Source organism: Semicossyphus pulcher, unplaced genomic scaffold, assembly GCF_022749685.1.
Source record: "Semicossyphus pulcher isolate SPU_LCO1_2020_fin unplaced genomic scaffold, fSemPul1.0.p SCAF_18, whole genome shotgun sequence".
NCBI classification, from domain to species: domain Eukaryota; kingdom Metazoa; phylum Chordata; class Actinopteri; order Labriformes; family Labridae; genus Semicossyphus; species Semicossyphus pulcher.
In genome coordinates this window covers 16,793,530-16,915,425 of record NW_027211691.1, presented here as the reverse complement: position 1 = coordinate 16,915,425, position 121,896 = coordinate 16,793,530, and the positions used below count along the sequence as shown (strand labels likewise).

Sequence of the window (121,896 nt, the reverse complement as noted above, 5' to 3'; positions counted from 1 at the left end):
TCAGAGGAGTGCCAGTCACTGGTGCTGACTGTTTTCCAATACATAAAATGAAGAAAAAAAAGAGCAATATTCTTTGTATTTCCCTGTAGGCAGATATCTTGCTGCATGGTGTGTATGTTATAGCATCATTTCATATGGATCTGGGCTTCCCTCTTGAGGCTGAAGGGTGTTAAGAAAAATACTTTTAATTTGATCATTCTCTGTAGTCATTCATTATTTATAGAATATAGGAACATAAAAAGAGGGCTTTCCTTTATAGATACATAATTACAGATGAGTTAATTAAAAAGATAAGAGACAGCAGCAACGTTTACAAGGAGAAGCATCACAATCCTATAAAGCACGTGCACCTGGTGAAGTAAGCAGCTGCACGTCTTAAAAAAAGAAAGGGTGGAGCATAGTTACAGGGATGCAGACCTCTCTGAAACATAACAACAGCATCATTTCCCACAGTCTTCCATTGCTGCGATCTGTGGGAGCCAGAAGCGAGCCTCGCAGCGAGACGGACGTGCAGTCCGTCCAATGGCGTCGCTTTCTGACGCACGACGCCACAACGCGGGCCAATGCAGCCCTTCAGAGGGCGGGCCTTTCTCCTTGCATTGTGATTGAATCGGACCAGTTTGTATTAGTTGGACGAACAGGGGAGCAGGAAGAACGGGGGGGAAATCTTTCACCAAACGCCGTGACTGTGGATACCGGGTGATTTACTGCTCCGTCATGTCAGATGCGGGATTTATGTGAGCTGCAGCCGGGCGCGTCAGATCGTGACGAGTTTTATTGTCTGCGGTGCCTGAGTCTAAGGCTGCATTTGTAAGGATGCATCGTATGATAACTGCGCAGGGATGCCTCCGCTGAACATGGACAAACAGGGCGGCTGTTACAGTGATGAAGGCTTCTTCCTTTTTGTTTTGAACACGGGCCACACGCAGAATCACTGCATCGCTCGATGTGAGCAACTTAAACGCTCCTCGCATCCGTCGTTCCCATGAAGAACATTGCGCAGTGCAGTGAAAACGGGATATCGTGTTGTGGATTTCCATTTGGTGGTGAATATATTACCTAATAAGCTAATATTCAACTGGGTATCACTCCCCAGTACAGGCTGTATACATCTCACAGAGCGTGCTGGTGCTCAGTCAATGTAAGGAGCTTGGTCCAGTGGTGAGAGCCACTTTCCTCGGGTACAGATGAGAGGCAAACAATATCATCAACCACTGAAGTTGACAGCGCCCTGGGAGAAGGATGCTGGCTTTGGGAGGAAGCTTAAAACCTACAGGAATCATACCAAGATAATAGCACAGCCGGGGATCGTGATGAAAGTCCTCCGCAGGAAGAGGATTGTGTTATTTATGGCCTATTTCTTGCTGCTGGTGCTCACTATGCTCAACTTGGCTAATTATAAATGGACTAAAGAGCCACAGCAGTGTAATCATCAGATGAGGAGCACCACTTATCAGAGCAGATCTGACATTCGCTTCCTGTACAGGCCCTCCTTGGCTAAAAAGAGACAGCTTATCTACGTCCTGACCACCTGGAGGTCGGGGTCGTCCTTCTTTGGGGAGCTTTTTAACCAAAATCCTGAAGTGTTCTTCTTGTACGAGCCGATGTGGCACATCTGGCAGAAACTGTACCCGGGTGACGCCGTGTCTTTACAAGGGGCAGCGAGGGACATGCTCAGCTCCTTATACCGCTGTGATCTCTCTGTTTTCCAACTTTACAACAGCCCCGGGGGCAAGAATTTCACCTCGCTGGGACTATTCGGGGCCACCCTCAATAAAGTGGTGTGCTCCTACCCCCTCTGCTCTGCCTACAGGAAAGAGGTGGTGGGGATGGTGGATGATAAGGTGTGTAAAAAGTGCCCCCCTCAAAGCCTTAGACTGTTAGAGGAGGAGTGCCTAAAATATAACACTATAGTCATTAAAGGGGTACGCATTTTGGACGTTAACGTGCTGGCCCCTCTCATGGAGGATCCATCCTTGGATTTGAAGGTGATACACTTGGTCAGAGACCCGCGGGCGGTGGCCAACTCAAGGATCAAATCCAGGCATGGTTTGATTAGGGAGAATTTACAGGTGGTCCGCAGCAGGGACCCAAAACTACGCCGGATACCTTTCGTGGATCCGGGCCACAAAGCCAACAAGAAGGACGGCTCGGATTATCACTCCATAGGAGCCATGGAGGTGATCTGCGACCGCACCTCCAGGACTTTGAGGACTGCCTTAAACCCACCCAGCTGGCTGAAGGGGAAGTACATGGCCGTGCGGTACGAGGACCTGGTCGAGAACCCGGTCAAGACCTTGCGGAACATCTACCGCTTTGCCAACCTCACCACCAACCACGACATTGAGTCGTTCGCGTTGAACATGACCAGCGGCTCCAGCTCCTCCTCTAAGCCATTCATAGTGTCGTCCAGGAACGCCACACAAGCTGCTAGTGCATGGAGAACAGTGCTCAGCATCCAGCAGATCAAACAAGTGGAGGACTACTGCCACCACTCCATGTCTGTTCTAGGGTACGAAAGGGTCAGAACAGCCGGGGAGGCCAAGGACTTAGGCAAATCACTACTGACACACTCCAAACTGTGAAAACACACTCACCAACAAAGACCTTTAATTTAATGTAACGTTCTGCATCGAGTGCCGTTTCCTCTTATTGTGGAATAAAGCTTTACTTTGAATCAGTGTCGGAGGAGCTCTGCTGGCCACATTTGGAATGTATCATGTTTCCCTCAGTTGAATTGCAGTGGTATTTGAAGGGACCACTCCTTTTATACTGGAATATTGGATGTGTTTGACAATGCAAGGCCTACAAAAAAAAAAAAAATCGACTCAAAAAGTGAAGCTGCAACAAAGAAAAAAAAAGAACAACTGTAAAATTCATGTATCTTGTTATGATGACACTTCAAAGTGGATGTTTTGGGGTTATTTTTGAATGTTCAAAACCTTACAAAAAACCTGTTTTTTCAGTCTCCATACTGTCTGTACAAGTGAAAATAGTGAATGAAAGAAAAACAAAAAACATCTGATCTAAAAAAAAAAAAGAAGCTCATTGCTAATGTTACTTGTAAGATCTGGTTGAAGTCAGAGACAATCATTCGACGATGTGCCATAAGTAGAGGTGTGATGAATAGGCTACATCAGAACAGCAGTAGTTCTATTTCTAGATTTAAAAAAAAAAAGGATGTTTTGATTTTTGCCACCAAATCCTCGTAGGATGATTTCATGCACTGTGGACAATGTCATGGCTCTGGAGCTGGAAAGTCTTCTCTCAGTGTCGGTGTAAGCAGTCTGTTCTACCATTTCAAATGTTTACAATTGCTTGCTCTTATAAAAACACATGATCTGGGAATATTGCATTGAGTAAAGTTCACAGTTAACAAGAAAGTTTACGCATCTTGTGTCGATCGAACCTGCACTGCTTTACATGGGATCAAAACATAAACACAGGTGGTTCTCAATCTCTGGTGCATGAGGCAAGGGTCCCTTAAAAAGTCAGAGCCTGACCGATATATCCAGGGGGTCGATATTTCCAGGCCGATATTTCCAAGCCGATATGGGGCTATCAAAGACATTAGAATCAGCCTGTACGTTTCCTAATATGCACTGATGTGTATACATTTACGGAAACTCTTATGTAGAACAATGCTCTGGGGGATTTAGAAATGCTACAACCACAAACCGTAAAATCCACAATATAAGTTGAACCGGAATATAAGATGCAGTCTGTTTTGGGGGTATTCCAGAGGGATATATTTATTAATAAAAACGTGTATACAAAATGTGTATCATTAAGGACACTTCTTAGATGAAAATATATTAAAAATGCATCTTTTACACTGAATTTTATGATAATTTTTCCAGCTCTGACTCAATAGAGTCTCTATAACACTTTCAACAACGCAAATGTAGCAGAACATCGCAGCTGAGCAGACAGTATTATGCACTGGAATTGTTAGACAATGTTTAATAATGTTAAATATAATTTAACAAAGTTAGAGAGGAAAGCTTTCTGCATAGTAATATTGGTGCATTTAAATCCGGCTTTAAAATTCACTGTATCGGCAGCCATATCGGTAATCAGTGATTTTAACCCCTCAAAATAGTTGGTGTCGTTCCAAAAATCCCATATCAGTCGGGCATTATTATAACCTGAATTAATTATGCTTCATTTTGCCTCCCTTTAACTTTTGAGAACCACTGAGCTGAAATTATATCACATTTATGCCATTTTCTTCAGAACTTAAAGCTCCTGTGAGGAGTTTTTTCCCTGGTTATGAAACAGACTGAAATTAATTCTGATTTCTCTTTATGACCTACAAAAGCATCAGCGACAAGATTGATGACTTCTTTACGGTTATTTTTAATGCCTGAAACCGCAAAATCAACACAAACAGAAAGTTCTACACAGGAGCTTTAAAGGTCCCTGTGGAGTGTATGTTGTAAACAATGCTTTGTTTACACTCAGCGTTTCTGACCAAAACAGCATCCATCATGGGGTCTAGATTAGGTTTATAATGTGATTTCCTTCCTCATAAAACAACAAGGCGACTTTTTTCTTAAGACTATAAATCCTGCATTGTTTACGTCAATATTTCCTTCTTGGGAATGTTCTCCTTACCGGCCTTTTGCTGGCGCATCAATGTGTTTCTTGACGCTTTAGATGAGAACAGTGTGACACCATTGTGCCGATGTGCCTCCTCCTGCACAAACAAACAAAACGTAACCATGACAAAAACATTTATCCACATTACAAGCGGTCAAAAACTCCACGGGGTGTATTTAAGAGTGTGTCATTGTTATTTGCGACAGACACAAATACTTTAATCATAAGTTGGTTGATGAAATAAGTGGTCACCTGAGGACTAATTCTGGGCCTACATGAGAAATTGCTCAATAAGCAAAATACATGGTACATCATCCGCATCAAGCTCACTCACCTCTGGTTCTTGATGCTCGAAAGTGCCTAAAAAAATTGTGCTCGGAAAGCTCAACAGCCGGCTTGTTTTCAAAACAAGGTTACACAAAAAAGTAGTGCAGTTTATTCCTCCCGCACGGAGACAGAAGCCGTAGCTGGGGGTGGACGTGCAGAAACATTATGGCTCATCAGAAGGAGCTGTCATTTCAAGAGGCGACTCTGCCGTCGAGTTTTCAAATGTCAAATGATAATTTTTTGGTGCTTTGAGCATCAGGGACCAATTGCATTACAGCGTGTCGGCTGGGGTCACCTTTCGTACACGCAGTAGCTTCAAAATCTTAGCGCATCAGACCAAAACTAGTCGGATTATACTCTGAATTAGATAAAACATGTTTAATTATGGGTTTTATATTGTGTAGGGGCATGTTCCTTTGAGTACAGAACTAAAGGTTGCGTATCTGCATCTGAGGCCTCGTGATGAAAAGCTGTTGCAATCATTTTTTCCTCTCTCAGAACAAGACTGAATTCAAACATCAGAGCAAACAAAGGAGAATACTTTGTATTCTTTTTGCAGCAGCGATTGAGAACAGAAACAGAGGAGCATTCCATAGATGCACCCATGCATTCACGACATAAAATGCCTCATAGAAAGGCCTCACTTCAAGGACAATGGCTTTATTAATATCAGAAAAACAGTCTGCATGTTCACAAAGCCTAACCTTCACAGGCTGGGACTGTACAGCCTGATACACACGAGAGAAAAAGGGGGCCCTGGGATTTATAATGACGCACTCAGAGAGCGGCACAGTGCAATCTATAAAGAAGTCTCACATGCTGATTGACCGTTTTCCAAATGCTGTTAATATACTCGGGCGTTTGGACGTTTTCTAGCCCTCTGCAGGAGGACAATCAAGACGTGGAGCGAGATGAGGGGTAATAAATTCAGTAGAATACATTTTGAGTGAGTTAAAAGGATTGCGGTAGGAAAACAGTGCAATAAAAGTTTAATAAGGAGTTGGGGACTAGTGAAGCAGAGTTGGAATAAAAATATCATTTGAGCTGATTAAAGGAAATAGTAAAGCTTTCAACCACAGTGGATGTTTTAGGAGCAATTCTCCCTTAAGCAATGAAAGTAGCAGGAAGCCACTCCACAGGGGATTAATGTGTGACTTCACATGTTACATTTTTACCACAACTGTCCCATATTAGTTTTGCTTTCTGTGTCTAAAAGTGCACACAGAGGTCAGTTTGTGCTTCCTGTTTGAAGACATTAGGGACATTTGTTTTGCAGCTATAAAAATTCCTCGAAACTGCAGCAAAACAAGGCAAGAAAAATCAAGAAAAAAAAAGGAACAGAAAGAGCAACGGCCTTTGTTTTTTCCTCCCTCTGTGAGTGTGTCTTTGCATGCGTGTCAGCACAAGGGGGGTGCGTGACCTTTCACGAGCTTTTGTAACTCCCAGTCGGCTCCTCTCAGATGGCCCGGCCAGTGACCCTATTCACCGTGGGAGGCAGGGCCTTAGCCTTGGGACACAAAAGCCGATAAGCTAGGGGTTAGAAGTGACTCCTGGAGCCTCAGCCCTCCCTGGAGAGCACCGCAGCAGTGCCGAGGCCCAGGTCTCCCTCCAGCAGGTCGTCCTGGTGCTCCGATGCAGAGTCGCTGCCTATAAGCACAAGCTGGTGCTCTTCCTTCTCCAAAGAGCAGGTGGAGTCGTCTGGTTCGGTCTCACACTGCTGCTCCTCATCCTGAAGTGGAAGATTATAATTTATTTGTATTCTCTGAAGATGTTCCTGCTCGTAGCAACATAAGGGAAGGGCTTACCTCCTGGATGTGGGGGCTGCTGAAGAGTCGGGCGAATACTCTGCAACACTGAGGCAGTGAGTCTGTCAGAGGAGGGCCGCGATGTGTCAGCAGCGGCTGTAGGTATCTGTGACCTTGTTAAGGCGTGATGGCAAAGGTGTTTACGTGTCAATGACAGAGACGAGGAGAGAGGAAAACGGTTTGCTTTGAGCCTTTTACAAATCTGCCTTCAGGCTATCATAAGTCAGAACTGTATGGATTTTAGCATCAAACTAGGGGCACACTTTGTGAGTATGTGTAAAATAAATAATTGCAGTGCTTTAAGGGTGTATTTACGACGGCTCATAAAGGGTTAGAATATCAAGGTGTAACTTCCTAACTTTAGTTGCTCAGCTGTGTATGTTAAAAATGGGTAGGGTTGAAGGAATTCAGGGAATTTCCATTGTTTTAGCCTCAGAAGCAGGAGTGCTAATCAGGGACTAGTTTAAGTGCCTCACTCTTCACCAGAAAATAGCAACTAAAAAACATCATCATGATGCTTTTTTCTTGCACATCCTGCACAGAACAACATCCTTGTTTAAAGATCCAAGTCTTCGCCGCACTTCATATATATGCAAATGCATGCAATTATAGTAATTCAACACGTCACTCAGTTGCACGGCGCCGTGTCTGAGTCTGAACAATGACACAGCAATTTTCTCACTGACATAAGTGCAATAAAAAAATCTAAGCAGTTATATAAAACCTTGCTCATGCCCTTATAAGGGCATTGTCTGCCGTCAAGCTACAGCGGATTCTCAACATACTGCAGAGTTGCATATTAGTCATTCAAGCTTTAGGTGTTCGTGCTATTTTGGTTGCTAAGTTGTTAGCATATTTAATACACAATTAGTAGCTCTTGTCTGCTGGGTGGTTGTCTTAAGTGATAAAAGCCCACAATGAAATATGCAACAATAAAAAGCAGGGAATCGTCGACAAGAACAGAACAGCAGAGGGCTTGATAGGGATAGAAATAATGAATGATATTTTACACTTTTGGAAGTTTTGATATCCATAAAAAGATATGTGTGTGGTTTTAAGTACCAGAAACCACCTCAATATAATCCAACATCTTGTATTACACACGTCTCTCAGGAGCTCTAGCGAGAAAAGGGCGTTGGTGATTTAATCGGTAGCTTCTTTGTAAAACTGGTTTTGCATTGTGCCTGCTCGGGGAAGCACTTTTATGACGGGTATAATTCTGCAAAGAGAGCTGAAATGAGCCGAACAGACGTGGTATTTTAAAGGGGGGGTATTATGCTAATTTCAAGCTTCATATTTCCCTCTGTGATGCCTGTGGAGTAGCTTAGCAAAATTTACAGTTAAAAAAACTTTTTCTCACTCTGGTGCTCTGTGCAGGCCCTCATACATCCTCGGCCTGAAACTACTCAGTCAGCTCTGTCCCTTTAAGAAGCCCCGCCCCCTACAAGCCCACTTTCTTCTGATTGGCCAGCTCTCTGAAAACCTGCCGTTCACAGCAGCCTTGTACAGCTTTTTCTTGCCCATTTTCCGTCTTTAAGCTAGCACAATTTATTTATTAATTTTCTTTAAAAGGGAACGTGTAGAGTTTAAAACATAAATGTCACCATTTGATGCACCGTACCAGATTATAGCTTTAAGCTAATTCGCGTCTGTAGTCCCTTGGCAGGTCAAAACAAAGTTACACAAAAAAGAACACACCATAAATACAGAGCTACACACAAAGTAGCACATTAGCAATTAGCAACCACATTATTTATACAGCATCTTTAGCTTTATAAAAAAAAAACTTTCACTTTCTACAATATGAGACCTTAAACTCTTGACTGAACTCTTAAACTTGCACTTGACTGACAAACATTGTTGATAAAGGTAGCCTCTTGATATTGAACCCTCTAACACTTTTTTCCAGGCCAGATCTCTGCATACAATAAAACCCAATCTGTATAAATTTGACTCTTTAACCTCTCCAAAAAACACCCCAGTTAGTTTCAGCTGAGAAAAAGAGTTCTGATTAATAATTGCCCCTGTGCATGTGCTTGTACTCTGCTCTTGTGCCTCGAATAAAAAGGGAAAACAATACTTCACCGATCCCATAATTTCCAGATTGAAGCAACCTTTGTACCTCAGAGCCTACAATGAATAATGTGCAACTTAAAGGGGGCAGACAAGTACACAATCCCCTGGCAGGAACACAAAAATACAAAGAGAGAAGAGGAAACTGATCTAATGTGTTATTCTGTGCCAATTCTTACATTCTGGCGGTGTTATCAGCAAAATGCATGAGGTGGCAATTATGGGCACAATTCTGCCAGCTAACAGGATTTATTTATAAACGTCTCAAATGAGAAAGAGGGGGAAAAGAAGGAAGGGTTGGAGGAAGTAGAAAAGGGGGTGGAATAATGACTTCCTAAGGACCTGAAGGAGTGAGTTGTCCTCTTGTCGGCACGGTGTCCTTCTGTTCCACGCTGGCATAATACTAGACAGCGACGGTAATTATAACTGCTAGAGCTGCTCCACAATGGTGTCAGGTTGTTTTTTGTGTGTGTGAGTGTGTATGTGGGGGTAGAAGCTCAACTGCTGCTTCAGCTATCATCTCAGCAAGTTCATTCTCCTCCTACGTGTCCCACTCGTACCTTTTCCTGACCTCTCACCAGTGGAGGAGAGTACGTTTACTGTAGTTCAGTGCAGTTTTTGTACTTCAACTCAAGTACTTCTATTTTTGCTACTATAAGGAGAGAAAGAGGACATAATAATGCACAAGTAGGAACCAAGAACACACAGAAATTAAAAAGTAAAAATACATTGGTAAATACAATACTCGTATCTGTCTATGACATATGAAGCTAATTTTGATTAGCTCTTGTCAAGAAAGCTTCTAGACTTAACGCTAAGCTAAAGTCATATTTTTTAAGATAATATAAATAAACTAAGCTAAGCTATGCCAAACTCAGCTAATAGCTGCTAGCTGAAGCTGCATATTTAATCGTTACATGAGAGTTGTGTCGGTCTTCTTGATTAGGTCTTGGAAAGAAAGCTTCCAGTCTTTACTCTTTGTTACGCTAAACTGAGCTAAGCTAAAATAAGCTAATACCTGCTAGCTGAAACTGCATATTTAATCGTTACATGAGAGTTGTCTCGGTCTTCTTGATTAGCTCCTAGAAAGAAAGCTTTCAGTCTTTATTCTTTGTTATGCTAAACTGAGCTAAGCTAAAATAAGCTAATGGCTGCTAGCTGAAGCTGCATATTTAATCGTTACATGAGAGTTGTGTCGGTCTTCTTGATTAGCTTTTTGACAGAAAGCTTCCAGTCTGTACTCTTTGTTATGCTAAACTGAGCTAAGCTGAAATAAGCTAATGGCTGCTAGCCGAAGCAGCATATTTAATCGTTACATGAGAGTTGTGTCGGTCTTCTTGATTAGCTCTTTGAAAGAAAGCTTCCAGTCTTTACTATTTGTTACGCTAAACTGAGCTAAGCTAAAATACGCTATGTCACCATTTGATGCACCGTACCAGATTATAGCTTTAAGCTAATTCGCGTCTGTAGTCCCTTGGCAGGTCAAAACAAAGTTACACAAAAAAGAACACACCATAAATACAGAGCTACACACAAAGTAGCACATTAGCAATTAGCAACCACATTATTTATACAGCATCTTTAGCTTTATAAAAAAAAAACTTTCACTTTCTACAATATGAGACCTTAAACTCTTGACTGAACTCTTAAACTTGCACTTGACTGACAAACACTGTTGATTAAAGGTAGCCTCTTGATATTGAACCCTCTAACACTTTTTTCCAGGCCAGATCTCTGCATACAATAAAACCCAATCTGTATAAATTTGACTCTTTAACCTCTCCAAAAAACACCCCAGTTAGTTTCAGCTGAGAAAAAGAGTTCTGATTAATAATTGCCCCTGTGCATGTGCTTGTACTCTGCTCTTGTGCCTCGAATAAAAAGGGAAAACAATACTTCACCGATCCCATAATTTCCAGATTGAAGCAACCTTTGTACCTCAGAGCCTACAATGAATAATGTGCAACTTAAAGGGGGCAGACAAGTACACAATCCCCTGGCAGGAACACAAAAATACAAAGAGAGAAGAGGAAACTGATCTAATGTGTTATTCTGTGCCAATTCTTACATTCTGGCGGTGTTATCAGCAAAATGCATGAGGTGGCAATTATGGGCACAATTCTGCCAGCTAACAGGATTTATTTATAAACGTCTCAAATGAGAAAGAGGGGGAAAAGAAGGAAGGGTTGGAGGAAGTAGAAAAGGGGGTGGAATAATGACTTCCTAAGGACCTGAAGGAGTGAGTTGTCCTCTTGTCGGCACGGTGTCCTTCTGTTCCACGCTGGCATAATACTAGACAGCGACGGTAATTATAACTGCTAGAGCTGCTCCACAATGGTGTCAGGTTGTTTTTTGTGTGTGTGAGTGTGTATGTGGGAAAAGGTGCTGAGTAGCTGTGTGGGGGTAGAAGCTCAACTGCTGCTTCAGCTATCATCTCAGCAAGTTCATTCTCCTCCTACGTGTCCCACTCGTACCTTTTCCTGACCTCTCACCAGTGGAGGAGAGTACGTTTACTGTAGTTCAGTGCAGTTTTTGTACTTCAACTCAAGTACTTCTATTTTTGCTACTATAAGGAGAGAAAGAGGACATAATAATGCACAAGTAGGAACCAAGAACACACAGAAATTAAAAAGTAAAAATACATTGGTAAATACAATACTCGTATCTGTCTATGACATATGAAGCTAATTTTGATTAGCTCTTGTCAAGAAAGCTTCTAGACTTAACGCTAAGCTAAAGTCATATTTTTTAAGATAATATAAATAAACTAAGCTAAGCTATGCCAAACTCAGCTAATAGCTGCTAGCTGAAGCTGCATATTTAATCGTTACATGAGAGTTGTGTCGGTCTTCTTGATTAGGTCTTGGAAAGAAAGCTTCCAGTCTTTACTCTTTGTTACGCTAAACTGAGCTAAGCTAAAATAAGCTAATACCTGCTAGCTGAAACTGCATATTTAATCGTTACATGAGAGTTGTCTCGGTCTTCTTGATTAGCTCCTAGAAAGAAAGCTTTCAGTCTTTATTCTTTGTTATGCTAAACTGAGCTAAGCTAAAATAAGCTAATGGCTGCTAGCTGAAGCTGCATATTTAATCGTTACATGAGAGTTGTGTCGGTCTTCTTGATTAGCTTTTTGACAGAAAGCTTCCAGTCTGTACTCTTTGTTATGCTAAACTGAGCTAAACTGTGACATATCATCATCTTTGCAATATAAAGCATTGTTGGAGGTTAAATTACTCAAGAGCATACAGTAAAATTAGCTTAATGCAGATCAGCTACCAAAATAAAATGCTGTTTGTAGGTTAACGCCTCAATGCCAACCCAACCTAATAATGCATTTAACACTCTCAAATGGACCATACTGCATAATTATAACTTCTACATGCCTCTCTCACACAATACAAATTGTGAACAGCATGTATTTACTGTTTGTGCCACCTCCCTCTGTTATGTTTGGATGGTATTTTTTATGCCTTTATACTTTGGCAGATTATATGATGCCATAAATATAGGGAACATCGAGAGATTTACCTCCCAAGTCACACCACAGGCCTCCGCAGAGACCAAACCAACACTATAATACAGCCACCCTGGGTCTCTTAAACACCGGTGGCCTGTGGGAAGCCAGAGCCAAAACAAAAACACAGTGTGCAAACTACTTCAGCAGGAAGGGCTTTGATGTCCATCAAAATCACTGCTTACGAGTAAAAACATTTGTCCTAATGAGCCTTAAAGCCAGGCTGACAGGGAAACAGTTAAGGAAACAGCAGTACGCCTGCAGGATGAGACACCAGCAGGCCAACATGAAGCTCAATTACCTGTCAGCAGGATCCAGGCCGGGGCTCCTCTCACCTGGTCCACATCAAAGCGGTTTCATAATACGTTTTTTTCCCATCATGGGAGACATTGGCTGGGCCTTTCATCTTGCTCAGGGCCTCTCTCATCTCCCTCTCTCTCTCTCTCTCTTGCACACATTTCCATGCAGATACGCACATTATCTCAAACCAATATGTAGACTTTTAACCACAGCCTACAGGAATGGTGATGATGTATGTTGTTACTGTGGTTACACAGATTGCAATGTTGTGCTGCAAGGGCCATATGTCAAATGTTTGCAGTGTGTCATATTATGTGTGTTAGCACATTTATCAACTCTCTGGCTGTCTCTAACATTAGAGAGTCAGCCTGGCTCTGCCCAAACCTAATCATTTTTGTACAGATTAAACAACCAATGTCTTAAAAGTGTTATATTTAAAGTGATCATCTTGAAGTTCTGAGTTTCGTTCCCTTTGGCTGCACCTTATGCCGATAAAAGGCAATTGCGGGAGCGCATGTCCCAGATAACCAGACATCTACGGTTGGCTACCTTTGTTACGGTTGTGACTCTTGATTTTCCTCGCTGACGGTCACTTTTTCCTTCATTTTTAGACTGTTTGCCTTCATCTGAGGGTCGAATTTGCTTCTTTTTCTTTGGATTGTCACTTATTTTTGAAGTTGTATCTGTAGTCATCGATCTTTTCTTTGTTTGTTCAGCCATAGTAGATTACCGGAGACTGGAAAAGCAGCCGTTTAGCTCCGCCTACCCTCTCTGGCAGACCAACCACTGCTGACTGATGGAAAACGCGTTGCTAACTGGGTGCCGATTTTTTCCACAAATATCGCCACAGACACCCAGTCCATAATAATACTGTATAGGCCATATACCATAGGCTCAATCACCATTGTGTTACCTCATTTGGCGATAGATAGTGACTTAACAGACATTTATTTAATTGAAAATTGATTATAAAGATGATATCTTTAAATAGTAAGCAAGCTGATTACTTATTTCCAGACTTTATGCTAAGCTAAGACGACCTATGAGCTGTTGCCTTGGGCTACGTTTCTAAAACAGTCTTGAGATTGGTGTCAATCTTCTCATCTAACTCTTAGCAAAGCTAATTAGCCTATTTCCAAAAGGTCAGTAAGACTCTACTTCTCATACATGCTGAAGTCATCTTACAAAACGGACTATTTACAGTTTTTCTCTCCCTTCTACACAGCTGTTCCGTGTATATTATCAGAATTTGTTCAATCCTCTGTCACATTACCTTCTGCTACTCGGAGGGTTGCAATCATGCTGAAATTACATCAAATATTGACTAAGAACAGCTTCACCAGTTCGATTGAACGTTTAATTAAGGGTTTATTTCTGCAAAGAGTTTCTCTAAGTAATTGTCAGTCAGCAGTCAGTTCTGTGATAATTACAGTTTGAATCCATGCAGTCAGAAGCTGCAAGGCTAACAACAAACCATGCAATGTAAAGTAAAGGTGCCATCTGGTTAAATGCTTTCCAGTGATCTCACAAGAAATTCAACTTTTTCTGTATTTTGCGGTTTGACAGCCTGAACTGAAAAAGAGCGAAACTTAAAGCAAAAAAGATGGGCTTAAATGTCCTTGGTTGTGATGTGAAGCACAATCTTTGTTAGAGAGTTGGCTGATTTTTTATCACTCATCTAACACCAGGCAGTGAGAAATGGAGGTGGCAGCAGAATCATGTTGTGTGGAGGCTTTTCAGCAGCAGGGACATGGAGACTTGCGAGGACAGAAAGGAACAATGAACAGGCACTTCCCGAGAAATATTTCAGCATGCGACACATACGAGCGAAGCAACAGTATCTGAAATATCCTTTGGAATATCTAAGAAATACTTGTAGGTAATTGTTCACAGATGCCCCCAAAATAATAAGGTTAAGATTGAGATGGCATGCAAGGAACGTAAACATAGAAAAACAGACGTAGCCAGAAAACCTGAGGCTGTAATCGCTGCCAAAGTTGTCTCCAGAAACGGATTACAGCAGTAATTTAATGCATTTCGTAAGACATCATAAATACAGATGCTCGACTACATAAATTCTGCTCTACCTAATCATTGTGTCATAATGATGTTATGCAAGAGAATCTGACAGCCTTAACGTGATTCAACAGGCCGAGAATGACGCATGTTTCCCTGAATAAGAAAGAACTGTTGTGATTAACTGTGAAAACAAATCATAAGATTTAGATTTTTGGGAAAACAGGAGGACTGTGCTGATGTTTTTTTTCCAATAAACAGGGTTCAATTTACATGTACCCTTTAAGCTTCTCCAGTCCACAGTGAATGGGTTAATGGTTCTCCAACACTGTCCAGTCATATATTATATAACCCTAACTGTTTTTCCACTTTAAATGCGCTTCTCTCTAAAAAAAAAAGTACAAAAATGTAATATTAATATTAACGCACTCATGCATTAAATGAAAACTCTAAATGAATGCACTGGCAGACCTGCATCTCATTGTTTTTCAGTGGAGACAGAGTCCATAAAGTAAAATGATGTGCTCCCCGCCGCGCACAGGGGCCAGGTCACGAGGCCATTAAGTGGTAAAATTCGATTAGCGTAAACGTAATGCAGTCCTCATGAAATTCTGCTGCAGAGGACAGCACCGCTTTTTAACTGCCGAGTGATTTAACTCGTTCCTCTGCTTACAGGAACTCAGCTCACTTCAGTTTCCCCTGCAGTCAACAGCAAATACATTACTGCAACAGTTTCACATCTTAGGGAAGAACACTCATCCACTCTTCTTTCAGAGAGTTAAATGAAAAGATTGTGAACCTTCATGCCTGCACAGTACACATAAGGCTATAGCTGGTGGCTTATTAGCTTAGCTTAGCATAAAGACTGGTAATAAGTGAAACAGCCATTCTGGTTCTGTCGGATGCTAGCTCGGTTAAATAACTCACCCAAACTTGTTGTTGTTTTGTTTTTTAAATATCAATATATTCCTTTAATTAAATGCTTCCATAAGCTGTTGTTAGCTTAGCATAAAGACTTGTTACAAGGGAAACAGCATTCCTGTTTCTGTCTGAAACTAAATTGAAGTGGTGGTTTTACTTAGTCCCTTCAAGACTGCAGGAAGCTGCTTGTTAGCTGAGTCTGTTAGCTTAGCTTTGCATAAAGACTGGTAATGAGGGTAACAGCCATTCTGGTTCTGTCTGATGCTAACAAACTGAAGTGATGGTTTTACTTCAGCACAATAACGCCCCCAAAACTTTTGTTGCTTTGGAAACTGTTTTTCAAAATGCCAATATATCCCTTTAATGAGAAGCTACAGAAGGCTGCTTATTAGCTTAACTTAGCATGAAGACTAGTACTAAGGAAAACAGCAATCCTGGTTCTGTCTGAATTTTTAGAATTTTGGAAACAGTTTTCAAAATGTCAATATATCCCTTTAATTTAATTTGGCGGAAAGCTGCTTATTAGCTTAGCTTGTTAGCTTAGCTTGTTTTACATTTAAGGATGCACACTGATTCACTTTACTTGCCGAGAGTTACATGAAAAGATGGATTATACTTTCATGTCTGTAGACTAAACATCAGGCTACAGCTTGCAGCCTGTTAGCTTAGCATAGCATAAAGTCTGGTCATAATGGAAGCAGACATTCTGGTTCTGTCCAATGCTAAAAAATGGTGGTTTTACTCTGACAAAAAACACTCCCAAAACGTTTTGCTGTTTCGAAAACAGTTCTTCTGAAATGTTAATATATCCCTTCAATAAAAGCAACAGAAGGCTGCTTGTTAGCTTAGCTTAGCATGAGAACTAGAAATATGGAAACCAGCAATCTTGGTTCTGTCCGATGCTAACTAAATGTAAGTGCTGGATTCACATCAAATAAAAGAACAATGTCCCCAAAACGTTTCAAAACGTGTCAGTGGAAATAAACGCTGTGGAAAGCTACTTATTAGTTTAACTTGTTAGCTTAGCTTACATTTAGGGATATATAGTAATTTACATAAGGCTACAGCCAGCAGATTTTTAGCTTAGCTTAGCATAAAGACTGGTAATAAGTGAAACAGCCATTGAAGTTTTGCCCGATGCTAACAAATTGAAGTTGTGGTTTTTACTTCAACAAAAAAATGCCTTAATATTTTAAAATATCCCTTTAATAAGCGGCTATAGAGAGCTGCTTGTTAGCTTAGTTTAGCATAAAGAGTGGAAATAAGGGAAACATGTGGTTCTGTCTGATGCTAACAAAATGAAGTAATGGTTTTACTTAGACAAGAAAGGCTCCCAAAACTTTCTGTTGTCTTGGATACAGTTTTTTAAAATGTCAAAATGTCCCTTGAACGCATACATACTTGAGTTCTAATAAACACTGTAGACCCATTTCATGTTATTTTCCAAATGTGAGAATGTGTATACACAGCCATACACAGAAACACAGTTTACACTTCATAGGTGCTCTCAGCCCACCCACCTGAAGTAGATTAAGAGCTTCCTGTTTGTTCCGCCATCACAGTACATAAGGGCCTTTCTTCACGTCCCTTGAAATGCAGCACTCTGCTATTTTCCCTTCTGCTCCCTCTATAATACTACTCAGCTCCACAGACTGGTGCATTAACCATTGTGAGGGCGAGCAGATGTGGGAGTGCTTTGGAGAAGAAAGCAGTGAAAGGATACTTGTAGTCCAGGCGGTGCCACAGGCCCCGTGTTGTGTCTGGCCTCCCGGTTGCGACCTGTGGGAGAACCATGAGAGAACCTCTGTTACTCACAGACACACAAAGGGGCTCTGGATGTACTGCCTGATGGAAATGCTGGAAACCTGCACCGCTGGATGGTCAGCGGGGCCATATCGGATGACCTCAAGTCCCCCAAAACCTCCCCAAAGATCTCTTTTCGTTACAGTTAGAACACGCCCAAAGCAGTCCTGGTGCAGAATCTCATTCTGGGCAAATTAACATTTACCCATTTCCATGAGAAAGAGCCCTGCAGCTCGGCCTCACCTCTCCACTGGGATCCTCCTCCAAGCCTAACCAGTCATGCTGCCTGTCCTTTCAGCCCCTCTGGCCTCATAATGCCAGGGAGCTGCCCAGACCATGTCCCATTCACGCCGTGCAGATAAGAGTTGGGTCAAATAAGAAGATGAAAGAGAGGGGATGGTGTGCTGCTGGGAGGAAGCAGCGATGGTAAGGTGGGAGGATGGTGTGTGTGGGGGGGGGTGCGGGCGTGCCTGCACAACAAAATGACACACTCAGAAGGCCTTGGATGTGCTGCAGACTGTCATTTAGCAGGAAGCAAAAGTGCATTTCCTCCTCGTGAACTTCTTCTTCGCTTTGATGTCATGCTGAGTTAAAATAAACAGCAGAGGCGAGATTAAAGGGTAGAAGCAAATTCTCTGTCTCTGGGCGAGGAAGGAAAATGTAAATCCCTGTTATGTGTAGAGTGTGCATTAAAGTCTACCTTTACCTTTCACAACTACTGAAACTCCCACATCCTCAGATCATGACACATTTCCGCCCTGTAGCACTTTTGCGCTGATTAAAAATAGCTCTTAAGCAAATGAAGTTTCATTGTCTTTCAATGTGATCGCTGCTCTGCGCAGCTTACAGCACCTGTAAACATGTGGAATCAATGTGTTTATAACAGTGAAACTAAGGCTGTTTAACCTGCGTAGTTTATTTTTAATTATAAGATTTGGTGTCTCAAAAGATATGATTAAAAATTATGTTTTCTTTTGTCATTTTTCTCTTCATATTTTGGAATTTAGACCTTTATTTTGAAATCTACTGTTGCCCGAAGGGACTTGTCATAAAATATTGATCCCCTGAATACATAAACGTAATCAATAAAACTATAAAGAGAATAATTAGGACGACTGTTTGCAATGACATCAATAGTTTAAGCGTTTTAAAGTGCACAAGAACAACTGCTTACCGTCTGTAATGCATCAATATAGAGTAGCTCTAATGAAGGACAAAGGACATACTGTACGATGTTAGCAAACAAAGCACCTTGGGTATTATGGCTCTCATTGTAAGACTTGATTCAGAAGAAATAGAGACAGATTTATGTGTTGCTGCCTGGTATATAAATGTTTTATAACCTAAAATGTTTGTTTGCCTACTGTTTCTATTGTTGAAAAGAATGGACGTCATGTTTTGTATGCTCTCCTGGAGAGGGAAGCTGATAAAGCATGACAATATTTCCTAAAGCTACTTGCTACAAAGCTGCACAATGTTTTGCTACCGTTTCAAGGAAAAAGCCTCTGTCAGTCAAAGCTGGTGTTCTCTATAATCGAGAGAAGCAATAATATTTGAAATTGGCGTCATAGCTGTGGAGAAAGTTGTACAAACAGCTCGTGGTTTCGCCCATTCTACATTCCTACAACACCCAGCGTGCATTGTGCCCCTCCCTCTGAAAGGAACGGCCCAGCGAGAGACGCTGGAGTGAAATACTACTATTTTCGCTGCAGGCAACGGCTCAGAGCGGGACAGAATCAGAAATACGACTAGAATATACCGGTGGATCGTCTAAAAAATCTTCAGGTCTGCAGTCTACATTTCAAACCTGATGATTTTGAACAGACATGGGCCCGTTGGAGAAGCGGATAGCGTCCTCCAAATGCCATAATGGCATTAGCTCCCCATAATAGCTTGATAGGACTGAGTTTGAAAATCGGCGAACCGGCCCTTTAATTGCAATTGCAAAGACAGAAACAATAAACAGAGTGGTTTACTGAATAGTCCCAAAAGGGCGTTTTTACCTCGAAAGAAAGGTCCTCTGGCTGTTCCTCTGCGTCCACATCCACTCTCGTTCTGTAGAGGAGGAAAATGTACAGTCAAAGTCTGATTCAATAACAAAGAGACAGGAACAAATCCCCAGGGTTTGATTTTCCTCTTAATGTGAAGCCATACCTGTTCAAACAGTCTAGCCTCGCACCCCAGGTGACTTAGAGTGAAAGTCTCGGCTCAGTTTGAACATGACCTTTGAAAATGTTTCACCGAAATCAGCCTCGTCTTCCGCATCAAACAAAGAAAATGTCAGACGGATAAACGTTTGATAAATGACAAACAGCGTTGCAATTATGCTTGATATTCAGCGATTATCACCTGTCGAGGTGTGACCTTACAAACCTACAGAAGAGGCCTATACTGCCTTGCTTTGAAGTGAAATAAAGTGACTCAGCAGCAGCTACTGACAGCCTGCATTATCTCAGTCTGTGTTTGCACACATCCCCTGCATTTGCACATACACCAAACCCCCAACCTGCAGCACTTTCACAACATCTTTTACCCCAATCTGTATGGTATATTTCTAGCTTTGCACATAATGATAATTGCTGATATATTTTCCTAGCATGCCACCCAAAAATCACAACCATTTCCCAGTTTTGCAGCAGCCAAAAAAACCTCCGATCGGTGCACCGTGGGTGTAAAATTTATCACAGAGCTTAGAGGGGAAGCTGGCTGTCGATGCTGCTTCCTTCAGGTCAGCAGTTAGCGCTAATAGCCTAGCATTACTGCAGCAGGGCTCAGGACATTTTGAGATACCCCACCACTATCGCTGTGTGAGTGTGTATGTGTGTGTGGTTTTCAATGTGCTGACGCTAAAGCCTTTCCAGAGAGGCTTGTGCAATGAGACAACAGAGAGGAGATTATCATCAGAGCATTAGAACGCTGCGACTACTAATTTTTGTCTTGGCTGCTTTCCCTCCACGATCCATCTTCTTCTTTCTCTGGTGTTTGTCTTTAGGGTGTTGCTGTTTCTCCCTCTTAGATCAATGCTCCTTTTGTGAGTGGTTTGCAACCTTACAGGCATTACCAGCAAATATCACAGACGTTATTGTGCATTGTCATTCATTTAATTTCATGCTGGCTGCGGCCTTGCCCAACAAATCATGCAGCCATTTCTCTTCCACACTATTCCCCTCCTTTATCCACACCTACATCCTCTGTCTTCCTCTCTACACATTACTCTACTTTTACCCCATCCATCTTGGTCTCTTCCTCTCCTTTCTCTCATTTTTTTACCCATTACTTTGCCATTTTTCTTTCATCTCTCTCCTTACAAAGGTCTTCCACTTCTCTCCCTTCATTTCTCTCCCTTTTTTATCATCTCAACATCCATTTCACTCCCTCGTATAACTCTTCCTGTCTTTATCACCTCCTACCTCCTCTTAATCCTGTTTCTTTGTTTCCTCCTCCCACCATCTCCCTGCTTCTGTCTTTATTTCCTGCCCACCACATGAATCTATTCTTGTCAGAACAGTAGAAAGAGGTTGGAAAAGTGTGCTGAAATTGCAAATTAGATTAAAGAATATACTTAAGATGTTTTTTTTATTAAGCACAGTCTTTCTGGGAAGTTGTTTCGGTGCGGCGGGGACACATGGCGCGTCACCTTCAGCTAGCAGGGGATGCGTTCCAATGCGACGTGCTCCGTCACTGAGCTAAGCTGATCGAAAGAGGAAAGGGCAGATAAGGGAGTGAGGGAATGAGCGAGAGAAGGAACACATGCTGAGGGAAGAGAAGAAAGAATAGAGGAAGGAAAGTGAAAAATAAAGTGACATGAGAGTGACAGAAAGAGCTGGTGCTGCTGGTGAATGCGTGTTAGAGAGGGAGAGATGGTGAGTAAAAGACTGACAGCCGAGAGAGAGAGAGAGAGGGAGAGACGGATATAAAAGAGAAGAGAGTGAGAGGAATGAAAGAGATAACATGGCAGGGGGGTGTTTGTGAGCCGGACGCCGTCTGCTTTGTGTCTCGGGGAGAATATTTAGCTGTCAGCCAGCCGGCTCTAACACTATGGTGTTTTTGAATTGATGTGACCCCTGCGCCCTTTTCTTCTACATGACATACAATAAAGACAAGTGGAGTCCAAAATGATCTAAATGCTCTGTGGCCCAAAGTTCAGGGAAATAAATCCATAAAGAAGAGACAGTGGACAGCCAGAGGCACAAACTGGGGGAGTAAAGAAAGTCTGTGTACTTTTCATAAATGCATATTTCCTGTGTGACAAGTGAAAAGATAATACACTGATAGACTGATACAAGTTTCAAAGTCTAGTATTTTCATTGTCAGTAAGGCCCCGTGTCCACATAGCGCCAGAAAATTGCTGGCAGGGTGCTGAAGAGAGCTGGGATGAAGCCCTGCACGCGAGTTTTGTTTCTATGACAACAAGCTTACAACGCGGTGGGCGATAAAAGCACAACACTTACAACATAACACAACATTTAGTGTCCGGCCGACCTGCTCCCACAAATAGGCTTTTCGGTCTCTATTGTGATACTGCTTGTTTGTCACGTACAGCCCCAACAGCCAAAACAAGTTGCTCCTCCATATTTGGTGGTAACCAGGGTGACGAGTGGCGCCCCATCTGATTGGTTGCCTGAAAAAAAGCGGCGGTGGGGACACCAGCGCCTTCCCTGAATAGCTCAGAGATTTTCAACTCAAAGCGCTCGGAGCGGTCGCACAAAAAAGGCGAAGCTTTCTGAAAAAAGACGCTAGGTGAAGCGTTTTATTTTTCTGTAGGCGGCCGCATACGCTCTGTCCTCATTGGGAACAATGAAAAAAGTGCTCAGAAAAAGGTTCTATGTGGACACAGGACCTAAGGATAGTCTCTGATAAGGCTAAACATTATAAAACATATTATATTATAAAACACATTCAAAATAGTTTAAATGCTAGAAAGTTGTGTCTTTTTGAAATTGCAACAGAGTTGATCTGTGATCTGCCGATTGGTCTAAATCTGGGATCGATTGCTTCTGTCTTTTGTATGTTTTTAATATTATACATATTAAGGCTGTACTAACTTGCTTACATGTTACGCAAGCCTGTTAAGAGTATGTTAAGGAACAATTTGAGTATGTTAAAGTTAAGTTTAGCAGAGAGTAGTGAAGCCTGTGTGTGCGAGCAGAGCCCCTGCTTGGTCACAGAGGAAACCCCTTAGCTGTGAGTGTTAGCATATGAGTGAGCATATTTAAGCTAGTTTGAGCTAGTTTGAGCTTTGCAGTATATGAGAGAAATTCAGCCTTATGTTTCAGGTAAATTATGTGTAGTATTGTAACTGATATTGACTGACCACTTTCTACTCTCTACCTACATGTGGTCATTTGTAAATTGCTTTTAAATAAATTCTACTACAGCTGTTGCTAAGGAAACATCACCCTATCGCTCTCATGATTATTTCTCGCTATTTTTCAGGTCTGTTGTCGATTTTTAAGTGAGTTATTTTGGCTGTAGTAACTTGCGAACATGTCAAGCGTGTCAGAGGAATGTTAAGCTAACATTTTGAATGAGTTAAAGTTTAGCAGAGAGTAGAAATGTGTGTGTGGGTGCGGTTGGAGTCCCTGCTAGGTCACAGAGGAAACCCCTTAGCATCACAGGTTTTGTCTTTCTACTTTGAGCTTTACAGTAATATGAGAGAAATTCAGACGTGTCAAATAAATGATGTGTATACTATTTCAAACTGAGTGTGGACTTTCTACTCTCTACTTGTAAAATACTGTTTTTGCTGAGGAAACATCACCCAGGGACCTAAAAACGGCCGGTTCTGGACAACAGCTGAGTCACAGATTCTTCTGTGATGAGCCTCCATAGAAGTATAAAATCCTCCCATGTCCCAGTTACCTCTCCAAATAAGGTGGAGCTCCCTATTCTGCAGGGAAATCACACCCTGGCAATAAAAACCCAGTCAAAGAGAAAGACACAATAGATTAACTCAATCTGCCCGCAATCTGGCGAGAAAGTAAGATTGAGTTGTGGCTGCTTCCCTTCCAGTCATCCACAGCCTGAAACAGCAGAGCCGATGCTTCGCTCTCTGTTAGTGGGCTCTTTGTGTGCTGATAGCATCTCAAACTGTCTTGCTGAGCTTCACTGTGACTAAAATATCTCTGGACACATTCCAGGATGACAAAGCAGCGTGCACAGACGACTCAGCCGTGCTTTTGGGGAATGTTGCTATTAATATGTTTTAATGCTTCTGTTCTTTGGCTTTTAAGAGAAAGCTGAACAGTTTTTACTATACCTTGTCCAAGCAGGAAAAAAAAGCAGAAATTAGCACCCACGCACGCCCATAAACACCTCCGTACGAGCCAATAATCCCACTTTCCCTTATAAAAAAAGAGGAAGAGCAGAAGCCTGCAGCTGTGATGCAGCATTAGTGTGTGTGCACATACATGCGAGTTCCCTGTAGTGTTGTTATCAGGCCAGCTGACAGTGGTGGGCCGATAAAGCTGCGTTTGCTCCGCTGCAGGCACGCTAAACACAAGGCCTCAAGTGAAGAATCGGCACATCTCAGAAACTACATGGACACGCTGCTCCTCTATTAAACATCTTCTCACCTTGAGGGCAGTCTACAGGTAGCGGTTAACCGCGTTAGCATGCAAAAACATTTTCCCTGCAATCGAATCCTCAGGAGGCGAGAATCTCCACTAGAGGTGATTGGAAGCACTAGTTAATAAACATTTGGATGAGTTTCTCCTTGAGTTAAAGCTCTGAAGAAGCAAATACTCAACAGGCAGGGTGAATTAAGTTACAACACGGCCCCGATCAGCTGTGCTCCTCTCTGTGATAGTTCCCCTACTTGCATCTCTGCCAGAGAGGATGAGAGAGAGGGGGATTCTCACAGGGACTGTGTTTGCTCTATACTGTAAGTTTGGACAAGACCAAAGATCCTAGTCATGTTTGCAGTTTCCTGTTTGCAAATCCCACTTGGTTGCTCACCAGGGATTCATACACATTCCAGATTTGACAGTAAACCCTCCTCCAAAAAGAGATCTTAATTTGAAACAGGCATTGATACAGACACCATGCTTGACACACATGTATGCAGTAATGGAAGTACTAGAAGGTGCTTTAGTTGAGTATTTCCGAATTTTTGCTACTTTATATCTCTACTGTACAACAATTCAGAGGAAAATTTCGTACTTGAACATTTTTTGATGCCTTAAGTTGCTAATTACTTTGCAGATTCGCAGTTTGAATACAAATTAAAATCAGCAACAAACACTTTTGTACACACGCACACACAAGGGGTAAGTGGTATAACTGATATGACTGGTACAGATAGGAACATAGGTGCGGCGATATGAATTTGCCTGTACCATTTCCCAAACCACACAGATAACAATTGTACCCTCATATTGAGTGCACTGCAGGCTCCGGCTAACGTGATGAGAGCACAGTATGCTAAAATGCTAATTTGCATAACCTGATCTCAAACGCCAGATCTCATGCTATCATTCGGACAGAGGTCCAATCTACTAAAACAAAGGTGAATAGGAGGGTGTTCAATACTGCATTTTAAAACTATATATTTTATCAATTCAAAAAGATAACACATCAGTGAGCATAAAGAATGTGGGAGAATAAACTCGAAGACAAGCAGCTGGAGTAGTCGAGGGTAGAAATAAAAAAAGCACAAAATAAACACACACAATGCGGAAATCAATGCCTGCGGTGATTCAACCACTGACTGTAAGATCTCAGTGTACCGACTACAAGATAAGAAAAGTGGAAGACTTTTTACAAGTTGGAACTGTGCGTTTAAATAAAGAAATGCTCTGTTATTTTGTTGTTCTTTATATAACGTACTGAAATTACTCCCCGTGCTTTATGGCTTTGTTTACAAACATCGCTGCTCTAACAAACCTTTGACAGCCTCGGAAAACATTTATAACTCTTGCCTAGAGTTTGTCTACGTGCTCAAAGAGCTGTCAATCAAACTCGGGAGTCACTGCGGGTTCCGATCCAAAGATAACAAAGAATCTGGGGTGTGAGAAGTATTTCACCCACAACAAAATCCTGACGTTGCACTGCAGATGCCGTGAGAAAGTGGAGTAAACACACACTCAATGTCAGCTGTGCAGCATTAAAAGGATTGTAGTCCTTTTGTAGGACAAATAATAATAATTAATATCCCATTTGAATTACATTCTACTGAAATTACATACCATGTGCTATAGTATATTTTTACTACCCTATATTAATACTAGATATAAATTGTAGGTCATAATTTCAGGCTTTACAAGGACATAACTGCATATGAGTTGTCATGCATCTCAGTGTTACGACACTGCAGTGGACGAGACGGTAAAACAAAGTCAAATACAACAGAAGCTCCTTTTCCTATAACCGCAGTGTTACAGAACAACAATCCATATATGGCAAAGTCTCTGACTGCAGTATTTAGGTCAATCTACTAAAACCTGGAGTGAGAATCCCACTCACTTTGCAGCTTTAACCCAAATTTCACATCACTTGAGCTGGTGTAAAAATAAAATTGGCAGAGTAGCGTGTGTGTGTGTGTGTTGGTGCATGAGTGTGTGTGTCATATCAGATGCAGGCGTGTAAATGAGTTTAATCGAGCATTCATTTGCGCATGTTGGAGCACGGTTCATTGTCAAAAGACAATATCTGTTAGTTTTCTCATCTAACCAAGAAAAACGTAAAACATATTCTGCACACGGATGAATGATTACCCACACAACACATGTCCAAATATCATGTTATCTTTTCTTTTGTTTAATTGGAGCCACCAATAATTCTGCATCTCATGAAACACCAACTTGTTATGGCTTAAGGGCCAACCTTTCACAAATGCACAAAACAGACTAATGTGAGTAGTCATCATTTACTAATGTGTTAATGTTTTATTTAGGTGTTGTCATTTGGTAGGTTATAAAGATGCTATGATTAGTTCATGTCAGTATTCCCTTGCTAATGTTGTTTAGCAAAAAATGGCTGCCACCGGTTAGAAACTTGCTAGCGTGTAGAACCTTACTTACACCTGTTACACTTAGAAATTAGCAAGTTAAATGTTGTTTGTTAGTTTTTCAAGGTTGTCTCTGCTCTAACGACTTAAATATTCAACTCTCGCTGTAGAAACTTTTAGTGATTAGAATCTTGGTAGCTTGAAGAAGCTACCCAGCTTCTAGCTTATAAAAGCTGCTAGCAAAACCTGCTTACTTACAACTGTTACGCTTAGAAATTAGAAAGGTAAATCTTGTTAGTTGGCTTGTGACTGTAGTCTGAACTACTTGAATGTTTAATGTAGCTGTAGAAACTTGTAAGCGCATAGAAGTCAGCTGCTAGCATCTTCTACCCAGATTCTAGCAGGTAGAAGCCAGATGCAAGCATCACCCAGCTTTTAGCGGGAAAAGGCCAGCTGCTAGCATCTTCTAGCTGCTAGCATCTCCTATCCAGTTTCTGGCAGCTAAAGGCCAGCCATACCATGTTCTACCCAGCTTTTAGCGGCTAAAGGCCAGCCATACCATGTTCTACCCAGCTTCTAGCGGCTAAAGGCCAGCCATAGCATGTTCTACCCAGCTTCAGGCGGGTAAAGGCCAGCCATAGCATGTTCTACCCAGCTTCTGGCGCGTAAAGGCCAGCCATAGCATGCTTTTAGCGGCTAAAGGCCAGCCATAGCATGCTTTTAGCAGCTAAAGGCCAGCCATAGCATGCTTTTAGCGGCTAAAGGCCAGCCATAGCATGTTCTACCCAGCTTCTGGCGGGTAAAGGCCAGCCATAGCATGCTTTTAGCGGCTAAAGGCCAGCCATAGCATGCTTTTAGCGGCTAAAGGCCAGCCATAGCATGCTTTTAGCGGCTAAAGGCCAGCCATAGCATGTTCTACCCAGCTTCTAGCAGGTAGAGGCCAGCTGCAAGCATCTTCTACCCAAGCCTCTGGTGTGTACAGGCCATCTGCCAGCGTCTTCTAGCTGCTAGCATCTTCCACCCAGCTTCTAGCGGGTAGAAGCCAGCTGCTAGAATCTTAGCGGGTAGAAGCCAGCTGCTAGAATCTTCTACCCAGCTTCTAGTGAGTAGAAGCTGCTAGCAAAATCTTCTTACCAATACACGTAAAGCTAACAAATTAGCAAGTTATATCTTGTTTGTTGGTTTATCACGGTGGCCTCTGATTTAACTTTTTTTGTTTAACAGTAGCTTTATCTTATCTGTGTCTGTTTTATACGTGTGCCTGTACTATATTTTCTCACTGTGTCAGGAGGGGAAGTTTTGTTTTAGTATTTCAGCCAGCTGGATCCCTGTGGATAACCAAGGACAGTTGGGAGCAGAGGAGGCTGTCGGGGCCAAATATATTGTTATCACAGAGAATTTATTCACCTGGATGTCTCAGCGTGACACAGGGAAGTGGCCTAAATTTAGTCTGGAGCAGTAAGCGGGATATGGAGCGTGGTGAGATAACAGTTTTAGGATTGAATTTAGCAACCAGATAACACATCAAACTAGTATAACACTGTCTTTATATTAAGGTATTAATATGAGGGGATAATGTGTGAGGAGAATGAGTGTGTCTTGCTTTACTTACCCTATTTATTTTGTTCATTTTGTAATGTTTTTGGACTTGGCTAGCTTTTAAAGTCGAAACAATGTGAAAATGCTCATCCCTTACAGACATCAGCGCTGCTTTGTTTGATTCCACAGGATTGGGAGGTGAGTTATTACTTCTGAAGAAAAAAGCTCCAACCACCAGCTTCTAGTGCTGCAGAGTTAGTGCCCTTGAGGAAAAATAACATTTCTTTTGACAGATATATTACCAGGCAGACATATTACTACAACCCAAGCTCTGCCAAGTAATACTTTCACCTTTTGCGTGGAAACAAATCCATGGAAGAATATCTGAAGGCTTTCTTTATGCATTGTGCTTGGGGTTTTGTTGCAAGCTACATGAGAGAAATTAAAGGAAATCCATGCGGTATGATGTCCAGACTTTGCCATCAGTACAAATGATTGTTTGAAAGAATAAGCCACGCAGAAATACGAACATTTCTGCCCAAGCCTGTCAATTTTAAACCTTGCTGAATTGCTTCAACATCAAGCTGTTTAATGATTATAACTGAACAAGTAAAAAAACAATAAAAGCCTGTTCCATTATTCCTCGCTGGTGTGTGTGCGTGCAAGGGGAAATCAGAAAAGCTAATAAAATGGTTGCGGTCAGTAAAACTCAATTTCACAAACAAGATTACGGTGCTCTCAGTGACTGGACCACTCTGATGGCGCTTGCCTGCAGGTTTATTTTAGCTGCCAAATCGTCATCATTGCCTCTCAGAAGAAATCCCCCTATATGGCTTTTATTTCTCTTTCCTTCCTTCTTCCTTCCTCTCATTCTTGCCTCGAGGATGTGAGATCAAATGTCTCCTTTTGATAACGCTACTGAAACTCTTCCACGGCTGGCTCGGTGGGATGTCTTACGCTGTGTTTGGTTTGTCACATTTGGACAGGGCCACGTCTTTATTGTAGAGGATCAAGATCAAGGGCGGAGTCTGCTGCCAGCAGCTAAATATATCAGGAGAATCTCAGAGAAAGACTGGTTTGTGTGTTATATGTGGCACTGGGCTAATGACTTATTGCTTCCTGCTGCTGAGCTTCCTGAGAGGATTTTCTCGTCTTTTTAGAGGATATTGGGAGACACTGGCCTGGTTTTTGTATTATTGGACTTCCCCCCGCAGGCTTAATAGAGCGAGTAAATTAAACCTGCACTGGATGGAGTCTTAAAAAGGACATTGTGACCACTGTGCAACAACAAGGCACTGCAGGTGTGGTGAAGAAGATAAGAGCCGTGTTTCTGCTGCCATATCAGCCATCTGGTCCGGATGATCATTAATCAAATCTGTCTGACAAACCAGATGAAGCGTCAAACTGCTGTCTTGCACCTTACAGGCATTGAGCTGATGTTCAAGGTATCTGTGTTTTACATTATTATGACCTGAATTTAATTTGATAAACTACATTTTAATACAGCTATTTGTACTTCTTATGTCTTATCAAATCTTTCCTTTAACTTCAGCTTTAAAAGACGATTTCTTAGCGTATCCCTCGATTACAACGATGTAAAAGACGTATCATGACAAAACAGGCGAGAGATAGAAACCTGATTGCTAAGAGGAGCCGTGTGATTGCGACATAAAGGACCACAGACTGTATAAAAAGATGGACGACATGACAGCTCCCTAAAAGTGAAGCCAAACCCTCTCTATCGCCCCCTGCTGACTGGCTGCAGTATAAATCATAAAGCCCGCCTCCTCCATGTTAACAGATGGGACATGAGTCAAACTATAAAATCAAAATTCACGCTAAATAAATGTTTCTCAAACATGGTTTCTGTCATTATAGTTCGTTCTTATCGTGCTGATTTACGTCCAAGTGTTCATTTTTCTGACAAGTTTAGTTTTAATTTGTTATTTAGTGCTGTGAAAAGGATGATTGACAGCTCTGTTGACAAATCCGGCTCCTGCAGCCGATCTGTTCCGGATTAGCAGAGTAGAGGAGGAACGGTGAGAGGAGACGTAACTAAAACAATCACTACAGTCACTGAAGTTTACATATCTGTGAACGTCTGCTTCAGACCAACACAAGAAGCTGTTCTGCTGTTAAACACACCGACGTGCGGGATCTTTGCTGGTTTTTTTTGGTAATTTTAGTGTGTGTTTCGGTAAGCAGAAGTGGCTACGGCGGCTCCGCCCGCCGATCCACATGAGCGTCACCATCGCAAGATGGGGTATTTTGGCTTCAATTTCGTAAGATGAAAGCTGATGGAGACGCGTCGTCTATCTACATACAGTCATTGTTTGGGACTTTTAGTGAGAGGGATGACAGTAAGCCGGCCAACATGGCCGACAACGTTGGAGCAGACTTATTACCCATCAAACTGCAGATTGGGGTTTCTTATCTGCAATTACCTCAGGTTACTTTAATTTATTTATTTGTAATTAACTTAAAGTTTACATTACCATAACACATACTTAGCTTTTTATACATCAAGCGCAAGTACCTTCATGTTTTTCTTTAGTTTTCTTCATCAGATGTGTGTTTTTCTTTTATTTATCGCTGTGTGCATTACATGTTGTTGGTTTTAATCTAAAGCACGTACTGGAGCGGCGCTTGTCATATCATTGTATTTAATACAGTGACAATAAAGCTTTCTATTCTATTCAAAGTCAATCATCCTGTATGGTCTATATGTTTTATTACAGTTAGACTGATTTAAGTGCAATAGTCTTCTAAATATGACGTGTTGCACAGAAACAGACATAAAAATAACCTTCAATGACGGCTACTTTTTACTTTTATCCTGCAGATACATTCTGCAGAATCTGTACTTTAACTTGAGTACAGCCTGTGTGTACTTTACTGCATCTTTTCGTACGCACACTGTCTCCACAATGCTGCTTCTGTGAGGGGATATTGTTGTGTATACAGTATGAAGGTGCTGACAAAATTTTGAGGGCAAGTGTTAAATTATTTAAGAGGCAGGATTATGAAAGCAGCTTCTTGGCGCGATGCTAGCGGGTATGAATCGATATGATCCCCCCACACACACACCACCCTCCACCACCAGCTCCCTCTTTTTTTTCCCCTCCCTGAAACCACAGACCCTCTGAACAGACGTCCAGACACATGGCCATGGGACACGGCAGACTGGACAGCCAGATGCAGCGCGCCTGTGTGTGTGAGAGAGGCTCGATGAAATACAGCACATGAGAAGGCCAGTTAGAAAGAGGATGAGTTTGTGTGTGTGAGGCGGACAGAAGGGCATAATTCAGACTGACCACATCCACAGGAACAGATGGCCAACTTAAGGTCTGCCAAGTCTATTCTTCTTTTCCGCCGGTTCTGCCTGCAGGCGGGGGTCTCAAGTCTGAAGGGTTAGAAAACAGACAGGAGGCCGTGCGCACTTATGCAGAGCACGCATGCACACAAATCTGCATTTCTCTGGATGAATTCCGACTCTTACGCAACAGTTTCGCACAATTTCCCTCAATAAAGATTTGATTTCATGGACTTGATTGGTGCAGTGCCAACGCTCGCAGCCTTTCAACAGTGAACAAATGACCATCTCCCTCTCACTCTCTCGTTTCACTTGATTGTCTCATCCTGAGTTCGTCTACATCCATTTTTCTCCCCCCTCCTTCGCCTCTCATCTCTCTTTGTGTGCCCCCTCTGCTGAACCATTAAATCAGCCTCTCTTTTCTCATCTGTGTATTGGGAGTCCGTGTTTGGCCAACGCTGTTGTTCTCTTTCTGGCCAATGATTTCCTGCCTCAAAGACAAGCAGTCGGAACCAAACAAAAACCACCTCAGGGAGTTTGGATTTCACAGCACCGATCAAAGAAAAATGGACGGGTTTCAACCTTGCGGGGAGCTTAACATTCAGGGCAGCGGGGAATCACAAGGATGACACACAAACTGTTACCTTGACAGATACCTCAGTTTGCCTTTTCAACGCCTTTTCAAGGACAACAAACACAACAAAATGGATCAGTGTCTGAAGAGATGAACGCATCCTCTCAAGCTATTTACCTTAAACTGGGTCTTATTTCTTATCGCCAGAACAAAGTCAAACGAGTATCACAAGGATACACTCGACGATCAGACAGGTTGTAAACAAAATCCTTTTAAAACAACTGCTGGGCTGGCAGTGCGGCTCTATGGATGGCAATATCAGAAGGTTGGTTCACTACTTTGATCAAGACTGAAATATCCAATCCAAGATGGCTGTTGGGTGAATAGCAATTACGTTAAACACACGCATTACTGGCTCTGTATATCACCTGACCTTGCCTCAGGTACCACCTTCAGGTTGACGTTTTTTATTCATGAAATACCTCTACAACTATGTGACGGATTGCAATAAAAGCCCCTTTTACACAGCAAGATCAAGGCGGGATTATTACGCCTCTGATATGCTTCATCTTCTACGTAAACACACGGAGGTGGAATGGTGGGGCGAAGTCGTTCCACCTCGGAGCCGGCATCAGAGGTAGTAACAGAGCCAGCGGCGGAACAGCGCCGTGTGTGTGTAAATGCTCATTAGTTTTAGTCACATTTTAGTCATTTTTACCCTTTATAGTTTTAGTCGATGAAAATTGAAAACATTTGAGTCAATTTTTAGCCAATAAAAATTCACATTTTACTCATTACTTTGAGTCAAAAAGTTTTCTCTATTGAGAAAATATGACCTCCCCCCCCAGTCTCCCTCTTCACAGTTTTTACCTGTTTGCTTCATGTAAAATTAACATTTAAAATTTCCTAACGTAAATGAACGATGAGGACACAGTATCTGAGATTACTTTTTATCGTCACTTCTCATTGAAACGGTCTGTCTGAAAATGATCGCTCCTTTTTGTGCGGAGGAAGCGTCAAACGACGCACAAAATGCCCCTTTATCTGTGAACGTGCACGGAGCCTGAAGCAGAAAGCCTGGCTTAACAGAGAAAGTTCACAACCACCTTCGTGATACCCATTATCTCCAACCTGGTTACCCACTTACAGCAATTAATTGCTTGTATTTTGAGCGCTAACATTTTAGTCCTGTTTCGAGTTTTTAGTATCAATGATCTATTTTTAGCTCGCAAACGTCTCGCCTTCATTATGGAAAAAAGATCGTTGCCGAACATTTTTTATCATTATTTTCAGTAACAAAATTAACACTGGTGTAAGTGAAGCACATGCTGTGTGTTTCACCTCGCGCACGTTTTGCTTGCAATGCCAGAACGCTGTGTAAAAACACACTGGGGCAGCTCTAGGGTGGCGTAGCTTGGTCTAATGTAAAATGGCGAAGGCGGCGTAACGGCGGAGCTTCGTTACAACGCTGTGCTAGAAAAGCAAGTTTGGCAGAGGTCTTCATGTCTCACTGCACTTGTCTTTTTCATTTCTGTCCCATCTCCTTCACTGTCATCAAGTTGAACTGTGTTTTCTCCCCAAAACTTTGATTTATAACTAAAAATCTGATTCAGCTTGTGTTTAGTGCTAATTAGCGAATGTTAGCATGGTAATATGCTAAGCTAAGATGGTGAATAAGGTTAACAATGCCTCATTTATGTCCGCATGTTGCAAGTTGCTCGGCTAAAAGCATCATTAGCAGGCTAGCAGTCAGATGTTAGCATACATCTTAAAGCAGAAGTTTTTCTATAGCTGCTAGCGTGACTGTTGGTTGTACCAACTTTCAAAAACCTTTTTTTAAGTATTTTAAGCAACATTTTCTGGTAAACTCACCTTCAAATGAGTGTTGCGGTCGTGTTGCTGAAGTTAAAGTCAACTATCTGTCTGACTTTTTGTGTCCTCGAAGTAAAATGTTTCATAACTGGAAGAAATGGAGGCCAAAGCTGTGAAAAAAGAACCAGGTTGTAAAAAGTACTTTTACAAGTACAAAAAAAGAACTCGATGTAATGGATTTTTCACTCTTTTCATCTTTTCAGGCCGTCTCTCTCTCTCTCTCTCCCTTCAATTTTCTGTCTCCATCCTTCCCTCCAATGTTCCTTCTGTTAATTCTTCAAGGAGGCAGAGGGCTGAAATTATAGAGGGCTAAAAATAATGGCTCTATAAATAAGAGGTGCCCATTGAGAGTGATTGAGAGGCGAGGTCGCTAGGCAGCTAGGGATGCTGGGTAAGTTGGATTCATTAGCGCTCTCCGCCTCCAAAGAGTAGCCCCCACGACTCTGCCGCACAAACACCGTTAGCTCATAAACAACACGCACACCGATGCAGCGGTGGGATCTAAAGTGTTTTGTACATATCACTACCTCTGCAGTAACGCAAATTCAGTCCCATCAGTGCCATCCATCAACGCTCATTACCAATTTCTTGTTCCCTCCGAGGACTCCTGCAGGACCACAATTCTTAAAGCATTGTTCATCCTGCAGCGGAGTGGAAAAAATGTGTGTGTTTGCATATATGCATGTGTGAGAGAGCGCGCGGCAGAGGCACCCCGTGTCTGATTTATTATTCATACTCATGTGTGGATCCTCTTTCAGCCCACAGACACCTGCTAGAGATACACACTGCAAATACAAATGTCCTCGCCTGTATTTTCTCTCCTGCTTTGCTGCTTAACTGAGACTTTCTTTAAACAATAAACTCACAAAACACGCCTCGGCAAAACCACTTTGTGTCTGTGTGTATTAAATTTGCATACTGTATTCAAGCAATATTCCCCGGCTCTGCATTTAGATCATCTATCTGCCCATTTACACCCACACAGCTACACACAAACACACTTCTATTGCCCTGATGCTCTTCCTAATGGCCCTCTTCCTCCCTCTCCGTATTGACGTCACATCCATTAGGCTGCGCCTCGGGGCCTTTTTAGCGCACGACTCCAATGCGCGAGACCCCCCCCCCCCCGTCCACGGAGTCAATCTCCACCTGATAAACTCGCCCTATTGGCCGATCTGACAGACGCGCTTACCACCGCAATCTGCTCCGACTCTACGCACACCGCCATGACTATCAATCTGAGAGGAAACCCATTGAGCTGCGTGTCAGTTGCACTCTCTCTAGCACACACACACACACACGCGCACTTAGAGCTCAGCTATCAACACACATAGGAGTGTTGATAGTTGAGCTGAACTATGTGTATCTGGTGCCACAGAGAGTAACCCTTGCAGGCTAACGTGAGGAGATAAAGTTTCACGTGTGATTAGCGTCACGATCATAACTCACCGGCTTCTTCCTGGTGCTATTTCGCTCGTTACTTTCCAACAGTTACATGCTACATATCCGACCTGTTTTGAGACCTACATATCCACCTTACATCCCTACATGTTACAGTGACTGACTCATTTCCACTCATGAATATAGAATGAGTGTGAAGTACATAGGCAACTTCATCCTTTGCAAAACAAGAGTTAGCTACACATGAGTGGCTACAACGCCAGAAGTGGCGAATGACAGCTCCGGGGGGTCATGTCTGTTCGGAGCCAGGAGCCACTGCCGAGCGAGAACAGGCTGAATTTTGATGCCAGAGCCGGTTTTTCTTTTTCCCTCCCCGACTGAGAAAAGAGCCGTCTGAAATGTTAAAAAATGATCCATCAGCGCATCATCAGGCTGCATTCATTATAAATTTGCTTTGTAGACATAATAACGGCTTTTTGCTTGACAAACCAGATAAAAGGAGAGACGGGCGGCTAACTTCTCCTTAATCCATCCCTGAAAAGGACAAAAGAAAAGCTATTGTACGACAAAGATCGCTTTGGAAATCCCAATAAAGTTACACTTGTACCGCCTTTGTTCTCGGTCTAACTTCCAAAGTCATCCCTTGCTTTATAGATTGCTTCTCTAATGCGCACTTCTCTTACATTTCCACATTTCAATCTGTCACAAAGCAATCACTTTCTCGGGCAGAATAAAGAATATATAACCAGTCGAGTCAGGATCTAAGCTTCTTCGCTCTTATTGTCTCCTTTCCTTATCAGCAGGGGCAAACCGATGCAGGAGCCATTCATCTCCCGAGTCCTTTGAAGTATCTCCCATCCAATCGGGTTGACATCTTCTTATTATGGGCAGTGTGTATTTGTACATGAGGATATGTGGGTGACTTTCCTGTCTCCTTCACTCTGCTGTGCCTATATATTAAAAGGGAGGAGGTGTGTATGTGTGTGTGTGTGTGTGTGTGTGGCCTTATCCTTGTATTACACAGTCCCCACAATTGGAAAACGTTATCAAAGCTCTACAGGCAGATGGATGTCAAAAAGAGAGGGAGAGAGAGAGAGAGAGAGAGAGAGAGAGAGAGAGAGAGAGAGAGAGAGAGAGATAAGAGGTCAGTGGGGCATGAAGGAGAGTGAGTGACATCAGAGACATGCTTTTCCACCCGTCCGTCTGTCCGCTCAAAACAAACAGGCCAGTCATTAGCCGGGCTCCAGCTGTTGCGTCTTGGCCTTCAAGTTTTGAACACCGCTTATTCATATGTACATGTGCGCACACACACACACACACACACACACACACACACAGACAGACAGTGACGCACACGTATAGAGATGTGAGAGCTAAGGCCTCCTGCCTGCCTGTCCGTCACTTGTTGCCCTCTGTAACCTCCGCGACATGTTTTAAATGACATCACCTCACAAAAGTGTAAAGTGGAACCAGCTTGAATGTGAGCTGGTTGCTCAACTCGCCCCGCCCTTTTCATCACCCTCACTCCACAGAGGACAAAATTAGCAAGTCTAAAGTCATGCTAGCAGCTTTTCTCGGCTCTACTGCTTCTTTGAAATGGATGCTAACGTTTGAATGCTAACAAGCTCACAGTGAAAACATACTGTTTTTCCATTAGACAAAGATGTCCAGTCATTTAAAAACAGCTCTTTAGCCTCACTTTTTATGTAAAAGAGGTGCTGATATTAAAGTTGTAATCTCGAAGATCTCAGTTTCGTTCTCTTTGGCGGCACCTATGGCGACAAAACGGTAATTGCAGGAGCACACTTCCCAGATATCCAGACAGTGCTGCATGTGTGACGTCCACTGTTCGCTCCGGTTGTAACTCCTGAATTTCCTCACTTTCCTTTCTAGACTGTTTGCCTTCATCTGAGCGTCAAATTTGTTTCTCTTTCTTTGGATTTTCACTTATTTTTGAAGTTGTATCTGTAGTCATCCATCTTTTCTTTGTTTGTTCAGCCATAGTAGATTACTGTTTAATCGCAACACTTGCAGACACCGGAAAAGCAGCCGCTTAGCTCCGCCTACCCTCTCTGGCAGACCAACCACTGCTGGGTGATGGAAAACGCGTCACTAACTGGGCGCCGCTTGTGATTTTTCCATGAAAGTCGCCACAGACACCCAGTCTGTAATACTACTATATACTGCAAATGCAAAGGCTTTCATCAGTGGGCCATAGGCTCAATCACCATTACCGTTACCTCAATTGGCGACAGATAGTAACAGACATTTATTTAAATGAAAATCTTCAAGATTAAAAGTTTGATCATTAGCACTAAAATGCAGCTTTTGCCGACTTTTTTGCCTGTAGGTGTGAGCGTGAAAGGTTGTCTGTCTCTGTGTGTCAGCCCTGTGATTGACAGGCAATCAGCCCAGGGTGTACCTCGCATCTCGCCCAATGACAGCTGGGATAGGCTCCAGCCCCCCCTGTGCTGAACAGGATAAGAGCTGGATGGATGGATGAATTGGCTGAATGATGTGCAAAGTGAAGGCAACCTTAGAAGCCAAATTCTCTGTTAAGATGTCACTGAACCAAACATTTCTGGTGTTGCTGAATAAAAAGTCGGGGAATACCAGCAGAAGCAAGATTCATCCTCTAGAGACGATTAATGTTTGGACTTATCTTGGTGGGAAAGCGCTGGACTGACCAACCATCCAACGGCCACTGAACCGTGTTGCTTAAGTGGTTAAAAACCTCTTCACAGAGCACAGTGTCTAAGCAGGAGTATCTGGGAATGTTGTTCAAAGACTGCTGGTTACTACTGGACATTTACAGCTGCAGCAGCCGGTAATAATAGATGAGCACATTTTCAAAGAGCAAATTAAAACTATAATTCTAATCTTGGCTGAGGACAAATAATGATAGTTAAGGTGAAGGGGCTCGAAGAGGACATAACTGGCCAACATTCAAAGCCTCGGGGCCTCAGACTGCTCGCTGTGACTGGGTCTCAGATCTCCCCAGGGGACCTCCGCCACCTCCGGCCCTCATCAAAGCCAAGGAGTCAGAGCGAGACTGAGAACCGGCGGTGTGACATCACAAGTATGTGTGTGTGTGTGTCTGAGTGGTCGTGATACTGCTCAGGGTTCCACAGGTCAGAAAAAAGACAGACGACAGAAACTTATGACAGTTTAAAAATACTACTGTAGAGACTGGTAAGGCGCTAAGAGGAAATGACATAGGTCACTATTAACCAGTCTAAATGGGGGGATTAAAGGCAACTTTTTGCCCTGTTTAGTTTTTTTACTTCATGGCTCCAAAGAAGGAGGGAGCACGTCCCACAAAGCCTAAGGCCGGAGATGTACCTGCTTTCTAACCTTGCGTTCGCAGACACAACCGGCTGCGTCATGAACGCAACTGTTTACATACTTGGCTATGCAGTACGCGTGTTACCGGAGGATACCTCTAGAGGGCGCACCAGAGAGCTCAGGCTGGATGCAACTACCACATGTGCTGGATGTAGAGAACAGACATGGCGACACTCGAGGACGTTACTGTTATGATCTTTCTGAGATCAGAAAGCCCCTACCGTTTATCTCATGTGCGCATATTCTCATGTGCGCATATTGTTGATTTTAAAGGTGTGGCCCAACTGAATGCGAACTCATGTGAACTCAATTTGCCCCAATGCATTGTGTATTGCAAGCAAGTGGCCGATTCTCTGCTCAAAGCATGCTGGGATACCCAGCGACACGCACCAGGCAAGCAGCGCAACTTTTAAACAGCTTTTCCCCCTTATTATGTCATAATGGTGCATTTAAAGGAAACGGTGATCCACTATTTAGTAAATATACCTTGTAGGGTGATTGAAAAGTCTCCTCGATTCACGCCGCTAAGTGACCAGCGAGCCTGAGCAGATGTGCAGTGGGTCCGCACCGTGACGATGTGCACAGCCGACGCGCCAAACAGACGAAGGGACCCATCATGCGCACGTATATCTCCGGCTTAAAAGTCTGTGTATAAGGCGGTGAGGTGCATGCACATTTAATACTTTGATGTATTCTGTTTCCTCCTACAGAAGCTAACTTTGATTATTCTCCAAGGCCTCTCCAGAATATTAAAGCAGCCACATTAACATGCATCAGATGGCTACTTCAATAAACTGGACGCTCACACACGCTACAATGAATAAATGTTAGATTATCTAAAAGAATCTTTCATACTGGGCAAAGTTGGCAGAAGCCTTGTGCAATAAAAGTACAACTCCTCCAAGATATCAGGATGTATCAGGGCGGCATTTCATCTTCAACCTGAACAGAACACGCTGTAGAGATGTTCAATCCACTCCAACCTCCTGCTGTTAAAGTGTTGGTCATACTTGATGATACATTCACCCTGCTTGCTCTTTTCCAGACTGTGCTGCACTGCACCAAGTGCAAGCTTCCATCTTTAGACACCAAAACTTTAAGATACGTTTGAATATTTTTGTTCACTATAGGTTGTTTTTGCAGAGGAAAAGTATGGACGTGTGTGGGTTCGTGCATAAGAAAGCAAATGTCAGGTATGAAGGGTTAGGGTCATGTTTCAAGGTAAGTTGTGCTTAGAAATATTAATAAGTGTCATCATATGCACAACGTAGGAAAACAGTATATTCATTACTGCACGCATCTTAGTGTAAATAATCCCTTTCTTTCTGCAGCCGCATGATGAAACTCTCAAGTGCGGGCCGTAATGTGCCTTGAAATTGCGCCTGAAATGAAGAGGAAAAGAGAGGAGTGGGGAGGCAGACGGTCTGCGCCTTAAAAGCACATTTTGTGTTCTGAAGCCCGATGTCTGACTGAACAGTGAGCTGACTGAAAACTGAGGCTTTACTACGCGTTTCTCATCTGGTGTGAGGCTTAACCATCAATCCAAACATGAAGGGCATGAATTTCTCAGCGCGGCCCCGGCAGACAGCTCACCTCTCCCGGTGCTCTGCTCGGCCCCCGTGACTGCGCAGGCATGAATGTTTGTTGCTCTCAGAAAGGAGAACGGCGGAGCAAACAATGGCGTCTGATATTACCGTGACGTGTTTTTCTTTTGAGCCTCGGATACAAGAGCTTTCCGTCTTTTCTTTCCTGAACTCTGGCGCCCAATTTGTTGTTGGAAACTTTCTTTTCTTGGAGTTTCCTGGATTATTTGGTTACACCGAGATATCAACAAAACCAGCATATGTAGCACGCTGATAAAAATCGACAACGGGAAATTCAATAGTTCAGTCTGTCTGCTGAAATCTGCAAAGATTTATAGCTGGATACATATCTCTTGTCAGTTTTTGAACAGGAAATCGCTGGCAAAGCAGACTGAAAGAGACAGAAAATCATCCAAATTTCCTGTCTGCAAAGTGTGAAAGAACACACTGGCCTGCTTCACTGCACCCACACACGTCCACCCAGCGCCATCGTACCTGCGATGCCAGCTTCCCTTGAACATTTCACTGGGAACAAAAGTCATTTTGCTGCCTCTGTCTCTGTGATCTGTCGCCGGCAGGGGAAGGTCTGTAATTTCACGCAGAGCACAACTTCCAAAGACTCCTCCACCAAACCGTTTCAGAGACGGTTTCAGGGAGGTTAAATTTTCAGGTGGAGAGATCTAATGTTTTATTCAGCTTTTAAAGTTGTTACCTGTCCCTTTGAGACACGTGATCGGATGAGGGAAGGGAGGAGTGGAGGTGGGAGTTTGGGATGGGGAAAACAGGGATGTTCTCTGAAACGTGATCGACACTTTGTACTGGGATGGGCTCCAGAGATGGAACGACAAACACAGCAGTGTTACGGGGATAAAAATATGCAGTCAAAAAGAGATGCATTATTCAGGTATACACGCACTGTATGCACACACTTAAGATGCAAGGAGGAAAGGAATGTAAGTTTGGAGAAGATTTGGGGTTATACTGCACGCCGATGGCTGGTAGATGTTTCAAAATAAAGTGCACGGTGGTGCAGTGGTTAGTGCCTCACAGCTAGGAGGTCACCGGTTCAAACCCCAATTTGGGCAAGGTGGGCCTTTGCATGCGTGGATTCCCTCCGGGGTCTCCGGCTTCCTCCCACAGTCCAAAGACATGCTTGTAAGGTTAATTGGTGACTCTAAATTGCCCATAGGTGTTGGTGTGAGTGCGAAAGGTTGTCTGTCTCTATGTGTCAGCCCTGTGATTGACTGGCCACTAATCCAGGGTGTACCCTGCCCTTCGCCCAATGACAGCTGGGATAGGCTCCAGCCTCGCGCGACCCTGAACAGGATAAGCGGTATAGATAATGGATGGATGGATGGAAAACACCTGTTTTTATTATAATTTCAGCTGCACAAAAAGGCACTATGAGCTACTTTTAAAGGCTTTTTTGAGTATTTAATTTCCTTAAAACTACTCAGGGGGAGAGCTGAACGGAGCTGCAGCTGGAATCCATGTCCTCCCCGTGCACGCATGGATTCCCTCCGGGTACTCTTGCTTCCTCCCACAGTCCAAAGACATGCTCGTTAGCTTCATTTGTGACTCCAAAATTGCCCGTAAGTGTGTGTTAAAGGTTGTCTGTCTCTGTGTGTCAGCCCTGTGATTGACTGGCGATCAGTCCAAGGTGTAACCCCGCCTCACGGACAAATGACAGCTGGAATAGGCTCCAGCCGGTCTGCGACCCCATACAGGATAAGTGGTATAGATAACGGATTTTGATTGCTGCCTATTAAGTTGAGAGGCCTGATTTGAAGTTGATTTGCAGACAGGAAACAAAGTATCACAAGCTCCTCATGAAGCGAAAGTAATAGCTGTCATACTTTACTGGGATAAACTGGCTACAAATAGCCGGCCATCCTCGAGCTTTATCTGCCAAAAACAGATGTGAAAGTCGCTTCGTGTAATCTGAGACCCAACATTCTCACACAGTTCAGTGAAGATAGCATCTCGACTCAACGGAGCAAAAACTCCTCAAGCTGCTCGACTGACACGGAGACGCCAGTTTGTGGACACAAATCCAGGAGCCACCCACCCCGGGGGAGTCTCACAGAGATATTGGGGTTTTTGTCGGCTTCATAAACATTAGCATTATAATGAAATGAAGCTGATTTTGGCAGGAAAAGCTCAAACAAACAACTCGGGAACATTGAATCACCAAAGCCAATCTGCAATTCATTAAGGAAAAGGGCAGCTCCAGGTTTCGTCTCACATCACAAATTGCTTGTGCAGCTCTGAGAGAGGAGGCGTTTGAATGTTGGAGAGCGGCGCAGGGCGTGCACCTTTGGATATGTGTTATCTTTTTAGTTTTAACACAGCAGTTGCATCATCTTTCCTTTTTTTATAAACCAGTATCTTGTCTCTCCTGAGCTTCTTTTCTCCTTCCGCAATAAGAGACGGCTACCTTATCTGACCTGATATTTTTGGAGATACGTTTCTTACAGTAACAATTGGCTTTAGGGATGGACACAGACATCATTGAAAAGCTCTGGAGATTCCAAAGCACGGCCTTGAAAGACCGTGGGAGTCAATTATCCCGCTGTGATCTGGGCCATAGATTACGCTTTAATAATATAAGTATCTAATTACGGCCTTGCATCCTTCACGCCTCTTCTGCACTCCTTAATCATGATCGCCCACTGGCCTCAAAATCTCAGACTTCAAAAGGAAAACAGCGCTCGCTATGTGTTCTCATTATATGGCTACAAATAGTTTTCCTTTTGTGTACACGGGGTTCACGCGTGGACTTGGCAGGCCGCATTTTAATGTTATCTCCTCGGTAACATGTTTCCAGGGACCTGGAGACCTGCTTTGCCCTGTGCACCAGCTGTGCAAGTCGCTAATAGAGGGCAGAGCCGGAGCAGACACACACACACTGCTAAGTGCCTGAGCAAGGGGAGGAGGAGGGAGAGGCAGGAAGAGAACATGCAGGGAGACGCCGTACAAAGAGCTGTTGCATATTAAGCGAGCTAAATGTGAGGGTGAATTTAAGCTGTGTGTGATGGTGAGAGACAGACACGTGGAAGACGGGAGGATATAGGTTTGCATCTCTTCTGAGGAGGAAAAAAGTGCCCAAAAAAGCTAGACAGAGAGACAAGACACGGACATACAATCAATTTAAGTTATGCGCCTGAGAGGAGAGACATAACTGATTTTATGTGCACGTTTGGGTGTTTGTGTGGGAGGCAGTGATATTAATCTGTGTTATGTGATCTGGACAAGTTTGAGTGAGGAATAAAATGTGCCCAGGAGAGTAAATAGGAAAGAAAAAATAATCATTTATAAGCACTAACTTGATGTTCAGGCAGCGCAGCATCGGATCAGCACCTGCACCCAGCACCCACACGGTGAAGCCGACCAGCAGCAGGGTAGTGCTGAAGATGGTGCGCCTCACTTCCTTGGTCGTGTCTCTCGCAGCCAGGCTAAACGCCACAGCCCCTCTTAAACCTGAAAAGCAGAGGAGATATTTCTTAGCTGGATTACGGCCATCCATCACACCAAGAGAAAACACATCCAACAGGCAGTTATTTGAAAAAGGGCAGGAAGGAGCTATCCAGCTAAAGGAGCAATTCTCCCCTGGAAAAAGCCACTGTCAGTCAAAGCTGGTGTTCTCTGTAATCGATAGAAGCAATAATATTTGAAACTGGCGTCATAGCTGTGGAGAAAGTTGTACAAACAGCTTGTGGTTTCGCCTATTCGACATTCCTACAACACCCAGAGTGCATTGCGCCCCTCCCTATGAAAGGAACGTCCCAGCGAGAGACGCTGGAGTGAAATACTACTGTTTTCGCTGCAGGCAATGAGCAATACAACGAGAATTTACCGGTGGATCATCTAAAAAATCTTCGGGTCTGCAGTTTACATTTCAAACACGATTTTGAACGAGACATCGGAGGCGGGCGTCCGAGATTGAGGAAGTGTAGTTTAGCGAGCTCCCTGGCCTCCACAAGATGACGCGTTTTCCGTAGTCTAGCGGAGGTTTTCCAGAGCCCGTTGGAGAAGTGGATAGCGTCCTCCAAAGGCACAGGGCAAAACTGCATTATTTTCCTACCATAATGGCATTAGCTTCCCATGATAGCATGATAGGACTGAGGTTGAAAATCGGCGAACCGGCCCTTTAATAACCCTGTCCGTGTGTAACAGATTACACCCTGAATATCACCGTCTTTGACCAGGAAGCAGCCACAAAACAAACCGTACATCTGTGACATAATACTTAAAGCCACAGCCTGAATTCCTTCACGAGAAGCAGAGGGGGGAGGAGGAAGAGGAGGAGGCGGCGGCGGCGATGGTGGGGGAGTTTTGAAAAATAGCAAGACAAGGGCTTTTTACAAAGGAGTCTTCTTACGTAAGAGGTAAAGTGGGTCAGGCAGGCAGCGAAACATGCTGCTGCTGAGCTACATCACGTCTCATCAAACATTCCTTTCTCCTGCATCATCAAACCGTTCAGAGCTTCTACCGTAGACGCTAACGGAGGCGATGCCTTATTTACCCTTTACCGCAATAAATAAAGCTGCAAAATTAGAAAGGGATAATTGTCCTTTTTAATGAGTGGAGTGGAGTTATTATGAAGCCTGAGGATGTCCGCTCACATGCACTGACTCACGGTTCTGCCATAGAGGATACATTCCCTCTGCATCAATGCTATTAGCTGCAGGGAGCAAAGAGGATGGAATAATAAGAGTTTTCAGATGATAAATTAGAGTATAACTTCTCTATTTTGGGTTTCTTACAAACATTTTCAGTAAGGTCTACAACACTTAATATTGCTATAAGTGGGATTCAGTTACAATAAATGATGATCATCACCTGCAAGCATCATGAAGTGCTGGAAAGCTGGAGGTATCTTGGTCGTGCGGCCCAGGTTCAGGAGGAAGGACAGAGGGTAGACGCTGCAGGCTCTTGATATAAAGATGGAGAGCTGTTTGTATTGAGTGCAGATTAAGGAGAATACTTATGACGGAGACACACTCGCAGGTTGAAGTGCACTTATGAGTCATTGAGTAAAAATGGGAATTTGGGTATTACTCATTGAAATTCACTCGCATCATAAGAGGAAAACAGACATAGAGACATGATATTGACAGAAGTGCTGCAAACAGTAGTGGTAAAATTGTTTAAGATTACGTGGGGAGTATATTATTTTATTATATTAATTAATGTTAAAGGGAGGGTATTATTTGTTTGGCATAATTTACAGTTAAAAAACGACTCAGTCAGCTCTGTCCCTTAAAGAAACCCCGCCCCTACAAGCCCACTTTCTTCTGATTGGCCAGCTCTGTGACGTCACAAAGTGCAGCGTGTAGAAAAAACTGTGTGAAACCTGGCGTTCACAGCAGACTGACCTGAGAAGCCTGGGGATTACTCCAACATACTTTTACCTACAGATTTGAAACTTTACCCACGTTTATTCTGGACATCCAACATTGTAACATTATATATATGTCCTAAAATGTGAAACAGCATAATACCCGCCTCTTTAAGCGAGTTATGCTTGACAAAATGCCCTTAGTTGACTTTCCCATCCTAGCCTGATCCTTATAATTCATATCAGACAACACAAGTAATTCCACACTAAACAACACAAACTCTTCGTGACTTCGGCTGTAAAAGTCCGTCTATGAATATTAACACGTATGCATGATCACGCACACATAAGAAAAATCTTTGAATATCTTCTGTTTAGGATGCAAACACAGCGATGTGGCACCATGCCGAGGCATGAAGCCAATCAGGCTCTGCCAGCTGTCTCTGCCCTCCACACACACTTTGATGTTTCACATAAGATGGCACACAGAATGCTAAGTGTCCTGGGAAGCAGTCGGGGAGAGGATATCTGTACAATTATCTGGTACATGGCTGCCGTTCTGGATACACTTAACGTCTTTTGTTGAACTTTCAGCGGAAGTTACTGTGGCCTCATATAACCTCGCATGAACCGGGGGTTATTTTTACTCCAGAGGAAGCCAAGCTGGAGGAAATCAGTTTTTACTCTAAAAGTACAGCTATCAGCTAGCATCATGCGGAGAGTTGATTTAAGCTATTCTACTTTGAGTCCAAATATGAGGCCTGGAATAATAAATGGAACAATATTTGAGGCAGGGGGCCTCATTGTGACAGGGCTATTACTAAAACAGAGCCCCCTCGCACCCTGCAGTCAATATTAGATCTCCTTCTCCCTATGGATTTTCAAAAGCAATATCCTGCCTCCAAACGCAGTCATTTCTCTTTATCAAAGGCCTCTGAGCTATTTGAAAGGAGGTAATTAAGCACTTTCATCTCAGCCTCATTTCCCATATAAAGCCCATCTGCATTGTCACGGGCAGAGGCTGGAAGCCACGGCGATTAAAATCTACTGCAAAGAGCGATTAACAGGGTCGAATCACCGGGATTAGTTCATTTTTATGGACACTTTTAGCACCGTACAAGAGCACTACGACCTCCATTTATTCCTGTTTGCACATCCGGGTCGGCTTCCAGTCGGTGGAGTTCGCCAGATTTCTTTTGGAAGCACGATAGAGGACAAAGGCTAAAACAGGCTCAGCGCTCGAGTCAAATATTCTCTCGCTGGCACTGAAAATAAGAGCTTTGGAAAAAGAATCTGCTCCGTCGACTCTTTCTCCGGCTCCTCTGACCCGATGGTGGAAGATGGATTGTAATAATAATTGCCGGCCATCTGGGCACTGGACTGTGAAAGGAGAGCTCCTTGGAGTGAGGCCACTAGAGTCTCTCCTCAGGCATACGCTTTGGTTATGCCAGCTCTGAGGCAAGGACAATTGTAGCCAGCAGTCCATTATTACCCCTCTGATCCCCTCGGGAAGTACAGATACAACAACAGCTGTGAATATGAGACATCTGTTATGGTAGTATAGCCTCAAAATGTTTTATTATTAAGGGGCTGATGGCTTTTTAATAATGGCACGTGGCTGCACTGCATTTTGATTTTTGAGCAAAGCTGCAAAATATGAAGTCTTACAAGCGCTCTCTCTTTTATTCTGAGTCTTTTTACCCCTAAATTAATCTTCTGTTGCAATCTGGCCTCCTGAGGCAACAGCAAAGATTGTTTGGCTCCTGGTGCAGCCAGCAGATATTCAGATATCTGCCAAGACTTGTTTCTCTGAGCGTTGGTCATTGTTTACAGTCTGACTAGCAAATTAGGGCGCAGGGATCCAGTGGGAATTGAGAGACACAATTGTGACTGGTATTTTATCTGCATTCATTGTTAGATATCTGCATATGAATGCAGATAAATGAAAAGGGAAATTGTCATCAGACATTAGCTGATGAGTTCCGAGATTGCATTTGGGCTAATTTTTCCCGCCTCTTTTGCTTCATATTCAGACTGTTTTCCTGCATAAAACGAAAGCACTCTGATTGGTTAATACCTCTCCAATTACAAATGTACTATGAAAGGAAACCAGAACACTTCCATCATCAAAAATCTTACAGATTCTGACAGCTGTTTTATGTAAGGGATAATGTACAGTGAGCAGGTTGTTATTGCAGAATGGATCACTGACAGGGTGAGCAGGTCCCCAACACAAAGTGGAAGGGTTTTGTCTCACTCTGAAGGGGTTCCTTGGAGATGACAACCTGCTCAATATACATTCTCCCGCTTATTACACTATCCCGCTATTTACTTACAAAATCAATAATTTGACACAGGATACTTTTGATTTTATCTTCCTGTTTTCTGTTTAAAAATAGTCTGTTACACTCACAGTGAGAGCTATGTACATTGCAACGGTTAACTCTGTAGCCTTTTTAAAACGAGCTAATCTAGCTGTTATTACTCACATTAAAATGAGCTAAGCTAGCTGTTTTTACTCACATTAAAATGAGCTAACCTAGCTGTTTTTAATGACACTAAAATTAGCTAACCTAGCTATTTTTACTGACACCAAAACGAGCTAAGCTAGCTGTTCTTACTCACATTAAAATTAGCTAAGCTAGCTGTTTTTACTCACATTCAAATGAGCCAAGCTAGCTGTTTTAACTCACATTAAAATGAGCTAAGCTAGCTGTTTTTACTGACACTAAAATGAGCTAAGCTAGCTGTCTTTACTTACATTAAAATGAGCTAAGCTAGCTGTTTTTAATGACACTTAAATGAACTAAGCTAGCTGTTTTTACTCACATTAAAATGAACCAAGCTAGCTGTTTTAACTCACATTAAAATGAGCTAAGCTAGCTGTTTTTACTTACATTAAAATGAGCTAAGCTAGCTGTTTTTAATGACACTTAAATGAACTAAGCTAGCTGTTTTTACTCACATTAAAATGAGCTAAGCTAGCTGTTTTTAATGACACTTAAATGAGCTAAGCTAGCTGTTTTAACTCACATTAAAATGAGCTAAGCTAGCTGTTTATACTCACACTATATGGAAACATTTCCACTGATAGTGAAGTAAGACGCGGTGAACAGGACCGCATGAATCAGCGCAGCACCTGATTGAGGTTTTCTGTCTTGTCACTGTCAGAGTCTGTTGACATTTTCTTTTCCATTCACCGTCTTTAAACACCGCTGTATCCCATGCTGTGTTCTGTTAATGTTTACTTCATGTGCCGTCTTGTCTTTTGTAGATCTCTCTGTCGTAGCTTCAGTTTTTGCATCGTTTAACTTCTATTGCTTTCTCACCACTTTTCCTTTTTCCCCTCTCTAAAAAAAACAGTGTCAAATTTACCGAACTTCTTTTGGTGGATTGATTGTGTAATTAGAGCCAAATCCCTAGCAACAGTCTGATCTTCATTGCAACGGTCTGTTATCGAGAAATAGCAGACCTCTGAATGCTGTGATTAACCAATCAGAATCAAGTATTTCACAGTTTTTGATGCCTGTACTTGTATTTCTGCAGTCAAACTATATTAAAGATACACATGAAACATCTGGAGTATTGCAGATCCTAAAACAACATCTTCTATTAGGATGTTTTGATTGAAAAACAGCTCACGGCTCCAGGATTTCCAATAACAGTGATTGTAAACTGAGAAAAGCTCTAAATCCTTAGAAAGCTTAAACCAGTGAAATGTTGGTATTTTTTCTTAATATGTCTAAAACGAAGAAATTGATTGTCACAAATCTTTGGATTTACAACATTTGGCCAGTTAATGCATAAAAGATAAATAAACCGTCAAACAACATCTCGCATTTCTGGGCAACAAAAGTCAATACGAATTACCAATAGCCGTTTAAAAGTGTTCAAAGCTTTTCAGAGGATTTCTCCTTTAATGAGACCACCACAAAGAACAGCAGGGACCTCTTTGATCGGAGTTTCTAGAACTAATAAGATTTAATCTTCAACCTCAACAGGGATAGGCTGCTTAATCTACTACAAATTAAAGAACTGTAAGCTTATTTCAAACAGGCAAACATCTTTATTCCACTGAGCTTTGCTAGCGAACGCTAAACAAGCAGCACGAACAATAATTAAAGACCTATTTAAATTTCTGTTTCATAGGCCTCTCCCTTTCCTCAGAGCTGCACTGCAGCATCCTAATCTGCAGAGATGGTGATCATAAGAGACTAGCTGAATGACATTTGCAGAGCTCACCGGATCAAACCTGAACAATTTAAAGCGCTGTTCTTTTTAAAGGAAATTACTGCACTGCACTGCAGCAAAGAGGAAAGATAGAAGAGTACAGAGCACCTTTTCTGTGGTCTGAGTGGGATCCAAAGGGTGCACAGCAGGACGTGGAGATGCTCCATCATGTAGCAGAAAAGGATACAAATGCCCCCGAAATGAAGAGGGCTTTGAAGACATGAGGGAATGTCAACAATACATATCCCATGTAGCTGAAGATGAAAATCTCCCCCAGGAAGCTGAAGACTTCAAAGAGCTGCAAATTATAAAAGGGATAGAGAGGATCATGAGGGAGAAGGTCATCCGAGACGGGGAGGGGTTCAGGGCGGATGCTGTGTGAAGGTGTGTTTTTCTCTCTGTGTGTAGGAGGGTGAGAGTGAAGGACTCGGATCATATCTGAAATGGGTAAACAGGCTTAGAATTGTACACACAAGACAAATCCAGTGTTTATGTTATTCCTTGATCCTTTGAGGTAGCGACTGCAAACAACCACAGCTCAAGGCCATAACGTGGTTTAGCACCCGACGTGTTTTTGTCCTCTTTTTTCCTGTTGAAGAATTGTATTTTAAACTGGCTACTCGTGAAGAATAAAAGATAGAAAAACAACTTGTTCCTCTCTCAGGATATTTCCTTGCTGATGGATATTATAACTCATCAACTCAGTCCTACACTTCCTGTAATTATTAGGGTCACACCAAAGGGCTCAGATGTCATTTACGGTAAAAGACAACAGACTTGGAATCGTTTTAATGAGGCATTTCTGCAGGAGGGATAAAATATTAATTAAGGTCCATATGTTGTGTCTGTATTAAATTAAAGCAGAAGTTATGATTTCATGAATAATTTATTAATTTATGTTTTTAAGAGTTAAGCTAGCTTTAGTTTAAAGCTTTGCTAAAAAGCAATCTAATTGAAAAAGAGAACCTTTTCCCTTAAGAGCCTCGCATCACAAGGACAGAAAAAATGTCTGCTACAAGCAATTCAACTAGTGTCTACTTATGCTAAATCACTTTGTCTTTCCCTTTGAGCTGCAGCTGCATGTATAAATCATAAAAATATAGATAACGGCGTTCTGCCAAGTAAACATAAGGCCCCATACACACTGCATAGCCAATCTACTTTATAGGCAAAGGCTTCAACTGTGCTGCCTTCTAAAAGGCTTCTTCTGTGATAAACAGTTAGCTCCACTGTGGCACCGATAATGAATAATAAATGCATAGATGAGTATATGTGTGTACTTCTGATTTATTTTCTCCTCTGTGAAGCCTTATGGTACAGTATGACAGCGCTGGCCTGTATCTGTGCCGAGCCTTTTAAGCGGTAAGCTGCAGACCGGCCTCCCACACAGACACCCACTGGACAGCCAGAGCACTAATGGCAAATTAATGATGGCTTGCACACACACGCAGGACACAAACATTGGCATTAAACGGCAATGTGAACAAAGCAAGTAGACAGGGAAATGCTGTTTGGAAACAAGAGGGAAATAGGCCTCAATTATCCTCCATAAACTTACCTGCTTGGTTCTAGCGCTGCCTTCGGGGGATAAATTATGAACTGTGTACCTTGCCTGGCTCAGGCCACAGAACAGCACCGCCACAATACCTGCAAGATAAAGAAACATGTCAGTGGAGTTGTTCCCAAACAAATACCAGTATCAGATGTGGCTTGTATACTGCCTAAAATGCAGTACTTATTATCTGAATTAGGTCATACTACAAAGACAGGAATCACATCACATCGATAAAGGGTTGAGAAGTATAATCTTCAACTGAAAAATAATAATATTTTCCTTCTATACCACACACTTTGGGTTATCTAATTCCACCTATTCTAAAGTCGAGGTAGCGCGATCAGCATCAAGACAATGGCTGTATCTAATAAGCACAAATGATGCAAAATTGCTTCTACATGAACATATTTTTATTTTTTAAGATTTTTTTGGGCTTCTGCTTTTATTGACAGGACAGCTGAAGAGAGACAGGAAATGTGGGGAGGCAAGAGCGGAGGATGACATGCACCAAAAAATCATCAGACCGGGAGTCGAGTCTGCGATCAGTGCGTTGAGGACCGTTTCCTCTGCATGTGGGGCGCCTGCTTTGTAACTGAGCTAAACCAGCGCCCCCTACGTGTTTGTTTGTGTCCTGGCTTACATACAGAGTTTCGAGGCTTCATAAATAGGCTTCATCTACGTGATTCTAACCAGCATTTTTCAACTCAAAGCAACTTATTTCAAAAACAAGGGATTTAGTTTCTACCATTTATAATCTAAAACATCATTTTCAAATCAAATTTGATGGTAGAAAATTAGATTAGAGCAGGACAATGCATTGTCCTAACAGACAAAGAATCCAAGTGAATCGTCCTTTGTCCTCTTTCTGCGTTTGAATATAAAATGTGCTTTTACCAGATCAGTCCATCCCTGTATACACCCATTGTCCTGGGTCCAGTTAAGTCCAGCTGTACAAACAACGAAATCAAAATGTGCTATACAACCCGATTCAAGCATCCTCATGTTTCTGGCCCAAGACCTTTCCTCCATTACTTTCTCTTCTCCAGAGACACGAAGCTCTGGGAATGATAAAAGCTAAAGAATGACTTTATCGCTGCTCATCATGCCAGATGCGGAGGAGCTGAAATTAACAATAGGCAAACAAATGACAAGCAGAAAGTACAGAAGGGGAAAGAAATGCAGCTCCACTGAGAGAGAGGAAACAGGATGGAGGGAGTGATAAGGGCCCCTGTTGCTACAGAGAAGGGTGGCTGGAGCGCGAGAGCAGGAATTTGAAACGCATAGCATAAAAGGCGGGTTTGCTGCCTCACAGGACATGCTTGCTTTGTTGCAGAAATTCAATTTCACATTTGTGCTCCCTCTGCTTTAAGAGAGAATCACAGAAGATGAAAAATGTGAAATTACTGTGATGGGTAGCAATAGTTAAGAGTACAGAGCTGGAGCAGAGAAAGATAGCCCCTGTGGTTCAGGCTGTTAAGTCCATTAGTCTCTCTCCGGCATCCGTCTTCACACTATGATGCCGACCTGTACCTGCACTATGCTAGCTCCAATACTTCCAGTTCACAATGACCTTTCCAGCTCAGTCCAACAACGTCTAATGGAGCATGCCAACGTGGCAGATCTCATTTTGGTTCCTTTTGGTTTCAAGCAACAACACCCTCCTTGGTTTACATAACGCTGATGGAGATCACACATCATCCAACATCCACATAATTCTCTTCCTTGGCAACAGATGAGATGCAGCCTGTAATGAACAGTTTTGATGGGCGGGAGATTAATGATAGCAGGACTCCCTGCAAGGCTGAGGGTCATTAGGCGCACCCTCACAAAACTCCAGCAATTAACAGAGACAGAGAGAGACTCGATTACCAAAGGACAGCAGGGAGGAAGCCATCGCTCACTGGGTCGCACTGTAAGAGGCCCTGCTTCACCCCAAATGGACCATTAAAGGCCTTTGAACAGAGAAGTACTCCACAGATTAGTCCTATGGGGTCCAATTCTGTACCAATAATGTCAAAGACTGCAGTAGGACTTGTTTTTAGATTACTGTGACAAAGGGTGCACTAGAGGTCTGGGGAAAAAAATCAATATTGAACAGTATTGCAATATTTTGTGTGGCAATATTGCAACAATACACCAAATATCAATTTTGTATTATATATTTTACTACAGTAATATTGCAAATACAAATTAAAATGTAGTGTAATTTACTTTCAAATCTCTCAGTTGAAAAGGCTGCATAACATAGTCAGACAGTGTTGAGTGTTATCTAAGCAATATTACACATGAGGAAGTGCCGTTATACCGAATATCAGCACGGCTGTGGTCCCAGTGATGTTGTGCTGTATATCAGCACTCGTAGAATGCCACTTGTCCAATCAGATTAATTGGTTGGAATAAACTGTTGTATAATTAGGTTGAAGTTAACAGGAGCGTGTTATATCTATCGCAGGTTTGTATGACAGTGTTTGTCGCTCTGTCTGCTTGACAGGAAATTCATTGAAATTATTTCATCTTTTAGATTAATCAGATGTTGACAGAGAATTCCTTTAGGGACATAATTTAACTTTATATTTTATTGCAATTCTCAGCATATTGCAACATATCTAATATTGCAATATATCGTATGGCACCCTACCACAAGCCCCTGCATTAAAATTGATTTTATAACGCTCTCGATTTGAGGTCAGAATGAAGTATTGTACTATTAGCCCTGGTAATACAGCACACAATAGTTGTGTCTGCACAGAAAAATACCCGAGGCTTTGCATCCAACTGAATCACTAACTGGGTTTTGCTGCGGTTTGCCTCCCACACTGGACTGCATTCAGAGTGTTGTACGTTATACACAGGGCAACTGGGTTCAATAGACAAAGGTTATGCTATTTCATTAAAACCGTCTCCTCCTCCTCCACAGGCCACAGGGAGCGCTGCCAAGACGGAGAGAGCTCTACAGCATCAGCTGAATGAGTGCAATCCCGCTGACACAATCAGGGCAGGAGGAACAACAACACTGATGCATGCATATGTACACTACATTCATAATTCAGAGACACAGTTGATGAAGATAATTCCAGACAGACTGAGCCAAGCAATTACTCTTTTGCAAACACAAGCTGGCAAAGGTTTTAGATGCATTGAATCAAGAGAAAAGTCTAAAAGTAAAAAAATGCAACCTCCCCTTGGTGATGGATGAAGCCAAGAAGGTTAAAGAGGATCTAGTTGTATCAATTTCAACACGAGACCCGAGCCCTTCTTGACTTTCCAGGAAACATGCGTAAAAGCGGAGGCAAGGATGCTATTACTCTTTTTATGGCTTGCTGCTATCTGTGCAGCCATCTCCAAACTAAAGATACGAACATGCTCAGGCAGAGGAGGGCGGACGTTTTTTAAAATGAGTTATGGGGATCCAGCCCAGAACGGGATTGGTACCTGCGTTTCCCTGTGGAGAGGATATGGCTTCATACTTTCTCATCTGTACATTATTGACCCTCTACAAGGACGCTCAGAGGGTAAGATATGTGTGTGTATGTAAGGCAGGGAAAGGCCGTGTTCTAACGCTGGTGTGGGTTCAACGAGAAGAAAATTGAATCTGTTCTTGAGCAGATGGTCATGTCTGGACAATGGATTGCGTGCACACATCATTTCCAGGAGTGCAAGTGGCCAGAAAGAAGCGGTGAAGCAGCAGAGCTTGCCAATCAAACAGCTGCTCGTGACACTGATATTGTGGAGCAGCGGGCGAGTCGGTGCACGCAGTCGGAGAGGGGCGCCTGAGGGGGGGAAAAGGGCAGCAGTTCGCTAACAGGATCTGTATCCTGTCTGACCTCCCCTGTGATGGACACACGCACACGCACAACATGTAAAGTCATACGGAGCTCACCTGAGAGTCCACTGGCTTCAGCTGAGAGGAAGCTGCTCCAGGACAGCAGGAAGAAGAGCGATGTTTGCAGGAGAGGGCTCTCACACAGACGAGTGAATTTGGTGAGGTGGAAAGAGAGTTAAAGATATAAAACAAAGAGAATCACACACATTGAATGAGGCATACAGACTTTCCAGTGCGACAGTACGCAGGCAGAGATGCACTGCAGTGTCTGCAATAAAGAAAATAAAACTGCAGACAGTGCTTACGAGATTCTTTCTGATAGTCCCTCAAATGATCTAAAGTTGCAGGCTTTGTTTTTTAAATTAACACAGACAGGTACTTAAGCTAATTAAAAGATGACTGAGCAACTGTACGTCTATCTTTTGAGGACGCTCCTGTTTGAAAAGACAGCACAAAAGAGCAGGCTGTTGCTATGGTTAGCATCAGCACAATCTAATAAATGCTCGCTTTGTGCTTTGCTCGCACCAGGAGATTAGTCACTGTAAATAAGAGCTGAGCTGCGCCCCCAAACCTCTCATGACACACTCTCATTTTTCATCCTAAAGTCTTATTACTGGAAGATCAGAGAGGAATGCTGGACAACGGCGCAAGTCGAAACTTCATCAGAGGCTATTGGCTTGATTGAAGACCTCTCGGCAGCCATTAATGTCGCAGCGGCACTTCAGACTTAGCCACGTTGCTTTGGTTGATAAAGGTGGTACAGTAAGGGGGGGGGTTGTTAGAGAGGCAATTAACAAGTTGAGGAAGAGGAGAGATTGCAGCAGATGCAGAGGTGATAATTGAGAGTGGGTGCTGAAGCAGAGATGGAAGGGGGGGATGAAAGGATATGAGGGCTGTTATGGCTGCAAACATGAAACCCAGGAGGAAGGAGCCGACGAGCACCCCAAGAAAATAACCAACGGAGAGGAGTGCAGCGGGAAGGCTGAAGCTGTGTCCTGCACCCGTCTGGCTGTAGGAGGTGATGGCACTGGAAGACAAAAGGGTTTCACACATGAGAAATGAGACAAACTGCTACTGCAGCCAACAGCAGGATTACAACAGAAGTAAATATGAGTGTTACAGACGCTGAACCATTAAAGCAACAACATGGTTTACGGCTCTGAAACAAGTGCAGTCATCAGAAATATGGCCCGCTAGGTTCTTGGTGTAAACCAGTTTGGAGCAGTGAGCATAAATTCACGTGCTTATTATGCTGAGCTAAGCCTTTAAGTGCAATTTATTGGAGTCATTCCTAAGAATACATGGCACTCTTAACAAGTCAAATCCTTCCCGGAAAAACAATCCATTCTGAATTATTTGCCTCTGAGACGTCCCCGAGTAGTTAGAAGGGAAACAGGGGAAATACAATTGTTATTCACAGAGACAGCAGCATCGTGCTATTCACACCGCTATAAATATTTACTTTGTAGGGGGGGGAGTAGAGGAGGAGGAGAGACTTCCACATGGAAGTCATTGAGTCCAAAAGAGGCCTCACAGGGAGGAAAGAGGTGGGGGAGATTGGGAGGGAGGGAAAGACAGAGAGAGTGAGAGTGAGAGGGGGCCTGAGGTGAAGCAAGCAGAGGCAGGCACCCATGCGAGTGGCTGATGGAGCTGGCTGCCTCTGTGGAATGACAGCATTTCTTTACGCAACACAGACCCTCCTGTACTCCCCTTAGAGGATGACTGTTTTAAAAGAAAGCATTGAGTCAGCAAAAAACAATGTTTGTGCTTCAATGATTTAATGGGACACACCTTCAAGTAGCTAGGCTAAAACTGTGGATGTTTCAGGACCACTTTTTCCCCATGCAAACCGATTCAGATACAGAGACTGGAACATTGGCCGATACTGAGTCCTACTGCAATTAAAAAAAATTATATGTCATTGTTATAATTGAACAGCTGTATACTACTAACCCTAGATGTGATATGATTGCTATTTGTGTTGTGTGGCCTGACTCAGTAGACTGAAAGAATGCTAACCTAAAGCAGAACACCTACTGAGCTAAGCTAAACGTTTATACTCGCTAGCTTACGCTGACTCTTGACGTCCTGCGTTTGCCAAAGACTTTCAGTGAAACCTAATTTTTAACATTAAATGCTTTGTCAACATGCTACGGTTAGCTAGTTTTAGCTAACGTTAGCAGAAGCACAGCTTGCGGCATCTCCTGACATCCTGCCAAAGACATTTAGTTAAACCCAGATTTTTAACATTAAATGCTTTGTCAACATGCTACGGTTAGCTAGTGTTAGCTAACGTTAGCAGAAGCACAGCTTGCGGCATATCCTGACATCAAATGCCTGCCAAAGACTTCCGGTGAAACCCTGATTTTTAACGTGAACTGTTTATCAACGTGCTAACATAAGATAATGTTAGCTAACATTAGCAGAAGCGCAGCTTGTTTTTAACATAAAACTGGTCTATTTTGTGTGTTTGGGGTTTAATTTTCTTAACTTTATCTTTATTTATGACAGCTAACCTTTTGTATCTTTGACTAATTACATTACACAAACCACTAGCAGTGCACTGTTCTTCTTTGCTGCTCTAAAACAGTAGTTGCTAGTAGCAGGCATGATTTTTATTATTGCTTCGTAGGCAACTTCTTTGGAGAAGAATAAATAACATTATTTTTTGGGGAGCTTATAAATTATGGTATCAGATGTACTGATTGGAATACTAGCCGATACCAGATACTAGGCTGTACCAGACGCATTTCCGATACTTTGATTGGCATAGAAACCTATTATAGATAGAAACCTCTTTGTAGTCCAGATACCATTAAAATGGTAGATCTTTACAGTGTCAAAAAAATGTCTGACTAATGAACCTGTAATGCATCTCTACTTTTCATACTGTCAGGTTAAAATGAGCTAGCACACACCAGAACATGCCTTAATCTCCATTGCAGAGGGGGTAGAATCAATCAAGCTGTCACTAATGAGCTCAGCAAGCTGAGAGGGGAAAATCTATCAACCCCTCTGTGACAGTACAGACTCCAGTTGTTCTTCACACTAAATTTGGACACTAGGAAGTTGGTCAGTGTGACCCTCTAAGGACCGTATCTTCAGGCATCTCAGGTTGTTAACTCCCAGGCAAGAATCTCAAGATGCCAACACAGGACCTGGTTCAATGGTGTCTGGGTCAGGGCTGCTGGAGCAGGAAGTTTAGTGCCTGTGAGAGGGCACATCACATAAGGTTGAGCTGCTCTGGGAGCTTGTTAAAATTCCAGTGCCAGGACCCCGCGTGGCCCACTAATAAGGGCCCGCTTTGTGTGCGGAGCCAGAGCGACCGGCAGGCTTGCGAGCCAGTCAAGTGACATGAGATGGCACGAAGGCCGGTCACGCCACTCCAGGAACAAACACGGCACTATCTTGACTGTTTTGTCCGTGAAGACGTGCAGGCTCCCTCCTCGGCTCGTCAATGTACGCCGAGACAGCATGAACACAACGATCTGCACACTTGTCTGCTTTTCATTCCTTCTGCCTGCCTGTCTGGGCTCATTTGTGTGATCTGAGATAGATATGTCTGCATGACCAGGTGCAGTACATGTGATACATCAGCACATATGAACACAAATCTTCTCTCGTCATCTCCCTTCTTTAACTTCCTGTGAGAGTTCTTTCCATCTCTCTGCTCCCCATCTGGCCATCTGTTAGCACGTCTACTTGAATGACTTTGTTCAATTTACAATGCGGAAATAGAGCAGACAACGACTGCAATGTGTGTGAGCAACAAACAAGCATATCCGAGTGAAATGCTGGAGAAAAAAAGGGGAAAAGTAGACGAGGAATGAATGAAGCGATTGAAATGCACAGACAAGGCATGACCGCATCATGGCTACATCACTGACTGCATCATGGCTACATCACTGAGGACTGTGTGGTATTTTGTGTTGAGTTTGACAGTGGCTGCGTTAGCTGACTTCGTTAGCCGGGATTGTGTCTCCACTCTGGCAGTGAGCCTCTCCACTGAGTACCTTAATGAGATGCTGACAGTGCCAGGGGCAACTCGCTTACGCAGTCCACTGCATAGCATCTGAGGCACTCATGCGGTTTTTGCCAATCACGCCCTATCCTTAAAGCTGCCAGCATCCATCCAGCCTTCCCTCCCCCCTGCACATCCTCCTCTATAATGTCAATTGGAAAAGGCTGAGCTCTCATACAATTAAATCTAGAAGTACATTGCATTGTGAGGGCAGAGACCAATCTTAAAGAGAAACGCTCACTGTGTCAGGACGATGGCGACGGCGTCATTCAGGACGCTCTCTCCAAACAGCAGGGTGTGCAGATCCACGTCCACGCGCAGCTCTGATAACAGGCCGAGCACTGAAACTAAAACACAAAAGTAGAGTTACTGCCATGCAGGCGCAAACAGTGTCACCTCTGCTGCTACAAACAGGAGAAACCAGGAGAATTAATGTTACAATGTTACAGTAACAACGAAAGCTGACAGAAAATGTCAGCTCTCTGTCAGCTGTGGAAAGAGGATTTTGACACGAAGCTAAGACCTGTTCAGCCTGAGCTAAAACTAAACACACAATGTTTTGGGGAAGACAGATTGTTATGTCTGCAAAGGAAAAGAAATAAATGCTTTATTGATTGGCACTTTTTCAGTCAAAGTTGTTACAAAATAAAAGTTTAACTGCCTTTAAGGTATCTTTCCTACGGAAGCCCTGAGCGGACATGCATACGTACATTTTATTCACTCCCTTTTCTTGTGATAACGAGTTTTTTCCAGCCGTTCCTCTCGAGAATTCAACTGACTTATCTCGTTATCTCAAGATAACAAAGCTGGTATTCTTGTGATAACGGGATCATTTTCTTGCGATTGGGAAAACAAAACAAAAGACTGGCCTCGTGATATTACAGGGAAAACAAGTTAAGATCATCTGACGTTGCCGAAAAGAAAGAAATGCTTCATTGCTTCAAAGAATTGCATTTATAGTAAAATTGGTTACAAAATAAAAGTTTAACTGCCTCTAAGATATGTTTCCTACAGAAGCCCTAAGCAGACATGCATCCATACATTTTATTTACTCAGTTTTCCTGTGATAATGAGTAATTTCCGTCTGTTTTCTTGACATCTCAACTGATTTATGTTGTTATCACAAGATAACAATGCTGGTTTTCTAGTGATAACGAGTTCATTTCAGTTGTTTTCACAAGATTTCGACTTATTTTTCTTATTATCTCGAGATAACAGCGCTGGTTTTCCCATAATAACGGATTCATTTATCTCATAGCCTGTTTCTATGTTTGTGTTGTGCTCTTGCAACTCTGGGGATATGAGTTATGATCGTCTGACGTAACAGAAGTGCAGTGTTGTTATCTCGAGAAAATGAGATAAATAAGTCGAGATCTCGAGAAAACAACCGGAAATTACTCACGGGAAATCTGAGAAAGTAAAATATATGGATGCATGTCTGCTTAGGGCTTCCGTAGCTTCCCTATTAAGAGTCTTAAACATGTATGTAGTATCACTGATCAATTAACTGTACACTGAGTTATTTTGTACAAATAATTTCAGGGTCATTGAACACATCTTGAAGTAACAGGAAAATTAAAATCTTAGTGGGCGTTTTTTTGTGTATTTTACAAGCAATATTTCTTGTTTTAAAAATCATAGTTCTGCCTTCTGTTGCAAGGGCAGAGCTTGTAAATCACCCAAGTAAGCTTGGTAAGATTGGGCAAAGTGTTACCGTTGTTTTGTTGAGCATGAATATATTTGGGGCATTACTGCAGTTTTCTTTATAGAGGGAGATAACATCTTCGTTTCAGGGAATCTAGAAAGGACAGTGAAGGGGAAAGGCAGAGATTAGAGCTCGGATGCTGCAGCTGTATCCAAAAGGAGCCAATTACAGTGTAATGTGGGGGAATGCAGGCGGAGAGCTCCATGCTTTCAATAATGGAGGATTCACTCACTGCTGAGCTACACAAAGAATTCCTCCCCACGTATTTCATCTCACACAGGTGTCTCTTGTATAATGACTTTAAGTGGACATGGAAGTTTAAACAGACAGTGCCTGCAGTTGCAACACATTAATGGTTCTGTTCACGGCTCATAGAGATATAACAGAGAGTGAAGACACAGTGAAAGCTGTAGAAAACGATACATTTTGAGGGATGAAACCTATATTAAGCATTCTAACGACAGCTATTTATAACTATTAACTATGACAAGGAACACAGACAGTCAAATTGCTAACTAAAACAGCGCTGTTTACCTTTAAGTGTTGACTGTATACCTACTACATGTTAAGACATAGATACAAACGCTGGGTATGATCAGGGATGAGGTGATATTGACTGAATTTCTAAGCGTCTGTATCCTCTGCAGCCTCTTTGGGAGTTGTATATGGCTGAGAAGAGTGGTAGTCAAGTAGTAGGGCCAAGGAATTTGGGCTTGAACAGACGTCTGCGAGGGAATCCCCTGCATTTATCTGTAACATTTGGAGATGATTAAAGCTTAGGTGAAATGTTGGCAAACTCCCGACCAATAAAAAGAGTTAATGGGACATCTTCAATTGGCGCAAAAACACTGTAAGGCTATAAAACAGAAAGTCCATTTGCCTTTGATCAAATTCTAGAAGTAGTTCCATCGTAGGGGCCGCAGTTAAGCGCTTTCAGTGCTCAGCGTCCTCAGCACAAAAAGTGCTGTTTTTTGACGCTGCGCCCTCAGTTTAAAATAGTTCAACTTTTGGAACACCACTGCATTCGTCAATGTCGCTTCTCCCTCACCGACCAATCAAAATCAAGAAGGGGCGGGACTTCAGATATCAACTTTGTCAAAAGCAATGGTGGAGGTGAAGCTAAGGGCCTGTGTCCACTAACGGCATTTTTTGTGTCCACTGAGGCCTTTCGTTTTTTTGAGCTGCTGCTAACACCAGGACATGATTCCTTTGCATTGTTTTGATGTTTTCTTTGTAAAATTTCCTTGATTAAAAGCAATATTAATCATACAGAGCAATTCAAAACAGATTTATCGGTCACTACCAAGGGAAGCGGAAGTTCCGCCAGACATCTATCGTAACCTAGCAACAGTAAGCGCCGCTGAGAAGTGCTCTGAAATTGCTGCCAGCGCAAAAAACGCCATTAGTGGACACAGGCCCTAAAGTTTCCTTTTTGGGGTACTGAGGTGAAGAAATAAGGATCGGGTCATGGATCACTGAGCGAAAAAAACATCATACTAGTTGAGATGCAGATACTGAATAGTAATTTAGGTTTGTTTGAAAAATACATCATGGAAAGAAAACACCTGCTTGGTCCCGTTTGATAATATTTAATTGGCCTTTAATGTTTTGCTCGACCCATGTGCTGAGGCTCAGTCCTCGGTGCGGCGGCCCCGGGTTCAACTCCCACCCTTGGCCCTTGCCGCGTGCCTTCCCCACTCTCTCCCCCCTGCTGTTTCCAACACTGTCCACTGTCCTCTTAATATAAATAAAGTCAGAAACAGACAAAAAAAATCATCTTAAAAAAAAAAAAAAAAGAGGTATTTTAAACTTTGTCTTCATCTTTAGATTGAAAAGGCAATGTCTCAGCTAATTTAGGATGGAACCTAAAAAACATATGGCTCTTCTTATTACTATATAATGTTATTTATACAGCTGAATCTCTCAACGCCTTGCATCCACAGAGTGGATTGTGAGCTGAACTCCACTGTGAGTTCACATGAAGTGGATAAACATGAGGCGGGAGATGCCGAGCATATGAATGAGCACAGTGCACACACACAACGTACTCCTCACCGCAGGACGGATACACGTTGACAGTGAGTGACGAGGAGAATGCTGACATTGACGAGGCGCCGATGTGTCTGTGCGTCCGCACTTCCTGTCAACACGAGTATCTCCCTGTGGAAGATATCGGCTGTAGCATTGTTGGATGTATGTTTACTGATAGCGCAGGTTAGATTAAGATACACTATATTATGGATACATTGCGAGATAGACAAGACAGGAGATAGAAAAAAGGTAGAAGCACAAATCCTTATTGAGAGTCCGACAAGAGGCAAAACAAAATTATCATATGACAAAAACAATGCTAGATATGGAGACAGACAGCACACACACACTAATTATAAGGATATACAGGCATGGCAAGGAAAGCAGTGCTGTTCAACAACAACATTCCCAGTAGAGTCATATTCCACCTGTTGAGGTCAAGATGCAAAAAAAAAAGACTCCTGTAAATTAGTTGCTGGTGAATTTGTGATAAGTAATGAGTCGACCAGTGTTTGCCCTGCAGTGAACACCAGGTCGGTGAGGGCATCATAGTCGGCGTACGAGCAGACTGAAAATAAGAGCAGTGGCAGCAGAGCGGCCTCAGGACTTGTTTTGACAGATCTGGCTCTTTGCTCTTTGACAGGTTTAAAGCTCTTCCTGGTCGGGGGGGAAAGAATCCTTTATCTGGAGAGGGGTAAGGTAGGCCCCCGGAGTCAGGAGCGTTCCATTTCCCTGCTCCCATAATGCTCGGCTGATGACAAGCATGGCGTGTGCACCAGTCACACTGCAAGACGGAAAAGAAGAAAAAAAAAAAAACACATACACATACACGAGGGTGCGGGTTGGCTGTGTTGTCATAGCAACCCCCGTCCTACAGCTGTCAAGTGTTCATCAGTTTCCACAGCAACACCATAAGGCGGAGAGAGCGGACAATTATTTCAGACATAATACAGTTGAAAGGGTCGGACGGAAGCCTTATTAGGTCAAATTACCCAGCCGCAGAGGGGGTTTAGCAGAGGCGAAGCTCGTGGCCGTCGCAGTCAGAGAGCGTGGGATTTGCTCGCTGATTTGACCAAATTAGGCAGATATGATACTGAAAGCGACGCATTAGGAAGGAGATAACAGTCAACAGGGAATTAGTTTAATCTCCTGAGCTACGTGTAAAAAGAGTGCACAAACAGGGGTCACAAGACAGCAAGAGGAATGCTCTCTCACAGTCGGAAAACACTTATTTTTGGCTCAATCTGACTCTCACAGTTCAGAGTTCATTGGTATGTCAGGACCAGATCCCCCTTTTAAATCTCCATTCATTTTAATGATATTTAAAGGAGTAGTTCTCCCCTGGAAGAAGCCACTGTCAGTCAAAGCTGGTGTTCTCTGTAATCAATAGAAGCAATAATATTTGATATTGGCGCCATAGCTGTGGAGAAAGTTGTACAAACAGCTCGTGGTTTCGCTCATTCTACATTCCTACAACACCCAGCATGCATTGCGCCCCTCCCTCTGAACCATTTTCTGGTCAAGGACATTGATCGCTGCAGGCAGTGGCTCAGAGCGGTACAGAATCTGAGATACAACGAGAATATACCGGTGGATCGTCTAAGAAATCTTCAGGTCTGCAGTTTACATTTCAAACCTGACGATTTTGAACGGGAGGAGGCGGGCGTCCTAGATTGAGGAAGTGTAGTTTAGCAAGCTCCCTGGAGGTTTTCCAGGGCCCGTTGGAGAAGCGGATAGCGTCCTCCAAAGGCACACAGCCAAATCAAATTTTTTCCTACCATATTGGCATTAGCTCCCCATAATAGCATGATAGGACTGAGGTTGAAAATCGGCGAACTGGCCCTTTAATATTAATGATATTTAAGAGAGGAAAAAGCTGCCTTTTTTAATTACAGCCTTACAGAAAATAAAGTTATCGCAGAACTCGCCGTTTGTGCTCATGTGTCCTATTTAGTATGCATCAAAATCTGAGACCCATCACATGTTGTGACATTTAAATATAGCTGAAAGACTGACGGGTTGACCTAATACTGAAAACTGAGATGTTTTGGCTCCTACACCGCGGGCTGTCAGTTTCTGTTTTCCAGAGTTGTAACATGTCTATCCATCTAAATATGCAAAAACAACTGCAGTGGACATCTCGCTTAAACCAACAAGATGACAGGTTGGAGAATGAAGTGTTACAGCTCTAAAGCAGCCGACTTATCTCTGTTAAAACAAGCTTCTTTTATGTATCGTTTTCCTCCTCTGCTTCAATACTAATCATTAGCTACGTGTATAATAATGTGATATTGCTGGTTGGTTGCGTCATGTGCACACCTTTGTCTAACTGCGTCTTCAGTGTTGACTCTACATCCTGGTAGTTGCTCCTGTAAACAGATGTCAGAGATGTAAACAACTCAGGCCTCATTTCCAGCTCTGACACGCTAAGTGAAATATGTATGTGCAGCGTCCACATCAAGAGCAGTCCTGAAAAATAAGGAAATAAATAATTAAGTAGAAACTGAAAGATGAAAGGAGAAACTTCAGCGCCTCCCCAGCCCTTAAAAAAAAAAGTCCTTCCTTTGAGAAGTTAAGTGAGGGTTTCACGACCTTTTGCAACCGTGCCTGAGGCTGGAGGATGCAGCGCAGCGGGCGTTCTACTTTGTGACCTGACCCATGAGTCTCATTCTGAGTCGGAGGAGAACAGCTTTCTTGGCTTTAGAGCTTTGGGGGGGGGGGGCTTGTACGAAACTAACAATTTAGGAATTACACACAAGGGGAGCAGTGTCAGGAATTCCACCAACGCTGTGGTTTCCATCTCCTCACCTGCAGCTTGTTCTTTAATCAAACCCTCAGTATATATACTTTCACTTTCACTTGTTAGCTGCCAGATTGTCTTGTGTGTTTGCCAGGCTCTCAGGCATACCTTCACCTGGTTTTGCCTTGTTTTGACCCTGTTTGTGGATTTTGGATACCTGCCTGTTCCTCTTTGGATTTGTTCGCCTGGACTGATCTTCTGGTTTTGACTTTTCACTGCGAAGTCAAATCTTCTATCCGAGCTACTCTGACTGTCTCCTTGTTGTGCTTTAGGTTAAGATCTGCCAGCACCAGCAAACTTTAAAGACACTAAATTAGAGTCTGCAAACTAACTAGGCCTGCACTGTGTCTTTGGAATATCAGAAGATCTAACAATTTCAGAAATACTGGGTTGTATGAATCCAAATCCCATCACCCTTTCCTGCTTTAGAACATTTTGACAACACCCAACTAAATATTATATAATACATACCGATCAGCCATAACATTATGACCACCTGCCTCATATTGTGTAGGACCCCTTCTGCCGCCAAAACAACCCTGACCCGTCGAGGCACGGACTCCACTCGACCTCTGAAGGTGTGCTGAGGTATCTTGCAGCAGCAGATCCTTTAAGTCCTGCAAGGTGGGGCCTCCATGGATCGGACCTGTTTGTCCAGCACATCCCACAGATGCTCGATTGGATTGAGATCTGGGCAATTTGGAGGCCAAGTCAACACCTTAAACTTGTTGTGTTCCTCAAACCATTCCTGAACCATGTTTGCAGTGTGGCAGGGCGCATTATCCTGCTGAAAGAGGCCACTGCCATTCGGGAATATCATTTCCATGAAGGGGTGTTCTTAAGTAGGTGTCAAAGTAGCATCCACATGAATGGCAGGACCCAAGGTTTCCCAGCAGAACACTGTCCAAAGCATCACACACATCACACTTCCCATAGTGCACCCTGGTGCCATGTCTTTCACAGGTAAGCGACGCGTCGGCCATCCACATGAGGTGAAAGAAAACGTGAGTCATCAGACCAGGCCGTCTCCTTCCATCGCTCCGTGGTCCAGTTCTGATGCTCACATGCCAATAGTCGGTGTTTTCAGCAGTGGGCAGGGGTCAACATGGGCACCTGACCAGTCTATAGCTATAAAGCCCCATATGCACTGTATGTTCTGACACCTTTCTATCAGAACCAGCATTAACTTTAATTTGAGCTACAGCGGCTTTGGTAGGTCCTGACCACTGCAGACCGGGAACACCCCACAAGAGCTGCAGCTTTGGTGATGCTCTGACCCAGCCGTCTAACAATCACAATTTGACCCTTGTCAAAGTCGCTCACATCCTTACGCTTGACCATCCTTCCTGCTTTGAGGACAAAATGTTCACTTGCTGCCTAACATATCCCAACCACTGACAGGCGGCATTGTAACGAGATATTCAATGTTATTCACTCGACCTCCAAATGGCCAATAACGTATTTCTTAGGGAGAAATACATACTGCCATATTTTAAGATAATGTCAGAAATATGAGACTCAAAAACGAGCACCATATGCAACTGTAGAATCTTAACTCTTCCTTGGGTTATTAAAATCTTCATAGTCCCAGAAACCAAATGGTAGATGGAGCTCAAAATCAGCAACCAAATTTACATAACATAATATAAAAATAATATTATTGACAATGGCCGCATCCAAATATGCCAGACAATGGTTGCTAAAGATGTGCAGCTCTCAGAGGACTTTCATTGACTCATTATAGCCGCAATGAGAATCTGTTCTATCAAATATATCTCTGAATATTCTGTAGTTCAGCGCAAGCAAAAAGGCAAATAAATTGTGCTTCCATTTTACTCAAAGCTTGCCTGCCAGCCTGTGATGACTTTCACAGCGTTCTCCAAATCTCCATCATTTCAGTCGTACGTGACATAGCTGCACTTACACAATGAGTCAGCGACACAAGCAGAGAGCTGTCACTCAAAGGGGGTATGACATGAACAAAAAGCCGTATTCGTCTGTATGATATAACGCCTGTGTATGTGTGAAAGTCGCCTGTTTCGGGGGTGTTTCGGTGCCATGAATGCAAATGTACAAGTGAGAGAAACGGACGGGGAAATTTTAATGGCTCCCTTTCAGAAAATCTGGCTCTACATTTGGACAGCGTGAGACGGAGGCGGCCTTGAGGTCTTGGCATCTTCGGGCCGTCGATGCATTGCAGTGTGATTCTAATCAAAGTGACGAGGGCGCCGGGGTCGTGTGAGGATGAGCGTCGCATGGCACGGGGAAAATAACACCAGTCAGAGTGACAGCTGCACCATAATTTACAGCTCCACTCTGACACTCACCCGGATCAACCACTTATTGGTATACATAATTCATCGCCAAATGACGACATTAACATTGCCACTGTGGCGGCGGCTCAGGATGCCTTATGACACCCCTCTTGACTGCTCTTGAAGAACACAGATTATATTGTGGCTCCACTTAGGGAAAAAGGCGGCCCGAATTCAAAGCAGCTCCTGAGAGGGCATTGTGACTTTGTTCCTGCCTGCAGCTTCGGCTATCAATCTCTGTTATCGGTCTCGATGCTAAGGTATGGAGACGCGGACGAGGAAGGCTATACATAAGGCAAGATAGGGTGTTTCACTGGAGACACATAAGTATGCAGTTTTTGAGGATAGCCTCCATGCAACATACATTTAAAGTGTGCAATAGGATTAGAGGTACAGAGGTCAAGGTTTGACCTTTTTAAAAATGTGATTCAAAATGTTAAATTCATTCATTTTTTTCCGCAGATGAGGGAAGTATCAGGTATCTGTATTTTTCACAAGGCACAAATAAATTCTACTTTAATGCATTTTAGGGGAATTATTAAGTATTGTTATTTTGCATCATTGCATGCTGCCATCCAAACATCAAGACAGATTCCGACCTCAATGGATGGGGCAATATCAAGTAGAAAAGACGATTCCTTGCCATATCCATCAGAGGATATCATGCAAGATATACGTGACATAATAAAAGCTACGTAAAGGATGCATCAAGACAAAACAGACGAGAGAGCAAAATGTGAATGCAGTGCCCACATCCTACATGGATGAAAGTAGGGATGCATGATATTGGACTTTTTGCCGATATGCCGATATTTTCCAACCCTTTTTGACGGTTGCAGATTGTGATACCGATACATTAGGCACACGTTTTTTTCCCACCTAGTTGCAGAGAACATCAGGTCTCGCCTGTAGTTGAATTGATATCATGCCTCCTCTTATTGTCGTGGCCAAAAAACTGCCATACCGCAGACATCACGCGTCTGATCACTCACGTTTCTGAGCGCACCTGAATGCAGCATCCCCCCGAAACACGGCAGTGAGGGGGACATGCCCGGACTTGTTTACTGCACCTACTACGGAGACATCAGTGATCGCAGACGGACTCTTTTTATTATGTTTGCGTCCCATGAATATGTAAGTTAGTTTGCCTTAATGTTTATGTTACTATCTGTTAGTGTTGGCTGTGGCTGCGAGTGTATATTTGGCATGTTTGATGTTGTTAAGTCCGGTAAAATTTTAGCTAGTTATGAGTTGTGTACCGATAACGTGCCAATAATATCGTGCATCCCTTGATGAAAGTGAACAAGCAAACATTGGAGAGGATTTAGAGCAGCAAGACATTCCCCATCCAGCTGATTCGCACACATGAGCAGAGTAGTGTTCATTATTTTCAGTGTATTGTTTTTTGCTTGTATTTGAAGTTGGAATAATTTAGGATGAATAGTTCCCCTAATATGGTGTGATATTCATTAAGCTTTGCACAGAAGCTGTTTGCTTTTACACTGACTTCACTTCAGAGCCTGTACTTTTACACTTTTGTTCCAATAAAGAAGATACTTCAGTACTTGTCCTTTTTACCAGTCTATTTTTACTCAAGTATGTGTTCTTCTACTTGAGTAAAGTGTGCATATTTTTGCTACCTCTGGTTGTCTGACACTGCAGAGATATACATGAATCCACAAAGAAACGCGGAAAAAGGAAATCTACAGTTGCTTTACTTTTGACCTGAGCCGCTTCTCAAGTTGGTAACTGGACTGTAAACAATGCAGCGCACTGAAAAGGAAGTTTTGGGTTCATCGCTAACAGCTGGCTAAACCAGAATGCCCGACATGTTCACCGTTGTTCACCAGTGGGTTCCAAGATTGTCACAGGGCTGACACACAATGACACCAATGAAGCTAACGAGCATGTCTTTGGACTGTGGGAGGAAGCCGGAGTACCCGCAGAGAAGCCACACATGCACGGGAACAACATGCAAAAGAAAGGCCGAACCAGGTATACCTTCTGGCTGTGAGGCCTGGAGCAGTCTTAACAAGTTTAATTTCAATTAATTTATATGTGTTTAAGTGAGGCAGTTCCCTGTAATATGTGTGTAACGTAATCACAGTGAACAAGAGCCAAACATTCCTAAAAAGGTTATGAAACAATAAAGATTGAGCCTTGTGAATAAAGTAGAATTTGAATTAGAAGGAGGGATCAGAGGTTTATATTTAAAAAAAAATCAATGTTTGTCTTCGAGCTGATTGGAGTTCCTTAATGAGTTCAGCTACCTGGGTCAGTGGCTGACATAATGGCACCAAACAGCAGGCAGTCAGTGAGCAAGAAGTCTCCATCTGCCGCCTGGCCCAACAGCACCATCAGTCTGGTGAAGCCGTAGACGCAGGCCCTGGGATTGAGGACAAACAGACAGAAGGACACACAGTGAGGTCATCAGGGAGCGCCAGCCAGAGCAGACCCATCACTCATCCCTCTAACCACAGCAGGGCTTCCCCCAGAGTAGTCTGGGTAATGGGGCCAGACGCTACCAGCACATGAGTTGTCCCGTTTCCAGGCAGCGGATGCTTAGCGCAGGTGGACACACTGTTCTATATATTCAGTGTCTGTGTGTGTGTGGGGAGAGAACTCACTGAAAGACTGAAAAACATGGTAATTGTGACAGAAATAAAACCTGTGTTTTTATCAGCTCTGCTATAAAGCATCTAAAGTCTAAATCTCCCAGAATGCACCTCTCTATGTTCCCCCTCATAAAAATACTGCACACTATAACTTAAAATATGCTAACACGTCCATTCAGCATTCAACCCCGCAGTCCAGCTCCTCACTGCCAAAGGATGTGTGTTAAGTACTAATCCTGTTACTGTGAAGCATCCCATAATAATCAGGGTGCCAGCGTGTCCTCTGCGGCACCTTTCTGTCCATTGGCATGACTCTCTAACCGCGGTGACGGCACACGACCCGTCCCTAAGGCCCAGATTTAAAGAAGGGGGGCCCTCAGGTTTGGCAACTAAGCTTATTCATGTATCTTTAAGGGAGATTTGGAGTTATGGTAATGACGTTTAGAGAGAGTGTGTGTGTGTGAGAGAGAGAGACGGACTGAGAGAAGAAGAAGTGGATGTACTCTGTCAACTGAGTCAGTAAAGGCTCCCTCACTCCCATGACACTCTTTTCCCAAAGGGATAAGGCAGACGCACTAACAAGCGACAGGATTGGTCAGGTCTGCATTAAAGAATGTGCACGTGACCCAACATGTCAAACCCTGCCCTGCATCCCCCGGGGGAGAGTTTGACAAAGGGTGCTGCTGGGGAGGGACTAACGTGTGGAAGAAAGGAGGAAAGGGAAGAGACAATATTTAACACTGGGTTTCAGCTTTTTGTAAAAGCACATTAGATCCACGTTATTTCTAGAGGGCAAAAACCTTTTGACTCAGTACACTATAAAATAATATGACAGTATAAACAGCAATAGAGTCCACATTATGAGGTACCATGTACAGTCTAATACAGTCAGACGACAGCCTGAAATCTATCTTTACAAGGTCATAATTATCAATTTTTAGATATGTGTTAATTATATTATATGTTCATTATAATGTCTTAGTTAAAGGGGATGTTGCACAGGACTACATTATAGTGAGATGTATTTCTAGTCTTTTAAGTGGGTAGAATACTGTCTTCCCTATAATGCAGTCAAAAACAACACCATTATAACGTCACTCACTATGACCTCAGTATAAAACATTCAAGTTAATAAATACATCAATAATGTCAACAACAAAAAATACACACACATATCGACATCATCATTTGTAGAGCAATCAGCAGTCCTAAATGAAGCTTTAAAACATAATAAATAAAACTTTTAAATAAATGGTGTTAAAATAAATAATTCAACCGTTCATGAGTCTGATGGATGTGAGCACAAAGCTTGACGTGGCTCTCTTTGTCCTGAAGGTGAGTGATGTGTATCTCAGGCCTGAGGGGAGGTGGCTGTGTAGTGTGTGTGTGTGGTGTCTCAGGCTATCTGTAATAGTCATAAAGGTAGACTTTATGGTAGAACGGCTGCATTGGATTATACAGGTGTACCTGTGGCCACTGGGTGTATATAACTAGGGTTGAAAAACGCCTTGTATCTCCAAAAAGTCAGGAAAAAAATCGAATAATATATTCTTTTTAAAGTTTTCATTAAAGCAAGCACAGTTTATTTTTTTCCTGCTGAAAGGGAAGATTAGAGTTATTACAGGAAGATAACAAATCTGGATTTATGTGCTTTTCACACCGCCTCTGTGTGCTGCAAATTAGTGACTCAGTATTAACTTGTTTCCTCTGAAGTCAGACAGCGCCATCTAGCTTTGTGATGGCGGAACAGCATCGCTGTGTACCAATTCATCCACATACTTATATGAAGTAGGTTTTGATTATTAAGTGTGTTTATGCTGCAATAATTAACTAACAATCTGCTTTTTTCAAAGCCTGTGACCATGTAGGATAAGTAGATGTAACATAATAGAAAGCGCAAAGGTGTGCTCAGTTCCAGGGTCTTCCTATTGTGCATGCTGGCTCACTGTCAGAGCTCACTGGCATCACTTAAAATAGAGCAATGATGAGTGTTATTGGTTACAGCTGTGCCCGTCCTGTTACGACACAAAGGCCCATTGTGCCACAGTGAAGCTACTCTCAACAGTTGGCAGCTGCAGATGTGATCACACAGCACCTGAAAGAGCTCCATTTTTGTAAAGACAGTTTAATTCATAGTTAAAAGTGTTAATTACACTGATTTTAGGTACTTTATAGTATCTGAAAAAAGTAGTAAGACCGTTCCTATTTGGTAAATAATGTGAAAAGTGAGCACAGAATATGAAATGTACAAATAGTATCATATAAATGTAACTTTTTACAAGAATAAGAACACTACTTTTACCACCTCTAATTGTGATAGCATCGCCTATACAGGAAATGCAGCTAATTTTGTGTCCATTATGTATTCACATACATTGATGAGAGAGTGGGGATGACACGCGGCAAAGGGCCGAGGGTTCGGAGTCGAACCTAAGGCCCCTGCATTGCTAACTGTAGCCTCTGTATATGGGACGCACGACATAAACGCTGAGCTACACCGGCGCCCTACACACAATTATTTTCAATTGTTTGTTCATATGATTCAAATTTCTAGATTATTAGGCGTGGCAAAAGAAAAATCCTTGACTAAACCTGGTATGTGTTTTGTTGTAGTCAATAAAACAAACCTCATGCTACTTCACAAACAATTTATGGATATGATTATGCACAGTGGAGCTATATGTTTCCATGTTTTATTATCTGGTATCCAGTTTTCCAGTGCCTCAGCTGTTCAGTTACTCCTGTGCACAATAACACGTGTGTGTTAGACAAAAAAGAAAGGCTTACCCGATGGTCACACAGCTGATCATGGTGCCCAAGAAAGCAAAAGTCAGAATGGATGCAAGATTATCAGTGAACCGTTTCTAGAACAGAAATTAAGCAAAATTAGAAACACAAAAAAGGCCAATAACTCAATACAGGTATTTAAATTGTACGCAACAAAAAGCAGCATCTGCTGTAAGGCAGTGCTTTTTCAGTCTGATCAACACTAATGTAAAAGGCACAGTCCTTTGATGGTCTTTCTCCCCGTCTCCGAGGCATGTCAGTGCAGCAGTCTCACCTGATTAAGGGAGTAAGCTCCATGGAAGATGATGGCTGGCAGGAACAGATTGAAGAGGACCTCGGGATCAAAGGTCTCCTGTAAAGAGACAGAGCTGTTGTGTTGGTGAGTGACAGTTGCTCCGTGGGGAGCAGGAGGACTACCGTTTACTGAATGTGACTGACTGACAGACAGAGACTACACACACATATACACACACACACATCGTTCACTTTAGCAGCTGTGCTTTGGCAGACAGGCAACAGTTTGTTTTTTTCTCTTTGGATCACAATGTCACAGTAGTCTCAAGGTACCACGACAACCTTATCTCACGTCTCTTTCAGAATGAAAAAAACTGTTGCGTGTCTTGTCAAAAGGAAAAATGGGCTTGTGTGTGCTCCTGGCTTATGAGCTAATGTTCAGACTTTGCTGATTCCTCCCACGCATAAGGAGAACTACAGATACTAGCCAACTGCAGAGAGTTAGAGAAATCTAGACACAAAAATCATAAATAGACAGCTTGAAAACCATGTTAACCATGTTAGATACTAATGTACAAGGAAAATGAAATGAGATTACATATACACCCTTTTAACATATTGCATGACAGTCATGAAGCCAGTGACAAGGACATGGAAAGCATATTAATGGCTTTCATCAATGCAGCATCTTTGGACATGGAGAAATGTATCTTTACAACCAGAGATCAGATAAGAAAGATCAAATAAGATCCTCCGTACACTGGGCACCAGTTTAGCTCAACGGTTAAGCATGCACCCCATCAATAGAGGCTCAGTCCTGGATGCAGTGGCCCCAGGCTCGACTCCGACCTCTCTTCCCACATTTCAGACTCTATCAAGCGTTCTGTCCAATAGAGGCAAAGGCAAAATCTAAAAGAAATTCTTCCATGCACATAAACACAATATGTAATACATAATTTCAGTCTAGCCTGAGATCATAGTTATTTTATGGCTGCGTTAAGTACTATTCTGTTATTTCTCCATAGCAGACCATTGTTATGAAGAACAGACCGTTGCAAGGGATTAGGCTCTAATCACACAATCCGGAGGACTAACTGTAATCATATCAATTGGCCGAAAGAAGTCCGGTAAATTTGACGTCAGTCTGTTTACAGAGGGAAAAAAGAAAAGAGACGAAAACAGCGTAGAGAAAGCAATAATGGATAAAAGATGCAAAAACTGAAGGCTACGACAGAAGACGGCACATGAAGTTAGTTACATAATAACAATGAGAGTATAAACAGCTAGCGTAGCTCATTTTAATGTGAGTAAAAACAGCTTAGCTCATTTTAATGTGAGTAAAAACAGCTAGGTTAGCTCATTTTAATGTGAGTAATGACAGCTAGCTTAGCTCATTTTAATGGAGTAATGACAGCTAGCTTAGCTCATTTCAATGGAGTAATGACAGCTAGCTTAGCTCATTTTAATGTGAGTAAAAACAGCTAGCTTAGCTCATTTTAATGTGAGTTTAAAACAGCTAGCTAAGGTAATTTTAATGTGAGTAAAAACAGCTAGCTTAGCTCATTTCAATGGAGTAATGACAGCTAGCTTAGCTCATTTTAATGTGAGTAAAAACAGCTAGCTTAGCTCATTTTAATGTGAGTTTAAAACAGCTAGCTTAGCTCATTTTAATGTGAGTAAAAGCAGCTAGGTTAGCTTATTTTAAGAACGCTACAGATTTAATCGTTGCTATGGACGCAGCTCTCAATGGGGTTCCATTCTGCAAGAACAACCTGCTCACTATACATGATCCCTTACTTATTTAATTTAACACATGAAATGTAAAACCTTAAATGTGTAATGGCCTTGGTTTTGAAGTAAATTATTTTCTTGAAGATAATAAAAAAGCATTGCAATTAAGTAAAAAAAAACAACCATGTTATTAAGTGTTTAAATGTTATATTATAGTTAGGAAATGCTTTGAACCTGCATTAGATGTTGCATTACATAACCATAGATCCCTTGGTTGCCTATAATATAATTCCTGTGCACTGCATCACATTAGCATTTAGCCAAAGTGCAGTGACTCAGACTTCCACAGCTGATTAAAGCAAAGCATAACACAAAGTGAGACGTCTAACTGCTCGTGTCAGTCCTCACCACAGAGGCTCCCAGCATTCATTAGAAAAGGAATAAGCAAGTATAGCTGCACATGTTCAAACAACAAATGGATTAACATTAAATAGAACCCAAACAGCTAATCACAACAATCTGAAGTACCTCCAACACAGACAGCAAACAGTGTGAGGGATTTTTTTTTTTTAATATACAGCGCACGTTCTGTCTGTTATTCAGCCGAGCCAATATAGTGCAATACTAGCTGCACAGAAAGGTAGCCTTTCATGTGCTTCATCCTTGAATCTTTTTTATGTCTATTGTGGGTACGTTCTGAGGATCAAACGGCAGTGATATTGAATTCAGATCAAAATAATGCTACTTTTTCCACCATTCCTACATCCCACATGGTCTCATTACATTGCTAAGAATTACATTCAGATGTAATAATGTTCCAGTCCGAGACGCGAGATGTGGAGATGATGCAGGCTGAAATCGAGCCGCGGTCAAAAACCTTTAAGAGAGGTCTTGTTTGGGTTTTAAAAGTAGACGAAGAGTTTAAGCAGCATCAATATTTTGGATTCTTACAAATAGGCCTGCCTCTGTACTGCTCTAGTTCAATGATGAATAGCATTTATGTAAACATTTAAACGTATGTTTGAGTGGATTGTGTTATATTGCATTTCTTTAACTACTTTTTCTGCTGCTGAAAAGCCCCTATATAGTTTGGAGAGCCGGCATGCTTTCTCACTAACTCACACTTGAAATGGTTGCTAGAGCTACAAATTGCTTCTATCTTTCTGCTGCTATCGCCCCGTTCAATATAAATGACTTTTTCGCAGCTGCAATTACCCACACTGCACAATATATATGTATTTCTTCATCTGTGCAGGCTGTGCATGACATATTTAAAAGTGCATAACAGAGACAAATCCAGACAGTGTAATAAATAAATTATGCATATGCGTGGGGTTGTATTCTAAGGGCCACCTGCACCACACTGTCAAAGATGGAGGTGTGCTGTATACACTAATTGCCTCTTCAGCCAAGCAGCACTAAATTTAATCAGACCACAAACTTTAATGCCTTACTCCCCGGTGGCACATAATGGACTCAGTAATGCAATGAAATCCTTATCTCTCCCTGCTAGGTCCCCATATGTATCAGACTTAATGGCGGAAAGGCTACACAGAATGGGCGGACCCATGTAATGGCCTTTGAGGTAGCCTCTGCTGGTTCACTAATGAGACCCCGGCATTCATAGGGGCCAAAGAGTCCAAGCCATTAGTGGGGAGATACACTTGGCCTGGATGATTTGCAAGGTTCATGGTTCACTTGCTCTCTTACTCTGAGGTCAAAACATTGCTTTGGGATTAGGAAATGCACGTTCAAATATGCGTATTCCACTTGCCATGCATGTTGGGCATCATGTGGTGAATCCCTGAATCATTGGTAGGTTTCTTTGATAGGACAAATACCTGTAATAGCAGCTTGAGCAACATATGTATGTAGAGAGCAAGAAAACAGAGCTCAACCAGAGGCCCATATCTTGGCTTAGGCTCTTCTACTGAGGAGTGATATCAGAGTCTTTATCATACTCCTTTTTAACAATCAATTGCTGTGAGTGGTTTGCAGAGCTCTGGCTTTTTAGTTGTAACACTGTTTCTGTCTGACGCACAGAGACAGACAGCCTTTATTGTAAGTGTTAAAGGTTGTCTGTCTCTATTTGTCAGGCCTGTGATTGACTGGCGACCAGTCAAGGGTGTACCCCACCTCTCGCCCAATGACAGCTAGGATAGGCTCCAGCTCCCCTGCGACCCTGAACAGGATAAGAGCTATAGATAATGGAGGGATGGATATTATATAGGTTATTTCAAGCTTTAAGCTAAATAAAATGACTTTAAATCTCGTTATTGTTAAAAAAAATGTTTCCCAATTCAACAAGTGCTCTAACTAAACTTCTGTTCATATGAGCAGGGTTCCCTAAACCAATCGATCAGTATCAAATCATATGCAGCAGTGCATCTCTACACTAACACTAAGAAAATATCATTAATAAACATTATGCACAAAATTGTATCACAGGCTGAGCTGCATTAATCTCACATCTTTCCTGCAGTGCAACAATCTAGTGACAATATCTGTTCTTATACTGTCTTTGTGTATCTAGTATCTCTTTTTGTGAATTCTGATAATATTGTGTTTTCTTATTGTAATTCCACAGTTTACGTTGGCATGAAAATGTTAGTACAAAGCTTTATTTGTTCATTGATCAGCGCTGTTCTGCAGCTTTGACTACTCTACTACAGTCTTTGTATATACCTGCTTATTGGTTACTGTGTTCTGTTGTCTTGTAATTTCCTCTTGTTCGCACAGCAAACTGTTATCTTCCCCATCTGTTCCTTAATAAATCCCTAATTCAGGTTAAATTGCTCTCCAGCCCACTTTCTCTCTGTACCACAGCTCTCTTGCTTCCTTAATAGCAAACAGACCGTGAAAGTAATTTAGAGGAAAAACCAATAACTAAGAACCATTAGAGGAGGAGACTGTTGATGTAAATACCCAGCATGCACAAGGGACAAATTGTAGATGTGATCAAAGTAAGGTAATAAAGTGAAATATTCCAGAAAAATGTAATAATAGACAAAAAGAAAACATCCTGTTAGTGTCAGTTTGTATTCACAGGCTCCCTCTGCAATATTGATTATGCAGCACTTTTAAAGCAAATGTTTTCAAGAGTAACTATGACGGGTCACACATGCTGTAAATAGCCACAGAAAGATTCACTTATACAGTATAACATGTTTTTGTAGTACAGGTCAAATTATATTGAAACAATTACCATTTGAGGGGTTGAGACCGATGGGCATCTTCGGTAGACTTTCCCAGCGTGACTAAAACAGGGAATGTGTGATGTGTAGTTGATTGTGAAGATGTGAGGAGTGCTGTTAAGACCAACACAACTGCAAATAGTCTCCATGTTGACTATTTGTTCTCCTGAATCAGATGACATGAATCTCACTGCCAGCCCGACAAGCAAACCTGCATAAAGTAGAAATATATCTTACATTTATGAAAACATTACAAAATGTCATAAATCATAATGCACTATAATCCTAATATTATGACAAGACTTGCGCAATAAAGACACAAACATGCCAAATAAATATATATATATAAAACGTATCAATATTACATGTTTTTATAGTGATGAAACACTGGTGAAACTCCAAACTGTTAAATATTGAATGAATCAAGTATAATGCTGGATGGTGAGCCCTTAATAGTTTATGGTATCTGGAGCTACCTGGGAATTTATGTACCTATTTGGTGTAATGATCATATATTAAATTAAATTAAATGGTAAAATCCAACATATCACATTATATAGCATAACAACCTACGACATGACAATTCTATCATACCACATGTTTCATGTATTTTAGCTGTTAGCAATTACCTGAGCTAGCTCACATCATACATATTGGTCGTCGTGTTAATTAATTGTACTCAGATAGAGTTAGTATATCGCTTCTACTGCCAATAAAAATGGTAAATAAAGCAAAATTAGATGATATGGCCAAAATTCTAAATTTGAGACTAATGTGTACTTTATTTTGTTAAGATTTTTTTAACCTGCGAGTTCCGGAAGTGTTGCTAAATAACGGCTTCTGTACTTACCATAAAACATTGCACCTCCAGTTTCATGTACAAGTGTATATTTAAACTGTTTTAGCTTCCACACACTGAGAATCGTTAAAAGTGCCAAGCCAACTGCAGCGAGTAATAATGCTGCATTGTCTTGTCTGTGTCTCATAGCTCCCGTCATCTTCAAAGCTCAGGTAAAACTTTAAGGAAACAAACTTGTGATTCAAATTCAGCAGCAGCAGCTGCAACATCCGCATCAGCAACACTGTGGGCCCGTGCTGCCTTCACGTTCTCCTCGAAAATCTCTCTTTGGTTTTCCCGGTAACTTTTCCAGGTCCAGCTAAAAGCTAGGAAAACACAGGAAAACACAGAATACATTACACACTGGTTACAAAATACAATTATTTATATATATATGTATATATATATCTATATACATATGTATAAAAATAATGTCTTTAAGAGTGGCAACTTTACCAATTCCTCCAGAGCTGGAACTGGTAGTGTGTAGTACTACATCTGATGTTTGAGAAAACCAAGATGATTTCATTTTGTTAGGCAACAAGCCAAAAATAAAATTTTAACATGCGTGTTATTTTAACAGTGTGGTGTGCAGTCATAATCATTCACTTGCACTACATCATTTAGGTTGCTTAAATAATATTGCCCTATCATCATGACAAACAACTTGAAGTCTCTGAATCTGTAATCAAAAGACACAAGGTTGTTTTTGTTGTATACAATTTGCATAATGCCTGTCTTCAGTAAAGGTAGTTCACAGGCAGTGAAAGATACTTGGAATATCGGCTGGTCATTGTTGTTTTTGTCCAAAACAAAATGTCTGCGGGATCTCCCAAAGTACTTGAACGCACCAATCATTCGTTGTCAGGCACACATGTTCCAGTAGATGGCGGTGAATACAAACTAATGCACGTGAAGCGCCTATGAGCCGGGACATTGAATCTCTATTGCTCACTGTCCCTAAGCTCTAAGTGAATCAGTCATGGGCCTTAATTAGAAGTAAATCAATTAATTGGTCGTTTGCTTCAAGGCTAATCAATTGTTTTGAACAAAAAAGGAAGGTCTACAGAAGTGTAAATATGCTTGGATATACAGTAAAGTATGTCGCTGGCTGTTTATCCTATTTCCTATGCGTTCTATTTCAAGTTCAGTTGCTGATAAATAGACAGCCTTAACCTATACATTTAATTCCTTATGTTGTCGATGGGTTACGATGGGTTGTTTTTCTCATATATGAAGATGCTGTCGCCTCACCCGCAGATTAAATATTTATAGTCTGTTGTCTCCTTTGTCTAAATTGCGTTATTTTTTTTACATGATCTCTTGACACAGCCACTATGATTCTGGACCTGTTCTGACCACAATACTCAATGGCACTCACAACAGCAGTTCAATATTATTACAGCATTCGTATGGCATTTTGTACAGCATCTCTTTGTGTTCAAACCTTCTTTCACTTGCCATTTCCAGTCCAGCATTTATTTGGATACATTAAATTGCCCAGTAATCTAAGTTATACGTTCATTTTAAATGTTGTTTCTATTTTTCCGTTAACGGTTCAATATAGGCTGAGAAAAAATAGAAATCTTGGCAAACTTTGCACAGGGGGGCGGCGTTTCAGACGAGACAATATTAGAACAATCGCTTAGCAACCGCGGCCGTAAACACAAGGCGGATGTCGTAAAGGCTAAAGAGGCTGGTGTTGAAAAGAGTCGGAACAGAACCCATTGTGGTGTTGGAGAGGAGTGAGCTGCTGCCTGAGAGAAGAAGAAAAGAGGCAATTCCGCGACCACAAAGAGACTCATGATACGCGGACAGATATGGACGTTAACGGACAACAGATACGTTGTTGCCCTTTGTGAAGAGGACCGCGTCGTCCGGTCGGAAAGAGCCGGTATATGAAGAGTTAAGACTCGACAACCCAACTGTTTATTCCAGCAGCTAGCAGGCTAGCTGGCTAGTTACCTAGGAGCTAGAAATGGGAAGCGCGTGCGAGTTTGCTTGATAGAGATCTTCGTCGACCTTTGAAGAAGCCGACCTTTGTTTTCGATTTATTTATTGTCGGCGGCTATTTGAAGTGTCCGTCGCGCGCCTCGTAAGTAAACGCAACTTTGAAGAATGATATCAAGTGAGCGCTGAGCATTTCACTACCACAGACCCGGAGAGGAAAAAGTCACACAGGTTTGTTTCACAGTTGTTTCTTCTATTTGCAGCCCATTTTTACATTGAACCAAGCCTGTAATAATTTGAACCAGCAAAATGTGTAAAACTAAACATATTGCAGCAGCCTCTACTTGAATATGTGACTAATTCAAAAACTATTGTGATTTTCAGTAACGTAAGAGGATATCTCACACTTAAAGCGCCACTGTTGCTACCTCAGGAATATTTGAAAGGCGAGATAAAATTGTAGACGACCGTTATTTTAGAAACAAACTCTCTTATCAGTTGCCCACATCCGCTGAACGGTGACAGGAAGTTTATTATTACTGCGAATAGGGCTGGTAGTGTTGACACAAAACAGAACTATCAGCTGCATCACAAAATGACCTACGTCTTATCTTTTTCTACAGTCATCACAGGTACCTGAACACAACATAATGACGACCGTAAAATGATATAATCCACAGAAATGCATAGGAGAGTAATAACTGCACATAATAGCCAGCTGGATATGATGTCACCTCTATAAACATTAATCCCCTCTGCTTTTGGATGTAAAACATCTTAAATAAAAGCAACAACATAGGCATTTTTATATTGCATGTCATGTACTCGGTGCTACCTCAACAGGTTTCCACTTGGCCAACATGATTTGCATTGATTTGCTATGTATTCGCCTGCCTTGTTAGCATGAGTAAACAACAGGTTGAACAAATCCTCCATCAGACAGAGAGGCGCAGACATTAAAAATAAAAGCATAATTTGCAATAATAGCTAAATTGACTTGACCATGAGATTTCTGCGATTGTACGCTCTTTGTAGGCTTATGCCCTTGATTTCTTCAAGGCAAAACAGATTACAGTCCTACTGTTAAGTCCAAAAAAGGCTTAGCCTATTATAAGTTCTAAGGAATTTCTTTTTATAGTCTAATGAATAGAATGTGCTGCTTAGAATTAATTTTTCCCTATCAGGAGACTAATTGTGGAGCCTTTTCTGCAAGGTTAGTCAGCGAGGGAACTATGAAAACAGACCGATGCACTTAAGACATTCTGCTGGAGGTTGATTTGAATGTTTCTCAGCGCCCAGCAGGGAAACGTCTTGTAATTGTAGCCTAAAAGCTCCCATGGGAGGAGTATATTTTGTGCTTCTGACCTCCAAACTCACCCAGTCATACTCGGATTAAAGCAGATGGAGCTGCATTAATTTAAGGATGATCTTAGATGAACTAATAAATGTCTGTCAGGTCATCAATTTAATCCCCCCCCCTCACTCTCACTCCAAGCATATTTCCAATTAGTTTAAACCGATGCTTGTTTAAAGTGTAGCTTCACTTAAATGCCACATTTGTTTTGCAATGTATGACAACTTTTCAAACTTTCAGAGAGGGATGTTCGCATGTAAAAAAAAAAAAAATGTGCAGCTGTTTAAATTAAAGAAACTTGTTATGAGATGAAGCATCCAGAGAGAGTCTACCTTGTACGAGTGAGTCCTTTAAAACAGCTGCAGCAGTTTGGCGCAAAGCAGATACCACTGATATTCTCATTAAAACCTCCTTGCGTCTGGTTTGGGCCAGAGATGAATGGACTCATGTTCACATTGGGATGCTGCTAATTGGTGCTTGTTATTATGAGGGCTCAATTTTTTTCCATTAGGCGTGTGAATGTTACTGTCATTTGTATCTATCCATCATTGTCTGCATGTTTGCTGTGCTGAGGCAACCCGGCTGTGGCTGAATGTTTTTGTGATCAAACATTATTGACTCCCACAGTCGATAACCTTGGCAACTGTAGTTCCTCTCTCCAGCTAAAGCCGCACATTGCAGTGAAAGTGGGAGGGGGGGTCAGAGGAGGCTTTTTCCGAAGCTTTGAGGAGGGTTTGGTTGTAATGCCGACCGCCTCCTGGGGTAGGCACGTTCGAGTTTGTGCGTGTCCATTCAGAGATTGAGAAGTGCTGCTCTGTATTCGAGTGATCTCTTTGCGTTCATTTCCATCACAAAAGCAATAACTCAAAAGTTTCTCACCTCGCTGTCCATTAACTTTGCTCAGCTCTCCTCTCTCCTCTACTGTATTCCAGTCATTTTCCACTTCCCTCTTTGCACTCCCTTTTGCATTTCCAGTAGAGTTAATCAGGCATGTTCATGTGTGGCTTGACTTCATTATATCATAATGAAGTTTAGCCTCAGGTGCAGTGAAGGAAATGGGTTAGCCTGCGAGTCGCCTTGCCCCCGTACGCCATTATCTGAAGCCAGCTTTACACAATGAGCTGTGGAAAAGATTATTTAAGAAGGAAATTTCCTTTTCATCGCGCTCTTTCTTATCTGGGTTATTCTGTCAAAATCTAAGTTTAATAAAAAGTTGAAATATTAGGATATTACGATGTCATCTCCGCCTGCCTCAACCTTTGTCATTCTGTTTTAAGCCAACATGGGGTTCTTTGGCTTTATCTTTGCGCCTTTTCTGTCCCAGTAATGAGCCATTTTGCGGCTTTTAACATCTGCCAAACTTGGAACATTTTGAATGCAAGACTCATCTCCCATGCATGAGGAGTCAGGCATCCTTTGATTTGCCCTCTTTTTCTTTGCCACTCTTTCGAAGCGCTCACCGCAGTACTTTGTAGACTACAAGTACGCCGGATAAAACTTTCTTTCCCTAGTTTTGGCAGCAGCTCTACATGACGAGAGGTAATTTGGTGTGTATTCTAAACGGGGTATACGGCGCAGAGTATAGAAGGAGCAGAGGCACTGCAGGGGAGGAACGAAGGAGTGGAGGGGGGTGGGCTAATTTAAAACACAAGTTTTCCCTGGGCACAATGAGGTTTGTCCGAAGGAAAACACTGCTTTAAATTTCACTGGCCTCTATTCCGGTGGGTAACATCTGTGTTGGAATACAAAGCATCTGGCTGTAATTTGGAGCTGAAAGTGAACTTTACCCTTGTCAGAACCTGAGTAGGCAACCTTGCCAACGCAGCCTGCCTCCCTCCCTGCATGTCCTGTAAAGTAACTCTCAGCCAGCTGACAGTGAGCGAGTGAAATGCATGATAGTTTGTTTTTTTTGCGGCTGTAAAATTCATAAGAAGCAGTCTAGTGGTGTAATTACCAGGGAGAAACATCCCCGCCGTAAATGACCATGCCATCCTTCCAATAAAGCTGAATGTTTTGGCCTCATTCACACAATTATTCTGCGTGTAGCAGCAGCAGCAGCAGCAGGCAATAAAAAACCCTTAAATCTTGTAGCATTTCGATTCCCACACTCGCCTGCTCCATGCTAAAAAATGGATCGAGGATAAGCCAGCAGTGACAGATGTGTGCATGTTAGCCCCTTGGTTTGCTCTCATTGACAGAAAGGAAACAGTATGTATATTATCCTTCCACTTTCAGTCATTTGTACAGTTGTTGACATAATCCAGGTAAGGCTCCATAGGTAATTGAGGCCTAACACTTCCTCCACAGAGAAGGTAGAACACATACATCCTCCTCATGCTCGCCGCCAGCTCATGCATCTCATTACTCTGCGGTGACCAGGTCTCGTCGGAGGGCTTGTTCCAGCCTGCCCCGTCTCTCTCTCTCTCTCTCTCTCTTAAAAAGGGATGAAGAGGTGATCACCTCGCAGGCCTGGCTGAGCTTGTGTTTTGTCCTCTTTGAGCCCTTTCCTGATCCGAGTTAAATCTCAAAGCTGCTCCCAAGATCTCGCAGCCAAAAGTGCGCCGTGACCGCCCGTGTCAAATGCTAAACGGCACTCGAATCTAGATCTTACAGCGACGGGACATTCAGCTTTTCCCCCTCAAGCAATCGGCTTCCACTCGCTCCCCGCCGAAGACGGCACGCTTCCCTTTGACTCCTGGTGAAATTGTTTTTGTTAGTCATGCAATCGTTGCTTCTCTATTTCCCATCTTCCAATCCATCTTCCCCTTCCCAATTTAATCGGAATATCTGTTGAATGCGAATGAATTTTTTCCCAGACACTGCAAAATAATTGCGTCGGCGTTCTTTTCAGCTCCTTCTGAATGGATGTGGCTGAGAGGTTATTTGGTTATTGTCCATTTAAGTGTCAATTTGATGAATTCAGACTAAATGATTGAAGAATAATATATTAGTGCAGTGTTGCTTCGGAGATATCGCAGGTTAATGAGGTCATGAAGTGGTGGAGTCACCGTGAAAGACGCATTCAAAAGCTTTAAATTGCTTCTAGCGTTATAAGAGTGCCTCATTTTAATAATAGAATATACAGATGCCGTCCTCTGTCTTGGGGAATTGTGGCACGTTCCTTTAAGATTTACAGTAGCTGTGTGTTTTAATGCAGCCAGAGTTAGTTCTGTTTCAGAGATGGAAAGAAAGTCTGCAACTCTCATTACCCACATCCTATTTATGTTTCCCCGCTCACTGTTGAGTCACATTGTTTGAGTTTGGGGTATGACTTGCGAATAGAAAATGCATGAATCACATTTTTGTTTCCCTAAAACAAAACAAAAAAGTAGTGCAGCCGTCTGTAGTTCGCCTATTTGGATATCTATTTTTGCTGTAGTGAAGTTGGCCTCAGCCTGCTCGAGGTATTTTCAGACAGAGGCGTCAGGTAAGGAGAGCTGGTGTATTCAGCGTCTTATCTGACACTCAGCAGCCGTGCATCCCTCACAATCGCTGCTGTCTTGGCAGCCTCCAGCCCTCTCGTGTCTATCCAAGATTTCAGCTCGCTTCGATCTGAAAGCAAAATGCAAGGAAACCCATCGACACGCGCGCTAATCACAGTAGTGTGCCTGCTCGTTAGCTGTGCCCTCTCAAGTCGGCTGTCCTAATAGGCATGTCCTAATGAGCTCTAATTGGGGATGGCTAATTTGCATGGCCCGAGTCATTGTCGTTCTTAAAGCGACTTACACGACTTACAAGACTCATTGCTAAAAAGCTGATTGGGGGGTCTATCATGGCTTCATCATGGGTTGACTGCAGGGGGCTTGAGCGGCTTCAGAGAGCTTTGTGAGCCCAGATCGTTGTCTCGCTCTTCCAGGCTTTAGTTCTTACCATTCCCTTCTCGGCTGACATCGATATGCCTAATGGAGTTATCCACAGCTCCCCCCCCCCCTCTACCACAGACGTTATTTTAGTGACACCAGCCATTTTCAAAGACACAACTTCAAAGCGTGATTAAAACGAAGCAGGCCAACTCTGATCAAAGGTTAAACTACGCACAGCGTGACTCTCTTCACAATGCACTGAGATTTCTGCATTTGAAGCAAGAAGAAGAAGAAGAAAAAAATCAAGGTTTTCAGATCTCGGTGTAACCGAGGTATGCAGGCGGCGGGTTATTTTCCCGTGCATGGGAGGAAAAGAGATGGATACTTCTGTAGCTACAGAGCGAGGTCCTGCGAGGAATCATCTTCAGAGTGCAGCACATTTTATTTATACAAGGAAAGGATGTTGTACATTTCCACATAATTTGATCACTGACACTTTATTTGTGCCTCTCCCATACTTTTATTTATCTTTCTTATATTGGGGAAGTATACAAGAAACGAATTCCCAAAGCTGAAGAGCTCAAACAGGCACAGGCAAGTTTATTGCATTGGCTGTGGGCCATCTCATTTCTGCTCAGAAAAGTAATGAAATCTCTCAAATGACCCAGGCAATTCAAATTTGTTAGACAATTTCATATGCCAGAGAAAGTGCTTTCTGTTTTATAGGAGGTATTGCATGCTACAACTTAGGTGTTCTAGTTGCAGGCCCAGCAGAAGAAGAATTAAACGCACCTTTTTTCAGTTGTTATCCTTTTCTCAAAGGGCCTATTTTTGTGTTATGAATTGTGGCTTTTTTATTTGCCCTGATGTAATGAGTTCTCCGCTCTCTTTCTTTGCTTGATTTCAGGCCGGCTGGCTCGAGGCTGCACACAAACACCAAGGAGGGAGAACATGACTCACCGGCCCCTGCCAGAGACTGGCACGGGGCAGCTGTGCCAACCTCGCCCCTGCCTGCCCCTTTAGAAGCTGCCGGTACACCATGACGGAGAGGCATTGAGGTTAGCTCCCTGACGATCAACCCCCCTATCCCTCAAGAACCCCGTCCCCCTGCCCCTCCCCTGTCCCATCATGCTGCGCTTCCTGCCTCTCAAACTTGGCCGCCTGTACCGCTGTCTGAAACTCTTGCTGGTGGTGGGATTGTTTGTCATCCTGCTGATGAACACCCACAACCTGTTCGCCTCTTTCCAGAAGAATGAGCTCACGGACAGACGCTTCATCAACCTCAACAAGTGTCCCGCCTGCTTTGGCACCAGCTGGTGTCGCAAATTCATGAACGGCCAGGTTTCCTTTGAGACCTGGGGTCGCCTACGGTTCCTGGACGTTTTCAATGTAAAGAATGTTTACTTCGCTCAGTACGGCGAGCCCAGGGAGGGCACCCGACGGGTGGTGCTCAAACGGCTCGGCTCCAATCAGGAGCTGGCCGAGATAGACCAGAAAATCTGCAAGAGGGCCACGGGAAGGCCGAGATGCGACCTCATCCAGGCTATGTACAAGACTGAGTTTGCTCGGATCAACGGCGATGTTCGCCTGCTCACTCCAGAGGTGGTGGAGGGCTGGTCGGACCTGGTGCACTGCCCCTCTCAGAGGCTGCTGGACCGAGTGGTCCGCAGGTACGCTGAGACCAAAGACTCAGGCAGCTTCCTGCTAAAGAACCTCAAGGACACGGAGAGAATGCAGCTGCTCATGACCTTGGCATTCAACCCGGAACCACTCGTGCTCCAGGTACTGTCTTCTGTTTCTGTTTAAAGCAATGTGTGTGTGTGTGAAACTATCTGAAGCTTTAAGTGCTGCTCTTTTATTTTTGTATTAGAAAATATTGCCTCTTGAAAAAGGGCTGCCTGCGAGCTGATCTATGGCACCAGGTGTCTTCATAATAGTTGGTACGGCAGGGTTCCTGGATTACCTTTGCGACAGAGAATAAGAGCATCATTACAAAGCAAGCCAGGGTGTTGGCCCACAAAGCCCCCAGTAAATTACAGGGTGGGAATCCTCCTTTTCCTTCCTCCTCCATAGATCTGAGCCGAGCCATTACACCCTCCCTAAACTCTAGGCTACGTCGAGACTTCACGTCCGCTATCTGGAGCACGAACATTCCTCTACTTAGAATAGAGAGGGGTTTTAAGAGCTGTGGCCTCCCAAAAGATGAGAGATTTTGGCTGGCGGCGATACTGCATATTTAACACTATATGTAGGGCAGTTTTGAATTATTCAAGGATGCATCTGTAAATGGTCCAAGTTGTTTTTAATTTTAATATACGTCTGTGTCCACCGGAGTCGTGTCTTTTGTGGAGGAGGCAGCACGCGGAGGGATATCTTAAGTGGTATCAGCATAAATGTTCAAATTCTTTCAAAATAAAAGCTTTTGACCTACATTGCTTAAAAAAAAAGTGGTGAAAACATTCCCCCATTCGGCTTCTATTGTTTGGTTTTAATCTGTGACAGAAAGCTGCAACATTAGAAACTTTTAATTTGACATGGAGTAAATTAACAAATGCTACATGCTGGCAAAACTAAAATCTCTCTAAGTCTTAATTGTCTTGCTTTGACATGAGGTAAGGAGTTAAATCACAACCCCGTTCCTGCGTGGTAATCCTGCACGTCAAAGCAGCCAAACTGTATTTCATTTAAGCACTTCCCCACATCCTCTTTGTCACTGATTTACAAGCAGCCAATCAATTTCAATTTCAATCTGGCATTGACCGCGTCTCGTGAGGGGACAGAACAACAATGGTCATGGCCCGTGTAGACATTCAATAACTTACTCTGACCTCCAACCCCCCCTCTCCTGTGAAACACAGGGCTTGCACACCTCCAGGCATTTCGGAGGACAAAGGGCGAGATCAGCCTTTTAGTCCGGTCGATCTATAAAATCTGATTAGCCGAGTGTGGTCGCCTGCCCTCCCCCTTCCTTCCTTCCTTTTCTCCTCTTTTCTTTCTTTTTACGGCTTTCTTCTATCTGTGTCATCCTCCCCTATATTCTCCCTTCATCTTGCGTACGCTCCACAAACTCCGGCCGGATAATTCCATCAGTTTTAATGCCATTATGCCCCAGTTCAGAGGCTCAGTGAACAACTGCCTACCCTTATCTTGCACGTAGCTACAGACAATGCACTAAAACATGTGCAATTTCCATAGTTCTCTACCCTCCCTGCTCCATAGCCTTTACACTTTAACAGGGACTCATGAATTGTTCATCTCATCCTGAACTTGTGACCTGCAGGCGTAAGAAAGAAGCTGTGGAGTTTATGTGTGTGTGCGAACCAGGCCCGGGGTAACAGATGGCGGGCATGTTTGTGTGTGGATGGATATTAAACAAAAAAAAATGTGCCAGATATCTCCGAGACTCGCACATCCGAAGTGCCTCGACTTGTTCGTCAGCATCACTGAGCTGAAAAGATGAGGGGGAAAATTTGCTGAGAGACTCAGAGACCCTATACACAAGGTTGGGCAGCAGTAGACCATAAAGAATTAATGGCGTCTATAGAGATTGAACAGGAGACGTGCTGTACTACAACACCTTGGTCTTGCCAGAGGTTAGTGCGACTGCGTGGGGACTGCTTTTAACAAAAGGTAGAGGAATGCGGCCGGAGTTTTACGGCCAGTTATTTAATGAAACCTGATCCTTATTTCAACTATTTATCACTCCGCCTTCTTGTCAGGCCTAGAGCGATGCTTCACTTCGCCGCCTTCTTGTAGTTAAACACCTCTTCAGTAAGTTGGAGAGCCCAGTATCTCTCTCGGTGTGTAATTTAAGTTTGCTATATTTAGTTTAAATGATTTCCTGCTGTCATTGGCTGCCAGCGCTGTGGTTTTTGAGGTTTTTCTCTATCTCTCTTCTCTGGCTTTGTACAGTTAAATAATGCCAGGAAAGATTCCGCTGCACGCTCGGTAAGCTTGCACTCTCTCTTCGAGCGGCTTCTGTTTCCAGTCTTTTGAAGCCACAGGCAGTAAATCGGCCCTGTTTCGCTATGAGAAACCAGACCCTCTTTGTCAGTGGGAAACAATCTGCTGTGTTGTTTCGGGGCTGGCCAACAATGCGTTTTCTGTGTGCTCTGCAGTACACAAGCACGCATGCAGACAAACACACACACACACACAACCCCCCACTCCTTTGTCACGTGGAAGACAATTTGGCTTTGGGGAATAAATATTTTTGGAAGACAAAATGACGACAGGCGAACAGGAAAATCCATGTGCAACGAGAGGCACCTTATGCAACTTCATCTGTTTGCTCTCTTGTTCCTTCTGCACTAATGCTGTTTTTCTTAAGCTTTTACTGTGATAAATATGCCCGCGTCGAGGAGGAGACCAGAGAAATTACATGATGCCGTTTAATTTCACCTCTTAATTTGACAAATACTCCGACTGCGTGTAAAGTCTGTAATAAATTCTCTCCTCGGCTCCTCTCCCTCGGCTACATGACTCACTGATTCATCAGGTGATGCTTGTGTTTGATGGAGTGCATCTGGCCCAACCTTAAATTAGTTCGATTTAGCCCAGTCCTCCCTTCCAAATCATTAAGCCGGGCGAGTTCGCCAGAAGCATGTGACTGCGCTCGCACCCTTATGGTTCCTCAGCCCCGGCTTGCTCAGTGAAGCTGAGAATAGGATGTGACAAGCCTGTGGGGTTAACTCAGTCATCTCCTCTAGACTCAAATCTGTGCTCTCCCAGACACCCCTGTCTGTCTTTTTCTTTTCCCGTCCCCCTCCACCTTCCCTCCTCATCCCCGCCCTCACCTGACACAAAGACATTCTCTTCAAAAAAGCCCTGTCTGTTTTCTCCCCAGAACGCAGACTCTTAGCGCTGAAACTAAATCAGAAAAGAGACAGAAGCGAGATTAGATGGATGACCTTATCTCCTATTCATCCGGAGATTTTTGACAGCTGCATTTTAACGCAAATGTGAAGGTAAACATTCACATCGTTGGAGCAAACACACTGGCAGCTTGTTTGAATTTTGAAGAAAGGGGGAGACGCCTCTTCGGTATGCTGATTTAATGAGGCTCTGCATAATCTATTATGACGCTCATCCACTTTGGGAAACTAAGCCAAAGTAAATCGTATAAATTCAGGGTTGTTTGTTGGTGCAAAGTGAAGCAAAGCTGCTACGTTGATCGTGACCTACTGAACCTTGACTTCTTTTTTTTAAAGGAGAATAAATGTCACTATAAAGCCGCTTTCCCACCAGTCAGATAAACAGCTAACAACCGGCTTTTTTGCTTAGTGGGAAAGGTTACAATCGGCATTCAGACCCGGGTCAAATGACTCTGCAGTAGACCCTACTCAGCCCGAGCAGCGCTCGAACATCGTTCCAAATTTGTCAGGGCCGTGTTTGATACACAGACTGAATGAGTAATAGATACAATAAAGACCTAACCACCGTAACATCTTCACTGTTTACTAACCCTGTTTCGGGCGCATTTGTGAAGTCAGACAGTGACGCAGCAGAAAAGAGGCCGACAGGAGGATACTCCACTGGCAATGGGAAAAGAGACAATCGGCATTTATAAGCGGGTCTGACAAACCTGCGTCAACGCGCTATATCGGTGGGAAAGGGGTATAAGAGTCTTAGAATAATGTTAGATAATACAGTTCTAACAGTATGGGACGTAAAATATACACAGGAACAGTTTTTTAAGGTAATACATTGCAATAAAGAGCTCTGCAATAAATCTCTTCATGATCGTTGTTTTACTGTCTTTTTTGTGTCAGGGGGCAAAACCATAGACTGTATAAAAAGATGGACGACATGACAGCTCCCTAAAAGTGAAGCCAAAACATTTCGACCACCCCCTGCTGACTGGCTGCAGTATAGGTCATAAAGCCCGCCTCCTCCATGTTAACAGATGGGACATGATTTAAACTATAAAGTTAAAATACACCTCAAACATGGTTTCTTTTATTGTAGTTCTTATCATGCTGATTTACATCCAAATGTTTGTTTTTTGGACAAGTTTATTTTTAATTAGTTATTTGATGCTGTAAAAAGGATGATTGACAGCTCTGTTGACAAATCTGGCTCCTGCTGCCGATCTGTTCCGGATTAGCAGAGTAGAGGAGGAACGGCGAGAGGAGACGTAACTAAAGCAATCACTACAGTCAGTGAAGTTTACATATCTGTGAACGTCTGCTTCAGACCAACACAAGAAGCTGTTCTGCTGTTAGACACGCCGACGTGCGGGATCCTTGCTGTTTTTTCCGGTAACTTAAGTGTGTGATTTAATCAGCGGCTACTAATCGCTACTGCGCAGCTCTGGCTCCAAATGATGTCACCAGCGCAAACTGGCTGGGCCAGTCACTGGGGTATGTTGGCTTCAGTTTTGTACAATGAGAGCAGATGGAGACGCATCATCCATCTGTATATACATAGGACAAAACACTTATTTCACTGTGGAAATGATGAGAGAAACCACTGTGAAATTGTGCTTTTGCTGGCAACATTAGATAGACTGGTCACAGTTTCTACTGTACGAACGTCTTTGTATACATTGTCTATTCAGAAAAGCTCTGCAGTCTTACACTCTGGCTTTCTGGGTCATGCCTCTTAACAAAAAAGGTTCAAACCTCGATTTGTTTTTAGCTTTATTTATTTCTTTTCACTTAATCACAAGCGCTGCATGCTATCCCGGCTTAAGTCAGAGCCTTCTGTCTCTCAGGCCGGCTCAGTGGCTGAAGTCCACCGGTAAATAGTCTTTAAGTTGCTAGTCTCTGATTAGAACCATTGTTTTTGGGTCTGGGGGGGATTGTGATGCTCTTAGCGCATAAGAGAGGAGGTTGTGTACGCCGCTTAACCCTGCTTCAAGTGCTCCCAAACCCCCTTTCATTATTCTTATAGGCCTTTGTGTACAGACTGAATCCTGTTAGGATAAGACAGGGAGTTATCTGGGCCTGACTCCCCTCTTTTGGCCGCCCTCGCTGGATGGAGGCCCTGGTGGAAAGGGGAGAAGAAGAGAAGAAGGAGGCGGAGGAGGAGAGGAGGGCTTGTGTGAGAGAGTGTGTGTTGTACAAGCCAGAGCCTTGTGGTGTTTTCCCCCCCATTTGAATGAGCCAGACTGCTTGTGTTACCATAATCCTTTCTCTCTTTCTTCCTCTCTCAAAGCACACACACACAAATATACACAAACACACACATGACAGCTGTGTTTGGTTAGGTAAATGCCTGTGGCTGAACCCCCACCCCTCTCATCCCACCCACCAGCTCCTTTTTTAGATTCCCCCCTACCCGCAGCTTCCTACTGTTACACCCCGCACCCTAACCTAACTAACTTCTGAAACGCTGCAGAGTCCAACCCCATTCACAACTCTCCCCGGGCCCCTTAAGGTAGCCAACGTGGATCCGTAACGAGTGGCTCTTTACTGCTCCGCGTCCCCTGGAGAGCCCTGCGTTAGAGCAAGAATATGCTTTTTAGCCCATCGGCCTGCCTGCAGTAATAAAATTGTCCACTGCATTAAAGAGTCAGGCTCATAGCTCCTGTCAGAGAAAATATGAGATCAGGGATATACTGTTGCATCTTTAAGTCATGAGCATTTGCACCCTTGAAACTGGCACGTAGATGTTAAGGGAAGTGGTCCTAGGCGTCTTTTACAGAGACACTTAATTCCTCCTTGTAAGGGGAAGTTCACACTGCGTTTGTCCTTCTCTGCACAGAGGTTGGAGCGCAGGGTCAGCGACAGCCGACTCGCGGTGCCCTCGTCATAATTGGCGCCCGCTCTGAAACACACAACCCTTGATGTAGGCCTCAAACCCACAGCCCTCAGGTCTGAAGCCAAGCTTCGCTCGGGTTCCTCCCCGGCCATGTGGGCGGCAATACCACCTAGACTGAGTCAACACCGCTGCTATGACTTAATACATTCCTGGTCTTCCAGTGCGGGGGGGATTTATGAGGTGGCTCTGCGCACGGTGGCTCAGGTTCAGGTCGGGGAAGGGTTTCGGCTATCAGCTAGCGGCGGAGTGTACTCTAGCAACCCCTGCGCTCTCATCCCTCATCCTGCTCTTATTCTCTCTCTGCAGACCATGCTAACCCATTTCTATCGCTGCTGTAGCTCGGCGGAGCTCACTGGATCATGTGCATGCTTGTAGTCTTACTCAGCCTATCTACCTGACCTTTATAGTTTTGATTTCTCCTCTTAGCTCAGTCTTGTTTTGACCTCCTAGTGTCCCATTGGCTCTGACTTCTGAAGACATGCACGCACACGCATGCACGCCCGCACGCCCGCACTGAGCAGCCCTTTCTAGTGTCTTCCATCAATGATTTTCCTGTTTCCCAAGACTGCTGCCAGCTCTACACACTGTGACTTTGCACTCTTTGAAGCGCCTGTCTAGTAAAGAAAAGACGCAGGTCCTATTCTAAATTCAGACACATACACTTTACAGTCTCTGTCTCTCCCTACTCTCCTTTTCAGACAGACACAAACTCTCCCCAGCTCACTGCTCTGACGAGGCATTTCCGTGAACAGACAGCATCACTGCCCTGTATTGCAGGTTTTTTGGGAGTGGAACAAAGAGAGAGAGAGGGGGGAAAGCGGGGTTAGCGGGAGAAGCAGCAGCAGCAGCAGCAGGAGACGAGAGCAATAGAGAAGAAAGGGGGTAGCGCCATGTGTGCCAGGATGAGGGGTTAGCGCCGGCTCCCCTGTGGGGCTTGAGCTCTTGCTGCAGACCGACCGACTGGATTTTAAACTTAAATGGCCTGCAAAATGCCAGACGGGGCTCGCCACACATCCTCCAGACACACAAGGTCAACGGGAGAGCTTGCACAGAAAAGAGACGTTTTCTCAAGTCCGGCCTGGCAGCTCTAACCTTGCAGTGCAGATGTTGCTCCTTCTTAAGCCTCTTTGATAAACAGGCTGAATTATGTTCATTTTGCTACATCAAGGCTGAAAGGGCTTTTATTTTCTGCTGCTGCTGTTGTTGTTGTGTCTCGCTGAATGCGTCTGCACGCCACGCTTCCTCAACTCTACTTTTTGATCCCCCGACTCCTGACAAGTCCTGTCCTAACTTGTTTGCTATAAAGCGGCTGGGTTTTGTTGAGGACAGAAAATGTTGAGAATTTCCACCACACCCTGCTCGGGGCTTTTACAAGCCTCACACATGAAACGCTTCTGTGGCAAACTACTAATTTCCTTTTTGCTGTAAGTAGTCGTGGTTGCAGGATGAAGGCAACCGGCTCCTTTTAAATCCTGCGTTTATGAACGCAGCTCTGTGTGTCCTCCGTGTGTGTGTTTGCGTCTCTGTATGTATATGTGTGTTTGATTGACCAGTGTTCTTTGCAGGCCAGCCAAGGCAATATCTTGGGAGCCGCTCATGTTTACTCGGCCCCTGAATAGAGGTTGTTATCAGCCCTGGTCACGTTGCATGTTCTCATTCACATGCACTTGGATACAGTTTCACATAGACACACATGCACGCGCGCACAAAGAGCCCCTTTTCGAACTCTCGCAAACACACATGCACGCCCACGCCCTCCCCCGAGTGGCCCAGTAGAAGGGCATGCCTTTGTCAGCAGATGTCAGGACGCAGGTGTGTGTTCCTGTGCCTCTCGCTCCATTCGTTTCATCCTCTTCTCCAGAGGCTGCCCATTTGTCTGTGGTCCTGTTTCATTTCAGCCCACTCCAATCTCCCCCCCAAGAGGACGCCAGCGTGTCTGTTGTATCACAGGGAAGGGGGGAGTGGGAAGCACAAACCCTCCCCGTCAATGCTACTGTAGCACATCGGCGCAACCTTTAAGATTAGATTAGTCAGACATAGGGCCCAGAAGTCGCTGTGAGGTCGTCTTTAATGAGACGTTTCTGCTTTTTGTCAGTTTCTCACACTGGCTTTCGTTGTCTCTGGTGGGAGCCTCATTATTTCTGTAAAACAGCGAGAAAGTCTTGCACAAAATATGTACAGAAAATAAGACGAGCATGCGGCACCGGGTCCTGTAAGTTAAAGGTTTTGCTAAGCAGGAGATAAAAGGCTTTATCCAATGACAGGAACAGGAAGTGATAAGACCTTTAAAGCTGTAAAAGTCGCTCGGATGTGTCATTGGCAGATTTGCACCTTCAGCATATTTCAATGGCATAACATTATTGGGTGACGACTGGTAAAATTCACTCTCGGTGCAGCACACACACACACACACACACACACACACACATACAGTACCTCCCAATTCTGCTCACAGATAGTGCAGTGGATGTAACATTAGGCTGGGCTTTCCAATTTATTTCGCCCAACAGCCCCACCCCACCCTGAACGCCTCATTGCAGTCGTTAATGACTTCTGCAGAGTAACCGTTTAAAGAGCGCTAAGGGAGAATGATTGGTGGGACACGCCGTGTATTTATCAACCTCTGCAATAGGTGAGTCTGAATCCCAAAAGCTCAGGCGCCCACTTCCGTGTGCCTGCAGACACTGTTCGGTAAGTTCTCACCTTTTACGCTCGCTGCCTGTGAAGCTTAAATTTAGGAAGCTCGTAAAAACGACAACAAGGTACGAGTTGTCAAGACCTCGATGAGCCTGTCGGAGCCGTGAATGAGCGACGTCTACGTTAAGAAGTGAGGACGAAGGCCGGACAGACATGAAGGCATAACAGTCGTTGACAGTGTCTGAAAGTAGCCTCGGGGCATTCATCCTTCTCCTCCCTCCCATCAAGCACCCCTAGCTTCTCCCCCCCTCCCCATCTGCCGCCGCTCTACTTTTGCGCCCATTCAGCCTGCAACCTGACAACAAAGAGAGAGATGTGTTTAGCAGGCAGGTCTTTGCTGGTTTATTCCTCCTGTCCACTGGAGCGGAGAAGTGAGAGACACTCTGTTTGTCTCTTCTGTTTGCCATCTCCATCGCATTCTCTCGCCCATCCTCTCCTCTTTGGTCCACCGCCCCCTTCCCCTTCCATCTATCCATCCGCCCCGCAGGGGGGGGAGAGCGAGAGTGGATGGCGTTTTTTTTTTTTTTACAAAGCAGGTTTTAGCCGTAAAATTGGACATGCTAAGTTTTGTCAACACGACCAAGAGCCGCTTAGATGTGCAGCAACATAAAGCGATCGGAGGTTTGAATCTGGGTCAAAAGGGAAGCGGGCCTAATAGGGATGTAGCACCAACTGATCCCGCTTCAGCCTAATCTTTCTATACCAACTTCAAAAATTAGACAGCCATTTTAGATATTTAGCCTTGTTCATTCTCTAATCCTAAAATCTCTTATGTAGGCATGCCCGCTGGCTGGAAACATCTCAGTAGTCTGGGATTGTCTCCTTTCCAGCCTCAGCTCATCCCACCATTATCCTTTTGTTTTGTAGTATCCTTGAATTTTCCACTTCCTGAGACATGTCTTGTTCTAGTTTCCCGTATCAGAAAATGTAGAGGAAGGCTGTTGCGCGAAGAGGGGTATTTTTGAGGGGGGAAGTTGGGGTGAGTCATTGCCAAGTCCAAAGACGACAGGCGCAGACAGACAGACAGGCTGCTGGAAGCCACTAGTGCTTCCTGGACAGACTTCTGTCTGGCCCACAATTGATTGGGTCACCTCGGGGGGAATGGGCTCGACCAAGACTGCATCGCGTGCAACTTATCATTGTCCTCCCCCCTCTTGGTGGTGGATCTTCCTGAAAACTGATGGGAACAAGAGATACGCCTAAGGTATAGATTTACCGCGCCAACACACAGCCTGTGATAAACTGTAAAAGTCTTTCTGTGTAGACTCTTGAAAGTTGTGAGTCATAATTTTTACCTTTTCTTTTTAAAATGTAACTGTAGCCTCTGGTCTGACCATAACTCCACCCACTGCACAGTTGGGTGGGTGTGTCTGGCAGCTCAGTGACATCACCTGCCCTGGCCAAATGAAGTGACACCGAGTCACAAGGCACAGATGCCACAGAGGGCTCTTTTGAGGTCCCCTGAAGAGCACTTTAGTGTGGTGGAGGATCGTGGTGGTCCCGAGCCCTATCAGTTCGAGCCGTTGGCTCCAGCCCCACCAATGCCTGAAGCCGGAGCTATCGTAGCGGTGGCAATGCAAGAGCGCATGACCGCGCATGCCGCCTGTTATAGTTATTTCTGCTTCTGAAGAGAGAATGGGCGCAGTCTGAGTGGAAACGTAACGTTAGCTAGAAGGCTAATGTTCAGTGTGCTAATAGTGTAAAGCCTAGTGAATGATGTGTCTCCATCAGGATATGTTTGAAAATGAGCACGGTTCAAAGACAGGGGCTGGGGTGGTGTACCGCCCACCTCTGATTGACAGGCGTTTATATTCATTTTCTTAAATACATTTCATTACATAACTTTGTCATCTTCCCTGGTGGTCTAGTGGTTTGGATTGGGCGCTCTGGGGCGCTGTTTAGCTCAGTCGGTAGAGCAGGCGCCCCATGTAAAGAGGCTACAATCCTCGTCGCAGTGATCACAGGTTCGACTCCCGGTCTGCCGATCATTTGGTGCATGTCATCCCCCACTCTCTACTCCCAACATCTCCTGTCTATCTTCAGCTGTCAGGCCCTGGGCAAAGTCCAGGGCCGATACTGAAACTGTAGATCGCGTGTTGAGCCATATTTGTCAATATTAACACCAGCTTTGATGTGTTTCATCACGGTACAGCAATATAATTTACATTACAGAACATAAACATGTTTAAGTGTGCAATTATTCTTTAAAGATTCTTCCACTGAAGGAACCGTTACAGGCATGCTAAGCGTTTACTTAGAATTGCATTCAGCTTCTTGCTTCTTGAACTGCAGCACTGTAGGGATCCATATGGACTTCAATACACTTAGCAAATTATAGCCTAGTCGAGGGAAGTAATAAAGGAGCTTAAGAGCAGCATAGTGAGATGAAAACGTCTCAAGACAAGTCAACGGTGCAGTTGTGAACCCTGCAAATCGCAGCGGAGTCATTCGCTCACCAAGCCGCGGTTTCTTTGTCACGTTGCAAACCCCTCGGCGCCGCAGCCTCTACGTGGCAAGGGTCCAGCTGTTGTTTTTTAAGATCCAGCAGCTGCATGTCCGTCTGGAGGGAGGGCGATGGTTAAAATGTATGTTTTTAAATAATTTGTATTACATTAAAGATTAAAAGGAGATCCATGCATATTTAAAATTCCCCCACCCCTCTCGGACGAAATTGAAAGCCGATGAGGTATTGAATTACCGCGAGTGTAAAGTGAAACCCGACAGTCGTAGTAGTTCACACCTCACCTGCAGTGGCATGGTGTGTTCCCGGCCGTATCTCTGATGCTAAAAGAAGGGAATTCAGAGAGGGAGGGTTACTGAGGCTGCTGTGAAACATGAGCGCTCCTGATTTCTCTGTCTGTGTCTGTGCCGCGGCTGCCTGCCAGGAGCCGCAGCCTCGGAGAGATTTGTTACATAGGAGTTGTAGGCTATCATTAAGCCGGCATATGGCTGGGTGTTTATTGTAAAAGATAGAGGCCTATGGCAGGGGGGAGTTTATTGTAAAAGATGGGGGCTTATCACTTGTAGCAAAACTTATGTTGGCGGCAAAAAAAGGGAGGGGTTGTTGTATTATTTTCCATTAATTTATCCACAGCTGGTGGCAATGAAATGCACCAGGAGGAGGGGGAGGTGGTTTAAGGAAAGCACCTGAAGAGAGATGGAAATAGTGAGAAGACGGACAGAATGTCTGGCGTGTTTTCCAAAAGCAGCTGAGCTCATTTAACCTTTCTTTGTGTATGTTTGCATGTGCAGTCGTTACCTCCTTAAGCCTCAAATTCCACAGGATCCGTCTCATGCGCGTTCCGTGTGCGCCGCGTCTTCCGGAAGTTGAACGCGCATGTTCAAGTCGATGCTTCGTGATTCCACAGCGCGAGCCGCGGCACGTCTATGGCGCGACTCGCCGCTAAAGATACGCGGAGAGTCGGGAGGCCGCTTCAAGCACGCGTCAAGCTTAACAGAGCAGACCGTTCCAAACAGGAAGTCAGGCACGAAAACGGCATACAGCATCCGGTCATTTCAAAATAAAACACCATGTACAGACTCCCGTTTTTATAACATCAACACAGTGAAATCTTGGAAAAAGAAAACTTTTAATTAAGTAGTGTCACGGAATGATATCGGAGGTGCAAACTGAACTGTTTTTTGTATGTGGCTCTGTTTTAACACTGATGTTATCGCGTGATTTCGCAATTCCCGCACGATAATGTAGTTCTCCCGTGATCTCGCAAATCCAGCTGAGTGATTGCATATGGCAGTACACGTGTGCCTGTTTTTCTCCGACCCAAACAGTCGAGTAAATCTGAGCCCGATTAGAAGATCACGCTCCATTTCCTGCCGGTGGTATTCCCTTAATATTTATCAGTTTTAACCTGCGATACACGGCAATTTCTTGTCAGCATGCCCAAACTGCATTAACTCGGTTAGCCGACATCATGCAGCAGTTTAAATCGCCCTGCTGCTGCATCACATCTCATAAGACTTTGCTGCTAACTGCTGCTACCACAAATCACCTCCTATCAGTTCTCTGGGAGCACTGAGTAGAGCAGCGTGCATCAGCTTGTAGCTGTAGGGCTTTAACACAAACTGGCTCTATTCTTTTATTAAATTTAATCCATTATACCCACTGCTGGCTCCTTTTCATGTGATCCTTTGGCAGATTTTCAACTATTGCGCACGGCAACTTGGTGTTGCCATGTGGGATTCTTTCTTTTTTCTTTCTCTTTTGAGAAACTGCAAGTTAAACAAATATTTTCTGACAATGTGAAGATTCTTTTAGTGTTAGCCTCTTTTTTTTAAAGCCAATAAAGTATTTCTGTATTTCTTTCAGCCAACTCATTACACAGACTTCTTTTATCTGCTGTTAAATCCTCGCCTGTTTTCTCCTTCCCAGAGCTTTCCGTCTGATGAGGGGTGGCCGTTCGCCAAGTACCTGGGAGCGTGTGGGCGCATGGTAGCTGTCAACTACGTGGGCGAGGAGCTGTGGAGCTTCTACAACGCGCCCTGGGAGAAGAGGGTGGACTTGGCGCGTCAGCTTATGGACATCGCCGAGCAGCTCACCAACAACGACTTCGAGTTCGCCCTCTACCTGCTTGACGTCAGCTTCGACAACTTCGCGGTGGGGCCGCGCGACGGGAAGGTCATCGTGGTGGACGCCGAGAACGTTCTGGTGGCGGACAAAAGGCTGATCAAACAGAGTGAGTCGACTCCTTTCTTCCTGAACACATGTACTGTGTGGGTGTTAATGGCCATATGTATGTGAGTAAAGCTTAATGCATCTTATTGCCCGTGAACATGCACGTGTATCACGTCTTTAAGCTTCACCGCCCGCGGAGACGCATGCTGAGAGAGAGAAATGCCGATCTTTCCGACGGTTGTATTTACACTAACTACTACTTCACGCTGAAATTACAGAGCTGGCATGGTTTCTTACTTTTAATACACAGAAAGGTCACACACAACCATTAATTTTACACATTACATTCCACTCGTGTAATGCTCGTTCCTCCTCTCCATAACCGAGCTGTTTATCACAGACGTCCTCAGATTCCAGTGTGATTTCAACACCAACCACAGACTGAATACTCCACTTGACGTCCGAAAAACTTAACTGCAGCTCATGAGGCGGTGACGAAGGTTCGGCGAAAGGTCTCAGGGGACCGGCGGCTGTGCTGTTGGCAAACGCTCAGAGCCTCCTCTCCTCTAAGAATACGCTCCTCCAGCACCCCTTCTGCCTCCGACACGCTCGTTCCCATCAAAGCAAAGATCGTTTGGATAACAAGCCATCTCGGCTGCCCTACTTTTTTTTTTATGCCTCTCAGAATAAACCTCATAACAGGGACAGAGAGAGCTATACATCACACACTCAGTGTGGCTGTTTCCAACCCCTCAGTCCCCCAGTGCGAGGGCTCCTTCAAAGAGAGGGACGACCACCCAGTCGGGCTCTGAGATTTGTCCCTTCCTGTAGAAAGCCTATTAAAGTGATGAACTGTTTTGTCGCTAGGTGTTGAGGTTTCACTATTGTGCCTGGTGACAGATATAAACTATTGTCTGTGTGTGTGTGTGTGTGTGTGTGTGTGTGTGTGTGTGTGTGTGTGTGTGTGTGTGTGTGTGTGTGTGTGTGTGTGTGTGTGTGTGTGTGTGTGTGTGTGTGTGTGTGTGTGTGTGTGTGAAAGGGAGTGGTTGTATGATTTGGGGAAGTAGTGTGATGAATTCACCTTGAGTTAAAGTGCTGCTACGCAATTACAAGACACTACTCTCGAAAAGGGCAAATACTGTGTTATCGAAGAAGACAACAAATGTATTTTACCTTTTTAAAAGGTATCATGTTTTCTTTATCTTTTAGATTAAATTGGCACATTAAAATGAAATAAAATGCCTTTTATAAATGTCAAATCATTAACCATCACAGTGAGGTCGATTTATAGAGCAGACTTGGAACAGCTGGATGACAGATCCGGGCATACGGTCGCTTTAAGGACTACGGTATGATTTTCTCTGTCAGCATCAGTTAGCTAAGACTATTGGCATTTTGAGGACACGGCGGTTAGGCGGCCCGATGCAGCGTATTTCCAGGCCGGGGACAGCAGGTCCGGTCCTGGGTGGACTCCCTGGAGCTTAACCAGGCTGCGGACAGCAGGGCTCACGCAGCTGACAATTCGCCTCCATTCATTGTGTGCAAGCGGCCGCTTCACAGCTCAAAGCATGCTGGGATACCTAGCGACATGCACCAGGCAATCAGCGCCACTTTTTAACAGCTTTTCTCCCTCATGATATCATAATACATTTAAAGAAAACGGTGATATACTATTCAGTAAACAAACCCCTTTTAATGACCAGCGAGGCTGGGCGGACGCAAGTGTAGATGAATTGGTCGTGTGCAGTGGGTCCATGCCATTACCATCTGTTGGCTAAGACTGTTAGAATTTTTAAGATGCGGTGCTTCGGCGGCCCGATGCTGCGTTTTTCTGGTCCAAGGAGGGCAGGCATGGTCCTGGGGGACTCACAGGACCTTAACCAAGGTGCAGAGGGCCGGGCTAAGCCCGCTGAGAGTAGAGGCGGACAGGGCATGGAGCTCCGCAGCTAGCTGTGGGGCTACACGGCGCTACGGCCAGCCCCTGATCTTTCTGGGCTTGCCATTACACTCTGTGACAAATAATTCTCTTAAAATTGACATCATTACTTCGCCCCAGTTTTTAGTTAACTTGTCCTACTTTTTTTTTAATCTGTTCAGACGATCGCCGTTTCTCTCTCCATCTCACATCCCCCTGGCACTTTAGTCGTGAGTGACGGCTGGCCTCAGTCAGGAGGGGTACACTCGCTTTACAGATCAGCGGCACCGTCCACCGTTGTGAACGTATATTGGCCTTTTAAAGTCTAGACCCTGAATATAAGACGACCCCAGATGTATGTCGAGGGAAAAATACCCTGTCTTATATTCCAACCAATACGGTACATGGTAACAACATGCCCTGTGTTTTTTTTCATCTAAACGAGCCGAGCATCCACTAACTTTAGCTCACTAGCATACTAAATCTTTCATCCAGTTAAAAGATTCAGATACAAATGATGGTGACAATAAGAAAGTAGGCGGTTGTTTTGATGTTCCTGCTGACAGACAGGGCTTTTAGAAAACCCTGATAGATGTGCATCTCACACATGAACACGATGGTTACAACAGAGGTTTGGTTTGGTGCTTAACTAGGAAACAAATAATCCACGATTGGAATTAAATCTGATTCAACTAAAAATACTACAACTCGGGTGCAGCCGTGGGATCAGAACATCTGTAGTAGTAGTGGTACTTGTAGTCCTGTGTGATTTCTTACTGCCCATAGCTGCAATTTTGCACAGTAGCCCTTTGCAAGTCCCGGAGCACAGCCCAGGTTGAGACTCCCTTTGTGTGGCCGACACATTTAGAGCCTGACAACTCAAGCTGCTTACCCCAGCCATTCAGAGTGTAAGCCTCAAGAATGTTTACGTGCTACTTGTGTGTGTTTGTGTGTTGGATCTGTTTGTGTGCCTGCCAAGTTCCTGGGGCGCAGCACGAGGAAGAGGGATGACGGCTGTAATGAGTCTTACGAGGTCACGGCCCTGTGTCGGACAGAAGTAGGAAATAGGCGCGGTAACCTCCACAAAGCCGAGTCCGGTCCCTGCAATTAGAGCTCTGAGATTAAAGCGAGTTTAAGTGTGTGGTTTGAAGATCATCAGTCCAAAGTGAGGCCGATTGATTCGCAAATCAAACATTCAGAAAGCCACGTGCAATCCACCCGCTCGTTAGTGGCCGTTTCCGTCGAGATAAAGCACACGCCGCGTTCGAGGTGCGCCGTGCGCCGTGTGTTTGCACAGTCCAGTGGTGCGAAAAGGAACCATTCCCCATCATTGAGTTTATAGCATTCGAGGACGGTTTCACCCCCAGTGGTTTTTGGAAACACATGCTGTATAATGTAACACACACTTCACTCACTCCCATTCTCTTCTCTCCCTCTCTCTCTCCGACAGGCTGGCTTTAAACAAACGCACAAGAATGCAACAGCACTTGAAACACTCACACACACACACACACGCACGCAGAGTCTTTTTTCCCCCCTCTCACATTCAATAATGCACTCTTACACAGGCATGCATTGTTAAAACCGGCTCGTACTCCTGAATGCCACTCGTAAGGCCACGCTAACAAGCATTTCAGGCCCAATGTCCCTCCTCAGCGTAGCCCCGGGAAGGCAGGGGAGTGAGGTGAATGTATACAAGTCCGACCGGAGCTCCTTAACATGGAGGCTACCGGATGCGCAGGAGATGAGAGGAGCCACCTCGTCCGCCCGCTCTCCCTCTCATTTGAATTGGAAATGATTTGGTTTGCTTTGGAAATGATCGAGCTTTGTTACGCTCCGGCCTGCAGAAACACTCAAACAGTGGGGGATTGTGGTGCAAGTAAATAGACTTCTTTTAGCCTTCCTAAACTACTTTCTCTACCGTGCTCTTCTTCGTCCTTGAGCGTGACCCTCCCCGCCTGTTCTTTTTAGCTTTCTGTCTGACTTCTGCGTGTGCGTCCGCTGCCTGTTTGTGTGCGAGAGAACGAGAATAGGACGCTCTCCTGATGCCATCTGTCAATCAACGGCGAGGTGTGATGCATGGCCGGCTCTGCAACATTAATTGCTTTCACCTCACCTTGCCGCCTGCGCGCGTACATCCATATACATCTGTGTGTGCGCGCGCGTCGCATGCATACATACACAGGCCGATCCATCTTCATCACCCGCACTGATTGAGGTTGATGTGCCCCTCCTCCTCAAGGGGGGGGCCCTTGCTAACAGGGCAGCGCTGGATGTTTGATTGAGTTGTTCTGATGAGGCAGAGGAGGAGTGCATTACAACCGTGATACACTGATTATGTGTTTGCATCCTCTGGGTCTGCCCCCCCCCCCCTCTCCCCAACAGGGTTATTGATCTGCTTTTTAATGCACAAACCAATAGGTCTCTCATCATTCCAGGTTATTTTCTTGGCTCGCCGCCCTCCTCAGCACAATCCTCCAAAGAGAAAAGCAACGCGAAATGAGCTGGAGAGAGAATTTTATTTGCTCAATAAATCTAGAAAGCGGTTCGTTTCTGTCAGACGGAGCTGTAGATGAGTTGTTTGGGTCGTGTGCAATGAGGAAGAATTTCCCGGAAGTGTCAAAAGTGGCACCGCGGCCCGGTCAGATCCCGTGCGGGTTGATTTCTCGGGGTAATAATTTGCACAAAGCTTTGAGAAACAGTCAATCCTGATGATGAGAGGCAGGAAAACAGCTGGTTGCAGCCACTTTGAATCAGCTAGGCGTCACATTCCCGATGCAAAGCAGTTAAAATGTGCATGTGCAGGACATCTGATTATATATTCACCTCATGACAGCGATAAGAAACAAGCTTATGGCCCCGATAACTGCTTAGAAATGAATGTTTAGCACCTACGACTCTATTCTTATTATTACTGACTATTTTTTTATGATCAGCATGCTTTTATTGTGGCGGTCCATTTAACCGTCTTCCTGTCTCCCTGCAGACAAGCCAGAAAACTACGACGTCTGGTACGAGAGCCGCTTCGAGGAGTGCGACAGGGAGGCCTGCCTGTCTTTCTCCAAGGACTCCCTCTGCTCCAGGGTCACCGTGGACCACAACTACTACGCCGTGTGCCAGAACCTGCTGTCGCGCTACGCTACGTGGCGGGGCACCACCGGAGGCCTCCTCCACGACCCCCCAGCCCACATAGCCAAAGACGGACAACTGGAGACGCTGTTGGACGAGTGCACCAAACCCAAAAAGCGCTACGGCCGCTTCCAGGCGGCTAAAGAACTGCGCGAATACCTCACGCAGCTAGCTGCCGCGTCCTCCTCCGCTACAGCCAGGTAATGAACGGGGTCGGCGTTAGCCTGACGCACTGACAGACTGGATCCTGTACTCTTTATCCCGGGACTCTTGAGATCCTGGTTCTTGTACATGATGTCATTCGCCCCCACTTTTGTGCGCTGGAACTGGGAGGTGTTCAAAGTCTTGCATCAGGAAGTGTAAGACTCAAACTTCAAAGCAAGATTTGTTAAAGCTCTTGCTGTTACCTGACTTTGCTCCTGCGTGAAAGAGGAGAGTGGCGCTAAGAGATTCTGCTTAGAACCAGGATAGAGAGGGGATAGGGGTAACCTCCTCTCCCTGGGTGGGCGGCCATCCCTGCTGGGGAGGAGGTTTGAGAAAGGGCTCTGGTAAACGCATCACTCGCTGGACTCCAGGCTAAAGCAAACCAGAGCAACCATGCAACAGCATCGCACAGCCCTGACCGCATCCATCCCCAATCTGTCAGAACTGTTGTGTTTTATTACATCCAATCATAACAAATGTTTCGTTCTACCCCCGGAGGATCTCTTGTTTTCTTATTCTGAACATTCTTTTCAGGGCTGAATTTAAGTAGATCGGCGCGTTTACATTTTGTTTTGCTGTGCCATGGCGTTTCTTTTTCCTCTGTAGCGCGGCTGCAGTGAAGGCAAAGGTAGCATGAATCTCCTGCTGTCAGGCCGGGCTGCAGCAGGTAGAGCGGAGGAGGCGGAGGGCCGACGGGAGGGGGGGGTTCATAAAGGACGAAAAAGAAAACCCTTGACGGTCATATGAGTCTAATTTCCTGCTACTCCAATCAATCAGTTGATTTCCAGGTTCCAGGATTGTGGCAATCATCTCTTTTTTTTTTCTTCTAAGTGTGTTTTTTTTTTCATTTTGTAATAGGAAACAGAGCGCGAGACAGCTGCACATAGGAAAAGGAAGGGAATAATTGGACAGTGGTGGTCCCTTGATGCAGATGTGCCTATACCAAAGAGGCTATATATAATATTAAGAACCCCGAGCAGTACAGAGCGACGGCACCTTTCCCTCCAGTTGTTCCCCAGTAGAGCTGTCCAAAGGAACCTTAGTGTGTACACAATCGTGTTTGAGCTGGCGGGCCTGCATACTGATGTTCGTTCTCTCCTATAAGAAGCTAAAGTCAGAGATTGGGCTTTCATAAAAACCTCCCTTATGAGTTATGAATGATGGTCCGATTAGCATCGAGATAATTTTCTCCAACCAAAAAAAAAAAATGAAAGTGGGAAATGAAGTGATTCAGACAACACAATAAAGCGGCGTACGAGCGGCCTCCAGCGCCAAACTCTCCATAAATGTCTGTAATTGATAAATGAATCCTTTCGTCAAACTTCCCCCCCACTCATGCTCAGAGCAGTAAGCTCCGTCGAGTTAATGTTAAGAGACGGAGAAATGAAGATATCCTAAATTACTTCCTCTGCTCCAGAACCAGCGCTTGTGACCTGCGCTCTTAAATTTTGCAGCCCAGAAGTTCCTGCTGAATATTTCACCGCTCAGCACCACTTAGAGGTTCGGTCGGTTTTACACTCAAGAGGACCGAGGAATTAAAGCGTAATCACAAATATAGGCTTATTTGGTAATGGATTACGACAGATATAACTCAAATAACCTTAAAAAAAACCTTGCTTGTTAAGGCCCTGTGGAGCGTTCGACGGTCGGGCAAACAATCGAGTAAATCTGAGTGCTCTGCGGGGAGACCAGGAAAGCACAGCGGTTGCTTTTGACCTTGAACAGCTGACGTGACCTTGTCCGTTCAGAAAAGCAATAAAGAGAAGTTTGGCTAATGGGTTTCTCCCCTCCCCTCCCCCCACATCTTTGTTGTGTCGTATGTACTTCTGTTTTCCTGGAGGACGTCGAACATGGAGGGATTTGTACGTGCGTAAAACTAACTGTCCACTTTTGTACTGTAAGTTTTGTTTCTTTCGATATCAGCATCGTCTGATTTTTCCTGTGCCTTTCATTCAAAAGTTGTATTGACAACTTTTTAGTGGGTTTAAATATTCAAATAAAAGAAGATATATATATATTAAAATATATATATATAGATATATTCACTACCGCTGTGTGTGGACTCTTCTTGATTCTGTCTTTTCATGTACATTTCTGGCGATTTTGCTCCTTAAAAATGAGCTTCGGCGTGGCACAGCTGGATGTCGGTGTTTGCCAATTCCTGTTCCTTTCTTCTCATTCCGTCTCCTCGGGTTTTGATCTTTCATATCTCCATCTTTCCTCTAATTTGGATCCTCGCCCGAGCTCCCTTTGTTGTGCTCTCCTCTCAGCTTGGATGCGAGTCCTTCTCTTTTACCTTTTTCTTTTATCCGTATTTGGTGGGGAGATAATTTCTCAAACAGTTTGCTTTGGTGTGTGAAACCTTGTGTGAAATTCTTTCAAGGGCAATAGATTAGATTTTAAAGGTGTAACATTTAGAGGAGCTTTAATTACACAGAATACACGTACTGTGTGCTCGAACACGCCTCTTTGATTTTATGTTTTAGCTCAACTTGCCCGCTCATTATTTTTGTGCCTGATATTTTCGTGCGTGTGTGCAGCGCGGTTTGTGCTAATTCAATAGCTCTTCTGTCTCTCTCCGTCTGTCTTGAGCCAGCTCATGCTCGCAGCATTAAAAGCCCGCGGTGGAACAAAGTAGTGCTCGAGCCAGAACCAAAATTAGAAGCTTCATGACTGACACTCTCTGCCTCTCTCTTTTTTTTTTTGTCTCTTTCCCTCTGTCTTTCTCTCTCCGTGGTCTCCACCTCTCCTCCATCTCCCTCTCCTCTGTAATTGTGCTCTTTTTCTTTGACACACCCGCTGGTTTGTGTGGAGAGTTGATGTCACACTCATTGTGGTGAAGTGCTGTTTAGCCCTCTGCGCTGTAGCTACACTTAAGCCCGGCTGATGAATAGCTCCAGGGTTGGCTGCCTATAAGAAAACACCACACAAGAGAAAGAGGAAAAAAAAACCGAATGGGGCACCAGGCGCTGCTGCTGCCGCCCCTCTGAGTTTAAATAAACATGAGGCAATTTCAAGGGACAGCCGCTGGGGAGTTTATGCATTGGACATAGAGAGGGAAGAAGGAGGAGAAAAAAGTCAAATGAGACAATATGGTTGTGGAGGAAGAGCATCTGGGAGTGTGTAAACTCTAAACGACGGCAAATGGAACCCCAGAAATTTCCTCGCCGCATTATCCAATTTGCTGAAGCCAGTTTGCCTCCATAAATTGCCGTCTAAGTTGTCAGCGCCACAATGGAGGCGAGAGCAGCTTATTTTTGCATATTGTGTTTTCAGCCACAACCAAAAAGAAGTGTGGAAGAGTGGATATTATAATTTCACCTTCCAGTGGTTTTAAGGGGATAGGAAGCGCTACAAACAGGAAGTAATTGTCATGTGACTAGTGCTGTCAAAATTGGCCAAAAATTACGTTTGATTATTCCTTCGAAAAGATGTCCACAACAGGGCATACCAATACAACCAGAGACAAACTTACTTGCATAGATTTTATTATGTAAACATAAACATGCCTTTTAAAGGATCAACATGGCTTCCTACACCTTCAAAATAAACAAAATAATTAGGTTACCATAGAACTGACATTCAGCGCTGTGACAGGTATTTATTTAAACAAATGTCTTTTAAGAATATCAACAGTACTATATATATGTCTGTTATGCTGGGGGTGAGAAGCTAGCTGTGTCCCAATCCAGGGGCTGCAGCCTTCAAAGGAGGCGGTCTGCGGAGGATGCTCCATTCATGGCCTGAGTAAAACTGTTAAAGCCGAACTGAATTGAGACGCTCTTGTCTACGGAGGATTTCCTGTTTAGCTTTTCCCGCCCTTACCCTTGCGTCATCAAATGCCGCTCCTGTTGCCTAGCAACAAGTAGCTTGCAGGCTAACTAGCTAGCATAACTGACGTCATGTCGTCGTAAAGTGATAATCTCGAGATTTTCTTGTAAATAAACATCTGTTAACTCACTATCTCACTGAATGAGGCAACACAATGGTGATTGAGCCTATGGCCCACTGATGAAAGCCTTTGCATTTGCAGTATATAGTTTTATTATGGACTGGGTGTCTGTTGGGACATTCCTGGAAAAAGTCACAAGCGGCGCCCAGTTAGTGACGCATTTTCCATCACCCAGCAGTGGTTGGTCTGCCAGAGAGGGTAGGCGGAGCTAAGCGTCTGCTTTTCCGGCAGTGTTGCGAGTAAACAGTAATCTACTATGGCTGAACAAACAAAGAAAAGATTGATGACTACAGATACAACTTCAACAATAAGTGAAAATCCAAAGAAAAAGAAACAAATTCGACGCTCAGATGAAGGCAAACAGTCTGAAAAGGAAAGCGACCGTCAGCGAGGAACATTAAGAGTTACAACCGTAACAAAGGCAGCCAACCATGGGCGTCTGGGTAAATTCGGAAGTTTACTCCTGTAATTACTTTACCGCCATTAGAGGCGCCAAAGAGAACGAAACTGAAATCTAGATAACATCTTTAACCTGTTATTTTAAAGATAATTTGTTTCAAGGTCCCTTTCGTTTTTTTAACATTTCTATCTCTAGCTATTCGATTGAGTTGAAACCAAAAACTTTTACGTTTAAAAGTGAATTCCTCGGCCGTTTAAGAGTCTGCCATCTTGTTTGAATTGACACACAATGCATCTAAGGACACATTGGGCTGCGAAGGATGCACCCGATGGAAAAGGAGGACGCATTTGTGGGCCGCATCTGAAGAAGCCTTCCTAATGGGACAGCCTTAGACCCGCCTCTGTGACGCAATCAGCCTTCAATTACGGCCTTCAGTGTGTGACTCCGGCAGGGCTGGGATTTGAATCCTCCACCATCATTAGCACACGGTTGTTGTCGTAGCTCCATTCAGCTAGACTAAAGTTAATTATTAATGTGTTAAGTGACGTGTGCGTTCAGTGGAGACGCTCCGTAACCAAGAGAGAGTGCGCGCAAGGACACACGAGAGAAGTGCGGATTTTTTCACATTTAATATTAATTTTAATGATTACAATTAGGTTACATATTCATGCTTAGAATACTCGTTGACAGCCCTACATGTGACTGCCTTCGCCATATGTAGCTGTAGCTTTTGAAATCCACCCCCGAATTCCCGCTTATCAGCAGGAGGGGAGTCTGAAGGCAGAAGGTGGAAAAGCATTGTAAAGCGTTCCTCCTGCAACCACATTATCTAAATCTCTACATGACTCCAGCCTCGCCTGTCATATTCCAAACCTGGCAAAGTGCTGATATCTTATTCAGGTCATAAAACTGAACGAGAGGAGGGGAGAGTGAGAGAAGCGCCATATGTTAGATTACAGCAACAAAAGGGGGATGAAAAATGAGCAACGACTAAATAAAAAAAAGAGAAGGGGGGGGAAGTTTCTTGGTTGCTGTTGCTTGGCTAACGTGATGTAAAGTCTATTTCATGCTCTGGCAAGCCCCAGGGAGAGGCAGCCATTTTTAGAACCAAATTGACCTATATTTTTTTAGACGAGCGTGTGTGAGGGGGGGGATAGATTTGGCCGGAGTTGAGGGAGGGTTAGGAATAACAACGTGTGAAGCCGTGTCGTGCACATGGCCTCTTGTTTTGGGGGGCTTTTCCGGGTTTGGCCGGGGCTCAGGAGAGCGCTCTGAAGACTCTTTGTGAGCGGCTCCTGGAAAATCATCACTAATGCAACACAGGAGTTGCTAGAAGCGATGTTCCTGTCAGGCTGCTTACATCCCTTCAACATGGTTATGTCACTCTCACATCTATTATGCCTCATTTAGATAGCACTCTGGCTCTGAGGCTTTTTTTTTTTTTTTAAAAGCTGTCGCACACTTCAGACCAACACAAAAATCCAGGCTGGAGTTATTTGTTGTTTGAAAATGGAGCAGGAAGTTTGACAAGGACAAGAAGGAGGCGACGTGGGAGTCAGGATGTTGGAGTTAATCCGGTTCCAGTTTGATCTTCTTGTTGGGTACGTTTTGACATCTTAAGGCGCACATGGACGGAAAGTTATTAAAAAACGAAATCAATCTTTAAAGGCTGAGGGCACTCGGGGCGGGCCTCACATGCCCCTTCAAAGTAAAGCACAGGAGTGCTTTTATTCGGGGGTTGGGAGCTCTAATCCAGGGGCGGATCCAGTGGGGTGGCCTTGGAATCTGATTGGTCACCCCAGGTGCCGCCCCAAAATCCTAAACTACGATTGCCTATTTGCCTCGTCAGAGACGTAAAATCAACTATTTGGGCTGTGTTGCAACAGGCTGCTCGTATCTTTCTCGTATCATATTTTCTTTTGATAGTACTTTAAATTGTTACTCTGGACATCTTCTTCTTTTTGAGTCCTTGAAGAATTCAGCGTAGTGCAAGAGGAGATGGAAAGGGTAAAGGGTTTGTGTGGACACTAGAGATGCACGATATTGGATTTTTTGCCGATATCCGATATGCCGATATTTTACAACTCATTTAGCCGATTACCGATACCGATATTTTTTTTCTGCACACCTAATTGCAGAGATCATCAACTCTCTTCTGTATTGGAATTAGCGTACAGTATAATGGTGATACTCTTATCACATTCGTTACAACGGTCGGGGTGACGGGTCTTGAGATGGTTAATCAAGTTTGTAGTGTTGAAAGACTTTGCCTTGGCTCCTCCTCGCATCACCGAAGCTGAGCAGTCATTGCAAATAGCAGTTTTGCTATCTATTTCAGACACTTTGAAAAACTTCCACACCACGGACATTTTGGCTTCTAACTCTCTCATGCTGCAGGTAGACGCACGTGACGTCATCACGCTGCGCCTCTCAGGTCTTCTTTGCGCCAGGGACATTGCGCCGATGTTGGGCATTTAATCAAGTATGCAGCAGCCCATTATTTTATCGGTTAATTATATCGGCGGATATCATGGTGTTGTTCATTTTTAAGCCAATATCGGCCGATACTGATAACTGATATCGTGCATCCCTAGTGGACACATACATGCCGCCCCTGCATAAGTCAGTCCCCCAGTTGGACCTCTCCAGTCAAAAGTCTGGCTCCGCCCCTCCTCTAATCCACTGAACCGAGCCAGGCAGGTATCATCAAAGCTTTTGATGATAATGATAGAAACAAAGTTCCCATTACTGCACTGTATCAACAGTCTAAGGGTTAAGAATAAATAAACTTCAATTAAACACACTCGCAAAGGTGCATTACTTTCACTTGAGTGCTTATTAATCAGGAGTTTGATCTGCGAGTCCTCACAGGAACACGAGGCGACCCGCAGAGCTCCAAAGAGGACAAATCATCTGTTTCCAAATCAGACAAACTCCAAAATTGCTCAATATGTCAAGCAGAAGTTCCCGGAATAATTGCAAAATTGGCCGACTGAGACAAGCTGCTTTCACAAAGAGGTACAACAGTCACAAGTTGACTCAAAACAGAGAGGGATGACACACACTCCTGATTTGCATGCAGCCAAGTATGATTCAACTTAATAACAGTGTTTAAAGTGTGTTTAGAGCTGCTTGAAATAGTGAAAATGCATATGTGAGAACAAGGTTTAGAGTCTCATTAAGCATCTGAAAAAGTAAATAAACGTTCATAACATATTCAGCTCATTTGGCTGTTTGGACCGTCTCTCATGACTGTGTGCGAGTGGCAGATCTCTTGATTGACATCTCACTGCTTTTGATTGACATCTCCGGATTTGCAGCCGTCAATTATCACCTGTGGATGATGCTACCGTTAGAAGTAAATAGCCAAATGATTATTGTTATTATATCTATTGCTATGATTGATTTTTCAATTTTTCTTTTCAGTTTTGTCTCCTTCCTGTAGATTTCAGAGAATCCTCCATGTACTTTAACAACCGGAGCCTGATACCCGCTAAGAAATGCCAATTGTCTCTTTTCCCATTGCTAGTGGAGTATACTCCTCGGTCTCTTTCCTGCTGTGTCGCCGTCTGACGTCACAAACGCGCCGGAAACAGGGCCGAACAACAAACCTCCCCTCGGATCAGAAGACGCTCTCTCGCTTCGCTGTCTTGCCAGTGTTGCTGCATCTTGCACGAAACAAAGAACAAATTTACTGTTGTGTGTTGTTCTTCTGTATTTACGCGACAGCCGGCGGAACTTCAATGTGCGTCATAGCGTCGCGCCGGAAAGGAGGCGGAGACTAGCGTGTCGACCAGGATTGTCATAGCCGATCAGAGCCGAGGCGATAACTACCCCGGTCTGCTGCAGAGTCATTTGACCCGCCGATTGTTACCTTTCCCACTAAGCAAAAAAGCCGAGTGTTAGCGGGTGTTAGCAGGTTTTTTGACCAGTGGGAAAGCGGCTTGAATGACACCTAAACTGAAATCACAGCAAAAATGACCCCTCCCTTGTTTTTATTTGTCCTTCCCCTTTAACTTTGCAGCTGCCGAAATATCCCCACCTCCTTCCCTTTTCACCTCCCCGCCGTTGCCCTTTTTCTCTCATATGATTCCTCCACCCTAAACATGCCACACACACACACCAAAATGAAGCCATGCTGTTACTTCCTGTCCCAGCTATCAGGGAAGAGGTCAGTGGCGCTATCAGGGGAGCTTATCCAGCAGGGGGGCCGGCGTGCTCACAATCCCATTACCCACCCATGCTGCTGTTTAGACCCACATTATCATCTGCCTTAGAGGGGCTTGCTAGGACATATGATTGGAACTCCTCGCCTCCCAACCCCCCCCACTCCCCTACCACCACCCACGTCTCCCCGGGCACATTAGCTGACCCCCGGAGCTATGATTATCAACATCATTTATTCAGCAGACTCACTTATCCGGGGTTGTATTCATGCACGCTTATAAGACAAAATATTATCCACCGTGCACGCAGAAGCAGCGGTGTAGATAGCAGAGAACGCCGATCGCACACTCTCGCCCAGTGAATCAAACTCTGATATGCACATCTGCTCAAAATCCAGGCTTTTTTTTCAATGTTTTTCTGCAGCTTTTTCCACCATATGGTACGCTGCGACTCAAACAAGATGTAATTAGCATTTAGCAAACTGGAGATGATGCTAGGTGACATTTGCACTGATTGTGCTAGCTGTTCATGCTCCCACTTCAGAAAGGAGGGACACATCACAGCCTCTAAATAAGATAAATCATCCTCATCTAGGGTGGAAAATATGTATTATAGCATTAGCTCCATTGCCTCCTCCTTAGCCTGTCCAAGCTTGTTCGTGCACCCTAATAATATGCTTCGTTTCCCTGCCCTCCAGAGCACACAGAGGACGGCACATCTGACTCTGATCGAGGTCTTTAACACTCTCTGGGGGCTATATTTACTCCTCCGTGACCTCACATGGCATCTCGGCTATGCCTGTGAAAAGCAGTGCTAAAATCCTCGGCGCTTTTTCACGTTTGCCCCCGCAGGCAGCTGCACGACTCAGGAGGAATCCATCACTTTGTGACGCTTGAGTGGACAAAATGGAACGTTTTCTCCAAAGACTGGCGAGCTCATTGAGCGACGTTCGGCTAAAGCTGATAACACGCTGGAAAGCTTCGCCCTGGATTGAGTTAAACTTGCTGAATTTTCAATATAAGCTTGGTGCACAGGTCGCATGAAATCAGATAGCATCCTCTCTGCAGGGATCATAGTGACGTTACCAGCATTTCAATCCTTTAAAGCAAAGGGACTAGAAAATGTGAAACATGCATCCTTCCTTGTTTCTTTACCAAGGTGCATTTGTTTCACGAACAATAGTTCCCCTCTGACGAGTGCAAAATAGATGAAAAGTTGATTGCAGCTATTCAAAGATTCCCAGCTCTCTACATCTTCGATTTGAAGCACTACAGGAGCACATATTTCAGAAACAATGCTGCAGTAAACACCAGACACTCGCATCCATTCTCTGGGTCGATCGCAAATACTGGGGCAATTTTATTTTCTTTACTTTTTTGATTAATGCTTGAGATTTTCTTCTCGTATCAAAAAACCTATTTGGGAAAAAACGCAGCAAACAATGCGGTTGTCTTAAACATCTGAAACACACACAATCAGGTTGTGTTACACATCTGAAATTGATCAAAAATCCAGCAATTCTCCAGCAGCTCTCACACTCTAAATGGTAACAAATGCTTGGTCGGACACCACAGCTTGCCTTTGTCTGTGTTTGGCCTGCCTTTGAAAGAAAGTGCAAGATGATATTCAAAAAAACAGATATCTCCATTCAGAAGCTGTCTTGTCCATCTGCCGGGGTCAAACCTGCGGCGATTATGCTCAGCCGGCTCTTCCCTCCAACCTCTATTCTATCCACCAGCCAGCCTGACACTATGCGTGGATCGTGGCATGCACCGCAGATGTGAACTAGCATGTAGCGCCGCGCCGCTTCCCCGCCACGCTGACAGAGACTTCAGACAGCTCTGTTAGCGCACCACAAAGGGATTCGCCAGACGTCAAAGCAGCCAACGAGGAACGACAGACAATTATTTCCACAGTTTCCCCAGTCAGCTTGCTGCTGCACTGAGATTGTGGCGTGCATGTGCAAGCAGAGCACTCCAGAGAAACTGCATAATAAGCAATCTAAAGCTGTCGTTCGAACGCGGAGACATGATGCACGCGGGCCTGCAGCAGGCCGGACAGCAATTTGTTGAGTAGTTATGGTGTCTGACTGCCAAGTTTTGCCTTTTGCGTAAGTGTGTGTGTGGGTGAGAGAAAGAGGAAGAGAGAGACAGGCAGGGAAGAAAGGGGGAGGGGAGTGTGAGTGCATCCACATGTTGAGACAAAACATGACCCCTGTCTTCCTCGCCAACAGCCCACACATTCATTTTATGGCCAGAACTAAAATGTTTTTATCAATAATCCTTCTTCAACATTGTTTTTTTACTGCTTTTCTTTGGATACAAGTCTTCATCTGTCGCAAGTTAGTGGTAAAAACGGCACGACAGTCAGAGTTAAGGGACAAGCAGAAGAACTAAGTACAAAGTCTGACTTTATTGTGACATGCTACATAAATTACAACCTGCAGACTGCTACAAGTAACTAATTAAGACGTGTAAGATAAAACTGTAGGTGACATTTATGTTGCAAATATGTTCTGCGTTTGCATTTCACACTAGATTTTAAATGATTGACTTTATAGCTTACCTGGAGGTCACGACAGAACGTGTGTAATTATGCAGGTGAAAGTAGGATTTCATACGTTCATACAATGGTTTCCTTGAAGAGAAGTCTGTTGTGACATGAAGTGACAGATTTAATTATCTCTTTGCTAACAAGAAGTTTCTTCTTGAGTTTTTAACAAGAGGGCTGCTAAGATTAGCATGTCTGGCTAACTATTGAAGCCAAGTAGCCCGGCCTTACTTTGAGATAAGTAGCATATGCTTCACATATTTTTTATAGAGAAGTACAAGTCGGATCTGCCATTAACTTTACCATATACAGGGCTAAATGTTATTTTTTTAATTCAATGTCTTCTGTTATTGAACGATGGGAATTTATTCATCAATGAACTTTAGCCTCAAAACAATTCCGGCTAGCTACGTGTCCCTTGTTTGAAAAAATACTAGCCCTGGTTTTTCTCCTCCTTGGATTTGATTTTAAAGAGGACAAATCACAAGCGACGCCCAAAGAAAATCTCATACCCTTGTTGTACTGTCGCACCGCTAATAGTAGTATATCTTGACAAGTTTTCGCGTTCCCATAGCTAAAGTTAGCTAGCTCACTTATTGCTAAATCAAATCAAATCAAATCAAACTTTATTTATATAGCACCTTTCATGCAAAAAGAATGCAACACAAAGTGCTTCACAGAAAAATTAAAATCATATCACTAGAATTAAAAACATATCACAATAATACAAATACTGGAAACTTGCCCATCCCGACCCACCCGCAGAGGCACACATACACTTTATCACACACACAGACAGACACACATGTACACGTATGCACATACACACTCACACACATACACCCACCCACACACACGCACGCACTCAGGATAAAACATGGTAGAGAGACATGGCAGGACACTGAGGAACAGGTGAGGAAAACGCCACCTATGGGAGCCATCCGCATCGGAAGGGGTCACAGTCTACGCCCGCAGGGAGTGCCACCCACAGAGACCACCCCGACCCGGAAAGACCGGGATAGGCTCCGCACAAGGTGCATAGCCCCACGGTCCTCCGGGCCTGAGGGATCTCCAGGACGACGTCCCCGCAGGCAGACCAGACACAACTCCCAGTGTGGAGTAAAGAGGTGTTTAGCACGATATTGTAACCAAGCGTCCTTAGTTTGCCTAGCTGTGTACTTAATAATAATTAACAAAGTAATAAATGGGACGATAGTAGATGTAACAGTTAGCAGCGAGCGCTGCCCTTTTTATAAACTCTCCCACTTCAAACATCAGAAGAAGAACAATTGCATCACACCCTACAGCAACACAGAGGGACACAGTACCATAAGTACAGGAGCATGTCTTATATCTCGTCAAATATAGGGAAGTCTGTTACACTATAAGGAAAGAATGAGGACACACTTTTGGTGGTTCTTAAATGAGTCAGAAACATTTGAGTCAGCCAGACAACCGTTTCTGCAAACTCATGGAGCTAACATTAGCTAAATCAGCTAGCTTACTTCTCAAATATAGGGAAGTCTGTTACATTATGAGGACACACTTTTGGTGGTTCTTAAATGAGTCAGAAACATTTGAGTCAGCCAGATACAACCGTTTCTGCAAACTCATGGAGCTAGCTAAATTAGCTAGCTAACGGCAGCTGATTAAATCTGCCTGTAACAACCGTTTTGTGGATGAGAAACCTGCTTGTGTCTACATCCAAAATCAAACATCTGTTGTTTAAAGATATATTTTTTAAATAACTTTGAGTGTTGTTCATTGACACCAGGATCCTATAGCTGCTGGTTGGGTTCTCTCTTGAATGTAATCCTGTTTAAAGAGTACTTCACTGCCCAGCTGTGGATGATTGAATGAGGTATTTATAGTTTCCCACCAGAGGCGTGCTGAACGAATGTACAGAAATCCTGCTATTTTCTTTATTGTGTCTTTCAGACTTTGTGACTAGAAATTGCTAAACCGTTAGCAGGTGAAGAGGCATGTGAGAAAGGTGCTTTATACAATAATATAACTTTGATAAAGTGAGAGTGAAAGCCTGTAGAAGACGCTTTGCTTCCAATGGTTAAAGGTCAAAGAAGAGGAGAGATGTTTCTCAATCGCTGATAACAGCAAATAGAGAGGTAAGATACTGAAGGCTCAGTATATCAGAAGTTATAAAGGCATATGGTTGATGTAAGGTGAAGTTCTGTTTTAAGTTAAGAAATAGTAGTTCTTTTTGGTGCCATATTTTTTATCTTAAAGGGCCAGTTCGCCGATTTTCAACCTCAGTGCTGTCATGCTATTACGGGGAGCTAATGCCATTATGGTAGGAAAAAAAGGCCTTTGGAGGACGCTATCTGCTTCTCCAACGGTCGCTGGAGAACCTCTGCCAGACTACTTAAAACACGTCATCTAGCGGAGGCCAGGGAGCTCGCTAAACTACACTTCCTCAATCTAGGACGCCCGCCTCCGATGTCACGTCTCGTTCAAAGTCGTCAGGTTTGAAATGTAGACTGCAGACCTGAAGATATTTTAGAAGATCCACCGGTATATTCTCGTTGATCAGATTCCGCTCTGAGCCGTTGCCTGCAGCAAAAAGGATATTTCACTCACCCGTAGGAATGTAGAATCGGCGAAACCATAATCTGTTTTTACAACTTTCTCCACAGCTATGGCGCCAATTTCTAATATTATTGCTTCTATCGATTACAGAGAACACCAGCTTTGACTGACAGCGGCTTTTTCCAGGGGCGAATCGCTCCTAAAGAAATAATCTTATGACGTTAACTTCTGGTGTTGCTAAGTGTTTTAATGGGCATAGCCGTCTGTTAAATGTACAACGGGTCCTTCAACAATATAAATGATCTCTGTAATTTAGGTCTGAATAGCATTTGTTTAATGCATAGCTTTATCTCCTCCATATGTCCATATATTTATGTATAATAGATGCAGAAAGCTTTATTTATTCATTAAGGCAGATACTGGGTTAGTTGTTAAGGAGCTTCACATGGCTCAAGGGGCTCTGACCAATTTAATTCCTCTGTGTGTGTGTTAGCGTGTGTGAGTGTGTGTGCATGCATAGAAGAGTGTGTCCATGTGAGCGAGAGGAGAATAAATATGGCCTATTCTCTTTGTAGTATCATTGAAAGAAACATTAAATAAATATTAAACCTGAAAGCCAGCATGGTTTGGATCTCCATCAGAGATATGAAATGCAGTCAGGTAGCCAAAACAGGAAGCTGCATTTTTTTTTCTCCATATATCATCATCAAACTTGTCCTTTCATGGAGTGAATTAATTATGTCAATGTTTCACTTTATTAACTTTATTGAACTGATGAATCAATACGTGGTGGTTATTGAAGCATGGTGTATTCGCTCTGACACATTGTGTGGCGTCTGTAGGACTCCAATAGAAGACAGGTTGCTATGGAAGCTAATGGTCTCAGATACACTCTTATGAGGACGCAAACTAATGATATATTGAATGTAGCAAAGACAGCATAAACAGGAAGTGAAATTGTCTGATGCTTTTGATAAAATCGTATCAACTTCTTTCCCTTTAGTTGAACCTGTGGCAAATAGACATTCGCCGCACATACAAAAGCAATTGAGGAGGTTGAATGAAGGGTATCGTCAGGAAGACACATGGACCAGATGAAATCTAACGCTGAAACAAAGCAGCACAAAGGATTAGATGTGGTTAGGTACTCAGAGATCGCAGGAACAAAAGGATTAGCCGGAGAGAGGGATGTGGGTCACACCCGGCCGATAGTGAAACCAGCCAGTCAGCCTGCCCCGGGCTTTTCCCATAATCCACCGCGGAGGGTGAGGGTGGCGCAGGCCGTGTGCCGGTTGCAGAGAAGAGGAGAGGGGGAGAAGTGGGGTCAAATGTTGGGGTTGATGTGTGTGTGTGGTTTTTACAGAAGCGTTTGTTTCCACACACTCTATTAAGATGTTTTAACTTCCTTTGTTTTTCATGGAGTTGTCTGGGAGCGTGTTGCACTTCCTGTGCTGCGACCTTTGACCTGTGGCACAGGGGATAAGTCACTAAGAGGACAGACTGTCAGACTGGCAGCCAATGAGGATTACACCATTAAGCTCCTTGTTAACCCCGTGGCACGAAAGAGACCTAAGAGTCACGGGAGATGCTTAGAGGGATGCATGTTAACGATTTTCCGGGTATTGTCTGGTATAAATAATAACACAGGAAGTTCGCGAGCAACCCTGTGTTTCTCATCA

The 121,896-nt window shown here is 43.6% G+C and overlaps 3 protein-coding genes across 3 annotated transcripts; 2 read left to right on the top strand and 1 right to left on the bottom strand.

Annotated features, from left to right (window-relative positions):
• The first annotated feature begins 616 nt into the window (after positions 1-616).
• chst2b (carbohydrate (N-acetylglucosamine-6-O) sulfotransferase 2b) lies at positions 617-3,383 on the top strand. The gene has a single exon (XM_069666999.1). It carries the CDS (start codon positions 1,188-1,190, stop codon positions 2,583-2,585), a length of 1,398 nt encoding a protein of 465 aa, XP_069523100.1. The 5' UTR covers positions 617-1,187; the 3' UTR covers positions 2,586-3,383.
• Positions 3,384-6,487: 3,104 nt separating this feature from the next.
• Positions 6,488-79,344, bottom strand: LOC138595763 (sodium/hydrogen exchanger 9-like). The gene is made up of 17 exons (XM_069667175.1): positions 79,168-79,344; positions 78,329-78,528; positions 73,433-73,510; positions 73,159-73,235; positions 70,027-70,142; positions 59,147-59,252; positions 55,773-55,911; positions 54,942-55,047; positions 51,065-51,153; positions 49,694-49,804; positions 44,778-44,889; positions 43,258-43,415; positions 34,638-34,650; positions 19,365-19,393; positions 17,282-17,337; positions 6,735-6,840; positions 6,488-6,658 (listed from the first exon to the last, which is right to left on the bottom strand). Exons 1-17 carry the CDS (start codon positions 79,313-79,315, stop codon positions 6,488-6,490), a joined length of 1,815 nt encoding a protein of 604 aa, XP_069523276.1. The 5' UTR covers positions 79,316-79,344.
• A 1,551-nt stretch (positions 79,345-80,895) lies between these two features.
• dipk2ab (divergent protein kinase domain 2Ab) lies at positions 80,896-108,605 on the top strand. Its single transcript, XM_069667328.1, has 4 exons — positions 80,896-81,336; positions 87,170-88,044; positions 101,114-101,417; positions 106,258-108,605. The coding sequence occupies exons 2-4, from the start codon at positions 87,391-87,393 to the stop codon at positions 106,602-106,604; spliced, it is 1,305 nt and encodes a 434-aa protein (XP_069523429.1). The 5' UTR covers positions 80,896-81,336; positions 87,170-87,390; the 3' UTR covers positions 106,605-108,605.
• Positions 108,606-121,896: the final 13,291 nt, after the last annotated feature.

Excerpts from the sequence above, each read along its gene's own strand:
- chst2b (XM_069666999.1), top strand. The coding sequence starts at position 1,188 with ATGAGAGGCAAACAATATCATCAACCACTGAAGTTGACAGCGCCCTGG.
- LOC138595763 (XM_069667175.1), bottom strand. The coding sequence starts at position 79,315 with ATGACGGGAGCTATGAGACACAGACAAGACAATGCAGCATTATTACTC. Across the intron at positions 73,511-78,328 it reads CGGTCTCAACCCCTCAAATG|GAGACCTTTGATCCCGAGGT; the intron begins GTAATTGTTTCA and ends GTCTCTTTACAG. Across the intron at positions 44,890-49,693 it reads TCTTCATTTCGGGGGCATTT|CTCTCCATCTTTATATCAAG; the intron begins GTATCCTTTTCT and ends CAATACAAACAG.
- dipk2ab (XM_069667328.1), top strand. The coding sequence starts at position 87,391 with ATGCTGCGCTTCCTGCCTCTCAAACTTGGCCGCCTGTACCGCTGTCTG. Across the intron at positions 88,045-101,113 it reads CGGAACCACTCGTGCTCCAG|AGCTTTCCGTCTGATGAGGG; the intron begins GTACTGTCTTCT and ends TCTCCTTCCCAG. Across the intron at positions 101,418-106,257 it reads CAAAAGGCTGATCAAACAGA|ACAAGCCAGAAAACTACGAC; the intron begins GTGAGTCGACTC and ends GTCTCCCTGCAG.